Raw genomic sequence first — 123149 nt, forward strand, 5'->3', positions numbered from 1 at the left:
AAAATACAGAGGACTCCTTTGGGACCAATATAGGATGTCACTGAAAAGGAGTTGGTCGCAGTGTTATTGCTCTTTTTTTCTCAGGTTAGTGTCCCCTGAAGGAATCAAATTGTTGCATTCTGGTGGGTTGTTACATTACTAAAACGCGATACTAACATTCTGTCTATTTTCATTATACTGTATATTGCTTTTTTTGTTTGTTTGCAAAATGAATGTCTTATAATCTTAAACAGAAACACATCCTTAATCGTTAATTTTTTTTCAATACATACCGTCTGAACAGATGCTGTTTTTGTTTTGTATGTCTCCTTAATTAAAACAATCCACAGGACAGTCCTCAAGGATCATACCTAATAATCTTGCAAGCACTCAATTGAAATTAATATTTGATACTCTTTTAAACTGAGACGGGTAAATAAACCAATGACGAACGCTCATTTCGCATTGGCGACTGAAACGGATCTTGCGTGATAATTTGTTACAATTTGCTATCCATTAAAATCGATCGGATAAAAACATGTGATAAACAATACAAATGAGAAGTAGTAATTTTTTCAGAGAATGGAATATTGATTACTTATCGATTAGTATCCATTATTAACATCACTAATAATAATATTAGGTATAATGTAAATGTATGATCCATTTTCTGAAATTGTCTATGTGCCTTTTATCTCATGAATAAAACTGTAAAATGTAGTAACACTGAAAACGCCTACCTTATCGTGACCGTTCTGCTTACTTCTCTTTGGTGATTAATCAACTAATGTAAGGATCTATCTCTTCCCCCAGACCTCAGAAGTTAGGACACACAGGGGGTTTCCACAGGATGCGTGTTGCATGATGTCCGCCTCCTCGATGTGTGTAATCCCCGAGTTTATTTTGCTAGGAATTGTCAGGAGCAATAATTAATAGATCATGATATTGTCATTTTCAAATCTGACTTATTTTGATACCTCCTACCATCACTACCCCCTCCCACAAACAAAGCACAATCCAGCGTAGGCGTGTAATATACAAAGGAATTAGAGTTTTTCTATAACGAATTGATAACTTGAAATGTAACCAAAAACATTCGCGAGCTTCCGTTTCAGGACGAAGACTAAAAACGAACGTAAAAATCGATCAACAAGTAAAGAGACAAAAGGAAACATTATGAGTTTTTACATGACATAGATGGACTAAACATGATGACATGCTGTATTTCATCCTATATTGGTGATCGATGATGAACAATATCTGATCAATAAAGCCTACATATTTGAATCGCATCTCATATCGGAATAAATAAAAAACAAGTAAAACAAATAATCTACATATACACTTTTATTTCTTATAATAAAAAACAAAGCATTATATGAGTACCATCAACAAGTCACAGTTAGCAATAGACGATAATATACAATTATATAATATTATATAATACGTCATTTCCGTTTGTACATCACACTTAATATTTCTTTAATATATTATTATTACGACATTGTGAATTTTAATAAAATATAGCATTTGAAATATGTCCTTTGTTAAATTTGATTTTGTTTATTTCAAATAAGGAGCAGCTTTACCACAAATAGGCCTATGTTACACCCTTTGCTATTTTTATAAACTAGCATACAGAAAAAAAAAAGCAATAACAATTTAAATACCTTATAGTTAGAAAGAATGAACAGCTTTACATCACACTGATTATTATATTGGTCAAATTACTTTTTTTGCCCATTTAAATACGTGTGAACCAAACCTAGATTAATTTATTTACATGTGGTATCCTATTTTAATTAATCTACTGTACTCGTGTGTCTTATAGGTGAACATTTTTGGTCACAAACAGTATCTATCCGATGTTTTACTACTTTTACGTCTACTATGACGTCGATGTAGAAACTGTATTTGTAGTATTCTTAATAATTTCGTTTACGGTTTTCTATCCAAAAGAAGAATAAGATATTTGGAAATGTTCTTTTTTTCAAACCAATAATTAGTAAGCTAACCTTGACAGTTTCGCTGTCCTGTTCGGACAGCTTCTTCAGAATTTCTGAAGAAGCTGTCCGAACAGGACAGCGAAACTGTCAAGTATTACTGCAAACCAGATGAACATTTTCAATCAGATTATAAGATTAACTAAAGAAGAATTAACATATTATTAATAATGATATGTTTAAAATATGAATATAAAAAAAATATACATGTAACCATAGATACATTCATGATGTAACCAAACATATATATATATATATCTGCTGCTGTAAATGAGTTAATGAGTAAATAAAACTGGTGGGGTTAGTGTTTATTTTACGTATGTGATTGTTGTATGCATAACAAGTTTCTGATAAATTACACGATTCAGATTTGACTTCAAATCCTTTGATAAAAAAAAGGCTGTAATTATAAATTGAGGCCTATTGATATAATTAAGATATTTATTTATAAAAAGTGTTTGAATATGTTGTTTTCAGATGTATTTTTGATGTAGAATTGAAAACTTTGAGATGTATAAGGTAAAATGATTGACTGTAGTGTAAGTTCTGTGTTTTTACTGTCTGCCTGAAATGTATTTTGCTAACCTTTGACATACTGACCTTACCTTTGACATCAGTTGTCGGGCAAATTTAAACGGCATGTTAACAATGAGTGTGGAATATATCTTCTAATGTCGTTTATTGATTATGTGTATTCAGACATCATTTTAAAAGAATTAGTGAGGAGAAAGAATGTTTACAGCAGACATACCAACTAAGTAAGTTATGTGTGTTTATTTCGTTCTTATTAAATACATAGAATTCCAATCATGGACTTTTTAGGCCCTACATATAAGTTTCCCTTGCACTTTATTAGCCGATTCGAGGCATCACTGTTGCGCGTACTTAGCTGTGTGTGTGTCTTCATACAGCAGTGCTTATACCATTATGAATATGGCCTAGCTGTTGTTTTGATTATTTTTCATCTCCCATGGAGGAAATATATAAATATAAAGACTTTGTGAGTGTGGTATGTTCTTAACAATTATAGAAATGAATTTTGCGGGCTCTTGCTCAAAACCGTATTTTGCCATCATTTTGTATCTGAAGATTTTAATATTGGAAAGTGTTGACCTATATTTATAAAAATAATAGATTGTACAATTAATCTTTGATTTTAAAATGCCTATAAGTATCTTATGGGCCATATGCAATTTACCTATCAAATCTCCAGTGTCTAATGTATCACTACGCTTACTGCTTTTACCATTATTACCAGGCTCTCTAAAACTTACTGCAATAATAATAATAATAATGTAATTTATAGTTAAGAAAAAGTCAGATAAATAATTCTTTATTATTATTCGTATTGAATTTCACAATAAATCCATTATAAGAGGTTTTATGAAATCGAGATGACACTCAAATTCATAACGCAATAAAAGCAAAATAATTGCGTTTTATTTACAAATTGTAAATTTAATTTCATGTTTTATAAAAGAATGTTCTTAATTAGGCAACATTCTAGTTCAAGTTTATGAATTGAGTGCAGGACCTACATCAGACCTACATTAAAGATTTACTGTCCCCTGAAAAATAACTTTCACATTTTTTTTTAATATGCCATTTTATTAATGTCACCTAATAGTTATCCATTTTGACAAAAAATTGGATCTTAAAACTATTTATTTACCTGAAAAACTGTAATTTTAAGCAAAAAGTGGTCAAATTGGCTGCCAACCAATGGTTTTTTGGTTGAATTTAACCATTTATTATGTTATTTTATAATAAGTGAAAACATTATTTTTTGGGGGTTTATTTTTATACGAAAGTGATTAACTTTATTAAAACTACAACATAACCTATTCAATGTCTTATTTAATTAATCTTCATTTTTCATGTTTCTGGGGGACAATACATCTTTAATAATCTAAATATACAACTTCTTAGCGGTCTTTTGAACATAAAGTGATTTTTATTTTCGTTCCTCTACAACCATAATAACATAAACATAAAAATAATTGCATATTGTAGTTTATGTGTTGTTTGGTGTAATTTCAAACGTTGTTGATGATGACTATTTTTGTAAGAGAAATTTAATTAAACCAGTTATATAACTGTAGCGCTATTAGTAATAGTGATATTTGTTTTACACTAATAATGGAACAGCAACGATTTATGTTCTATTATGGTCATTGTGAAATTAGCTTTTGGAATTAACCATTCCTTCAAACCATTCACACAGAAAGACAAATTGTGTTTCATAATAAAAAGTTGAAAGTCAAACTGAAAAAAAGACAGTTTCCAATCAATATATTACATTACAGCTTTTATATAATAGTAATACTAAAATACATCAGTATAAGCATATGTCGTTAATACAGAAAATGATGATAACCAATTCTAGAATGACGGATAGCATTGAGCCCGTAACGATTACAATTTTTAGATGGTTCATCATTAGTTGAGAAACGAATATAGCCTATAATGACATTGTGCAAATCCAGTTTGGATTAATAATCTCATATTTAGGCCTAATGTATAGATATTAATTCCGTAAAAAATTACGTAATATCTCACCGAATCTTCTGAAATTACGTATAATATCTCACGGAAGATAACAATTCAATATTGTCCATATTATTGTGACCATAACATTTATGGTAATACCAAGACATTTTAGTTGAAGACATAATTAAAATTATCGTAATATATATATACCACGGTCATAAAACAAATTCGGTGATATACTGAAAATATATTAAATAATTTGAAACGATAGGATGAGGAAATCTGTGAGAGTGAGAAAAAGCCCCAACTGAGATTCGAACCCGGAACCTTCTGCTTGATTTGCAGATGTCCTAAACATAGTCATAGACCACTAGGGCTTTCATTGTTCAAATCCGATTGGATAGCGACTCTGTGGTACAGTGGAACAGCACTAGTCCCTCAATTGTATTGTACGCACGCGCACCAGAGATCAAATTGATACGGCCTCATTTTATAGTAGGCCTATACATATAATATACACAATATATTAGTACAATACTTTTATACTTTTTACATTGAGCAGCTTGATTTGCTCAACATCAAACAAAAACCTTATTAATAAATGTTGTATTTGTTTATTTTTTACATTTTTACAAATCTATAAAAACCTGAAGGTGTATTTCAGATTTAAATTGTAAATATTTTACATTTATATTTCGTCTTTGGGCACTTTGGTATACGGGCTACCTGTACACGTTGTTGACGTCATCATCGTCATAGGTGCTAGACGATAGTTGTTCCTGGGTTGGTTTGAATCGTCCAATTCGTCTCGATTAGCGTGTCTATTCCTTGAGCGTGGACATGTTACAGAATGATATTTCTTACGGATATAACTCCCTGCCACTGAGAAATCCTCCTGCTCATTGGACAAGCATGGCCTAGCATGCTGGTAACTCTTGCGGAAATTATCACTCAGAAAACCATACAAGATTGGGTTGGCGCAGCTGTTGATGTAACTGATGACCGTAGTGCCATCCATCAGCATTCTAAAGAGTTTCTGCGTTGATTGCGTTGCTGTGATCGATTCAAAATCAAAGACAATAAATGAACGAACAATGTAAAATGGTGACCAACACAAAAAGAAAACAACTACTATTATCATAACCATGTTTGTTACTTTCCTGTTCTTCTTGCTTTTTCCCGTACGAGCAGTAACTTGTCTCAACCGCAGCAGCAGAAGAAAGTAGCTCATCATGGTGATCGCTAGAGGAATAAATAACCCCAATATTACTGTATAAATGTACATAGCTTTAGTCCATATTTCTTTATCGCCATAACGACTAAACTCAAAATAACAGTATCCATCGTCATGTTTTATCTGCACCAACAGTGGCATTGCTATAACAATTGATAAAATCCAAATCCCGAGGCAAACACCGACAACAATAGGAAATCTTCGATATTTTCCGGCTTGAGCCGGATGACAGACAGCAAAATACCGATCGACGCTCATCGCAGTTAGAGTGTACACACTAGTAAATTGATTTAGGGCGTCGATTGAATAAGTTAAAAAGCATGCAACCATGCCAAATAGCCAGTTATCTTTCAATATTGAGATTGCAAAAATTGGCAAACTCATAAGAAAAATTTCGTCTGTAATAGCAAGATTTAAAATATAGCAGTTTGTAACAGTCTGCATCCGGGCAAAACGTAGAATGACGTAAATTACGAGTCCATTTCCGATTACACCAACAATGAAAATAAGTATGTACACTGAGAACAAAAAATATGTCCATTTTTCAAAAGATCCAGTGTCCATCGTGTAGTTGCTGCTGATATTATCGAAAACCGACTCCATTTTGAATTGGCGGCGTACAAAGACGATGTGAACGAGCTTATCACAGTTGAGTTTATTGTTTACCAACAGACAGCATTTTCATTACAGGTTGAATCACTCTTTTCTTAACAATATGTTTATCATCAAATCTATAATGAAAAAAAAAAAAGTAGATATTTTAGAAGGTGGGGTCGAGATTGAGAGTGTTTATTAAATCATATACAGTGCATGTTTTATGCAGTAGAAACAATAATCAGGGTAATGCTGATTGATTATGTAAATTATTCATGAAGATGATAGTTATAGTTTATACTGATTATTAATGTTTATTAATAAATAATTATGAATATGTATTTTCTTTTCTATTGTTATATATTTTGCTTTAATTTTGTATTACGGCCTCACAGAAGAACGTTTCTGGTGACCAGGTTTTCTATTACAAAAATAAAGATATTATTATTATTACTATTACTACAGTAATAATACGAAACACCATAGTAAGGCGCTTCATTAAATAGCACATTAAGCATATATTACTTTTTCATTAATTTAGATTTCATTGTTCCTTCTTCTGCATTGCATTTCATTATTTTGAAAAGCACATTACGCGGTAAAACGACAAAGAAAGAAATTGATTGACTCTAAGAATTAATTATTTTGTTTAATGATTTCAACGAACAGAGCGGCTACATTTTATAGAAAACTGTTTTGATCACAAATTATATTTTTCTCTTTATAAGCTAGTGAATAGATAATATAATAATATAATAATAATAATACCAGATTTATATAGCGCCCTTTTCATGAGTAATCATGCTCAAAGGCGCTTTACAAGCATTATTACCCCAGTATTTTTTGGGATCAAACACGTATGGAAACATACTCCCATAATGCAGCCGGTAACCAGCGCAGTTGTGTCTAGATCTAACTGGGTACCCATTTATACACCTGGGTGGAGAGAGGCAACGTAAGTAAAGTATCTTGCCTACGGATACAAGCAATGCGGCGAGAGTTGGATTCGAACCTAGGTCTGACGATCGGTAGTCCAACGTCCAACACACTGCACCACACGCCGGCAGAAAAATGTCTTTAAGCACTGTCTATCTCCTCGCAATTATAAGCGGCTATTTTGCATTGTATTGTTTTTCCCAACGTGTTAAATCAGAAACCACGATACAGCCCACCAGAAGAACGTGTTTGTCACTGAGAGGGCTGCCCTGTTTGATCTTTTATCAAAACAATATTATTAATCGCATACAATCCATGAAATGTAAAACAAAAAACAATTTAATAACCTATTGTATTAATACATTGTATATTCAGTTTTTACATTTTTAAAGGTCGTAAATTTGTTCTACTGATTTAAAAGTCTAAAATGAATAATAAACAAAATAACAAACAATTAGGGATTGACCTTCGTTCCCACATAAAATGTTAACGAAATCTAAGCATAATCTGTGGGTTTTTGGCAAACACGTCCGTATTACTGTTCGGCGTACAAAATGTATGCAATCGGGCGCCACAGTCCTTGTATAGCTTGGTTCCCCACTTTTGATTGGTTCCGGCAGTTGAGACGCAACTGAAGGACGTAACGCAACGTACGTGAGTTGACCATTTACAAGCGATGGCTTATTCGAACTGTCGCTTGTCATTGGTGAACACGCTTACGTTGCGTTTACGTCCTGGCGTTGCATCCAAGTGAGAACCAAGCTTAAGACGCAACACGACACAAGGACGTAATCGCAACGTACGTGAGTTGACCAATTACAAGCGATGGCTTATTCGAACTGTCGCTTGTCATTGGTCAACAGGCTTGCGTTCCGTTTACTTCCTGGCGTTGCATCCAAGTGAGAACCAAGATTAAGACGCCACACAAAGACGTAATCGCAACGCAAGTGAGTTGACAATCAACCGTTCTGATAATCCATTGCTTGAAGCTTAAAGCGTGGTTCCCACTAGCGACGCAACGTAATGCAATCTACGCAACGTAATCAAATCTAAGAATTGTGTTTGCCTCCGCCTGCGTGAAATCAAACCTGCGATGTTTGCAGTACTATTGCGTCGTTGGTTCCCACTTGTGATTACGCAATACAGCACGTTTGCGTCAATACGTAGCTGAGTTGCGTTCTAGTGGGAACCACGATTTAAGGGTATGAATTGAACATAATAGCCGTTACAGGGAGATCACGCTCATCAACAACTAGTCTTTTTTAAAAAACGAATCATGACAATAAGTTATCGTAGTATGCCTTGTGACCAGCAAATTAACACTAAATAATTGAATTATTGGAACTCGGGTCTCTTTCGTAATCTATTGTAAAACTGACTGTTATACTAATATTATTATTAAGAAGGCGACCCAAGTCTTATAAACAAACTTTCGACTCTCCGTAAGAAGAAGTATGAGAAAGCATGAAGCAGGCTGTACGTATATTAGGGGTACGGTACAGGTAGGCCTAATTTATTATAGGTGTACGGTACTAAATACTCCTCCCCATATAAAAAAATCACCAAATAAAATGTTCTAAATATAAACACACAGCAACTGCACTATTTTACTTACGACCAACTCGAGAGTCAACAGGCTAACAAGAATGTCCAATACTGTTATTGTATTGTAAGAATTGCGAATAAATACTCTCAATTAATGTACAATATATTAAAAAGTTGGGTGGACAAAAGAAACACATCTATTAGCAGTACCACACTCATTCGTTCTCTCGCTGATCAAACGTCCAATTAGATGAGATTCACAATACAGTATTGTCTGATTGTGATAAAGCACGCATTACGCGCTCTCCAGCCGTTACAACAAAACTGAGAATCCCACTCACACGTGATTATCAATATACACTTATCGATGAATTACATTAATTAAACAATAGCCTTATAGCTGTCACTGAACGTGTATTGTAAAAATGGTAAATATCACTGTAACAAATAATTTGGGACCTCAATGAAAGTCTGGTTTGAGGCGAGCTTCTGGTATCCGAGTGTCTATTGATAGAGTGGACTGTATTCGAATTGTTTTTTTTTTGTCCATGTGTTTTAAGTATTTTCTTCTTGTAATACCCACTAATGGTATTTTTCTTGATTTATTTCGTTGTTGTTATTTTTCTATGCACTATTATTAGAAATAAATGTTAATGAATTAAATGCTTTTTTACATCGTTTAACGTAAAATAATTATCATCAGAAGAAGTATAATATAATAACAGAGAGATACGTTCTGAACGCACAGAGTTGTTTTATTTGCTGTGGCATTAACAGCATAGGGTAGGTTACTGCATGCAATAACAACAACAGTGAAATACTTAGAAGAACCATCATATAAATCATTGAAAGTATCAACAGTATTATTATATTGGTAGATAGAAAAACAAGATATGAATTATCAAAACAATGCAACAATGGCATCAGCAGCTGATTGTTGTAAACGAAATGAAATGAGTTTTTCTGCTGAATAACGAGATAGTTATTAACACAATGTATCTGATTTGAAAGCGTAACATGTGAAAATTTATAGTTAATTACACGATCATCTTTGCAACAGGTAGTAATTAATTCTCGAGGTCATTTCGAGGTCATCGTTAATTTTGTTGAACTAGTAATCAGGTAAAGAAAGGAGAAAAATGGAAAGCTCAATCCAACAAGAGTTGTAATTATCATCATTGATCCAAAAAAATAAACTCTAGTGCCTCGCATGTGACACGCATAGCATATAATATTAGTGAAGTATTTAGCAAATTAGAATATTCAGCATTTGAAAAATACACGATTATCCAAGTTATGCTAAATGACTGATGCACATATTTATTTAAAATATGTCTTATTTGGTAAGTTAATTTTTTTTTTTACATTACAAAAAAAACCCTGGAATATAATTAATAACATTCTCCGTAAACACCACAAAGACGCTACCTAGTTATTTTACAGATAATGGTACAAAAATTACTGACCCATCTCAAATTGCCAATAAATTCAATCGCTATTTTACTGATATTGGACCTAAACTTTCTTCTAAAATTTCGGCTACTCATGACAACTTTACTGATTATCTAAGGAATCCCACTCAAAATTCAATTTTCTTCCAACCTAAATCTGGTAAAGAGATTCTTGAAATAATTTCTAATCTGAAAAACAGTAAAAGTGTCGGCCTTGATGATATTGAACCCACGATTATTAAAGAAATTGGACCTTTTATTACCAGACCCCTTACCCACATCTTTAATCTATCACTAACTAATGGTGTATTTCCATCATCCTTAAAAATCGCCAAAGTAATTCCAATTCATAAAAAAAATTATTCACATTCCTTTGAAAACTACCGTCCAATCTCAATTTTTCCTTGCTTTTCTAAAATACTCGAACGCCTTATACAATAGACTTTACAACTTTCTTTCTTCACATAAATCTTGTCATGATAACCAATATGGCTTCAGAAAAAAACATTCTACCGATCTTGCAGTCTTTTTGACATTCAAAGTAAAATCTCTAACGCCTTATCTAAAAACCACCATACTATTGGCTTATTTTTGGACTTGTCTAAAGCATTTGACACTATTAACCACACAATTCTTTTAACTAAACTAAGTCACTATGGTGTCCGCGGAACTCCTCTATTTCTACTTTCTAACTATCTTCAAAACAGACAACAAATCACCTCTTTCAGCTCCTACTCCTCAGTTTTTCCCATAACCTGCGGTGTGCCCCAAAAATCAATTCTTGGTCCTCTACTTTTTCTCATCTATGTCAACGACATCATCAACGCTTCCAACTCTTTTGAATACGTCCTGTTTGTCGACGACACGAACATGTTTTCCTCCCACCCTGACTACAACACCTTAACCAGAATTTTTAATAAGGAAATAAAACATATATCTCACTGGTTTAGACTTATAGACTCTCACTAAATATAAACAAAACTGAATATATACACTTTTCTCCAAATAGAACACAATGACAATCAAAACAAAATCCATATAGAAAACACTCCTATCAAAAGGGTTACTTATTCTCAGTTCCTTGGTGTAACTATAGATGATAACTTAAACTGGAAAACCCATATAATAAATATAACTAATACAATTTAAAAAAACATCGGTGTCTTAAAAAAACTTAAATATATTCTACCCTCTAATATCCTCTTTTCTTTATATAACACATTAATTTTACCTCATCTATCCTATTGTAACATTGCTTGGGGAATTACAGATACTACAAATAAAACTCTCTGTCCATGGACTTCCACACATATTTCTAAATTAGACAAACTCTTTAAACTCCAAAAACGGGCTATTCGCTTTTTTACCAATTCTCACTATATAGCCCACACAAAGTCCATTTTCTTTAAACTTAATACCCTAAACATCTTCGGAATTCTATCAGATACCGTAACCATGGTCCTCTAGTATGGAATAATTTAAGTCAATCCTTACTAAATACTAATAACTTAAATATATTCAAATTCCTTTTATCACAATACAGATCGCATTAATAAAACTTTTTCATTAAACTTATTTTTTCTAACCTCCTGCAAGTATATATGATAGTACATATGCTATACCCTTTACGTTTGTCCTCTTGTTGTGTTTGTGTTGTCCTGTAGCGTAATTGTGTATTAGAAATATATATATATATATATATTATATTATTTCTACTACTTTAATTAATTTTTAATTATTGTTTATTGTATTTGATACAATTATTAGTGTATTTTGTACTGGTGAAACCAGGCTTAAAGCTCTATATTGAGCTTATTTGGTCTTTTCCAGGCTTTGCATTTTTTTCATTTAATACCTTGAATTATTCTGTAAAAATATTAAGTTTGATGCATTGTGAAATAAAAACGAACGAACGAACGAACGAATTGGTGACCCGTTCCCAGTACCTCGTTACAATGTGTATTTTGTACGTATACTGTAGTGTCTTGTAACGAGACGCCAGGTCCATATTGTAAAATGATATAGATACTCCTCGTAATGTTTTTTTCAATTCAATATTATTTATAATTCTCATCAGGGGTATATTACTGATACTTTATTAAATTAGTTTCACCGCTTTGGCATTAAGCATTTTTTATTTCTCGAGAGGCATTGGATTAAGCTTGTTTTTTAAAATATAACATAGACAATTGACCTCACAAGGTAGGTCAGTTTCTATTACATTAAGCCTATACAAACTTATCAGCAGTCACTATGGTATTAAAGCTCGGTTCCCATCTAAAGCGTGGCTGCAAAAATCGCAGGTTTGATTTCACGCAGACGAGGGCAAACACAATTATTGAAAGGGCATTTTCTTACGTTGCGTAGGTTGCGTTACGTTGCGTCGCTAGTAAGAACCAAGCTTAACGCGTGGTTCCCACTAGCGACGCAACACAAGGACGTAACGCAACGCAACTGAATTGACCAATCACTAACTGTCTATAACTTCGCTTGTCATTGGTTAAAACGCTTGCGTTGCGTTTACGTTCTAGTGGGAACCAAGCTTTAGACATAACGCAACGTACGTGCATTGACAATCACAGGCTACAGTTGTAATGACCCATTGCGTCGTGAGTGATCTTCCTAGTTGGAAGCAAACATTGTATTCCACGCAGGGACGTAAACGCAACGCAGTAATTTATCACAAGCTACAGTTCCGCTCGTGGTTGGTCAATTATTACTTGTGTTGCGCGTACATTCTTGAGTTGCTTGGTAACCAAACAGTGTATAATATTGAGATATTATTATATAAACGCATGTATTTACGTCTTAGTAGCATTCACGATGAATAAGTATGATTATCATCTTCCATGGCACCCTAATGCAGCATTAACATTCACTCATCAATCAATGCATGGATATACTAGTGCGTTGAACTTTAGTTATTGTATGTATTCCCCTGTTCCAGTCAGTATGTTTTTTATATTTTGTGATGCATGAAATTTGATTTTATTCAAATACATACGCAACGTCAGGAATTGAGGAAAATGGTAGTAGGCCTAAACACAAACACAAAGCGACAAATTACTGTAGGCCCTTGTGATGAGTGTTTGATAAAAACTCTTTCACGTGGTAACATTTAAATATATTGCATAATGTATATACTATAATATAGTCTAAACATTATATATATTATATGCTTAGGGTATGTAGGCAGGTCAGTTCACCTGTGGAGTGAATTATTATTATTCGGGATACACAGTACGAAGGACCCAGGTAACATGAAAGTTTATAATGTGTGTCGTCCACCTAATAGGCCGGATCGCAGGTCATTTCCCAACATTTCTATTCACCTTTTCATACCCGGTAAAAATAGCAATGTCTAACGCACATCTTTCTTGTATATGTCTTGGTAGATACATTGAGAAATCACACATGTACATGCATGCAGTTGTTCCGATATCAGTTGTTACAATCTTTAGGAAACTCTATAGAGTATTAGGAACGAACCGCCATGTTTCCAGTGAATGTTTTTCAATTTAAATTCAAATGTAATTTATTAGTGAAATGTTCATACCATGAATAAACATTTGAATTGTTATGGCGAGACAAATTGATTAGTTTATGCTTGAAATGATTTCAAATGAAGTTTCATTAACTTTTTGCTTCGTGTTTAGAATAATGAACAAGTAGAATTAGTTTTCAATATTACACAATCAGAATATGTTAGTTCGGAATTAAATTAAGTTAAAGCTTGGTTCCCACTAGAACGCAACGCGAGACGTAAGTGCAACGTACATAACGCATTGGTTCTAACTAAAACGCAAGCAATCGAGTTGACCAATCACAAGCGACAGTTTGGATAATCAATCGCTTGTGTGATTGGTTAAATTGAATACGTTGCGTTACGTCCTAGTGGAAACCAAGCTTAATTTTTGTAAAGTAGGCGTTGTGAGTACGTCCGTATTGTGTTGCATCCTAGTAGGAACCAAGTTTAATAATTTGTTTGAAGAAACTGTCTCTGTGAATTCATTATTTTTTATTTTCAAAATCTAAGTCGTACAGTATATAACACTCAAACGCAACATAACGACGTATTAGTCTTGCGAAGGTGCGGTCACTTCCTAATGCTTGGTTCCCACTAGTGACGCAACATAACGCATTGCGTTGCGTCCTAGTGGGAAGCATGCTTTAGGACAATTTATACAGACAACGGTAACGGTAAACGGAAAACAAAAATAGATTCTATATGTTTTCCAATAAAGCACTAAATGATGTAAAAGCACTAAATGATGTACTTACACTAATTATTATGTTATAGAAACACAGGTGAGATTATACATGCAATTAATCATGATTGACCTAAAATATCTACATTACGTAACATTTACGTTTTAAAAAGTGAAAAACTCCAAAAAAACACCAACATATTATTCGAACTATATTATCATTATGCTTCATATCTTTTGAATTGAAAGTTGGTCAAGAACGAACACAAAGACAGATTGTTAACTACACTAGGCCTAAATGTATAATTTTATAGTAGAGCATGGAGTAATTACTTAAGGGAGGAAGGTTGTAGTCAGGAGACAAGAAACTGCAGATGTTGTTTATTGTCTCTAGACATAATACCGTAAAAGAATCGGGTACTTAAGTAAGTGTTATAAATTTACTGTGTTATTGTCTTCTATTAAGTTTCCCATGGCTTGAGTATAGGCATGAACGGATCGTAATATTTATTAGTTATTGCCGCAAAACTATGACGATTGTCTTAGCCGTTTTCTTACGCCAGCACTGATATTTCAAAGTGTTCCCGACACGTACAGTAAGCTTTTAGTCATTCCCATAATTTTCAATTTATATTATAAATAGAACACGTATAACGAGAGATATAAATACACCTCTGTCAGAATGCCTCCGAGAACTACGTATTTAATAACAATCAAACGTTTAGTTCTCCCGGGCGATAGGCTTAGAAAACTGATTTGATTAAAACATACCTCCCTGCGACACTTTACAATACACGTGATGCATACAATATAAAATTCCGGTAATACATTTTGGGTTATATTTAGGCACTTTAAAAAACAAGGCCATACATGGCTGCAGTCGCGTGCTCAAGTTAGTGTTTACCAACCAACCAACTGACCGACCAACCGACCAACCAACCAACCGACCGACATAGTGGGCTGTGAGCTGTAGACAAAATTGCCTTTAGTACCATAGGCTAATATGTATAAAACTCGATCGTATATATTTTCGAACAATACATCACTTTGTTGCAAAAACATTGGCCTATACTCCTCTTTCAATTGGCACATTAAAACAAATCCAATTCAATGTTCAGCGCACTTTAATATCCTCTGTCTAGGTTTACAGCAGACAAGACAGTGCATGATATCTTTAAAAATTAACAGATTATCTTTCGAACAAAGACTTAATTATGATATTATCGTGATTTAAACAGGCTGATGTAGCTGTCATTAGTCTATCAATTAAGGTAATGACGTGTTAGCTTAACAAACTGTTTTGGATGAATTATTGGATAAATGCAAATTATCTGTTCGCACGTTCGCATTGTTTTTATTATATAACGAATCCTAATTGGCTATTTATTTCGGTAAAAGATATTTTTGGATGCTATTCTTGGAAAACGTACGTACCTCAGGTTGTTGTTTATTTGTGATCAAACTTTAGTTTATTTTGTATAATAACAGCATGTCTAATTAGGCTTGTAAGTGGTATTTAGGTTTGTAAGTGGGATTAAACTGTTTATTTTTTTACCCTACTAAAGAGTGGTTACCACACTAGGACGCAATGGACGAAGCGTACGAAATAAAAAAAAAAGAAGCGCAATATTGAAGTCATTTGACACGTGGTTGGTTCATCCAAACTATCGCTTAATGTGATTGGCCAACTCACTTTTGCGTTGCGCCTACGTCGTTACGTTGCATCATGTTGGTTGATGGTGGGAACCATCCTTTATAGCACTCATAGAATTGAAGTATGGCGATCCTTGTTATGATGGGATGATGTATTATAGACGGATGTGGTGAGTATAATTCCAGTATACATCATTTATTGATTGATTGATTTATTAATGATATAAGCCAGCACACATCACAGATTTTATCACTGATCATACGACTATATGCAATTATATCCTTAAACTTAAAAATGAAGATTTAGTTTAATATTATTTATCGATGGATCAATCGGGATCTTTCAATACTGTATGTTATAATCGTAAAGTCATCCATTTTATTTCATTAATTGCGTTTGTTAAACGACATTACTTCCATAGAATTAACTTTGTAGACTGGCAACATTACATGTATTCAGTCTTTTCAGATTGTAGATTAATTCTTAGTTTTCCATAAATCAGCGCCTTGAATTGTTAAAACGGTAATTTGAGTAGATAAATAATAATGTACAGGTATTGATATATTTGATTGGTAATTGATTGATTTTTTGATTAACTTTCAAAATTATTTTGTTTCACTTTATATTATACTTCCAAACGTTCATTCCATTTCCTAACTCTTTCTTCATTATAACTCGCATATCAATCATGTTATTCATTCAAACATATTGCACGCAGCTAGTTTTACAAAACCGTAAACATTTATATAATAATAGATCCTACGTGTTATGATATTTGCTCTCGTATATCCGGCACTAAAATTCAAAAACAACATTTAAGTAAATATTCGATTAGGCCCACAAAAGCCAATTTGAATTGTCGGCTTAAATTTGTTCGGTCTAGTCTGCTTGACAACTGATTATTTGTATGGGTTCTGCTATTATAATAATACTATGTGTAGTTATTAGGAAATCATGGAAATATAAATTTGCATTGGCAGTTAAGTAGTGACGTCACCGTTAACCCTGGAGTTACCCTTTAAGTTCAAACATCATCACATTTATACAGCTATTAGTTTTGCTACACTCTTGTTTATTGAATTTCGTTGTATTATGCTATCTATTTTATCTACCACTGATGATGAGGCATAAGCCTATTAATTCATTTCACAATATTCCAATGTTTGTTTACCGTGTTCCTTACGTTTATTTTATACCATCGCGCCATAAACACACGAATGATTTGTTAAGGTAGATTTGCAAATAACATATTATCTGAGGACAATTTATAGGTCCGTATCGGACACTAAAAAAGTTTTATTTACACATTAATTAATCAGCAAAGGGCATGCGTACCAATATTCTAAACTCATTCTGAACTGGGATCGTACGCTATGCTGAGTAGAGATCAGCATACCAGAAAAGCAGCTGATAAAACCGTTTAAGCCAAACCTGGGGCAATATTGAAGACCAATTCATATGAAGTTTATATTAATTACGAGTTAAACCGACTTTTGCATTTTAATTCAGCACGTTATTTTGTAAACGTATATTTACTTTGGGTATTATGTTTGTTTTTGTCAGTGTGTCAGGGCTAGACTATGGCACGCGCGTTGAACAAAATGCAACCGGTGGCAAATTGCCTTCCGATAATTATCATTATTGGCCTAATTGCGGTATTCTTAACCTATATCTCTGTACTTTTTACCGAAAGTATTCTCTAAGTAAATAAGGACATGGATTATACGACGGTATAAGGTTGGAACTATATACAGACAACTATTAACCAATCAGTGAACATTAAACTACTGATAAGTAGGCCTACGCGCTAGACGATGCAATGACGTAACTATACGCATGCACTACGAATCATTCGGCAATTCACTGTACTTTTGGACTGGTCGATTTCGTCCTCGTCTTACACACTCTCCATGACTAATAAGAGTAGGCCTACCAATCGGGAATTAAAATATCCGAGATTAAACAGGTCGTGGCATACATTCACTCCATTCCCTGCGCATGCGTAGTATCAACATTATCCGTTGATAACTAATTAGACATAGTATAGCTGTATACTTTATGGCTAATAAATATAGGCCTTTTAGTGAACATGAAATATAATTCTTTCTCAACGTAATAAAAATGTGTTTTTAACGAGTTAACTTCATCGACCCGATTACACAGAATGATATGTACAAATATATCAATTTAGTTTTAATGGTGTTACATTAAGCCTATTTTCAGTGATGTAAGAAGAAATTGTAATTTTAAAACAAGAATTTAAAAAATATAAATAATTTGACACGCTGTGTTGATATTAGATGACTTCAAGAGTTTAGTTTGATTTGAATTATTAATTTAAATGATACAGTAGTATGGTGCTGCATCAGCCCATGGGACCTGCAGTATCATGCCAAGAGAAAATAAACATGGTCAAGTATTGTGTTTGCTGAACAGGCCTATTATCAATATAGCACATCACCTATTAACTAATCCTCTAAATGATCTCTCACTATAATTATACAGTATCCCATATGGGATGAAGATTGCTGTGAGAAGACTTGATACTGCAAAATGTTCTTTATTGTCGCAGACATGATACTGCTAGTCATGCATCAGGACGGTAGCATCTTTCCAAGCATTGAATTAATATATGCAATTATCGACGTGTTTGAAATCATGTTTTAATGTTTCGGTGGCACTGATATTTATTTTATAAACATTTCTTCAAGGCGTCGTGTATTTAATTGCGTAATAAATGTATTATTACAATGCATACGGCTAGAGATTAATTAAAAACGCGTTGTCAACACTTCCATGAAACAACTGAAATATAAATTAAATTGAGTATATAGGCTACAGTAGGCCTACATTGGAGAACTGCCTTTCTACACACTTTTAATTCGCTACTTGCGTTGATTGAAATAAGTTATCTTTGTTTAATATGAGCTCACTGGTTTCAATTTAAAACAAAGTTAAAGTCTGAGTTCACTGTGCCAATGCGTCACCCTGACCATAAACGCGTCAAGATAAAACAATCAATGTGTACGATTTATTGTGGCACGAAGAATTGAAACGAGTTGTGCTTGATTTATTTACAACCCAAGTTATACAAGAAGGTTTAATTTATAAACTTAGGCTTCCAAATTGTTGAAAGTATAACATCCACATATTGCATGCAGTCAAAAATAATTAATTGGTATACTATGAATGTGTTGCGACTTATGGCACCGGGTATGGCACAACTAACCCGAACGAGGAGGTAGGATTGACTATTTCTGAAGAAATAAACAATGATGATTACAGTGCTGCGAACAGGGTGAGAGTTCCAGAAAGACGAAATAACGTTATAATATACATGTCTAAGTTTTGTCCTAAAAACGTGCTGTCGATCTGAGCCCGTATTGGCAATCAACGAGTCGCCAGCTAGCTCTAAACGCTGATGTACTTTTATTTGACTCATTTCCCACATGACCCGATATAGGAACAAAAAATAATGTTGATACTTTATGCGTTCCGATTATTAGTAAATATCAGATTCATTGCGCGCAATCTATTATTAATTGAAATCATGTGGTAAAAAGATTATTCTTGTCTGATCATGAAAGTATCTAATTATAGGGCCTATACCTCCATGGTCTGATAGCGTCAGCACTCAATCACAGTTAGTATGATTTTTATTTTGTCTTCTTTGAATTTCTAAAGAAATTGTATTAGAATATAAACAATTAAGATTGTAAATCTTTTCGTCTCCTCGCGTAAAACAATATACCAAATAAGAAAACAGATCCATTTATGCTTTCTGCGTATAATTTATGAGCGCCAAAAAAATAGCATGATTTTGGATTGAATGTAGATATAAACACGTAATTCGTTACTATGTTTAATGATAAGTTTGCTATCTATCTCTAAGGCAAAGGACTCAATTAGTATTATGACAGAAAAGGTTACACAGCCGAGTAACTCGTATAAAAAGGATTAACATTTCAGGTCTACAGCATATCGGCTATACTCTTGCCACCCCACCCACTTCCCCACTTCACAATGTATATACCTAAGAATCGAATATACAAGGACAGGAAGAAGCAAGTAATTATCGATAGTTTCCACTATGTTTACATTTTTTTGATTGGATAAATCATTTTTTGTGGGAGTTCACCAGTATGGTCATCAGGCTAGGCCTACTATGTTACTTTTACTACCGTAACTAAATACTGAAAAAAGTCTGCTTGTTATAGTAGAAATTGGGCAAAAAATGTATCTCATGCCCATGATATTTAAGATAATTCATATTTGGTTGTCGTGATTTCTGTACACGTGTTTAATTTATGTGAGTTTTACCAAATATTATATCTGAAATTCATAAATTCATGTAGCTGAGCCTAAAATTCTAGAATCTTATGAATTAGCGCAAGGAAGTCATCTGTTACTGACGTTTAATTGTTTTTCTTTTCTTTTTTATGTTTCTTTGTATTGATTTTCACATGTGAAGTGAAATAAAAGGAAATGTCAAGGATTTTGTTATTGCGCTATATATCGACTTTGGAAAATCCTAAACAAAATATTCTCACTCTATCAAACATTAATTCGCAATGCAATTAAAATTGAAACTGATATAAATTGTGTAAATACATAACATTAATGGTCATTTGTTTGTACCGGAGTGAACTTGATTACACTTAATATTGATTACAGTTAAAGCTGCACAGGTGGCCTAAATAAGAAGCTTGCGATTACCGATAAGCGTCATTTATTGTGCGCATGCGCGGAAAAACTCCACACGACACAATTGTGGCTGATTCTAAGTTCTGACAGCGATAAGTGACAAAATAATTGCGTAGGTTGTCGTAAATCGGAAGTTTAAGTTTGTCATCTCTCGGCAGAATCTGTAATACGAGTGTAAAGGATCATTTAAATTTATCGCGCGAGGTTCAAAAGTCTGTTATTACACGCGGTTTGCATGATTGGTAACAATGCTTAAGATGCGCAGCGTCCACTCGCTCCACCCGAGAGTCGTGCGTTATGCGCATAAACAAATAATGTGTATGTGTTAACGTATTGTCTAGGGTAATAATTATATAAAGCTTAACTCACGTGAAACGACCGTCTATGACATTATTTGTAATTAATACATCAAATAAAATAGGCGCCGTCAAAATGACTAGATTATTTCGATGTTTGATGGGAGATTAGGTTGTTCTTGTATTCTTAATGCAGGTAAACCAATCACCTAGCAGTTAAGAACACAATTAGTTCGTCATTACGGTACTACGTCGGATAGGCTTCCAATGTACATATCTAAATCACGAAAGTGTTATTACCACAAATGCGAGCGCCCATGCAATCATAATAATAGCTCGGTTCTCTTTACAAAATTGTTTTTGCGTTATTAATAGTAGCAAAGTCGGTATAGGTACGTGTATATCATAATCTCCATCCATTTTTTTATTAATAAGTTACTGAGGATCGACGATAAGTGTAAATCCATTGTATGTATAATTATTCTTCAATGACAAACCTTTTTACATGGGTTGTTACTCTCAAGGTTGTGACTTATTTTTGAAGATACTAAATTAACCTTGGCCTTTGTATAGTTCTTCTTTATTACTTTAAAGGGTATAGCTCCAGGTTACAATTTCTTTTTAAACCCGGAGCTAACCTTTAAAGCATGAATGAGTTTTTTTTTTACTTAAAGGGGAACTCAATGTTAACATTTCTTTATTAAGCCCAGTGCTACTGTACTCTTTAAAGCATGAATGAGTTTTTTACTTAAGGGGAACTCAATGTTTAACATTTCTTTTATTGACCCCGGAGTTACTCTTTATGTATTTACTTTAAATGGTAACTCCCGGTTTACAATTTATTTTGTTCACTATAAAATATAGCCTAAACCTTTGCAACAACATTTATAAAATAAGTGGATCAATGTTTATAACAAACATAGCAACTTTAAACTCGAACTTACCCTTTCAAACACGAAGTTTTACATTTTTTTTTACTTAAAGGAGATCTCCGTGTTTAAAATTTTCTTTTTAACAATAAAATATATATATATATGTATTGTCCCTTGAAACACAAAAAATGAAAAAAAAATATTCAAAATTTAAATTGGCCATATCAAAGTAATAATAAAGTTATTCACTTTAAGTCGAAAATTCGAGCCAAAAACAACAGTTTACGTAATTAACAGGTAAATTAATTAGATTACATTTCGTCTGAGAAATCGTCGCAAGCGAAAGTAAACAAAGATTTCAAACCACGAGTATGCATTATGCATGATGCTAATTAGGATTGTTTACAACTCATCACGGTTGAGAAGGTGTTTTCACACAGATCGCGAGGAAGTTTTATGATTATGCATACAGAGTAGCCCAACAAGCGCATTGCATTATGGGATATGTTTTGATTGAAAACTTTGACTGGAAGTCAAAGTTATTTTTTGAACAAAAAAACATCTGTATTTCGGTTAAATTATTTTTTTTTTGAATAATTTTTGGTGAAAGTTAATAACTATTATGATATTTCAAAATGACTGATTTCGAAATAAAAAAAAAATTTTTTTGGAATTAGTCAAAGGGACAATACATCTTTAACAATTTAAAGAATATTGATAATATGAGCGGAGTCAATGTTGTTGTAAAGGTTTATTTTTTATGATAAACATCACCTACTTTGAACCCGGAGCTACTATTTAAAACATGAGTTATTACAACCCACTGTATATAAGCTGTCATTGTAATCCTGGTGCATTGATAGATTTTAAATTCATATCAGTGTATGTTGTATCACCCAAATCATTAACCCAAAATACCGACAAAGAAATTACTATTTGAAATGATTGAAACAAATCTACTCCTACTAACCTTAATATTATTGGATATAAAGAGATTCCGAATAACTACGGTATAATCTCTCAGATTTCAATTAAAACTATATAACGTTAAGTACTGATTTTCGAATGGATTACATGTCCTGAAACTGGTTGTTTACTGAAATTGGATATTCGGTTCATTTACCTGCTGTTCTCTCTCTATATTTTCTGATTTACCTAATGAGGCCTGGATGATTAGTTAATCGCGTTTAACGTTTCGAAGAAAATAATCTAAATTGATCCAAAACTTGTGGTATAAAAAATAATTATTTATAAATGACAAAGGTAACTGTGTCGTACATTATTACTCAAAATTATCGTTAGAAATCGAATAACAATTGAAACAAATGTTACTAGACCATTATTCTCTATATTTAGAAAAAATATATGTTAAATGCCATTAGTCCATTCTGTAACGTCTGTTTTGTTTATGTTAGTCCGTTTTCTAAATTAAGCGTAAATTCTTCGAACATTTTGAATTTTATTACATTAACGTTAGAATCATTTATAACTATTTTTTATTGCGAATTTAATTTCTCGCATTAATTTAACCCATTACGAAAGCTTTTAGTAAAAGCAATCATATTTTCTAATAATGGTCATGTTAAATTTTGTTCATTTTTACTACTTATAATATATTTTTTTTTATTACATTCTTTTTTAGGAGAATAACACAAAATTCAGTATTTGAAAACAAAGATGATGTAATAAGAGGCCTACATGCATTAAAGCTCACATTTCTACTACATTTTTAAAAATACAACTGGAATTACTTCAGAATGGACTCAATTTATTGCAGTAATGTTAATATGTTGTACTAATTATTATTATAAGTTTGATTTTTTACTTTAAAAAAAACCATGTTTCATATGATTTCAACAAGAAAACAAAGAATTACAAAGTACACACAGAACAAAAACAAAATACAAGGATTGTCAAAAGCGAACGTAATCACAGTAGGAAGATTTTCCTTCTGTAGCAATTCTGAATAAAATTGAAAATAAAAATTGATATAATGATTTACAAAAACAAAATTGTAATCAAACTTAATTGATAAATTAAAAATTAATAAACGGGGAGAGAATAGGAGAATTTAGGTATGGACTAAACACAGAACAGATATACTGTCAAAATATTTGAATAATTTTCCTAGGTATAGGCCTGCAATCAAGACATATCCATGTTGAATGACAACAGATGGGTAATCTGGAATAATTATGTGTACGTGTGTGGGTTGTCCCACAATACGATATTGATATCCAAATAGAAAAGTTAATTAAATATAACACATAATACAATAACGTTAATATGGAAGTCAGCCAATCGATAAATAATTACGAGAAACCTACCTCAGTCAAATGATCTTTGATGAGGTTGTTTTGGTCAGGTGTTTTTATAGACTCTTAATTACAATTCGGAATACACCTCCTTTTTCTATTTTGTAGGCTTCGTTGAATCTAGAACAAACAGACGAGTGTTGTTATTACTAAAAGTCCACCGAATTATTATTATTATTATCGCACATTTCAAATAAATTAGTTCAGTGAACGGTAGTCAATCAGTTTGTCAATGTTTGGTTGCAAGGTGTAAGTATTACAGGTCATCTTTGGTATTAGTCAGACTTTTTGCTAAAAAAAAGTGTCGCGTTAAAGTCAATTAAACAGGTTTATCGATTTTATCGTGAATTAGGAATTGCCACCAATCTCAGTTTGACATTTATCAGGTAACAAATAAGATGTATCGATAGTAAAGCAGTTGTTAAAGGTATGAATTAGTCAACTACTTTCTTCAATTAGTCTAAGTGATAGAAATGAAGAACAAAGCTAGTTTGGACTGGAAATTAGTAAGATACATGTCGGACAGTAGGATAGGTCATTTTGGTCAATTCCTGTTTGTTAATCAAGACAGTTTGTGAAATATAATATATATCTCAGTGGCAAGTCAGTTCGTCACAGCGGGCAAAAGATATTTCTTATAGCAAGCACTCAATATAGACTCCAGGGTTGAAGTCATTCAGTTTCCAGTTTGTCGGTTAGTCCATCAGTTAAGAAGCTTTAATGCAAATCGTTAACGTGATTTAATGTTTTTGCTATTAAAGTGACTAATAAGCTAATGTGATTATACTGCTTTTCTATTTACGGCGTCAAGCACGCTGTTAATAACTCCTTACATGTAAGACTATAATAGCATTAGAAAAGTGTCTCTCTAATCATCTTCCGTTATTAAACGAATTTGTGTGTTATTAGCTATCAATCCTGATGTACATAGATAGGTTTTATTTTATTGTACATCATTTCTTGTATCATATAATGTTCTTTTGACAATTATGGAGAAATGCAAACAAGGCTACTGAGCAACGATTACAAAAAGAAAATGCCTAGGCCAGTAATTAATTCAGGGTTCTTTGAAAAATCTACTGTATATTGAAACGTGATGATAGTCTCCAACGGTGTATTCTTGAGCTAAAACATGTAATCGTTATAAAAGAACCATGCACAGTCATCCATAAAAGATCAATGTTATATATGCAGAGTTGTAGATTGAATTTGCACGGATATATATGAACGTTTAATTAAGTGGTGGACATCATGTTGACGTGCCAGTGAAGAACCTTATAATCTAGTGTGAGTGGTGCTATATTCCACTGTGCCGGTAGACGTCATACGTTCACTCGACGTGCTCAGTCAGCGAACGGCAAAGGAAACTCATCCCCATGACAATTAGAGCCTGTGAATCCTCTTACCAAGTAGCAAATAAAGATAAGATATAACATTTAAATAAATATATCAGAAAATATCCACACAAGAAATATAAAAAAACCATTTATAAAAATACAAAAACAAGCAGAAAAGTAAAATAACTTTTTCTGTTCTCTTATTTCATATCGCTTACGCCCTCTATAGTTGAATGCAAAAGAACACTTTGAACGAAACAACCACGACGCATAACAATGTTTGTAGCCTACGATGTATCAATTTTAACACCTACACAATTGTGTTGGTACACCACTGCCACAGCTAAACTTGTACTTGTGGGAGAAAACATCTATATATTCTTATATTTTACTGCACAAAATGTTTACAATCCATACACAACTCGGCAATTTTGTGACGTCATCGCTTTTCACCATTTTCCTTTATTACACGATAAATGTTTATTCCGAATATCAGACAAGTGGATCAAACGAGAATCAAAATTGATTTGCGCGCGCACATCAAATTGCGTGTCTACTTGATGTTAATGTACTATGATATAAAAACATTTGTATGTCAGAAATTGAGATTAATAACGTCGAGTAAAAAAAAGTACTTTGTGTTCGCTTAATTGTAGGCCTACACCACGCAGAGTAGGCTATGTGTTTATCATTAGGTGTACCAATCTCTCTCAAGGTCTGCTCCGATGCATCTAAGAAATGTGACAGTCAAGAACGAATACATTATTCGTCCGTAACGTGTTCGTTCACAAATATTAATCTATAATCAACTCCCACTTGGCATTCTCCATTTTCAATCTTTTCAGCAATTCAAATCAGTTTTTAAAACACCTGTTTCCATAGTCTCATTGCCTCTTATAATAGCGCTGTCAGGCAGCAGTGAAGGGGAATTTATAAAAACAAACATATCGTTAGGATATAAAATAATTTCAAAACGGATAAGTGTGAGTATGAGCGGTGGCTGGATTTCAGGGGTGTAGTGTCGATGAAAAATCAGGTGTGACGTATTTTATTTATTTTATATGAAATAGACAAAGAAAAAGAATTATGTGGTGAGACAAAGACAAAAAAAGTTATTGAAGAAACAGTCGAAAATTCTAGATCTCTGATCGTTCCACATTCCCTAAAAATCCAGGAGCATCCTTTGTTATTGATTGTACGCATGCGCATATTACTCGCATCGTTAATAGGTCAGAACTATGTATAAAATAGGTATATTTCATGCAGGTGTGGGTAATGGACGCGTTCACGTTATCTATCAGAACCAGACGAACCCGCATTCTCATGTTGAATTTGTTTTATTATTAGTACCATGCAAATAGCATTCTATTGACAATTAATTGACATTTGAAATTTTCACTTAAGAAAACATTCCAGAGTTCATTTCTAGAAACTCTCCTCTTCTCATTATGTTTCCATTTCAAACTCGAATGTGAAAATTGATTACAAATGTCTTTCTACAACGAAGGTCATTCAATTTGCCAAACGTGTGTATCATATTTTGTGTGCGATTCGAGTGTGCGACCGTTTTAAAGGCATACAGTACGTGAACTGGATTGGTCAGATGTTTGTCCTAATGTGACGTAATTGTACTTAATAAATCATTCTCAGACTCGAAACACACATGAACTACAGATCTAGTCTGGCTTTATTACCTTAGGCCATCGAGCTTGTGCCAGTGGCTAGGGGTTAGATTCGAGCCCAAGGAAGCAGTGGCTACTGCACACACAGGATGTTTAACTACTACCCGATGTCAGATCTTTGCGTAAAAACGTAATTGTACTCAAGTTGTTAGTGATAAATAATTATTATGTATGCAAATAGAGCCCTATCCAACAAAATCTTCCCACGTGTATTTCTACAGTATTAGGTGGCCCCACGTTCGTTTCTGGGGAATCCAAAAGGAGAGGTTATTGTATACGAAATGCAGTATAAAATTCATCTAGAACATGATACGAGTGATACCATAGATTAAAGGTTTTTTCTAAAGCGTGGTTCCCACTAGAACGTAACGCAAGGACGTAAACGCAACGCAAGCGTTTTAACCAATGACAAGCGAAGTTATAGACAGTTAGCAATCAAAAGCGAATAAGCCATCGCTTGTGATTGGTCAACTTGCGTTGCGTTACGTCCTTGCGTTGCGTCGCTAGTGGGAACCACGCTTTATGTACCGTAATCTAAAACAACATGAATAAAATAATACGCGTGATATCATCCGACCTATGACCCGAGTCTTGGATCTGGACACAGACGAAGCAGAATTCATCTAAGCTCATCACCATCAGTCACTATTATATATGTGTCATCTGATTTTAAATTTTGTCTGACTCAAAATAAAATCACTTTCAGTTTTAAGTATAATATAATTCCTTAATTTAAAATAAAATGTTTTCTGAAGATTTATAAATAAGGCCGTTTATGCCGATACGTAATGTAATAGTGATAACTCCCGCGGGAATGTCAAATATCTTAATGTTATAGTTATATATCCCATGGTTATACCGCCACAATTACCACAACAATGGTTATAAAATGTATGATTTATCCTTTCAATGAATTTCCACAAAGGAGCAAAATTATCATTTTCTGTTTTCTAAAACCATAATGTCATTTTAACATTATAGGCCTGGTGTAGCATATGTTTAATAACATTATAAACTTTGTCCAAAGAAGAATTGCTCGGTAATATTCGTTCGATTAGGGCCTGTGACAAACCAGGGATTCACTCTTCCCTGATAAAACTTTATCTACTGAAAATTATATCATACAGTAAATGAAAAATAGAGGAGGAAACTGATAAAGTTAAACTGTATTATTGTGATTTTTTTTGTTGAAGTTTATTTAATCCGTTTATCAATCAGTATAATAGAGAAAATATTCCCGATCGCTTCCGGAACGCGATATTTCTTTTCGATAAGTTGGGACCCCTCATGAAACGTTACAAAATAAACATGAATATTCATTATTCATAATCATAAGGTGAGACGTACGGTACTGTAAGAATTGAGTTAACTACACTTTACTTTGCAAACGCTTTCCGTCGAGCCGTCTATGTAGGCGAATGGAATAATGGACTTTGCATGTCGATGTATGAGGTTTGAATCCCATGAGCAATTTGTTTTTATTTCATGGGGAGAGAGAGAAATTATTTAAAGTGTTTAGTTACCCCTGGGAAGTATAGTTCGGCTATATTTCACGTAAGGAGTCCACAACCACAAATAAATGATTCATTTATTCACTTGATCAAAATAAATTTTAAAACAATAACAAGAATAATATAACAAGAAATAGATTACCTGCAATTAAACTGCAGGAAATTGGAGTTAATGGTATTAAACATTAAAGCAGATAGACATGAGATAAAAATGTTAAAACATATATCATAAACAAAAATGTAGTTTTGTCAACACATTATTTAGAACGGGTGGTTTATGACGTAAGGTTAAAAAAAAAACATATCAACATTTTAGCGCTCGTAGAAAATCCGTCAAAAATTGTAATACTATGAAGGGGAATTACTGACGAAATGATCTGCTGTTTTTATCAATGACTACTGTAGATCTCAAAAGAGATAGAAATAAAGCAAACAGCTAAATCTAAACGGCAAATGAAAACAGCCAGAAATAAATTGCAGAGCTTTCGTGTATACCTTTTCCTTTCAGCGCAATTGTAATATCATTGCTAGAACGGGAACGTTATAAAGGAAGAGTCATGTTAACACAAAGGTAAAGGTAAAGGTGCGCATCCCTTTTCACGTCCAGTGTTTTGGCGCATCGGCTTGCAAAACTACCGTACCCACTGATAACCCTACCACTAGTATGTATCTTTTTTTTAAGTGCAACAAAAATACTTACTATGTCTCTTTCGTTAGTGTTGTTGTTACAACTGCAAACGTGTAAAGTGCACAACACAATTGCGTACAAGGAACTTACTTATCAACAACCACTAACAGACAGACAATTCCGTGTACGGTTTATTGTCATGCATTATGTACAATAACAGTTTTCTCTTGTAGAAAATGAGAATAATAAATAAATAATACCCGATGACTTGTTAATTATTTCAGTATACAATACACAACGGTATTGACTAAATTTTCCGTCATGGTTGAATAAGACACTAAACACTCGCATATAATTTTTACGTTATGGAACTGCAACGTGTTTTTACCATTTTAGGGCAATAGACCTATTATAGTTAATATATCGAATATTTGGAAGCGGAAGCTATCACAATGTAATATTAAATAACGGTATTATGTATAGGTTACCTTATACATACATCGAATAAACCATGCGCATCCACCACGCGTCGAGTAAGCGCCATGTACGTGTACGTCGCGTCCGTATAATGAGTTGATTTTGAAGCTGCTGTCGTTTTTTGTTCACACCACATGTTCCAATTTCCCAGCAATGCTTTAGCAATTTCAGTTTGTGTTGTCATAAATTGTCTTCTTTTATAACATACTTTTATTATTTTTAGAGATATTAGGTTGCACACTAGTTTTGCCTAGAGAATAACATTATATCATAGCAGAAATACAATACATAATCTGTTTACCTGCCTACTCGCAAAACATTATGAAAATATTGGGCCACGTTCATAATTGATATATTGGCACTGAGACGAGTAATTCATGTACAGTAATTGTATAATAAACTTTACCACATCGTAAGTTTTGGAAGTTAACGAAAAAGTTCTTCTATAGAAATCACAAATATGTATTTTAAAAACGGATCGAAGCGCGCGCAGCTCGAACAAATTGCCACACAAGCACCAACAGCATTCTATAACTAAAGTCAATTTGATGAAATGCGAACTTTACCAACATTTTGGTGTAGTTTTATCGACAAATTGAATACTGATACTCTATAACTACTTTGTTCGTTGCGACTGTTGTTTACTTTAAGTTAAGTTTAAATTATCAGACAATTGTCTGAACTTGTGATTGGTCAAATTAACTGACTTTCAGGGCGCTGATGCTTGGTTCCCATTCCATAGAAAAGACGAAGTACAACGTAATGATTGGTTCTCACAAGGACGTAACGCAAAGACATAAGTGCAACGTAAGTGATTTGACCAATCACAAGCAAGGATTATTCGAACAAACGCTTATTGGTCCATTCGATTGCGTTACGTCCTTGTGTTGAATCCCTAGTGGGAACCAAGCCTTAGTTATTTACCTGGGTATGTTGATTCCTACCCAGCAAATTTGCCATAACTATGCCCATGAGACCAACTTACTTGAGTAAGTAAATAAGTGCGCATGTACGTGTGAACAGATTGTATATTTAGGGCGTTATAACGCCGTATTTAACGCCCTAATACGGCGTTATAACGCCCTAATTATAAAATAATTTTTTTCTTTGGCGGAAATCAGCCACCGTAGTATAACGCTAAATTGAAAACCACCGTAAATTGTGGCACTTTTGCGAACATGATTTTATGTCTCGCTTACCTGGGTGTACTATGAACTGTCTTTGTAGAATCATTAGCGATAAGTCAAGGCACCGAAAGCCTTGTCCATTAGGCCTAGATGTGTAAAATTTTTTAAAATATTGATGTATCGACAATACATTGTGATACGAGTTAATGCATTTACTGTTAATTACACTCGTGTGTAACTCGTAGCGTGTCAGTGACATTTACAAGTATAGTTCTAAATTGTCGGTGACAAAGATACACATAGTTGATAATAATATGGCTTAACAATCAAAAGAGCCTTACATTTTGTCCGTTATTGTTTGTCATTTTTATTCAATTTTCACACAGATACTAACAAAGTGCAAGGCAATTTCATTTTTAATGGATTCAAGTAAATTGTGTGGCTGTTTTGGTAAAGCCCGCCCTCTCAACCCGCTTATGAGACCCGTTTAAAAAAAATTGACTTCTGTTTTCGCACTGTACATTTTTATTATTTCACAGTATTATACTATAATATCTCTATGATTAGTTGAAGCGTATCGAGATATTGGTCAAAAGTTTATTAAATGTTCGTTTTGAATTAAGTTGTTATAATTATAAAGAGATAATGCAATGTTGTAAAAAGACTGTCAAGTACGGCGTGTCCTGGTTTAAAATAAATTGAAAAAAATTCACTAACTGATTAATCCAAACAAATAGGCCTACATTGTTATCTAAACGGAATGTTCGTATCTCCATAAATGAAGTATCTCCAAAGTGGTATAAGTTGCGTTTCGCTGCGTATTTTAACGGGTTTTTCATTATTAAAGATTTTAATTGTTATATTTCCATGTTTGTGAATACATTGACAAAATAATATAACAATTTTTTCAATTTTTATTTAAATAGAAATAAGAGAATCAAAGCAACAGCACTGCCAAAAAAGTGGTAAAGTTGAAAGCTTACCAACCGTTGACTGGTTGCTACGGACAACCCTGAAATAGCCTTGTAAACAATTAAGTTTGTGATAGTTGTTTTTATTTTTTTCGTTTAATATGAGATCATGATTATAATTTTAGCCCGAAGCTTCGATATTATTACCTAGATGTTCAAAAATACCTCATTATACTTATTTAGCAAGTTAATTAAGAAAGTGTATTGTTATAAACCGTCCATTTATTTTAGAGCACAAAACAGTATACACAAATAGTACATAAAATGAGACTTTACTAAAGATACAACGAATAACTGTTCGTTAATTATTAGTTATTAAAATAACAAAGGTAGTCTACTTACTAGAGCATTTCAAGCTATAGAAGGTTGTCAAAGAGCATGTTATGACATACCCTTCAAGTCTTCGGTAAGCAATTTTTGTTTTGTATTTTTTATAGCAATTCGTCACTGTATTTAAGAGTCGAATGAAGAAACATTGGTCATTGGTATGGACGCCTCCTCAGGTAGGCCCATTTTGTTTTTATTTGAAAAGTACAGAGGCCTTCTTAGGTAGGCTCAGTCATGTTTTGTTTGAAAAGTACGGAGACCTCCTTCGGTAGGCCTTATCATTTTTGTTTGATTCATTTGAACCGTCCGATACCCGACTTCTTTTAATATCAAATGTATTCTTCTGATATGTGTTTGGGTTAATACAGTACTACATTGACCTGCATAAGCTATTTACAGTATGTTATACCGTATTTAACTTTTACAATTGCAAAGGGTTTTTATTTAAAGTAATCATTATTTGATTAAAAACTCATTATATAACATAATTAGTTACCGTATTTAAATCGAATAGGCCTACCTTCGTATTAGGTTACAGTCAATAATTTACCATAATTCATACACACATCCAATATAATACATTTTTAATGAAATGTCACTGCGCGTGCAATAATATTTGATCAAGTTATTTGATATGTGTATTGAGATTGCGTTCGTTGTCTTTTTCTTTTCAGTATAACGTAAACGTATAACCATAGAGATAATAAATATAAAAATACTATAGTATGAGATCTCTTCTAACAAGCACGTCATTCACTTTTTCGAAGCGTCGTAAAGGTTCTGTCTACGGCTACGATGAAACTGACAATTTTCCGACTGTTTTGTTTGATTGCTTTCTTCATGTTCATGTTTGTTGGATACGTAAGCGTAATCAAATTAACGTCAGTGGGATTGCTTGTTCAATATCATATTGAGGTATGGCACACACAGTAATATTTTATTTTGTTAAAACATATCTCCCCTTATTAAGGGTGTCCCCTGAATAGGTGGTGTACCAAAGTAGAGGTTATCCTGTATGAATAATAAAGCATTAACTTACCGTTTTTAGTTGAAAACCTGCTGATGATGCTGGTAATTCATTGCTTAAAAACGTTGAAATGGAATTTAATTTAGCTTCTCCATTTTACGATCAAACGTTGATATCTGTTAAAAATATTAAATTCAAAATAAAGATACCTTTATATCGTGTTAAGGAGACCTTATAGTACCAACAATTTCATTTGCTATTTGGTTGTGTGTGACTGTAGGCCAACATTACACGGCTGCATAGCGTCTATATTTACAGTGATCAACAACAAATGTATGTAGCAGCGTAGTAACTAAACCATTGGCATGCATGAGCTGAATTATTTACTTTGAAAATTATTTGTTTTTAAAGGAATTCGTGAGGGCGGGAAAACCTCTCTTCATTCAAGTTCAGCCAAAATGCAAACCTGTAAAGAAGATCGTGTATATGAAAACACATCAAACGGGAAGTACAACTTTAGCAGCCATTTTGGACAGATTCGCTTACAACAACCAACTAACACTACCGATTTACCAAGGTGTCACTGACCATGTTCCCTTTCGTAGGAGCATGGTGGCAAATCAAGGAAAATTAGATATGTTGACGTCTCACACTTTGTATAATAAAGCTGAAATGGACATTGCATTCCCTGGTGCAGTATATATAACTATTGCAAGGGAGCCAAGCTCTCATTTTGAATCTGTGTTCACATATTTTGGCCTGGCGAAGAGGATTTACGAGCCAGACCCTAAGATGGCTATTGACGATTTCTTGCATGAGCCTAGTAGGTATCTCACTTACAGTCGATCGCCATTTAATCGGGTTTGGAACGGACAGATGCAGGAGTTTGGTTTGAAGAAACACGAATTTAATGATAATAAACGTGTTCAGCAGAAGATTAAAGAACTCGATTTAGAATTCGATTTAGTTTTGATTACAGAATATTTTGATGAGTCAATGATTTTGTTGAAGGATTTTCTCTGCTGGAACTTTGAGGATGTTGTATACATGTCAATGAATGTTAGAAGTGAAAGATCGATCTTATCAAAAGATTCAAAAAGGAAAATTCGATCTTTAAGCAAAGCCGATGTTGCATTTTATAATCATTTTAATAAAACCTTTTGGGATAAAATTCACAAAAAAGGAAAGAAATTTCAGAAAGATTTGTCTGAATTCAAGCGAATTAAGAAAGAATATCTTGCCTTGTGTCTTACTAATGAAACAACAATAAAACTGCATAGAATTAATGTATCTACAAATATGAACAAACTGCAAGCAGGGCTGTCTGCTGATGAAGCTCAAGAAACCTGCGGAAGTTTAAAAAAGAATCACCTAGAATGGTCAGCGATTATCAATGATAGAATGCTGAAGAATGGCTTGGTTAGCTATGAGACTTTTAAACAAATTAAAGAAAACAGCAAGAAATCCAAAACTGCGAAACAATCGGCACATAACCCTGTAGTTAGAAGGCTAGCTATACCTAAATTAACAGATTGAGAAATCATACACTTGCACAACATGGTGTTGTAACACTCCGTATAATAAACAATTTTTTAAACAAGCCACTAAAACCCACATAAAAAAATAAAATGTATTATGACAATTGTTATCACTATTAACGATTCACCTGTATTATATAAGTATTATGTTAGTAAAATGTTAATACATCAACTAATTTGGCATGTAAAACGACCTGCGCCAACATATTTTGACTTTATAGAAAAATAATATTGATATTATTGAGAAACGGAGAGAATATTTATTCTATTTTGAGAACAAAAGAGGGGCGTGTTTCGTCCTCCTTTACCGTGCCACGCATCCTCTCTGTTCAATACGTTTACAAGTTGAGAACAACATTTTTCGTTTTCATAAAAACAATCTATCTTAAGACGAAATTCTTCTTTAACGAGTAAGTTTTTTTTGTGAGGTAACTCAGTTACAAATACAAATATTATACTTGACTATACTGTGGTAAAGTATAACAATCAACACTGCATACATCCTGCTTGAAATGTTTGTGTTGTATTAATATACACGTTGATGTAAATAAACTATTTTTTAAACTGGTACGGGTAGGCCTACATATGTAATTCATTGGAATTTGTCTAATATCATTTGTTGTAACATTAGTAACTCCCATGATATTTTAATTTGATGTTTGTTGAACAAACCGCATGCAGTATAGTAGGCCTATTTATAGTCCATGAAATATTAATACATACATTTCGATTTGATATAATTGAATAATTGGTTTATGAAATTGTATCTTTCGGTGTTAAGATTTGTTTAAAGAGGTCACTGTGATGGAGATAGATAGATCTGCATTATCAAACGGAACACTCACTGTGGTAGATGTAAACAAAAATTTATCGGCTTCGTGTTAAAATTAAATTTGACTGGAACTTCAGGTGTCCAGTTCAGCCCCAAATACTGACAGAGTAGGAGACGACATTATATATTAAAAGGGTATTTGTTAGTATACTATTCAAGCAAACGAGAAATGTTTGTTTGGCGCCAGGAGCGTCAAACGATCGATAATATAGAAGGATGAGAACGAAATAGAGGGGAAATAGATCAGCTGCCTTGGTGAGGATAGAAAGGTGCAACGACGTACTTAACTACATTTACGGCACATTCTGACAATTCAAGCTTCGTATTTAGAAACGCCCAACGCCATTATTAGTGTATGTAATATACACTATAGGTAAGCAAAGCTTATCTAGGTAGGCCTACTCCTGTAGGCCTTACACAGGCATACAATTCCCCATTTGTGCGACCCTGGAGCTATTTTTTTTCTGCATCGTATACGAAACTGCCTGCAAAGTTTGAAGGTAGTGTAAAATGAGGTACGTATTGGACATGGGCAAAGCAAATTAATTTTACTAATCACAAGCGATATTTCAGTCAGTTGTGTCAACGTGATTGTTACGTTGCACATGACTGTACATCCTCACACGAGTCGCATTGCCTAGGCGACGGTCAGCTCATAAAAGGAGAAACACACGGTAAAAACTACGGAAACACAAAAGCACAATGTTAACGACTGTAGCTTTTACAACACAGCTTGATGTTCGATGATAAAACTATTTAGGAATAATTGAACTGTATTTGATTGTCCATATTCTATTTGTCCTTGATGGATCATGATGTAGGTCAAAGATTATTGAGTAATAATCAAGATACAATCATAAATGGAAACATTTTATTATACGTCTTAGAACTGGTTTTATAGAAATAAAGAAAAGATAACTGTGACGTAAGCAATGACTTATAAAGCAATTTCACAATGTAATATGATAATATTATGCAATATGATAATATTATGCAATATAATAGGCCATATATTCGTTGCCATGGGTACATAATAACACCTCTGTATCTCATTGCGTATTTGTATAGTTTAATTGAATGATAACACTTGAGGAAATTCAGTCACTAACTATTTAAGATAAAATAGTTGCACGTCTGAGAAAAAAACATTTCTTATTAAACTGAAGTTGAAATTTCCTCATACTTCAAAATTAGGTAAAATATAATAAATTTAAATAACGCCTACGTTTATTCTGTATATTAATAAATATCGTTTGTCAGCTTTCCACCTAACGGGCATGTAACAAGCACGAAAGTAAAACAATATCTACACATTTTAAAAATAAAATTTAAAACACAATACTTAATCTAGTATGAAGAAGTGAGGCCACAAAAGGTAATTAGAATTGAACGAAAAGTTGATTGATTCAACTCTTTTAGTATTCGAGTGAAAATGTCACTTTTTGACTCTAAAATAACGAGTTTTCACTCTTGTGTGTGATTAAAACTGTGTGCAATAATCGCTTGCATAGATAGTATGGTAATGAGTGAAAATCGTATAGTGGCTTTCACTCTCTTCAGAATCCTTAAGCACACCCCTCACAAGACTGACCATCCACTCTAATGCATGTTCACTCTACATTAACAAAGCATTGTTTTACCGCTATGCCTTATATGCAGTAATTAATCTTTCATGTACGAGTCAGAATAAAAGTGAATTATATCGTATAGAACGCAGGTAACTGAATAATTATGCGCAAATTTATGATGCCCCATGGTGAATTTGCATTCAATTTCTCCGTGAATTAACTGATAATTTACAGTGTATTAAATTATAATCTAAAGCGCTCCCTTAGTAACACAGTGTGCAACATTAATATGCACGATTCGAAAAACACATGACAGAATTCTAGTATTAGTTTGTGTTTGTATGCATTGGATTTCGGCTCTTCTTTTAAATATTTTTAGGCCCTATATTTACTTATTTATTTTTTATAAATGTTAACTCAACAAGAATGCAGTTTGTTTTCGTTAAAGCTTCTTGGTTCCCACTAAGAACTAACACAAGAACGTATAAGGTCAGCGCACGTTGTGGTAAAATTACCTACGTTGCGGTTACGTCTCTAAAGCTTTATCTACACTTTCAAACTTTATGTGTCAAAAAAATGTGATGTGCCCATATATGGACATGATGATGTCATATCACTACCATATTTAAGCATAGCACTACCATATATGGGCACATCAAACTTTTTTGACACATAAAGTTTGATAGTGTAGACAAGGCTTTAAGTTCTGTCTGCACTATCAAACTTTATGTGAGAAAAAAAATGTGATGTGCCCATTTATGGACATGATGACATCATATCACTCCATAGTTGTGCACATTACACTTGTTTTTTCAAACTATTTTGATAGTCTAGACAGAGCTTTTGTGAAACCCAAGCTTTATGTGTATGAAGATACATTGGTTAGCATGATTTTCGGCGATCAAAGAGGTACCAACTTGACGACGTTCGCGCGCGTGCATAATTACCAATATTATCCCTGGAATGATCAATAGCATCGTTGCATGTTTTTTTAGGATAATAGTGGTCAATCCGCGCCGTACGGCTGTATTCAGAGCTGCTGCTGTACTTTTCAACAAGTTATCATTCATTTTAATCGTGTGTGTATTTTGTAGTATCAGAAAATTTAAATTTGTTATAGGCATACATGGAAAACGGTAGCCTACAGCAAGTTGAGTGTAAATTGTAAGCAGTAATCCGCATGCGTACGTGTAGAGTGAAAAAGAACCACGATTCGTTTAACTTTTAAGAAGTATAGAGTAGGAGGCCTACAATTTAAAAGTACAAATTCCAATTTGAAATAAAAGTCGAGATACACATACCACTTTATAATTATTGTTTCTGTATTTTTGCCTATATTTTTTTTGGGTCTATTTCCAAATGTTAGGCTGATTGAAAATTATTAAAACATTCCTAATCTTATTTATAAAATGATGTATCCGACCTACTGTACTTACATTTGTTGTTCGAACGCCGTCCTTTTCAACACACTTGCACTCTAGTATATCCGTGATGAGACGACGTATGATAGAAATTAATGATTATCCAATACATGGAAGAATGCTCTTTTGTATACGCTAAATAAGTACCAACAACAGCAGTCTCTTCTCACTAATTGCCGTCGCCGTCGTATACCAGACCAATTGCTATAGATGCTCAGATTCTCGGCACATTTGCTTATAATGTTTGCAGACTACTGGCCGCGCATCAACGTTATCCAATCAAATCGCTTTATGAACATAAACTTGTGTTACAGTGTATGGAATATTCTATTTCTCGGCTGAGTTTTTACGTTAAGCATTCGAAGATATTTATGTTAGAAATAGAAGTGCGTTGTTGCTGTTCATGTCATTCGATAATATATCTATTATTACATTATATGGGTTTATAACAGCTAGTTCACACGCAAAAAATCGTACAAAGCCAGCCTTTCTCCAGCTACGCCATGGTGATGTGAACATTTTTAATCCCACCCCTTATAGAGGTGTGTGGTTAAAGGCGAATTTAAATCTAACAAGGCCATATACATGGCTCAAAATTTGAGTTAGTGTTTACCGACCGACCGACCGGACCAACCGACGGACATAGTGAGCTGTAGGAGTCGCGTTTTTACCACACGACGAAAAACCACGCGAATAAAAAAGGAAGTATAGGCCGCGCCTAAAACTTATTTAAGAAATCCAAAAGAAATCAGTTCGCGCGGTGTTATTAATAACGATTCTTCAGGATGGTCATTATTGCTCTGTTATTTAATTGGATTGAATAATCGTTCATTACCACACGATGTATGTTTGAAAATATAATTGAAGAGAAGAATAAAAATACACGCAAAACAAATTGTAATTTAACTCTACCCTGGTGTGTATGTGTATTATGATATACAATGCTACGGGCCAAACAGACGATAGGCCTAATTATATAATTATAAAAAAAACTTTATAATATTTTGAGGGCGCACGATAAGTTTAGATAAAATTGGAATAACATACATATGGAACGCCATAATAGCCATATCATTATTTTCTTTATGAGCCAAACACAGTAGTATTTTGTCATACTTTGCGTTCCATAATTAAATCGAAGGGAGGAAATCATAACACGGAGTTTCTGCTGTGTGAAAATTGTTGGGCTTCGGCCTAGCCTAGTCTAGAATTTAGTTTAGTTTGCCAACTTACCAGAGACGAACCACTTGAATTATTTATTTTGATGTAAATAACTCAATTATGAGTGCGATTGACTTGAAAGACCAAGGCAACAGATTTTATAGCGCCAGGAAATACGATGAAGCAATATCATGCTACTCGAAGGCCATCGTGAGTCACTCGCTCCCCACAAATACTCGTTCTTGGCCTAACAGTGCTGTAGGGATGACAGGGCCTAGGCCTACTGTAGCTAGCCTAGACTTAGTTTAGCTTTTAACGTTTTTTAGCCTTACGGTCTGTCACTTATAAGGTGCTACTGCACTTTCGTGCTTAAAAATATTAAAAAATATTCACCCGCTACGTAGGCTAGTACAGTGGTGATGGTGAGTGACTGTGTTTGTGAAGTCTTTTTTTATTAGGCCTACCATATAAATTAAATAAAAATTTTATGATGGACAGTTTTAGGTGCGAAAGTGCTGTAGCGCCTTTCATTCGACAAGCCTGCTGTCTTCTCGCAAAAGTAAAAAGAATATAAATAGCATGTGAATATATAAACAAATTGGAATAAAAAGATTCTTAGTTTTGGTTATTTCTTCATTGCATCGTGTGGAATATTTTACAAAAATTCTACATCAAAAGTCGAGTTAACAATTAATGCAAAATGCGCCCCTGCACTGTATTCAATAATGTGCATGTTATTACAATAGAATTCCAATTCAATAGTTCCTGGGTATACTATGTGCTATGGGGGGGGGGGGGGGCTACGGGGGCTCTATCTCCCTTGTCGGGGAGCCTAGCTCCCCCCGTCGGGGAACACGGGTACTTTTTGTCGGGGAATATAATATACAGTAAAAAACGTTCGCGTTCACTTCATATAGCTTCAGCGAAGACCAAAATGTGTACTGTAGTTATTTTCCAGGCGAAGTTTACTGACGGTTACGTCGTGTACTGCGTCGACGTACGCTACACTACAGCAAAAACGAATTATGTTAATTGTTCGTATGTTCACCAATTTTTTTAATTTACAAGTAACATTCTGTACCGTGGGGCACCTAAAATAAATTTTTCATCCATTACTAAACAAAAAAACATGCCATTTTCGCTTAGCCAACATCTTATTATAGCTAAGTTATTACATTTTCAATGTCCTGTATGTCATGAATTTCTCACCACTCGGAAGTCCAGATGGTACGCATGCATACACTTGGGAGGAATAAACTTATTTCCCTGACTGAAAAAGTTCTACGCTTGCGTTTTTTAAGCCTCTATGCCTGATGTTTCCGAAGTATAAAATGCAATTTTTTTGAAGACCTGCAGCTCTAGTTTTAAACAGTTTCTTAGCTCAGCCCCAACAATAAAGCTGGTCATATTTCGAAGTACAAGAAGTGCATTTTCCGGGACCTAACATCTCTATTTTTCAAACATTTCTTAGCTCAGTCACAACCTTGATAGGGACTTATATATTTTATTTCATGTTTTGAAGTATAATAAGTCCAATTTCCGGGACCTCCAACTCTATTTTTCTAAATTTTCTTTGAACTTTCAGGCCTCGAATTTGGGGATTTTAGGGGCAAGGCCATTTGGCCTCCGGTTTTCATTGATTTTAGAGGCACCAAGGCCAAATGGGAGGGCACCAAGGCCATTTGTTTTAAATCGAAGGGGCACCAAGGCCAAAATTAAAAAATATTGTAATAAATAGGCCAAAATTAAAAAATAGCTTGTTTCCGGTTGAAAAAAAAAAAATTCTACCTGCAAAATGTTTCTCCCTATTCATCAGATTGCGTAGTAGTAGGACTGTCTACAATACATCTTTTTGTATTTCATATAAATATTACGTGTATTTACGATCCATATAAATAATAAATAGGTACGATGTTCAGCGTTTATAGTTTACCGTCCTGTGTTGAATGTTTCGTTTAGTTTCAAATAATGCGATAAAAAGGCACGTGAAGCCAACCAAGAAACCCCAGAACAGGTATAAAGACCCTTACAACAGCAAGCTACTCAGCCTTACTTTGCTAGCAGCCGACGGAGAAAACATGATACAAAAACAATTTGTTTGTAGGCCTTACCTACAACTATTCATACACAGAGTGTTAACCACGGTAAAAATCAAGCCAATGACATTATGTAGTAGAATATAAATTATAGTTATTTTCCGAGTTTCGATTTCTGAAGCTTTTTTGTTAGGGGATAATCCATATTTTTAAGAATTCAAAACACGGACGGACACCGACCCCTTTCTCTCTCTCTGTTTAGCCTTCTACACATGTATTGTGGACTATACCATTTCCTTGAGTTCGGTAAAAACGCGTTTGGTAATTTAGTGTACGACGTTGTTAAACAAGATTTTTCGATGATCTGTCTGCTGGATTATTGAGATGGGTGCGATAAAATATAAATATGATAATACTTCCAACGATCTTCGGGTTGAGGTGCAGGTTTAACTTTGGTGCTAAAAGTAAACACCCCTAATTTTACACGTATAATGGACTACACCATGCAGGAAAGCACATGGTATTTTCTTATCAGAGGGTGCGTGTACGTCAAAAGGAATTGTTTTTCCAACGATCCCATCCTTCGCGTGACGTGTACGTACGTACTTAATTACACAGACATCGTGTGTGAAATTTCTTATCAGAGAGGGTGCGTGTGCGTCAAATAGAATTGTTTTCCCAATGAATTGAATTGCGTGTGTTCGACCGGATCGGCGGCGGGAGGATAGGCTAGGCTAGCTAGGAGTGCGTGTAATCGAATGTGGCTAGCTCGATTATTGAGGTGGGGTGGTGCAACTTTAATACTTTCAGTAACCTCCGATCGAGGAACGTTTTTAGCTTGATTATTAAAAGTGTACACCCCTGTATTTTAATGTACTATCTATACCATGATTTTCCACGCACGGCGGCCGGGATGATATTGTTTTGGTTACACAATGTTCGATGTTTTGTTTCCTGTTTGTGTATTAATAAATGCGTTTAGGGAAATCCCCTTGCAACGAAGACAGGCGATAGTTTTGCGTCTCGTCCGAGTCGTGTAAAAAAATCTTCTTGACATTATTTTCTATCTAATTCAGTGGTTTTTATTGTGGTAAAACTCGGGAAGGGCACTCACGGCCAACGCAAAAAAAAGGGCAGGCCAGTAGTGGCCGTGGGTGCTATTCATTTTCGAGGGCATTGAGGCCAACTGGGAGGGCACCGACGGCACTGGCCGCGGTGGCCGCGGTAAAATTCGAGGCCTGAACTTTTATTTTTTAAATTGAAAAATATGGATTGAAACAGTCATCGCGCATTGTTTTTTTGCACGCAGTATTTTATTTATGCATTATAAAAAATGAAAAAAATGGCTACCCCAGGGCTCGAAATTTACTTTTTTTTCGACTAGCAAACTTTGCTAGTTGTAAAAAAATTAACAAGCAAAATCAGCAGCATAACTAGCAATCACAATTTTTTTTTTTTTCGTGCAAACAAATTTGCCTAGCGGAAAATCAGATTAATTGCCTACCTTCTTTCCCCCTAAAAAATAAAAAAATTAACGTCTTCAAGTTCTTTGTGTGTCATATCCTATGAAAAAAAACTACAGTATTTACAATACAAACGAATGCATTTAACCATACTATTGATAATGATTTCATTAAATAGGTCGTTGTTTACTTCATTGATAGTGATATTAATTAACAAATTGAAAACTATAAGCTAGTGTTGTGGTATTAGTTAATTACACTTATATAAGTTTGAACTTATATAATCTGTTTTCAAAATGTTAAGTAGTACTAGTCGTACTGTAGGTTTTTTTTTTATAGTAGTTGGTCTACCGTCAATGTAATTTACCTCCGCCAAGGAGGTATATGTAATCCGTAACGTGTGTTTGTTACTTGGCCAAATTGAAAATTGGCCAAGTATGTTGATTGGGTGGGTTTGTGTGTTTGTTTATTTTTCATCACTCTAGCGCTCACAATTTTGATTCAAATGACTCCTAATTACTACCATACATGTCTCCTGATGCAAGGACGACACTGCCTAATTTTGGTTAAAATCCGGACCACAATCCCAATTCTCGACCACTTTTTAGAATTATGTTCAGACCTCCTAGTGTTAAAAGATAGGACAGAATTTTCAAAAGCCGGTGAGCAGCTGAGTCTTAAAGTAACAAGTAAACTAAAACTGCATTTTCTCGAGAACTACTTGTCCAAAAAACTTCATTTTTGTACAAGAGGCATGAGTTATAATTTGTGATTTGTAACTTTAAAACTTAATTAGATTTAATAAACAGATTTTTTGATGCGAATAGTTTAAAAAACCTATTTCTTTTCAAATTCACCCGTGTGTTTTTTCACGTTGCTGTTGTATTGTTTTTCGACTGAAGCTATTGTTAGTTGAAAGGCTGGTTACATAACCTTTGTTCACCAAACTCGTATCCACGATTGTAGTGAAATTAGGCTAAATCACACAGCATTAAGACACACACTTTTGGTGAAAATCGGGTCACGGTCAGGAGGCCAATTTTGATTTGGCCAAGTATCGCGCTAGCGCGAGGGCTAGTTTGTTTGTTAGCAGGATTACTCAATAATAGTAATAAGATCTTTACCAAAATGAATATACAGATAGATATGTGGTCAAGGACCATTCCATTAAATTTAGGGTTTATTTGGGACCATCGTCCCAATTCTGGACCACTTTTTTAGTACAGTATACTTTTCAGACCTGCTAGTGTTAAAAGATAGGACAGAATTTTTCAAAAGCCGGCGAGCAGTCTTAAAGTAACAAGTAAACTGAAATTGCATTTTCTCGAGAACTACTTGTCCAAAAAACTTCATTTTTCAAGAGGCAAGAGTTATAATTTGTAATTTTAAAACATATTTTGATTTAATGTGCACCTTTTTTGATGCGAGTAGTTTAAAAAACCTATTTCTTTTCAAATTCACTCGTTTGATTTTTGCGTTGCTGTTCTATTGTTAGTCAACTGAAGCTATTGTTAATTGAAAGGCTTGTTACATAACCATTACACCAAACTCGCATACACATGCTTGTAGTGAAATTAGCCTAAATCACAAACAGCATTAAGACACACACAAATATATATTTTTTTTTTTTACCGGAGAAATCTTATGTAGAACAATTTTACAGTAGGCTGAGGTATGCACTCTCGGAGTGGCTTTCTGGTTTACTATTTAATTTGTCGTAATAATTTTGCTTTTACATTGTTTATTTATATTGTAATAGTGAACCACTTAGGGTATGTTCAGACTCACAGAATTAGGTTTGTTAACGCAAGGCGTACAATAATCCATGGTGTCACGTCAAGGTGTTCAGACACAACATTTAACATTACAATGCTTTGCGTTTATAAAACATTGGGTCTAAGCAGGTAGAACTAACTGTATGCATACATTTATGACAAACGCATTACAGTTTACATTGTAAAGTAGTGTTTTGTTATTTTTATTTATTTAATGTTACCTTCAAAATATACTGATTTGTTTTACTACTTGCAGCATTGCATTCTACTTCAAAATAATTTAAAACATAATTATTACAAGGACAATTATCTCCCTAACGCTAATCTGCGGCCTAGTTCAGACACAAAAATATGTACGCCACTTACATAACGCCAGTCTGAACATACAGTAACCCTTAGTAAATATTACTGATTTGGCACAGAAAGGCTATAGGCACAGTCAACTTTGCATGTATTAAATTGTTTTCTGTCGGCAAGGTTGGCCGTGCCAATCACTGAATCATCAATTATTATATAATCTATTTTTAATCTTTTCTTTGTATCTTTTTCAGATTAAAAATCAATCTTTCCCAGCATTATTTACAAATCGTGCACTATGTTATGTCAAGTTAAAAAAATGGACGGATGCAGCGAAGGACTGTCGACAGGCCATAGAGATGGACCAAACACTGGTCAAAGGTCACTTCTTTCTTGGACAAGCCTTGCTTGAGAAGGGTATGCACGATGAAGCTATAACAAGTCTTAAAAAAGGTGAGTTCAAATGCTGCTATACAAATTACTTTATATTTGAACTATTTTTACGTCTCATCGAGTGTTTAAAGTTACAGGGGCGCTGCAAACCATAGCGATAAAATCGGCGAAGGTTTAGGGCTCTCCTCAACCACAGCTCTGGTGGTACTTTAGAACAAGAACTTAAAACTGGCTTGTGTGCAATTCAAAGAATTAGTGCATCTTTCAGAATACCTTTGCACTGCATTTAATAATAATGTTTGTATTTACAATAGAATTCCATTAGTACTTCCTGGTTATACTACGTGCCTCACTTTATTTATACCCAGGCTTTGGCAGACTACAGTAGCTCAGGCCTCAAACAGTAGCCTGGTACAAGTCTCTTTGAACAAGAACTTAAAACTGGAAATTCAGTATACATCTGGCTTGTGTGCACTTTAAAGAATCGAAAAATTTGGGTTAGTGTACCGGTCCATCTCGGCCCCTGTTATTCATGGTACACAGGTGCTGCACTGCACCTGCCGTGGGTCTGTAGAGGGCTTAATCCACAATGTAATATAAAAACCTAATGTGTGCCTGGCACTGCATTCAGTGCGGTACTGTATGTCGCTCACAGTTCACGTACAGTAGAACTATTTTGGAAATTAATTGGAATTAGCGCAAACATTCTGAAAACATTTTTCAATGCAGCTCATTGAATCTCAATAACCCCTTTTGCAGACCACGCCTAGAATGAATAGCAAAGTACATAGTATAGTACCACCATGGTAGAATAGAAGATTAAGATGATATCAGTGTGAAACACCAATCATTTAAAAAACGTTTTAGTTCATCAAGACAAATGAATTAAAATTAAACTCTCTTTATCTATATATTTGCTATTTGTACGGTAAAATGCTAGATGTACAGTATTTAAAATGTTACGTGAATGTTGGGTAGCAAACAAATTTGATTCCTCTTCCTCGTAAATACAACTTCAAAAGGAATCGAGCGATCTTCTAAACATGAGAAGAAATCTTTTAAATCATGAACTCAGTCGATGAACCCTATTAACAATTGCTCAAACTAGCCACGGGGGATGTATTAAACTATTCAGTACAACTACAAAACACTAAAAGAAATTTTTTGCTTTATCATTTGAATGTATCTCCTCATCTGGGGACATTTTGAAATCCTTGTTGTGTCCAACCAACGCTTTTATCTGTCTTAACGTTAGATTTAACCGTTGATAACAAATCTATTGATGAAGTCAGTCTCTTTTTTTCTCTCTTTTTATATTGGCAAATTTCATCGGAAAAGCTGTCAGATATTAATAACTTTATTTTTTTTTATCTGCGGAAGTGTTGTTAAGCTGTTGTTAATTTTACATTCAAAAGGTACTTTTTATACAGGGTACAGTGCATGTCTTGTTTCATTTAGAAGGAATATTTACTACTGTACATTAAAATAGTACTTTAACTAATATTTTATAAAATGTACACAGTTAGAATCATACTTGTCTACAACAATTTAATAACTGAGCATTTATGGCGAATGTTGTACCCGATAAATGATGGGTATGGAAAGCTCAAGGTGAAAAAAATGTTATTCAACTCTTACCTCAATCTGCATTAAACTTCATTGATGTTTTTATGAATGTGAAACAAAACGATTTTCTCAACTTTATTTTGAAATGCATTCCCATACTTAAAGATTTATTTCATGACCTTACCATGCAATAACATAAATGATGATATACAGTAATATGTACTGTGTAATTAGACTCGGCATTAGGCATCATGTGGGTCTACCAGTAGGAGTTTGGCTTATTATCTTAAACTAGATGGTACGCTCGCTTCGCTCGCGTACCATCTAGGTCGTGCCCACAGATGGTTCTCGAATACATACTAATTTCAGCGTTTAAAAAACTGGCGACTTCAAATGCACATGCAGGACAATAATACATGTTGTTTACAGGAACGAATAAATAGACACAGTGATTTATGTACTCAACTAAAATTAGCACCCCGGGAATTACTTCCGAAAACGAAACTTGTCACAAAATAAGAAACAAACTGAATTTGTGTTTTGTATGTAACATTTGGGTTGAGGGATGGGGAAGAGGATGGATGCAAAGACGAACAATTTTTAAATATATTCTTTATCGATTTAGTAACGAAATATGAATTGTTTTCATGTTTTACAAATAATATACCAGTAAACACAGTAAAACATTGCGATTTAATACTTTGTTGAAACTGTCACCGTCATAGTCGATTGAAATAGTACAGTACATGTAACGATACATCACTAATACGACGTTTATATTTTTTTGAAGTTACATGATTACAAACGTTCAGAAGGAACTGTCAGTAATATATTAAACACCTCTATTCGGGGCAAATCGTAAATTCGCTTTAATCGTCAATAAATAATTATCTAACTCAACTTAATTAGTAGGCCTAATGGTTAATTGTTTCATAGAGCCAATTATGCTACCCACTACCCAACTTGTATTGAAAAGTTGTTCTGCGTTTAGGGCATGTACTGATCATTCGTACTGTAGGCCTGCCCTCTACTGGCTTTACGCTACTCATGCCAGTGAGGGGAGGGTGGTGGTGTTGGTGGTGGTTTAGCTGCAATAATAAATTTGATTGTACATAATAGACGGCGACTGGAAAGGCTAGCTCATTATGCGTTAAAAAAAAGATTCCACAGATTGGAAAAAAGTGTATCGAATTTCTGTTATGGCTGTACAGTACTTGTCTTTACGACGCCTGAGGGAATAGACACTTGTGGAATAGAGATTGGAATGTTCCATTTATCGCAGATCAAAACATTTGTATAAACGTATATTAAATCTATAAAAATAGTATTTTTTAAAGAAAATCGGCCTGTCTTCAACATTATGATGCTGTACTCGAGCTGTTCAACCGGTTTTCAGCTATTAAAAACAATTATTGTAGGAGGAGATAGGAAAATGCGAAGCATCCTCGCATTATTGTCTGCGGGTATTTTTCAAGTTGGACATCCATTAGACAGTGTATACCACGACCACGAAACACCCCTATTTGGGGCAAATCGTTGAACCTAAATTCGTTTTAATTGTCAATAACTAATTATCTAACTCAATTTAATTAGTAAACATGGTTACATCAAATGGTTAAAATCAGTACCGAAAGTACGAACCAACTTTATATACCATCGAGTAAAAATTCTAGAAATAAACTGCGATTTACCGAATTTTGCCCTTACGTAAATTTATATATAGATTGCAATCCATAGATATTTTGAGTACATGCAGACTTCACCACAAAACTTAAATTAGCAATACTGTAGAACTCTTATAGAGGGACCCAACAAAGTGTCCCTTTAATAGACATGTCCACTGAATAAAGGTGAATTGTATATTGCCTCTTGCTCGTTTCACAGTTAATGGTCTGCCATTGCCAATGGCTTCTTTATCGTAATTACAATGGAATGTGTTCTTGACGTCATTTGGAGAAGGTACCTATACAGTCGGTGTGTTTCCCCACCCCCCCCCCAAAAAAAAAAAACCACAATAAAACAGGGTTTTATACTATTTTCAAATGGAATTCAAAACTTGCGTGCTGTCATTACAACTGATTGAAACAGTCACACTACTTCACTTACACGAACAATAAAATTCAAGTAGCCATTTAATTAGAATAGAACCATATTATTTCACAATAAGGTTTGGACCAGCCGCCGCCTTTTATGAACTGTACAATATTTAAGCAATCATCGCAAAACATCTGTGCAAATTTCATGTGTGGCTCGTCGTCTTTTTAATTAATTTATTAGATTAAATTTGTTTATTAAATTACCAAAATTGAATATATAGTGTGCAAAAAGTAAATTTTAAAAGTGTTTCTAATAGGAAGTGCGCGCAGTCCTGATTATTTCAAAACAGAAACACCAGAGATCCTGTTGCAAAGAATGTGATGCTCAGAAAAGATACAAAATACTGTACCTTGACATGTCCTACAATATGTGCTTTATATTATGATTGTATTAACAACTTTAAGTTTATTACCAAACTGAATATTTTTAGTAATCATACATTTGATTATTTGAAAATGTAATAGAGGGAAATTAAACCGAATCGGTTGGTTTGAACTTCTCACAGTAACTTATTGCAATGAAGGAATGAACACATTAAACCATCCAAAACCTTGGAGTTACGGTAATATAATCATAGACGTATTCAGTGGCTGGAATATTGTTGTTAATAGGGGGATTGAACTGTAGATAGAAATTAGGGTCCACATCCTGTCACATAATCAGCAGGAATATGTACAATAATTAATATCTTGGGATACAGTACCTCATAATATTGTGAGACTTTAAAGCATTCAAGTGTATATACAGTAAATTATTAAAAACCAAGTGAAAAACTAACCATTATAAACAAAACCAAGTTATGCAGATCACCCTTGTTGCTAACCATTTGACATTTCTGTCTATCCAAACATGAACTACTGTACAGTACCGTAGTACACTGTAAACAACCAACTTTGATTTGGTAAGATTGTTTAGGTACCAATATTATTCTATTGCAGTAGTGCAGGCTACATATTTTTACTACTGTATAATAATAGTGGATGACTTTAGTTAGTTTTAATGCATCAAGATTGAGGCAGTCACTGTAATTAACTGTAGGTATGTCATAAACAGAAACCAAAAACTACCCCTATTGGATATTGGTTTTGTCACAAACCACGCCCTCTATGACAGTATCATAGTATATTTTTCAATGATTTTATCTAGCACCCTAACCCTAAAGCCAAAAGTGAAAAATTGCGGATTACTCATTCTTCTGTTTCTTTAGTTTACAGAAGAAGCAATTAATTCAATTAAAGTCAACAAAATCTTTCCCTTTTATTGATTATTAAAATCGATGTTCTTAGAAAGATATTTTTTAGTTTACTTAAAAAGCAGACAGACAAATTGTAAGAGCCAAGGTCATTATAAAATATCTCAAAATCTGTCTAGTTTTGTAAACAGAAAACTTTAATTTAATTAATTTAAACTTTCTAGATTATCTTAATAGAAAATAAATAAACTTTATTAATGACTAACTTACAAGTATTTGATTGAATTGACTGCCGTCAGAAAGCCTGTAAAAACAAGTACATTAATATTACCATGATCAAGTCCTGCAAAAGAACTACAGTAGAGAAAGTAACAGAATACAAGGGATACCTTCACTACATGACCCGTCTTTACTATGAGTGTCATGGGTAGGCCTTAATTATACAGGATATAATCACAGTGTGTAACGAAACATACAGTACAGTATTGCCTATAGAACATTAACATTCAGAATTTAATAAATAATTCAATTAATTAATATAGGCTATTAAAAATAATTCAAGTTTATGATTGTCCAGAGTTTCTCGCTACCATAATAATTATTGTTTTTTCTTAACTCCTAAAATTGTACATTTGGTATCAAACAGTAAAACAGAAAGTGAATATTATTTTACGATAGACGATAAAGCTTTTCTGAACTAACTTACAAAAAGTACCATTTTTTTATTTCCGTACCATATACAGTACTTTGCTACAGACAATCATAATTGTAAATATAATTTTCAGAATTGAACATTTCCATGGAAAATTATACAAAAACAATAATATAAAGAGCTCTCTCACCAAATAGCATTTTGTCAAACACTATTTTTTGGCCGGATATATATACCTCAAGCGAAAAGTTGTTGGTTTTTATATTCCCGACATGATAGTCCGATGTAAATTGACCAGTAATGCTGCTACTGCTGCTGTAGCATTTTGTATGCCTGTGACTGAACAACAATTACAATTAGTAGGAAAATTTGTACTCCGGGAGAATTTTAACTATTAAAAATGTTACCTGACCATGCCAAGACTTGATCCCAATACCTTCAGCTTGAATGATATACAGCACCCAGGATGCAACGTCATAGCAATTTTGATCATAACATTCACTGATATGAAATTTAACCTTGAGCAATAAGAGAAATGTTTTATTGTATGAAATTTTGCAAGTATTTTCATGCAATAAATTTATGACTTTTAGAGAGTTATAAAGTATGTCTAAATCCAAACTTAATTGAGACATTCTCCAAGAGATTGCCAGTGAATTATCTCATAACCATTTTGTTATCATGATTTTATCCACAGTTGATTGAAATTGAAGACTGTTCAAAAGTTCATGATTCTTTTTATTTACTTATTTTATATCCAATATAAAGCGAAAAGGCTATTTCAGATTTATTTTGCATCCATTAAAATATAAAGGTCGCAGTGAGTGGCAGAGTGGTTACAGTAGATATGGTCACTGTAAAACAGCCATAATAGCATCACATGTTCAAAGCCCTTCTCCATCATGCAGTAGTTCTGGTTGTAGACAACAAGTCTTTTCGGTTTAAGCTCTTAAAATTAGAGGGCCGTTGTACACTGGTTCGTTTGCACTTTGAAGAACCTAGTGCATTTTTGGAAAGAGTAGGGTTTAGCCTGGCCAGTGGAGTAAGGTTTAGCACCTCCACACTGGGTAGTTGCATTGGGCTGCTCATACTCTGGGCCCTTGAGCTCGTGGGCCCCTATGTTTAGCCAGCGAGTGCTCAAGTCATAGTCGTTACGCCACTGAGCCTGTCATTTTCAACCTTTGTAGTTTATCACTATGTTGGGTTATCATTCCTTTTGTTTTCTATTATTTAATCTACCTTTACCAGTTGAAAAACTTTGGTACAGAACCTTTAAGGGTAGACTTGCATAGCCAGGGAAGAGTGAAATTATCTTCCCTGTCCCGGTAAAACATGTCCTAATGGGACAAAAAAGAATTAGCTAAATATACATACAAAATTACTAAAGAACCAAAGAAAAAGTAAGGACAAATAGAATGTTATTTCATATTGCATCCATTGCAACAATTAATGCATGGTTTACTATAATTAATTAATCAGTCATTTATTTTACATGTATCGACGGAAATTAATGCAAATTTATGCATATTAAAATGCAGATGTACAATTAATTCTAATTTGGTAAAGTCGCTATATGGTATCTAAGAATTAACGCTAATTAAATTAAACTATTTAACTTTATCAAAATGTATGTATTTTTCCCTAAATGAATTACAGTAAAAGATAAATTGATTGAATTTGAGTTAAATGAACTTTCAAAGAGTTATATCTAATAAGCTTCTTCGAATTGTTATTAGTAAGACTGTACTCTTAGTGGCATGTTTGGAATATAGAGTGACTATTCTATTATCCAATCAGATGACATGTGTCTAAGTGTGAACCTGCTTTAATGCTATTAAAGCTTGGTTCACACTGGGATACAACAACATGGGGGAACAACATAAGTGATGTGATTACGTCATTGCATTGCGTGTGAACCAAGCTTTGTTGCATATCATTTACAGTATTTGATTATCAACTTCATATTGCAAAGTATTGAATTTTATCATAATTTAATTGCTACATGTTATACTACTATACCTAAAGTTGATTGAATATTTTGGATTTTTTTGGTTTTCTGTACTTTACTTGCAACAAAGCATTAAATAATCAGTTCAAAGTTACTTAGTAAACAACACAAATGAATTACATTATCATTTTTTTAATATATTTAAATTGGAAATTCATTTTTCTTTTTTATTTGAAACTCAGTGTTTATGGTAAAGTTGTATTGTATTCATATCCAATGAGTGGTTAATATCAATTTCATGCAATGTTATACTTTATTTTTTTGACAAACCTGTGTCAATGAATTACAGATTGATTTTGCTTATTACCATTTTAGATACCTTTCTTTCATTGCTGGAATCTTTTGTTAATATTTTTGGACAAATTGATCTGGAAGTACTCACTCTAAGGTCAATTTGTGTTGTTATTTTGATATCATTTAGATGACAAATCATAATTTAATTCTTTTAATTTATAAACAAACAATTGTGAAAGAGCATTGCAACAACATATTTAAATTTGGGGGGAAATCAAGCCAGAATATGTGAATACTGTATGACATACTGAAAAGGTTGAAATCCAATTTTACAATTTAGATATTCAACTTATTGGCTCCCATTATTGGGGGTCACCCTTCATTCTGTGGGGTATCATAGGGCGCATATATAACATGTCACTATTACACGTATTCAACACGCCTACCAAAAGTGTGTTAAGTGTGTTAATTAACATTGAAGAGATTCCGTGTTGAATTTTAACACGCCTTTAATTTTTAGGAATAAATATGTTATTTTGTATGAAAAGATCACCAAAAACCTCTTCCTGTTTTGTTTTGTGTGCTCTTATAACTTACAATTACATAGTTTATTTTATAAAGTTTTTATCCATAGGTTCAAAAGGTCATGAGGAGGAAGGGCCAGCTTTTAAGTTTCCTTATGTCAATTCATACAGTACTATAATTATTATTTTTATGATATCGGTTTTCAAGTTAAAGATGACTTTATGTATTCCAAAGATATTCAAATGGATTTGATAATGTGAATTGTAATCAATTTACGGAAGAAGTTCACAGTAATTAAGGTCATTGACGATAATAAATGATAATGATGATTTATCGCGAAGGATACTTGTGAGCGATCATTGTCAGTCCATTCGCAAGCCATTGAAACTGGGCACAAGTTTGATCGTTAAATCGAAAATTGAGTTACGAATTATACAGATGATCATTTTCAATCTGAAATGGATGAGTTTAGTGTAATATCTTATTTTAGATTTATATTTATGTTTGCTAATGACAGTTCATGACCACTGGAAATTAGACCTTTTCAACCGTGAATTTCCACGCTTATCCGGCTCAAAACATCGTTTCTTTCCTGGTGGTCAATTTATTGTTATTTAAACATAATCAGTATTGGTTCTTAGCAATATTGCTGGTAAAAATAAGGAACCACATATCAAAAAAAATATTCTACTGCAGTTACTACTCTACATTGTTTTGTTTACCGTTAAATCTCTTTATGCAATTAAGTAGCAAGCATTTAGCTTGCTCAGTGGTGTAACTGTAACGCAGGAGAACACAGCCTCTGGTTTAGCCTTCCTAAAGGGGCCCTCCAACGCTGGGTAGTTTGATTGGGGCTGTAGGCCCTAGTTTCACACTCCTACTTTATTAGGGGTCCCCCAAAGCTGGGTAGTTGCATTGGGGCTGCAGGCCCTAGTTTAGCACTTCCTATTTAAGGGACCCTCCAATGCTGGGTAGTTGTATTGGGGCTGTAGGCCCTAGTTTCGCACTCCTACTGTATTTAAGGGTCCCCCCAAAGCTGGGTAGTTGCATTGGGGCTGCAGCCCTAGTTTAGCATTCTTATTAGGGCCCCTCCAAAGCTGTGATTCAGACCCTGATTTTACTGTGAGCAAATGATAACCAATTAATAATTATGTGAATTAATACCCCAATTTTTTTGTGAGCATTAATTTCAAATGTCCAACTCAACAAAAATGTAAATAGTACCTCTATATGAATATTTATTTATTTAATTTATTCGGTATATTAAAAATACAGCCAACTACAAAACGATAGTCAAGGACTGAAAAGAATTGCAATACAATATATTAAAAATTAGTTGAAATTGCTATAAAAATAGAAACATCCTATTAAAATTAAATATCGTACCATGAATTAAGAAAACCTACATGAATAAAATACCTCAAAACATTCACTTATTATGACATCACAAGTGACAAGCTCCCCAATATTATAAAGTACAAAAACAATGTACTTATTACTAGTATTACTAATAGTATATTAAAAACACTCAATACAGTATACATTGTTTATTATACTGTAGGCAGAACAAGGCATAAAATAAATTATATAAGGTACGTGTCGTTATATAATTTAGGACTTATGGAAAAAAGAATATGATAGTTGATACTGTAAGTAAACAGATTTGAATTGATAAATAATCAGACTAATAACGTGTAGAGATCGTGTATTAAAAAACTAATATATTTCTGGAGATAATGAAGGAGAAATACATTTCAGATTGAATAAAAATTGTAATTAATATTCATCTGTTTTGATAAATAACCTTCGGGGTTTTCATTAACGCCATTAAGCGTTAATTCCATTTTGCTAATCACCGACATCTTGAAAATGAATTCATCAGTACAGTCATTAATTAAACATGGCTTAAGCTTTGACCATAATAATCTTTAAATCAAATTTATAGATTTGAGTGCTTTAGTCCGATTCCTTGAGGTATTGTCATAAAACAGCGTTATGTAAGCTAGTAAGTTTAAAGTTGTAATCAAAATAACTTTATTGAAAATGGAAAACTTAATGTTTACTATAGTGTTTAAAAAAAATCAGTTTTAGTATACAAAACTATTTACAAAAAAAAACAGCCAACAATTAAAAGTACAGGTTATCATATTTTTTTTTAATAAGTCCTAAATTATATAAGACACTTTATATAAAAGTTGAAAGGTGTTTAAAAATTAAAGTTGCAATTAAATAAACTTAATTGATAAAATGAGAAAAATTAAGTTATTGGCTTAATAATAATTTCATTTCATTTCACATTTATTCAATTAATGAAAACTTAAACAATGTAAACAATATAAACAAATAAAGATTTCATTAATTAGGATCAGACAAGGCCTGTCTCCGAAAGACCCAACAAAACATATAACAAAATAAAATTGATACAAATTAGGTAAAAGTGGCATAATAATACATTTTATAAATGATAATTTTCCAAATAATTGAACTTAATTCGATATCTTAATATTTTTGCATTTTCAAAATTGTTTAGATTCTCTTTTAAGTTATTCCATAATTTAGGTCCATGAACTGTAATAAAGATATGATTTGTACATGGAAGTGTTGCGAGTCTTTCGCATTGTTAAATAAAAATAGATTGGAGGTAAAAAAAAAATGCTTATCAGATATAAAAATTGTTAATTGTATCTGTTTTATTTAAATTACAGTCCCTTGCTACAGTTATTACATAAACAATAATTGTCTTTAAACTGTGCCACACAGTAATTGTAATAAAAAAAAAAGTTTTTAGGTTTATTAGACACATCCTGATAGTGATTCATTTACAGTAGTAAATAAAAAAAAAGAAGAAAATTACTAATTTGCAAGCAGTTTCGCTGCAAGAACTAGTTATGAAATCGGTACAGGTTCAGAGCTCTTTCTACACTATCAAACTAGTTTGACAAAAAAAGTGATGTGCCCAAATATGTTAGTGAAATGCCCAAATATGGTAGTGAAATGACATCATCATGGTCATATATGGGCACAAGTTTGATAATGATAATGTAGATTTTAGTTATGGTGGTAGAAACACAGTGTTATCAGGAGTTTAAAGTTGTCCTATGCTGGAGAACGGAGCAGTGTAAATGGTTCCTCAGCTTCTTCATGCTTTGATTATCTTTAGGATTCAATGGATAATTTTTGTGTGTAATGTATTTAGAAACATTGCAAAAAGGCATTATATAATAAGACTACCATTATATAATAAGACTACCATTATTATTATGTGCAAAAGAATGTACGTCTTTCGAAGGAGTAAGTGGGCTTATTCACCTTTTTCTCTGTCGAAAGATCACCAGCGACTGCTCAACACAAATTTACCTCGAGTTGAAAGTTATGCGTCATCTACAATAGGCACATTATGGAGTTTTCAAATTGCAGTGGCCCAAGACCTTGCATTGATGTGTTGCCAGTCATCATCTGGATCTCAAAAGCTGCCTATCCCACTTGTGTCAAGGCGCACATGACCAGCAAGTAAAATAAAATCTAAAGTGTTGATTAAATAAAGATTAGGATAAAAAGTAATTTTAATTTAGCAGACACTTACAGTACTGGAGGTTTTGAACAATGTTGATTTTGTTTCATAGCTGCTGTTGTCGTCAATTAGTCTTGGCTTTGGCCAAAATATGAACTATACATAGCATTACATAACTGCAAGAAAAATGTGCTTGACATGATTGGAAATACAGTCTTGTTTTGATTGGATCACGCCAAGTTCCACATACAGTAGAAGAGTCAAGCTGTACTACTTTTGTATTGTGGTTTACAAACAAGACTATCTGTTTAAATAATTTCATCTGCCTTCAAAGTTAATTGTGTGTACCAAAAAATTAAATTAAATGTAATCAGATTGAAATGTCACAGTACATATATTTTATTTTTTGATTTACACACATTAAACTTTCCTTGCCTATCATCTATCATCTAGGTTTATTTTAAAAAACTGTTTTACTATAATTACTGCAGTAATTATATAATTTGAATGATTGTCTTTGTCAAGGTTTCTGTTTTCCAATCAGATTTTTTTATAATTACTGTAGAATCTCTCAGACGAAGACTGTGTGTTTCTTAAGTAAATATGATAGTGTTCTAATTAATGCCGCATCAAATTAATAAGAATAATACTGTAAGTATCTCTCACTCAGTATTTTATTAAAAATATTGAAAATTTACAATTCCAAGCTTACAGTAATTGCATTCACTCAACAATTTTTTTACAACTTTACATTTGGTTTGTGACCTTCACAATTGTATGATGACGTCAACTATATGTTGCAAATTGCATACTTGAAACAGGTTTTCTATAAGTTACTGTCATAACATATTCTATATTTATAAAAATTGTCTTTCCTAATATTGAAAATCTTGTACAAAAACAACTTTCTGTTCTTTCAACATCTTTTTTTCTTTTGGATAATTTAGTGTTCATTGTGTGAACTTTATAACATTTACAGCTTTTTAAATGGGATTTTCAGAAATACTGATAATGGTATATTTCTCTCACCATATCAGATACTTTCTGTAAACATTCAAAAGAGTGAGCTGATTAGGAAAAAAACTCAAAGCTAAAAAAAAACATCCCCAGATATCAACTTTTGCTTTAGTTGATTTTTTTATCTGATTTGTAAATACTTGCAACATTGTAGTTTTTTTTATGATATTTTATTTACCATGGTATGCTCAGAGCAATCTTAAGTTTGTATACTTTATGACTTTTTTTTTGTTGACATTTTGTGGAATATATTTTGATACAATCCAATCCACAATCGTGGAGATATATTTAACTAAATATATTTTGAATTGAAATGTAGTTATCTTTACTAAAGTAATTTCACCTTTGTGAAACTCAGATTAATATTAATAAAGCAAGGCTATACGTAAACCATTGTGCTTTTATGATCTAAAGTGTACAGTATACAGTCACTGCTGTTAGTAGATGCATTATGACACTCACAATGCATGTGTGTATTAATTGATGCTATTATCTTTATTTATCTTAAACTACCTTTATGAAGGCTGCTCCTTCAGTTCTGTTCTCCACTTTTTTGTAATATCATAAATTTCAATCGTGGTAAACAATGGCCTTTAAAGTCGGTCTCCTACATCATAAAAGTGTTTTCACTTTAAAATACATATTTTAATACCTTTTGCAACAGTAGTACTACTACTAGTACTAACCAATCAGTATTGAATCCTATTATTAAAACCATAAGAAAATTCAATAAGAGTAATGTCAAAATGTTTACTGTTTACTTTAGTAGATACACTTTTTCACTGCAATAACTTATGAATTTAGTCATTGCAATAAACATTATTTAAACCAAATAAGTGAATAAACAGCTTAACAAATGTAGTTACTGCAGTAACTACAATAGAATAATTCTAACATGGTCCTTAATCTAAAATAAAATATAATAAATAATATAAATAAATACCAAAACAATGCATTCAAAGAGCAAAGGAAAATAAACAAATGGAAAACACAGACAGACATGAAAACTACTGTTAATAAAACATGCTTATATTTATTGTGTTTGTTAATTTTATAACGTAGAAGCCATGCAGAACCATCTACAGTAGATTAGTAAATAATATTATTAAAATACATGGTATTATTTGTTGAAAAGCATTTTACCCCAAAACAAAAATGAATTTCTTTGGTTTCTATTAATAGATTACTAATTCTATTTAATCAAACTATCAGATTGTTTTATTGTCCGTATGTTTATTTATTTAATAGTGGAAATCTATTTTTAGATGTTTTAATGATAACAATCCATACATGTAGCTTTAAGAATTACAGGAGTTTCTGCTATTGACTTTTAATTAGTCAAATAAATATAGATTTTGTTATATTAAAAACATGTTTGTGTTTAGAGTTCGAACTTACTTTCTCTATTCATATTTATGCTTGTTGGTAATTAGAGATTTCATGCTTTTTATGTTAATTGTTATTTAAAAAATTTTGATTTGTGTGAACTCCCTTTCTTAGATTTATTAGTTAATCTTGTTTGAATTCATGCTATTATGAGAGCACATTTGGATCTTACATTGATTTCTCAAAAATATACAATATATTTTTACTTGTGCACGTTTCAAAGTATGTTAAGTGTTGTAACTGTTGCAGTAAAATTATAATTTTTAACATGGAGTTTCACATTATCTATATAAAAAAGCTAAATTTGTCATAGATGATGGAATTAATTCTTCGGTCTAATTTTCACAAATTCTTGATTTCAGAATGCAATTTTTAAATAATGTACTGTATTTTGGAACCTTTCTTAAGATAATGTTTATATCAAGAACAGTTTTGGAAAATTAAATAGCATAGTACTGCCAAACATGGACAAATGAACCAAATGCATCAGTCTGACAAACGTTCCATGTCTCGCACGTGGTGATCAAAGATTGTGTTTGTTTGATTGGCACTTGTGCTAATATTTTGTCCATGCTCCAAATCATTTATTGCATTATATTTTTCAGCTAATGACTTAGCTAAAGAACAAAAACTTAACTATGGTGACGACATCACAAGTGCTTTAAGAATGGCCAAAAAGAAACGTTGGAATGTCTTAGAAGAAAAGAGGATACAACAAGAAATAGAACTACAAAGCTACCTCAATGAATTAATGTTAGAAGATAGAGAAAGGTTTGTGTAAAGAAAATTACTGTACATAAATTCACTTTCCATTCAATGTTATACTTAGTGAATTGGAATTGATAATTCTGTGTCATTATGTAGAAAATTAAAGTCTAATTTCGCTTTTAATGAACATGTTCCTTAGTATTAAACCATGATGTCAGAACATTTCATTCTACACTTCTCCTAAATTCAGTGTCAGATAGATATATTTTCCCCTTGAAAATAATAATCAAAAGCAGTTGATGTAGTTGAATAGGCAATTTCACATAGGCCGTAATTTATTCAGTTTGATCAAAAATTTGATCAAAGAAAAAAATTGTTTTCCTGATGAAACCATTAAATTTAATGACAAACAAAAAATAATTAACCAAAAGCCTGGTCCTCATTGAATGGAAGTTAATGGGTTTTTGGTTAAATTGAATTGAATCATTATTCAAAGTTTGATTTTATTAATCTTTATTTTTCATGTAAAAGAGCATCTTATAGTTTATAAAGTATATTGAGTATTTATGTATTTTGAAGACAAAAATAATGTTTGTTTTTTTTCTTAATGTATGCTATACTCTAGCTAATAATTACCAATTTTTTCAATTAATGATTATTCAAATAATAATGATTAATATCTTTAATCAAGAAAATATTAATAAAATATTGTGAAGAAGCCAATCAAGACTAATGATGTGTACTGTACAGTATAATTTGTATTTATTACTTAATTGAAACAAATTGAACTTTATTATTCTGATATGATAATTTTTGTTAGTGATTTATTAAAATAATAATTTAAATTTACTGTCTTTTCTTGATAAAGTTTACATAATTTACAGATTGTCTAGTACTGTATAATAACCATGAAAATAGTGCGGCTATTGAAAAGTTGTTTGTTTTTTGTTTCTTTTTGTTTTTTCTTATGAATAGGAAGTTTCTTTAAGTTATGAATTATATTATAAATTCAATTTCTTTAGCCAAGTTGTTTTCTTTTTGATAAATGGTATCAGAACCATCAGATATCCACTGTATACAATTTTTGATTTCCATACAGTAATTATCTGATAATGTTTTATTATGTCTGAAAAAATCTCACTTTGAAGTTAGAAAGGTTGGCGAGGTATGATTTCATAGTATCGTGATGATACTATAGAGGTTGCTGTAACATTTTGATTACAATTCCAAAGGTTTGAGTTACTCAAAAGTTCTTGTCATTTTTATTTTAAGAAAAATCAGAAAGCTTGAAGAAAATGGGAAAATAGAATTACTAGACAAAGAGAGAGATAAGCTTCAGCAGACCCATGTAGGTATAACTTGGTGCACACAATGCAATTATGAAACAGCTCAGATAAGAAAACCATTATTCTTGATATTTCTATAATTTAAGGCCTACTATTTTAACAATGATAGGAGAGCTAACTGAGTATAATAATCATGGCAAACATTTTCTACTGCAGTTACTGCAAATAACATAATTTTAGTGTGGGGTTTATTTTGTTGTTATTTTAAGTTTGATTCATTGCAATAAACAGTGTGTATGAGCCCCAATATAAGCCTGCTATTAATAATTGCATTAAACAGGTTAAGGAGTAAACAAAATATAGTTACTGCAGTAACTGCAGTACGTATTGCAGTACATAATATTTGTCATGGCCCCATATTCTATTTTAAAACAGAAAAAGGGTTTTTTTTCCGATTAATGCAACCTTTTATTTAGATACAATAAACATGTACCAAAATGCAAATTTCATTTACTGTAGAATGGCATATGTTTGTTATTAATCAAAATAAAAATGTAGCTTATTAAATACTTCTTTAGTTCAAACATTTTGGTGTATAAAAATATTCTCTTAATTTAGACTATCATCCTTAATTTTACTTTTAATGTATAAAAATGTGAAAATAGCTATAAACATATTAAAATGTAGTTGTAAGTATTCCATGTAAAGCACTATCTTTTATTTAGTAATTGTTTTTAGTGAATCTTCAAATACGATTAAGTATCTTTCTTGACTAGATCAGACAGATATTCTTAAATCAGATAACAGGTAAATGTCATTTTAATCATCTTCAATTTGTTGGGATTCTTGACCTTTTTTCCTGACAAAGTTGAATAGGTTTCAATATGTTGGTTAGCTTTAAAAACAACACTAATTGTGGATATACAGTACAATTAAAATTAGAAAATTCTTAAAAAAATTTTCATCTGGTTTCAAATGGATATTTAAAAAATAAATGTTATTTGCGTGACCCGTCAACGTCATTTACGTGACTAAGGCTACTGAAAGTAGCTGAAACGTAGCAAGATGACTTGTCAACTGGTTAACCATAAAGTTAACATTTATTTTTTAAATAAAATTAGCAAGTTTCTTTTTATGGTAAATTGAAATGAGAATTGTATGTACATATTGTGTTGTAACACACAATCTCTAAAATTATTTATTCAACTTTTTTTGTATGGGTATCTAACAGTGCCTTTGGAAAAAAAAGACATTTTGAAATTTTTTTAATTTAACTAATAGGCTACCAGATTCCTGGTACATATCTATAATTTGGACAGTATCAGCCAAAATTCTGTGGTACAGTGTACCATAGGCCAGGTAACACATGTGATAGATATGTGACACTGCTTTACAAAATTTGCCTTATGGTACTACTGTAGACATATAATAATTATGGAGATCAATCAGTACAAATAATCGGGTGATTGCACTCCATAGCAACACTATACAACTTTCAATGAACAAGTAATTCTTGATTCTTAATGAATGTGATCTGATTCGAATAAATGCAATTAGAATAATACTTTCCAAATATGAAATAAAATATTAAGCAATATTATTATTTTGAAATTATTCTTTTAGAACAAAATATGTAGGTTATATTATTCTCTAATGTGTGTTTTATATTTACCTCCTAATGGATAAATAATCAAGTACATACTCCGATAGTTTTTGAAAAAATGTTTTTAATGACTTTACTGTAGTCAGAATATATAAAGATAATTTCTAATAATAGTGATATATTTATTTTACCATATTCGTACGAATAAATGAAGCATAAACCATACCTTCATGCATTAACTTGACATTTTACGTTACAAAAGTCTGGAGTCGTCTTAAGTGACATACATTTCTTAAAATTGAGATTTTCACAATCATGAAAAAATCATCATGAGAGAATCAAGTGTTTTTGCCTTTACCATGCAGAACAAAAATTATATGTTAATAACACTTTTGAACTACAGTACAGTACTAACATAATTGTAATAACTGAACACATATTTCTAAATAATTTTTTTTTTCCATTTTAGGACAAACATGTTACAGATCTGAACTCATTATTTGCAGAAGTGGATTCAAGAAGAATGGTATGAAAAAAATCATTTTCTACATATGTTTTGCTTTGGAGACACCATGAATGTCTATTTACTGTAGATAAACAATGTCGCCATATATTTATATCAATAGCAGCTTCCTCTATTCTTAGTGTCTCCTTTGAGGCAGTCAAGCATATTATTAGGCTCGATCTTCTTGGTTGCTTCCTACTGTCCAAATGGTTAAGAGTTTAAAACAAAAGCTACGTTGACCATAGTCATGTGACTGACTCCCTTCGCGTTTCTGCTGATACTGCTATATACATTTCTCTTTGGGTCACCATGAAAAACAGGTACAGTAATTGAATGCCTCATGAACTAATAGAGGTTTATTTGTAAAAATAAGTGTTAACTAGAATTAAATATAGAATATTATTTTCGTTGCACAACTCGTTCTTCTCAAACAGCTGGTTCTAATTATTTATATTCTTCCCCTATCATGCATTCCATTAAGCAGTTATTGTGAAAATATATATTATAATCCAGGTTATTCCTTTTAAGTATATAAAATTCCTAATCTGTTCATCATTATACCTCCATGATTATATTAAGGTTTCTTTGAGTGAAAACCGACTTTTTGGTTGTTTATTGATGTAATCGCAGGTGTGAAAATGCTTCAGTCAGAAAGAAAGTCCTTTTCAATGTTTATGTGTAAAATATAAAACTTCTATTCATGGGAAACTTCTATTCATGGGAAACTCTTATTCATGGGAAACTGCAATTCATGGAAAACTGCAATTCATGGGATACTCATATTCATGGGAAACTTCAATTCATGGGAAACTCCTAATCATGGCAAACTCCTATTCATGGGAACTCCTGTTCATGGGAAACTCCTATTAATTGGAAACTCCTATTCATGGGATACTCCTATTCATGGGAAACTCCAATTCATGGGATACTCATATTCATGGGAAACTCCTATTCATGGGAAACTCCAATTAATGGGAAACTCCAATTCATGGGCTACTCCTATTCATGGAAATCTCCAATTCATGGGATACTCATATTCATGGGAAACTCCAATTAATGGGAAACTCCAATTAATGGGAAACTCCAATTCATGGGATACTCATATTCATGGGAAACTCATATTCATGGGAAACTCCTATTCAGGGGAAACACCTATTCAGGTGATACTCCTATTCATGGGAAACTCCTATTCATGGGAAACTCCTATTTATGGGAAACTCATATTCATGGGATATACCTATTCATGGGAAACTCATATTCATGGGATACTCATATTCATGGGAAACTCATATTCATGGGAAACTCATATTCATGGGATACTCATATTCATGGGAAACTCATATTCACGGGATACTCATATTCATGGGAAACTCATATTCATGGGAAACTCATATTCATGGGAAACTCATATTCATAGGAAACTCATATTCATGGGAAACTCATATTCATGGGAAACTCATATTCATGGGAAACTCAATTCATGGGAAACTCATATTCAGGGGAAACTCATATTCAGGGGAAACTGATATTCATGGGAAACTGATATTCATGAGAAACTCATATTCATGAGAAACTCATATTCATGAGAAACTCATATTCATGGGATACTCATATTCATGGGAAACTTTTATTCATGGGAAACTCATATTCATGAGAAACTCATATTCATGGGATACTCATATTCAAGGGATACTCATATTCATGGGAAACTCATATTCATGGGAAACTTATATTCATGTAAAACTTATATTCATGTAAAACTCATATTCAAGGGACTCATATTCATCGGCCAAAACACTACAAACAAACAAGAAGAATATTTTGTTGAGCATCAGAAATGTCTCTTTAGTAGGGGCTCATACAGTACTGTACTGGTACGAAGATTAATAATATAGTTATTCATTAATAATCAATTTATTCCAAAAAGAATTTTTAATTAATTCAAGGTCAATTAATAATAAATTTATATTAGCTATAATAATTAATTGGAAATTCTTTATACGACAACATGGGGGCTGAATTTAATCATAGTCATGAAAAAAAAATGTTTACAACAAGTACATTAATAAGAATTTGTATTCAGTACAGTAAATGTAAAGGCCTCTCTGTCTTCCTTTTTATGGCTCAGTACTCTCTTTTTTTTTCAACTCCTTCACTTCACATCAACATTTATTTCTTCCAAAATAAATTAAATAAAATTTAACATAATATTGTGTCAATTTTCAAATTCTAGGTTAGATTAAAACATGCAATTTCAAACACATTATTGGATAAACCACAATAGCAACCTTAAAATTGTTTCTCCATCTTGTAATTTTATTTCAAAAAGGTATCTGGATAAAAGTATACTCCTGAGGTAGCTTTAAATCCTAATAAAGTCTCCCAATATCTGTTTGTTTACTCAATTATAAGACTTCAGTATTTTCTTTTCATAACAATCTAATCTATTCAGCATATGGTTTCAATTGATTAAAAAATATATTAAATTTACATACACAAAAGCTGTTCGTAAAATATTCATACCCAAAAAAAAAAGTTTCCTTTAATTAATTATAGTTATAAAAATTAGTTTTTCACTTTGTGCACATAATTACATTCTTTAGTATACGGTACTTTATTGTATTACATACAAAGAAATTGTGAATGGTAATGATCATATCTTATCTAAACAACAATAGAAATTACTATGTACATCCATGTAAGCAAGATGATTTTAAATTATTCCCTGTATTTATGTACAGTATGTGTGTATGCTAGTAGCAAAATAATATTTCATTCCATGCAAAATATGTAGTATAAAAAAAAAAAGAATTGACAATAAACGTGGATGTAAAAATAAGACACAATGAGAAACAATTTTATTAAATATTTTATCTTTCCAACATTGTAAAATATTTATATATTAAGCTTTTTTTTCTTTTCAGAAACGTGATGTTCCAGATTATCTGTGTGGTAAAATAAGTTTTGAATTGATGAGAGAACCAGTTATAACGAGAAGTGGTATCACGTATGATAGAAAAGATATTGAAGAACATCTTCAGGTACAGTACATTTTAAAAGTATAATTAATATAATATCCTGGATTTATATAGCGCCTAATTTTTTTAAACCTCTAAGCGCTGAACATTATTACCCCCGTAATTTGTTTACAAACACGTATGGAAACATACTCCCATAATGTAGCTAGTAATCAGCGCAAGGTTGTGTCTTGATCTAACTGGGTTTCCATTTATACACCTGCTTGGAGAAAAGGAAACGTAAGTAAAGTATCTTGCCTAAGAATACCGACAATGCGGCGAGAGTTAGATTCGAACCTTGATCTCGCAATCAGTAGTCAAACGTCCAACACATTGCGCCACATGCCCTCATACCCTGATTGGAATATATTATGACTGCAATTATAAAATTTATTATTATTAAGCTGTTATGCTCCCTACCAAAAACAGAGCACATAACAATACTTTCAAATAGTTTAAAACTACTGGATAAAAAGAAAAGTCTTGTTTAAATAGAGGTGGCAAATTCGTTCCTTTCAAACAGGAAGCACGTTCCAGATGCGTGGAAAATGAGATCTTTCCTGTTAGATCGTTAAATTTATCTCTAGTATCTTCATCATCATAAACAATTGTTTATCTGCCATCTAAAACAATCAAACAATGTCATCCTGGAAATTATGAGGATTAATTGCGTGTAATTGTAAACAGCTAGTAATCATTTGATGTGTATACAACGAAAACAATAATATTCTTTGTGAAACTAAAACAAACAGAGCATATTCACAGAAAGTAATTTGAATATTAAATAATATGATTAAAAGATATTGTGTTGATTTAATTCACGTTATTATTGAACTATTGATAATAATATTTGAAATTTTATCCTTAAAGAATCAATATATATTTAGAAAAGTATTAATGATTAGTACGAAATGTATCTTGAAATTTATTGGAGGATTGGGTGTCTAGAAACGGTACAAACAGACGTTTAATGTTTCCATGCATAAATATCCGTTATATTAAAGATATTAAAACTTTACATAATGAATGTTGATAACGTATTTCAATCAAATGTGGCGACAAGTCAAACATTGATGTTGTAATAGATCTGTTTCTTTCTGGTAATAATATCCTGGTTTTACAAAGCACTTAATGTTGTGAAACGTCTATTAAAGTATTAAGCAATGAAAAAGAATAGATAAGCCCAAAACATACAGTAGTATAGCCAGGGTTCAGTCTAAATGTAAGCATGGTTAGAACCAATCAGGTCTTGGCACCTCCTAGGCGCCTCCTACCCTAGTTAAAAAAAAAACTTGTTATGCATGGTACAGTATATTTTCCGGGCTTGATTGTAACTTATAATTTAGTTATTGTTTTCTGTTTTAATATGTAGAGAGTTGGACCTTTTGATCCAATTACCAGAGAAACATTAACCCAAGATATGTTAGTACCAAACCTGGCTATTAAAGAAGTTATTGATGGATTTGTTGCAAACAACCAATGGGTGGAAGAATATTAAAGTGAGAGACGCACAGGTCACAGGTCACAAAGGTTAAACAGATTATCAAACAGGTTATCCTTCAGTTGTAGTCCAAACAGTATCTTATCAACGATGATTGATTTTAAAATAAATTTAAGACAACCCATCCCCCTCCCCCAACCTGAGTACAAAGCCTGTTTAAAAAGTCTTGCATGTGGTTTCATTCAAACACATTCCTATCTTTCCATGTTGTACTTGGCTAAAACTTTTTTTCTTTAATCATGTAATCTTGCAAGAATTATTGAAACACCATGAAATCAACAAAACTTTTCGAAAATACCAAAGCAGAGTTGTGTGCAGTGATGCATATCTTTTTTAAGTCCGAACAATACTAGCTCGGCTATCGTGTGATACGCGAGAGCCAAGAGATTTGTAATTCCGTTCCATATTTTTCACAAGGTTTAATTTCATTAATATTATAATTAATATTATAATATGGTACTGTAAAGTTATGTTTATGTGTGCTTATGTTTACACATTCACAAACATTGTGAATATTTTGAAACTTAGAAATTGTTTCATGAACAGTTTTAAGACCATGTTTAGAATTCCATAAATATGAGCTATGTGCAGAATTATGAACATTTTAGGAGACAGGAAGTGAGGTGTGTCCATTCTTTATGACTACATTGTGGTTGGTAATAGTGCAGTATCTTCCTTGATATAGTGTTCAAAAACAAATAAACAGTAACCACAAATATTCTTAAACATTATAATTAATACCATATTCATATATTTAAAATATTGATATGAATAACTTTATTGTATTCACTAAATTCTAATTTAAGAACATACTTCCTTGACAAAGGGTCAAATGAAAGACCCCCTATTATCTTCTTCCACGGTCATAATGAATCATGTTTCCGGCCATTTTGACTTTAATGCATACAAGCTGCATCTGTTGATACTAGTGTATGTTTAAATGTTCAAAATACTGGGAAAGAGAAATATGTAAATATATGGTTTAAAAAACTAATAATTTATATTTTATTGATACTTAATTTTTTTTATTTAAAAAAATTTTACACCAGGGTAAAGTGCAAAGCCATAATGAAGACTCTGTCCTGCAGATACATGTATAAATGATTTATTCATAATTAGTGTTCAATTTTGAGGTGCATAACCAGTGACTGCCAACAGAAAATTCAATCATTATTTTAATAAGGTGTAGAGACCATGCAAAAATTCTACTGCAGTTACTGCAGTAACGCTTACGCTTGTATTCGCTTACGCTTGTATACGCTTACGCTTGTATACGCTTACGCTTGTATACAATCATATAGAAAACTTTTTTCTGTGTAATGGTACTCTACACATGGTGACTTCCTTATAAACTTTAGGATCGAAACAAACTTAAACCATACACTATTGCAGTAAAAATTGAGTTACTGCAGTAACTGAAGTAGAATGATGTTTGCATAGTCCGTACACTGTATAACATCCTTGAGTTGTTTTTCCCGTCCTATTAGAAAGTAAAAAACATATGATTCGAGGTATACATACGGTGGATAATAATTTAACCACACTAAAACTAGAAGATCCACTCAATAATTTCAGAGAAAATGTTAAAACAAGTGTAACATTAAATAAAGACACGTTTTGTTATATCTCATCATTTTTAAGACTATAATGAGCCTGAGTCATCTTCATTCCGATATACAGCATTTACAACGATTATTACAAAGCGTGAAAATATTTTAATTTACCACACTGTACGAAATATATTACATACTTGGAAGCTCTGTCTACACTATCAAACTAGTTAGACAAAAAAAAAGAACTGATGTGCCCAAATATGGTAGTGATATACCCAAATATGATAGTGATATAACATCATCATGTCCATGGGCACATCATATTTTGTGAGTCTAATAGTGTATAGACAGAGCTTTAGCAAAAAGTAATGCATGTTTTTGTATTTTTGATGATAATATTCATTCTCAAATTGAAATTCGGATTAGGTCCAGCTTGGTTCCCACTAGAACGTAACGCAAGGACGTAAACGCAACGCAAGCGTTTTAACCAATGACAAGCGAAGTTATAGACAGTTAGCAATCACAAGCGAATAAGCCATCGATTGTGATTGGTCAATTCACTTGCGTTGCGTTACGTCCTTGCGTTGCGTCGCTAGTGGAAACCACCTCTACGGACCCATGGCAGCCTATCATGAACGATAGATTGCCGAACGATGTACTGGGTTCTTTAAAGAGTACACGAGATATATATACCAGATATGAGCACTGAACCTCCAGTTTTTCCACCAGAACTAATGGTGGTCCAGTGTATCTTTAGTTTTAAAAACGTCTGTAGTCCACCAAGATATTTTGAATAATTTAAGATAAATTATAAAGAAAAGTTTACTACTAAATAAAGAAAATATTGACGACGTTTCGACCTATTTTGTGTGCGGTTTATTCCATAATATTATAGACTATAAAAAACGTGGTCCTAAGGGAGTTTAGTATATGCTGAGAAAATGTTATATATACTAAACATTATTTATGTTTATTAGATGTTTGGCAAACTAGTGAAATGATCTTTAAATGGACACGTTCCGTAACTAAACTTCACATGAATAAACTACAAGCTATGAGAAAAAATTTACAAGAAAATTGGTTTAATGCGTCGTTTTAGGTCTACTGTGGTGTTCTATTTTCTTTGTATTGCTCAATAAAACATACCGTGACAAAGAAAGTACAGTAGCTAAAAATAAGAACGTTGGGCTTAAAAGATTAGAAAAGTAATTAAGTTGAATTTGAAAAAAAAAACACAGAAAGCTATAAAATCATGACAATTTGCATTTGATTTGAAGTACCATAATATTTTTTGTTAAATTTACTGATTAGTTCTGCCAGATGGCGCCCTATATACTAATATTTTAAAAACAATCAAATCCGATGTGGCTAACTAAGAATAAAGTTGGTAACAATATGTCGTTAGTACTGAGTAAATTATTTACGATTTCAGGTAGAAATTAGCGTTTTAGTAATGGAGAATGCACTTTGTATTTCAATTCGGTCGAATTACACATTGCCGTGTGTTGAACGTACTTAAATGTTCCATAATTTTCCATTATTCCGTCTGATTGTAAATTACGTCACCATCGCGTAACATTTTCTCCGATTGTGATATCGTGAACTATACCCTATATTGTAATCGAATTAAATCCAAGTCGGTCCTAAATCGTCTCGGACTTTGGTGACTGAGGCGGTTTAGGGCAAACTTGATCGGCTACCTTGTAATATGTAGAGTGAACACTACCCTTTTAGTCAAATTAATCACTTTGGGCAGCTGATTATTATCTTCCTCGAACAACACGAATCACGTTATCTAATTTTAACAAGGATCTACACATTTGGGCTACCAAACATGGCGCAATGTGCGGTATTCTGTAACTAGTCTAGATGGCAATTAATTATAGAATGAGCCCTGATAACGACTGAATCTTTATTTTACACTATATTCTACTATTCTACTATAAAGCGCAGTCAAAATGTGTGCCCAAAAGCTTTCAAACGGAGCGATTGATTGAAATTGAATTTAACATATCCCTACCGTATCGTTTGTAAGCCAGGCTAAATTTAAGGGCAATTATGATAAATGCCCAACATCTAGTTTTACGAATTTGGAATCTGATCAAGTACTAAATGAACCTACATAAAAAATAAAAATAAATATTCTTTCTCGATGTTTTTTTATTTTGCGGGCGATTGCAATTTAACGCCACTGATGGACTAGACGAGTAAACGACTCCCACGTTGAATGTAAACTGTAACGCTTTAATTCAGGCTATTACAGCGTTCACGTTTCTATTTCAACGCAACATTTTATAGCTCTATGGTACAGTTTACCGAGAGTTATGTATCTGAATACGGTAGAAAAATTAATTAGCAAAAGGAATAATGTGACGTCTGTAGCTTAACAAGAAGTGCGAATTTTACGGGGATTCATAAATAAATAGAATTCACTCGAATCGAAGAGAGTCAGATTATATATATTTATTTCCATACTTTTTCACGATGCGGCAAAATGCGTAACCAATCGTTTAGTTTAGGAATTTCCGATGTGTACGAATAGATTCACTTTAAAGATTAGCCTATTCTCTGTAGGCCTAACTGTATCTCCAGCCAGTATCATAGCAAAGTACCATGATACAGTATCACATGTGTTTCACAATATCGCCAAGTACCATAGACCATAACCTAACCCTTAACCTAACATTACATGATGCAGGCACATCATGTGATACACTTGAGATGCTGTATTACGGACATTTCCTGGAGACTGGGCACATAATGTTATAAGTGAAGATACAGCACTGCTATTCGGATGTAAAATCAAGATGATGTGCTGTATTAACGCGAGGTTGTATTTGCCCCAGTTTCACTTGTTCGTAATCGTTTTTACGGTTTTACATCATCTCTAGAAAGAAAACATGGTCATTTGTCTAAAATTTAAAAGCAAAAACTGTAGACAAAGTGACACTTTAATTGCAATATTGAAACTGATTGGCAGAGCATTACCTTTATAGATACCATTTGTATTTTTTGATAGACATTTAGACAGATGCAGACAATTGTTATTACGCCACAGTTTTTTAAGTATCTGGCCGGCCTTCATCATTAAACCATTGAATTTTACGATATTGTTATAAATACTTTTGGCTAAACTCATAATCTACATTCTCGCTTAACATAGGGAGAGGTAGTTTGGATCTACGTAGGCCTATCTTACGTTTGTAACGGTACCATGTTACATAGAACCCTATTAAATGGACACCTTCGGAAACAAATTAAGTGTAGCCGTAGTCGAGGTGTCCCAAATGAGATCTACTGTACTTCGAAATTGACAAATACATGCACTCCAAGAACTTACCAAAACACTTTGCAAATAGGGAGGGCATTAGAGGGCGTGCTATTTAATATTTCGACCCATATTGAAGATATAAATAACTCGAGCTTTTAGTAATCTTTTGTGACGTTACTATATACAGTATATCGATTTTCCTGTTGTCGTTTTTGAAAGGACGATTGTATCAAGTAAAAAGTAATTTTTAAAAATGCATATGATGCCTGCTAGTCTACTGTCTGAACTAATACAGTGCTTACAATATCGATTTTGTTCTCTCTCCAGTGAACTCTATCATTCCGTCTTAAGTTTGTAAGTTCAACTTAAAAAATAAAGAAATGTTATACGTTGATGAAATGACTGATTGATTAATTTTTTCGTTACTATAGACTATATTCTTTAATCTTATTTCTTGTGGATAGTTTAAAAACCGTCTGTTAATGTCACTAAAAAAACCCAGTAATGAATGATGTGCCGAAAATGTCTCAAAATGTGTATGAGTTGTCGCTGTACAAAACAATGTTCATTAGAAGTGTACATTGCTGTCTCGTTGTTGTTGTAATAAGAGAGAGTTGAGAGAGAACCGTGGACCGTCAACCTTTACTTTTGTTGTGGTGATTACTAATGTAATCATCTTCGATACGTGCTTGGAATAATATTCCATGGAATAGTTCGAGTTGAAGGGAAAGCAATGTATCCTTTTATTAACATTTGGGTTAAACAACCCAGAGGGTTTATTATTATGCCCACATTCTAAAAGCTATAGTTTTAAGAAGTACCTGTAAACCTGACAATCAAACGTGTTCAGAAAGATATTTAATGCGTTACTATTCAATATTCATACTCTGTTGTTCACTAGTAATGACATTTAATAGAGTATTCGTTAGGGAGTAAAGAACATTTTACAGTAGAATTATATGAATATTTAATATAGATTATCGCTCGATATAAGATAAGTTTTTGTACGCGTTTAAATTTACTTTATTTTATTCTCTTAAAAAGAGATCAAAACAATTGAAATACATATTATAATTAGTATCATGATATTAATATTTTTGTAGTTGCAAATTAACGACGCGTCTGTGTATACTTCCATGTCCCTTCTTTTGTGATGAAGTCCCTGATAAACTTTCTAACGAAGGTTTTTTTTCCATCCCAAACTTGTCGAAGCTCAGCGACGCCAAATTAGATATTTTCACCGTTTTGGCGTCGATTTGTATCTGTAGGCCTATTTGTATGCTTAGTTTCCAGTCGGCATTTCAATCTCTGTCTGTAAAAACTAGAAATCAAACGTATGAAACGTTATGTGTGCCAAAATATGTTTTTACCCGAATCACCGTCTATAACCTAACAGTTCCTATGGAGAAAACAGGCAAAACTCAATACTTGTTCAAAGTGCATTGAAAACTATGCAGAAACTTATTTCTCCTAGTGGTTTGTGTTTAGTAGTGTAAAAGTGCAAACGCACACGTAAATAACTTGTTTAAAAACATGTTAAATTCTCCCTCATCTTGAAGTTCACAATAAATTGTCCTAAAATAAATGATACATTTCGCTGAAAATGTATCATAAAGCTAAACAGTGCTTTGTTGGATCTTTTTAACATGTTATTGTTAGATGTCATTAATGTAATTTCAATTAAAAAAGATTTTAATACGAATTAAGTCCCAAACGACCTGTCGAAATATTGTCACCATAAAGAGCACAAAATTCAAATATAATTTATGACACGCTCCTCACAGGATAAACTGCACTTTGTACCGTATACAGTGTATTGGATAATGTCGAGTCTGATAAAGCCGATTTTAGGCTTAGTATACGTACAATATTTGTTTTATTACATACTAATTACTATAGACAATATACATCTTAATTTTATTCCGTTTATTGTTTTATTTCGAAGTTATATTCACATAAAACATCGACGGTCCAAATTTATAATATAATCCACGCAACCACATCGATGTATCGTGACGTCACAAAACTAGAGGGTTAACTCGCTTCGCTCGCATACATTCTAGAAAGTAAACGCATAACGATGACAAAACGTTGACCTCTATTTTACAAAAATACTGAACTTTTTTTATTTGACCCCCCTGATTTGGGTTTTATTTTCCCTTATTGGAATAGAAATTCATTTTAAAATGTAATTACAGATTTGTATATTAATGCACAAACGTTTGATTCCCAGGTTTTTAAACACACCGTTCAGAATTACGAAAGTTCTGTATTCGGCCATAGAGATATTATAGTACTATAATATCTCTGTGATTCGGCTAAACCCTCTTAAATCCTTGTATTATTCAATAGCCCGTATGTGATGTCTCCTGCTTACGTCATAACACGGATTTCCTACGATATCGTTTTGATCGATATGTTAAACCATGTAGATCTTACTTGATTTGGAAATAAGTAAATCCGTCGCCAAACTATCATGTCCTTGCGAGCACATGCGGCGCGAGTATGCTCGAGGGCTACAGTATATATAATATAATATTCCTAATCCAAAATATGTCCTAATTTTTTAAATAAAAATAGGCCTAAAATGCATCGGCTGAATTATGAATGTATTTCACACTAAAAAGGCAAATCATAATTCCGGTTGTACTGTATTATATTGCATAGCCAATGATTTATTCCCCAGGAGTACTGGAGGAGCTGCATATGTGTTTTAATAATTCATTATTCTTGTAAACAAAATAATATTGTATAATTTTGTCGTTTTCCCACGAGAAAATTGTGGAAAGTTGTTGTAATTATTTTCAGACCTCCTGATTGATTTACGCTGTTTTGAAGGCGAAGGATTAACTTGTCGAAAACAAAACGATTACGCATGATGTGAAGTTTTAAAAGTTTGCACTTCGTTGACAGAACCATCAACACATTTAAAACAGTTTAACTTGTAACTGTTGTCAACATTGTATATGGTACCGGGTTTAAAATTATTTTGTATTCACAACAACACTCCTTTCGCATTGCGCACCAAACCTGCAAACACTGCAATACGTCGGTGGTTGTGCTGGCGACCATGCAGTGTGTGTGTAAACTTTGGATCGAGTTCGAGTTTTGGGCGATAAAAGTGGTATGCGTACTCAGTGATACGATATTCATTTATGATGATCACATACATTACATAATCGTTGGTTTCCGGTGCCAAAACCGTGTGGTTAACATATTGCAGGCCTACAGTTAATGCAATTACAGAAACTTATATATATATATGTACAAATATGTAAACTTAATTATCTTTTAGAGGAACGTATATTTCGACAAGACATTTCTGGAAGAGAACAGTCGTGTAAAAATCCCATTCGAAATGATCATTAAAAACGTATTTGTTAGTATCATAAAATATTATAGTTGCTGATGGCAGACACGTTAGTGTAACCTGTTTATTGTCACTAGATATGATACCGTACGATTATCGTAATATAAACTTGTATAATGATTGACAGATTTATTACTTTCAAAAGTCATTATTACTATTGATTAAAAATTGTAGAAATTAATCAGATTGGTTTAAGGGCGGGATGGTTAAAGACACCGTTTAAGCATTCAAGCCTAAAGCGGAATAAAGTCGTTTATGTTTGAAGGCGTTTAATTTATCGCCATATTGAACGGACGTGGTTTTCTACTGAACACTTACAGTAATTCTTTCAAAACGGACATTCTCAAAGAAAATCATTCATAATTGCGTATGTTAAGATACGCCAAACGTAACGAAGCTAATTTATAGATTTTAAGACGAACATCATAACAGGGAGTCTCAATCACAAAGTTATGACACTATAAGCAGGAGAAATACATTTCTCATGCTTATAATTGAGACTCCCTGTTATGATATGATCGTCTTAAAATCTAGTAAATAGCTTCGTTACGTTTTGAGAAATACTCATTTCGTTTTCTGTATAATTTTGTTATTTTTTTCATCAATAATAATGCGTTATTACTGAAGTGTTATTTCTATAACTATAAATGCGACTGTTTGAACTTGATTGACCATATGACCATAAACCACTCTGTGATTCACAAACTTACCGATTATGAGTTTCATAGTTTGACCTCGTGTTTTATGAACGCTTTTAGTTGGCGTAATTACAGTACCAAGTGCTATCAATTAATAAACCAACAGTTTAAAGGCACCACAACAGCCGCGGATAGAGAAACGGTCGTGTAAATTATCAGTTAGATCAACTCTTCGTTTGGGAAACAACAACACGAAATGAAAAAAAAAGCTTAAGCCTAAAGGTTTTACAGCAGTAACTGATGTTCCAGAGTCGTACGACGAGTCGTCGCGTCGGGATAAAATTAAACATGTTTGAAGTTCTCGCGACGACAAACTACGCCCGACGCTATCTCTTTCGACTCGTCTCGTCGTGCTGCAACTCAGATATCACCGTCGATCCAAGGCACTTGGCCTTTATTAGAACAATAGTTGTCCAATATTTGGTTGAACAATATTATTACAATGCCCGCCTTTCACCCATCTTAAGCTTTTTTTAATTTTTTTTTTAATTTGACAATTACGACGACGCGATGATCATAATTAATATATCTTGCTTGCTGTACATACGTCATTGCGTCGCGCCCTTCTAGTGGGAACCAAACGTTATCTTTGTAATTGTAATGTTCTAAGAGAGAGGGTATCCTCCGCATGACTGCCCCTGAGTGTCACTTATTAGCCAATTCTCAACATACGTCAGTGTTGGAACTCTCCCTTTCATTTCGGAGTAGGTCTATGGTCTAAAACAATACTAACAGGTGTTTCCACATAGTACGTGTTTTCTAATGCATTGCATGCAATCTACATCATGTATTAGTTGCTATCGTCGATTATAACCCATATTAAGAGGACACCTTTGTGACCCAACAAACTGTCCCCTGAATATATCACTGCTAAAACATTATATTATGTAGTATTTTCCACGTCCGTCTCATAAAGTGTACCCCTTTAATGGGTTTTCCTAAATGAGGCGTGTCATCCCCAACGAATTTTCAAATGTATAAGTCTACCCCTCTTGATCGTCCAAACTGAACGATACGCCTAGTTTAGTTAGTCGGGTTGTTTGAAACAATCGTAACGTTTCTGCGACACATGTATAACATCTTTGATACTCTGTTTTGTTATATTAATATATAATAGAATTTGTTTTAAATAAATATACCAGTGAGACGTTGTCGCCTCTTTGCATCTGTCAGCATCATTATCTGCCGAAAGTAGTCCGAGACGTTCATGTTTTATTCATAGTGAGGAAGATGTGTTATAATTAAATTAATCAGTATAGGTAAACAAGTAGGTAATATAATACTGTTTTTCTTACATAGTCTTATTTACATAAACGATCCAGACAGATTATTTCAGTTTGTTAGTTACCATATTGTTTTTCCTATTATGGTAGTCATCTTCAAAAAAAAAAATGAAACAATAAAATAATGATTAATGGCATTAAATGATAACATGATAATGAAAAACTAAATTTGCTTTATTCTTAGAGGGCATGCGTTTGAAATCATGTTTCAAATCATAGAGTGGCCCCTAAAGTTAAGACTGTTATGCGAATCATTTTATTCATGCGAATCGAAAGCGCTGCGTATTCTGTGACGTAGAAAATTGCGCAACCAATCCGGATTTAGGAATGTTCGATTCACGGAAGAATGTATTCGCCTCTGACTAAAAAAATGGCCGCCTCACGTGACGGGAGTACAAAACTATGTTCTACACATACCACTTTAGTCTACGTTTACAACCCATCGCGGAAAAAAACCGTTTATATAAAAAAAAATGAATTATAATATTATTGAGAAAGGCAACCGACGTATGCCCTGAGGTAGGATATATTGAAAATTGGACATTGATGAATGAGAGACGGTCCGACGCATTTGAACACGATCTGCATTTTCCCTAAGACTGTTTTCTGCCAACTTATATCACTGAATAATGTTTTCTTACTTTTAAAACCAATAACCGAATAAAGAATTTCATCTACGCATTTTTTTTTATCTCTCCAAATCTTACAATTTTGTGATTTAGAATGATATGCGCTTAGTCGAGGTACCGGACTACGTCCAATCTTTGCCAGTTGCATGATAGAGGGAGGTATACATGATTTTAATTCCTGACTTCATACTATTTAATAAAGGCTCTTTATTAATAGTATGAAGTCAGGAATTGAATTCATCAAACTCGAGTCTTATACGTTTAAGATTAAATTGTGTTTATTTTAACATGTATAGTTTGACGATCATTCAAATGCAAAGCGATTATAACTACGAATTACTTCTACTCGTCGTTAGAGTGTTATAATAACAACTTAATCTTTATATTAATAATATCACTTATATTCAAGGTCCTTAGTATTAACACAAGACTGGAATTTAAGGTGACATAACCGTTCACTGAAATGCTGAACAAACGGTTATTTTATGTAGACCGTACTTAGCAACCCCGTAGACAGGATTTAAGTTTTACAGGGGATACTTTTTTTTCACAGGCAAGCAATTGTCTCCAATGATTTGGCCAAATTTGAGCTAGCCCCAAAGCCGTCCAATACAGCAATTCGGTTATTGTCTGTAGTTTGGAGGGTTGGTTCTCCAGAAAAAAGCTGCAACAACATGTTGGGAGCAGTCTCATCATACGTGTTGTCCAACGACCGGAGTAACTGTGAAGCGCTTTAAGGCTTTGAACATGCGCTTATGTAAGAACGGTGATTATTAGGGCATATACTAATAACTATTTAGCCATTTTAAATAATAGTCTGGGTTCCAGACGGTGTTTTGACTTAATATTAGTAAAAAGAAAATATAAAAAATAAAAGACAATGAATACAGACTTGGGGCAAGTAATTATTCAATTGGTTTGTACTGACGTGACCTGATTATCTTTGATTTAAAAGAACGTGCATCCATCCTCAAATGGTGCTAATTGACTTGTTGATGACTACACTTTGAGACCTGTTAAATTCAGTTTAATTACATCGTAACACAGGAGTAATTGATTGCTCTAACGCAATTTAAGTATCAATATTGTATAACATCATTAAAGCTGTTGATAAATTGTTTATACTGAGTTATACAATTTAGAATTATCGCCTTGTCGTCAAATGTTTTTTTTTCGTTCTATTTTTAAATCTCAATACATAAATAATGATTTATGTGTTATGATACATTCTAATAAAATATCTTACTATTTAGCATAACTAAAGTTAGGCCTAAAATGTAGGCCTATACATACAATAGATTTTATGTATAATTGCTTTTTTGTTTGCGAGGATGGATTCATTTCCTCGATATAAACTGTCCTAACATTTCTTATTTATCATGGCTTTGTTGTAAGGAAAGTTCTCCACTGCGATTGATGTGGAGCTTTGATTTTGAAGAAAATAAACATTTTAATATAGGCCTAGTAGCCTACTAAGTAGTTTTGGATTAAAATTGGGTGGTGGTAGATAGTAGAGGAAGGGAACTTTTAGAAACGATGGGGGCGCTCTTTGTGAAGAAAATAAATTAGAGCGAGGAGCAGGAGCTGAGAGGAGGAGGCCATGCAATTCAATTAACAACACAAAAAAACAGGTGTCGTGTGTTTTTTTCGTTGATGAACAAATGTGTAGGCCTAATTTCCCCATCATAAATATAAAATCATGTCCGAAAGCACAAATGCCGAGAAGCGTTATTTTGCTCTGTACACGTATCATACAAATAGGTACAATTACGTTTCGTTTTAATGTTATAAAATGTATTATTGTATGAATATAGACTTAGAGGCCTAGCTAGGCCAGAGGGGGCCTAGCTAGGTAGGCTAGATAGCTAGGCTATAGGCCTAGAGAGTATAGGCTAGGTAGGTACAGCCCCCTGCATGACTGACCCTGTCTGCGGACCTAGCCTAGACATGGGGAGGCTGATATAGGCTATCCGATCTTCCAGGCCTAGTAGTAGTTAGGGATAGGCTTCATCATCATCATCATCATCAATAATATTCGCCCGGCGGCAGTAGGATCCAGCCAGTATAGGAGTTTATTTTTGAAATAAAAAAAAATGTTAATATACTGACTGATACAGTAGGCCTATGATGATATGGTTTATTCTGAAACTCAAAGACATTATTGTCGTATCCTATTCACAATTGATATGGTCAACCGGGGGTGTCCAATGCATTGAAACAAATTTGACTGTACGCCTTTTGAACTAGGCACACCGTGTCAATAAACGCTATGTTAAGATGCAATCATGTTGATGGAAAATAATAATGATTGACCCATGCCATGGAGGTATAAAATTAGATTTTTAGAAAATTAGATACCTCCATGATTTTTATTTTTTTATTTAATCGGTATAAAAAGACTCAAAATACAACTCATAGTTGAAATGAAGAGCTTACATATGAAAATGATAATTCACATAAACAAAGTTAAACGAAGAAAAAACACATTAAAGCCTATGAAACAGTAATAATTACTGTATAATTCGTTAAACTTAAAATTACTATAAAAAATGCACAAATTCTTAAATATTTACAATTTTAAAAAAAAGAGACTAATATTAATAATCACATTATTTTTATACACCAATAAAATATATGTAAAATTCATTAAACTAAAAGTACAATAAAAATTGCACAAAATTCAAATTCAAAGGATGATATTAATAATTACAAATTCTTATATATTTACAAATTTAAAAAATTGAATCTTATAAATCACATTTTTATAGGCCCATAAATAGTTACAAAAAAAAATTTGACCTATGCCATGCCTATATAGACTATATTATAGCACTATTTTTATAGCACCTAGACTATATATTTATTTTGAATAGGTCCACGGGAAATGACACTTCTTCAATCACTGATGAACATGACAATGGGGTGTCTGAATTTTTACAAAGAGAAGCCATGTTTAACAGCGATTTCAGGTATTACATGCTTTATTCAAATTTATTCAGTATTCTAACATATTCAGTATAAATAAAATAACATAACATACTTACTGTTGAAACTATTTTGTTACAGTCTGTCTGTTATAACTACAAACCTAGAAGCAGAACAAGAGACAATGTTGAGAGGATTTATTGCAACAAGATTGTCCAAGGGAACAGTGTTTAGTGGAATTGGAGACGTGACAGATTTTCATCTAGAGTAAGAAACAACATTTGAATTTTCTAGAGAATGATCAACTGTCTATAAACCTTGATCCGCATTTTTTATAATGTTTTATTTCCTGGTGTGAACCAGTGTTAAAGCACTTTGAGCTTATTTGATCTCTTTGGACAAAATGGAAAAACTATTTTTACTGTGTTATGTTTGTCATACTTACGAAAATTGCTTTGTGCGAATAACAGGAACTTGATTGATTTGACATGGAACCTATGTAAATTATGCTTTTTGTATTAGATGTTGCCCAGTTCTGTAAAATTGATTTCAATTTTTTTTCAATATGACTTTACCGCCAAAAACGGTTGAAATCTGAATGTCTGTGATAGCAGGATCCAAGGTCGTCACCTGGTCCTTGTCATCGCAAAATCAAAATTTCCTTTTCATTTTGAATAAAAACTGATTACTTACATCAGTAACATTTTATAAATAACACCCTTTGTTGACATAAATTTATTATGATAATTGGTTATCCGCACTTGGCGGTTAACCTCTTGTTATTGTCAGGATCTTTTTTTTTTTTTTTTTTTTTTTTTTTCTATGTTATTCTTCTTTCTTTCCCAAAATTTTGTGTCACGTGTATCTCAAATTCTGATCAACATTACATCGTATAACTTTGTCAGAAGATTTACCTCTATGTGTAGAAGTGCAGGACAGCTCGTTTTTTTACTTTAGAGTCGCGCAGCGTAAGCTACGCGCGATTTTATGAATTTCGCGTATTTAACATAGACTAAAAAGCAAAAGTCATTTTGTAATGACACTTGGTGAACATTTAAGTCATATCAAGGGCAAACTTTCTATGGATTAAAAATGGCATGTTTGACATAAAGTTACGCGCGCACGCGCGTTTAAAATTTCAAGTTGCGAAAAATTCATTTCTAATCAACTTTCTACGCGTTTCAGGTCATTTTGAGCATTTCAAAAATTCCCACGCGTGCGCATATTTTTTACGCCCGCGTGCGCACGTAGCGCAAAAACATCTTTTTTTTGCTTGATTTTTGTTTTTTCAGCCTTTTCTAGTACATTTACCAATTTTCAATCAATTTCGACTTAAAATCACGTCATACGAGCACGTAGAATTGAACCAATTTGCGCGCGTTTTTGATGAAAAAGTTAAAAAATTTGTGAAAATTATGCCTTTTTTAAAAAAGTCATAGATTCTAAACTCCGAGGTGAAAATATTTAAAATTTCAGATTCTGGAAGTAGATGAGTTGTTTTTCTCGAATCATGCATTGATATGGCTAACCAGACATTGTGACGTCATCGTATGGCCACCCGAATATAAAATATAGGATTTTTTTCTCTTTCGTCATAGCTCGTCAATTTAATAGAGCGCATCTCTACTTATCCTTATTCCATTTCACTCAATTTTTTTATATTGTCTAGATCAATCAATTACCTTTCGCATGATCCACCATTTTAAAAATTGTGATGACGTCATCATGTTCAAATGCGTCAATAACTTTGGTCACTTATTTTCACCTATTCTGCACTGTATGTAGTACGTATACAGTATATAGTGTTATACCGTATATACTTAGACGCGACGCAACATAGAGAGCGCACTAACATTTTTCAATGCCATAATCGTTTTATTTTTTTGCGCGCACTATTCTAACGTATGACGTGCACGTGGCTTTTGCACTGCGGATAACCTAACTCGTCCGTAGTGACGAGTTCAAATCTAGTACTTGTTTGTTGCTGTAGTATAATTTATCTAATCAAATCCCATGTCTATGTCTCTTCTTTATAGTGAAGAGAAACTTCAATGTTATTATTATCATCTAAGAGAATTAAATGATGAACATGTAGCAGACAGTGAGTCATCTATGTACCCATCTGAAGAGTATGTCGTCTGTTTCCTAGCAACAGCTGAAGATAGTTTGGATTTATATCCTTTATAGAACATAATATGAAAGCTATGCACACACTGAGATTGGATTTTGTTTCAGTGGCCGGATACAAATTTGTGAAATGGGTGTAGTGTTTAAGAATAGAACCGTTGATACTAAACTGAGGACCATATGTAAAACACGTACTATATGTATACCTGATATGTTTTTATCCTGTATAAATATGTTTTAAATAAATAAATTTCATACTCTTTACCAAAGCCAAATTGTACAATTGACCATTTTTTTAAGTTGTTATCCAAGAAACTTGTTCCACCAACAGGGATGAGAGGAGAGCCTTAAATCTTTTTTTACTATAGATTACAGTCAGTGCCCCTGCTTTAACCGCTTGGCCACTTAATTCACTGAACACCATGAAAATAGAAGTTGTTTATTCAACTAACCTGACTTACTACCTTAACAAATTTGTTCACGTTTCGTGTAGATTTGGATTCCTATAGTGAAGAACTTCTACCAATGTTAGATAGTGAGGTAAATATTGACAGTAGTATGCAATACAATCTTCTGGTTGTGCTCGCTTCTCTATGACGCCCTCTTTTAAAATACACTTTGTTTGAAAATAAAAGTCTATTTTACATCACAGATTTTTTAAAGAGCCATAATAATTCATACCACAGTAAATATAAATATATGATATAAACATTTTATTTCCATTGGTTAGGCGTGACTTTACAAGTTGTTAATATCTGTATGTATTTTTACTTGTAGATGAAAGCGGTTGACAAGGTACAAATTTACATGTCTAAATGGTATGAACAAGCAGTGCAATATATAACCAGGTCTATCAAGAAACTAAGCAGTCAACTCTCAATACTGTTACATGAGGTGTGTTAAAATAAAAAGGGTTTATTTCAATTAATTCCTTAAGTACAATCAAATTCAATACAAGTACAATACAAGTTCATTTAAGTACAATACAAGTCCATTTCAGTTAATAAAATTATATAAGTACAATACAAGTCCATATAAGTACAATACAAGTCCATATAAGTACAATACAAGTCCATATAAGTACAATACAAGTCCATATAAGTACAATACAAGTCCATATAAGTACAATACAAGTCCATACAAGTACTACAAGTCCATATAAGTACAATACAAGCCCATATAAGTACAATACAAGTCCATATAAGTACAATACAAGTACTACAAGTCCATATAAGTACAATACAAGTCCATATAAGTACAATACAAGTCCATATAAGTAGGCCAACAATACAAGTTCATAGAAGTACAATAAAAGTTCATTTAAGTACAATACAAGTCCATATAAGTACAATACAAGCCCATATACTGTAAGTACAATACAAGTCCATATAAGTACAATACAAGTCCATATAAGTACAATACAAGTTCATATAAGTACAATACAAGTCCATGTAAGTACAATACAAGTCCATATAAGTACAATACAAGTCCATATAAGTACAATACAAGTCCATATAAGTACAATACAAGTCCATACAAGTACAATAAAAGTCCATATAAGTACAATACAAGTTCTTAACGGATGGCTTTGTACCAAAAGATTGGAAACTCGCGAATGTCACTCCTATTTTTAAGTCAGGTAATCGTAACGATGTTAATAATTATCGACCCATATCGCTATGTTCTATTATAGGTAAGGTTTTTGAACGTATTATAGCAGATAACATTCTTTTTCATCTTCAATTTTTTGGATTTATAAGTCCCACGCAACACGGGTTTTATCCAGGTAGATCGTGTATTACACAGGCCTCAGCGTTATATCATGATTGGTCACAAGCAATGGATGTTAGACAACCTCCTGTAATTGATGCAATATTCCTTGATTGGGAGAAGGCCTTTGACCGTGTTCCCCATGATTTAGTAATCAAGAAACTGCACAACATGGGAGTATGTGGATCTCTCCTAAAGTGTCTTCACTCCTTTCTCAGTGACAGATTCCAACGTGTTGTTCTTAATAAGGAGCATTCTGATTGGGATAGAGTGGGCTCGGGTGTTCCTCAGGGATCAGTGTTAGGCCCGCTTCTATTTAATCTCTTTGTTTATGACCTACCTCTAAATACCTCTTCTGTTATGAAGCAGTATGCAGATGATACAGTAATTTATAAACCTGTATTCAGTCGTCATGATGCACTTACCTTACAATAGGATCTTTGTAAAATTTCCAAATGGTGTGAGGATAATAAAATGAAATTAAATGCAAAGAAGTGTAAAGTTATGCACATAACTAGGAAACGTAATTATATCCCTCATTTTATTTATACAATCGAATCCAATCCCCTTGAAGCTGTTAATTCACATAAATATCTTGGTATTAACTTCTCACGTGATTTAACATGGTCTGCTCACGTTAATGATGTATTGATGAAATCTATGAGAATGCTTGGGTTTATCAAACGGTTTGTAGGTTTCAATGACACCGAAATTTTACTACGACTTTTTAATGCACTATGTCGACCTGTTATTGAATATGGTGCTCCTGTGTGGGATCCACATCAAAAACAACATAATATAGCTATTAACAAGTCATTAAGACGGGTTACTAAATTGTGTGTCGAAGGCGATTTCACTGACAGGCTTAAGATACTAAATTTACCAGATATGGTTCAAAGAATGAAATTTCATAGTATAATTTTTGTAGTTAAGTGTTTGCATAATTTAATTGATTTTGATATATTTGAATACCTTACAATTAATTCTCGGTATCTAGAGTCGCTCACCTTTAAACACATGTATGCTAGAACTAATGCATTTAAATACTCCCTGTTTGTTAATTTCCCTCGAATATGGGAATGTATCCCGCATGAAGTTCGTAACAAAGTCCTGTTTAACTTTGGGGGGTTTAGAAGGGATTTGAAAAAATTGTATTACTGATATCGAATTCATCTAGACTATCACTGTGTTTTTATGTCTATTGCGTTTTTCGTACTATTAGTTGGGAAAGCCACTCGACAGTGCAGTTCTTTTGAACTGATCCACTTTTGGTTACCCGCAGGTGCTGATAGTACTTTTGTTCTGTTTTGTTGAATGATGCCGTACCTTGTTTATGATTTTTGTATGTTACCTGGAAATTGAATAAAATAAAATAAAATAAAACATATAAGTACTACAAGTCCATACAAGTACAATACAAGTCCATACAAGTACAATACAAGTCCATACAAGTACAATACAAGTCCATATAAGTACAATACAAGTCCATATAAGTACAATACAAGTCCATATAAGTAGGCCAACAATACAAGTTCATAGAAGTACAATACAAGTTCATAGAAGTACAATACAAGTCCATATAAGTACAATACAAGTCCATATAAGTACAATACAAGTCCATATAAGTACAATACAAGTCCATATAAGTACAATACTACAAGTCCATATAAGTACAATACAAGTCCATTTAAGTACAATACAAGTCCATATAAGTAGGCCAACAATACAAGTTCATAGAAGTACAATACAAGTTCATAGAAGTACAATACAAGTCCATATAAGTACAATACAAGTCCATATAAGTACAATACAAGTCCATATAAGTACAATACAAGTCCATATAAGTACAATACAAGTCCATATACTGTAAGTACAATACAAGTCCAAATAAGTACAATACAAGTCCATATAAGTACAATACAAGTCCATATAAGTACAATACAAGTCCATATAAGTACAATACAAGTCCATATAAGTACAATACAAGTCCATTTAAGTACAATAAAAGTCCATATAAGTACAATACAAGTCCATATAAGTACAATACAAGTTCATAGAAGTACAATACAAGTTCATAGAAGTACAATACAAGTCCATATAAGCACAATACAAGTGTGTCCAACATTTGTACGTCACGTTAATTCATTATGTGTATGCAAGGAAATTTAGATGTGCTTCGACGATAAAATTTGAGTTGATTCTAGATCCGCAATATGCACCTAAAGCTTGATGTGACAAAAAAATGCCCATATATGATGTCATATCACTACCATATTTGTGCATATCACTACCATATTGGGGCACATTACACTTTTTTTTCAAACTAGTTTGATAGTGTAGATAGAGATTAAGTCATATCATGACAGAAATCTCAGCCAGTGCACTTCGGTAATTATATCCATACATATAATATTATTATTTTTTTTTTTCTCTAGACTATTTCAAATTCAAAAGTAGAAATTGAATGTGATGATAAAGTCACCGAGTTAGAAATAAAGAGGTATGTGCATATTATTTACATAAATGTTTGTTGCGTTAGGGACACTTGTATTATATGGTTTTCCCTGTAAATTACTAACGCATATCAATTTTCTTTGCTGTATATAATTACATTATGCAAATATATGCTTTTATTTTATTTGATTACAAACTTGACAAAATATTACCATAATAATTTAATAATGTTTGATTACCATTTAAATTACTAAAATGTAAATGAATGTCTGTCTGTCTGTAAGCAAAATGTTATTTAAAATGTGTTCTTTTTGTAAGATTCACAGCCTAAATTTTTGTTCAATAATTTAATTATATTTTTTTTTTTCAGATTTATGCATTGTTGTAGCCTTTCTGACCTTCTTCTACAAGCTAATGACCGAGGTAGCGGTCATCAGGATTCCTCATCTGAGCCTAGTCTTATTGACTTTGACGAAGCAAGTTCAAAGGTCTTTGACCTCAAAGCAGACAAAGCGGTGAAGATGTACATTAAAGAAGATACCATTACCTTTGACAATTCAGGTATGATTAATAAGAGTGACCGGTCGTGCGGCCCATATCCATAACATCGACAATGGTTTGCAGCACACTAGCTCCATGGTATTGGTAGTGGAACAAGGACTATAAACCATAGGTCCTGCAGTGTACAAACATTGCTCGTGTGCACTTTAAAGAACCTAGTACATCTTTTGAGGCGAGTAGGAGGTTACTCCGGTGTACTAGTTCAGATGAGAGAGCGTCTTAAAGTGACTGCACTGACATTACATGACCCTTAGGGAGAAGCATGTAGTTGAAAAGTGTAATCCGAGTTTACAGCGTCATGAGCAATGAACCATTTCTTGGAATTGGGCGCTACAAGAACTTGCATATTGCTTTTCTGACTGCTTGAAAGCGGATTTGTATGTATAATGCAATAGTCTCCTCAGAGCGTACATACATCTTGCATTTCAAGTCACCAAAAACACTACTTTTTATTTCACAAACATTCTGAAATGTACTTTAGGGTCTGAGAGTAGGGCAAATATCACTTTTCAATAGTGCCCTGACAAAACTATACCAATCACTTATTATTCTTATAACAATTCTGTTCATGAATTATGTTTTAGTTGAAAATGACTTTTGTAAAGAATGGATGAATACACTACTGGATGCATGCAACAGCAACCCAGCCTACAGTCGCCAAGTGATTGAGAGCTATAAACTTAGAGTTATTCAAGATATGAACTTATTAAAACGCCTCGTAAGGCAGGCAGAGTCGGACCATTATGCTCTCTACAGGTAAGGATATGGGTTATTTTGTGTACATTTTTCTTCTGTCATCTCAAAATTGTGTTCATATCTTAATTATTCCATTTGACAAAAATCACATTCAAGGGATATTGGACTTACAGCCTTACTTACGTACTCAAGAACTGAAAAAAGTTTGTTTGATACTTGGAAACAACTAGCAATAGTTACTACCTAAAATTCAAAGCAAGAACCAATAACTTAGATTTAGAAGGCAGAAAGCGATTATGGTCAGATTCCTACCCAGGCCATTGTCTCATTTGTAAAAGTAATTCAATAGAAACAATTGATCATTTCTTGTTTAATTGTGTAAGTTTATCCTCCATAAGGAATACTTGTTTTAATGAATTGAAAAGTGACTTATATACAATTAATGAACATTATTGGGACATTTTTATTAATGGTTCAACAGAATTTAAGCATCACTTATTACTAGACGACATATATAACTTGTACCAAGATAAAACAATTTGCTCCATTTTTGACAATAAAAGTAAATCATTTTTAATTAAAGCTATGTCACATAGGACTGAAATATTGAAAAACATTTCTACCCTTTATTTATGATTTTTTTGTTCTTTTCTCTTCTTTTTTTGCTGTTATTAAGTCAGTAGAATTTGTGCTGCTTGATATTATGAAATTGTGAACCATTATTAACTTTTTGTACCTGTATATCGTGAATAAAAATACTGAAAGATGAGGGCGTATCAATTTGATCTCTTTTGCGCGTGCGTACAACTGAGGACTAGTGCTGTTCCGCCGTACCACGCCAAGAATGTTAAAGAGTCGTTATCCGATCGAGTTCGAACAATACCATGAAAGCCCCAGTGGTCTAATGGTTAGGACATCTGCATATCAAGCAGGCGGTCCGAGTTCGAGTCTCGGTTGGGGCGACTTTTTCTCATTCTCACAGATTTCCTCATCTTTATCGTTTCAAATTAATTAATTAAATTTCAGTTTATCACCGGGCGGTTTAGAATTAATGTTCTTTGCCTCTTGTGTTTATATATATAAAAGTATCTCTTCGGAGATCCCGCCTCGTGAATAAAAATACTGAAAGATGAGGGCATATCAATTTGATCTCTGTTGCGCGTGCGTACAACTGAGGACTAGTGCTGTTCCGCCGTACCACGCCGAGAATGTTAAAGAGTCGTTATCCGATCGAGTTCGAACAATACCATGAAAGCCCCAGTGGTCTAATGGTTAGGACATCTGCATATCAAGCAGGCGGTCCGAGTTCGAGTCTCGGTGGGGGCGAATTTTTCTCATTCTCACAGATTTCCTCATCTTTATCGTTTCAAATTAATTAATTAAATTTCAGTATATCACCGGTCGGTTTAGAATTAATGTTCTTTGCCCCTTGTGTTTATATATATAAAAGTATCTCTTCGGAGATCCCGCCTCGTAAATAAAAATACTGAAAGATGAGGGCGTATCAATTTGATCTCTGTTGCGCGTGCGTACAACTGAGGACTAGTGCTGTTCCGCCGTACCACGCCGAGAATGTTAAAGAGTCGCTATCCAATCGAGTTCGAACAATACCATGAAAGCCCCAGTGGTCTAATGGTTAGAACATCTGCATATCAAGCAGGCGGTCCGAGTTCGAGTCTCGGTTGAGGCGACTTTTTCTCATTCTCACAGATTTCCTCATCTTTATCGTTTCAAATTAATTAATTAAATTTCAGTATATTACCGGGCGGTTTAGAATTAATGTTCTTTGCCTGATTTGTTTATATATATAAATTGATACGCCCTCATCTGTCAGTATTTTTATTTACGAGGCGGGATCTCCGAAGAGATACTTTTATATATATAAACAAATCAGGCAAAGAACATTAATTCTAAACCGCCCGGTAATATACTGAAATTTAATTAATTAATTTGAAACGATATATATATATATATTGTAATAACTGTATGACTTTATTTTGTAAACAGTTTGTATGGGTCGAACCTCTTGTTACGAGAGTGTTCCTCCGTTTTAAAGGAGAGTAACCAATAAATATTATTATTATTATTGCTACATGCTGAGGCTGCTAATTTACCTTACACTCTTATCTACTGTATAACAATTGTTTCCCTAACCCAAACAAATGTCCACCTTTTGAACCAACTTCTTCTATGCCACACATCGTAAGAAAAAATCATTAATTTTCTCTGAACTCAATTTCAAGTCTTTTTCTTGTAGAATATTAGAATTCTGGTCTGAATATTTCTTTGGTTGTTTCTATTGAACATAAATGCAGTACAGTAGTTACATTTTTTATGTCTTACAGTAAGCTCTGTCTACACTATCAAACTATTGTGACAAAAAAAGTGTGATGTGCCCAAATATGGTAGTGATATGACAATACGTACGGGCACATCACATTTTGTTGTCACGTAAAGTTTGATAGTGTAGGCATAGATTTAGTATATACATTTTATCCATGTTTTTATATGACAGTGATCTTATGAATTTTGGCGTACTTGTGGTTCGGATCCCCAAATTGAGCCCATTTTGCTTCCTTTTGTTCTTTTAAGGCATCTGTTCAAACTTACCCTTTCAAGTTGCTGACCTTATACATACTTGTTGTCCCGATCCCCAAATTGAGCCGCTTTTTGCTTCCTTTTGTTCTTATAGGGCATTTATTTTCTTAAAGAAATGTGGAAACTGTGCAGTTCTTTTGAAACACACCAACGTTGACTGCTCTGCAATGTCAGAGGATGCTAATCATGTGCTTAGAATCTTACAAGAGTTTGTGCTACAGGACATACCTGCTTAATGTATCTATTATTAAAACAATTTGTATATTATAAATTATAGTATACAAAAACAACAAAGTATTTATTATGAAATGACTTGAGGAAGAAAGGACAATCAAGTTTTCAACGATAAAAATATATTCCCGTTCGCTGTTATAAAGTAAACTTTTATTGAATTTAGTCAGCTTCTTTCGTCAGTAACAAACGTTAGATGAGAGGCTATTGAAAAATACACCACTGCTCGATTTTGGCCACTGAGATCAGGTTTATTCTTGAACATGTTGTGTCTGCACAAATTTCTATTTTTTTTAAACAAAAAGCTGCCATGTATTCGAAACATAAAAGAAAGATAAAATGTCACATGATACAGAATTAACCAATCAATTGGAAGAAAACACTCAGGTTCTGTTGGTAATATTATACAAGTCAAAGTCAAACTGAAGTTATTCCTTTATACTTACTCAGCTGTACTTAACATTTACTGTAAGAAAATGTTTGTACTTAATTCTTTCTTTTCCCTTGAGTGATTTGATAAAACAAAAACGGAAAAAAATTACTGCTTTTTTGTGTTATTGCCTCAAAAACATTTTATTTGTTTGTAGTCAAATACATCTTTTCTTCTATAATAATGTGGGAGGGTACTGTGCTACGGTATTCGAAATAATACATTCTAAATTTTTGATAGGGTTTTATACCAATTGACAGGACTATATATTATTTTTTATTAATTTTCACATTTCTTCCATCCTTATTGAAGACGGTACAGTAGCCCCATAAACCAGAGCCCCACTGGAACTGAGGTTCTTATTTGTGTGAAGTTTATTCATCAACAATCAGGTTATAGATATAAAATTATTGAAGATTATATGAATATGTGTATTATATATTGACTATTTCAAAGATATAGCTAGGTTTGTATATTATAAAGTAGTCCATTTACCATGGTATCTATAGTGTGTTATTTTAAACTGTTGGTAAACACGACAACAAACAGTAAACAAACAAAGCCTCCTCCAGCACCTCCAACTGCGTAGATCCAAACATTTTGACCCTTAAAGAAAAATGAATTTAACATAAGGACAAGAAGTACTTGAGGCCCACAACATTATCTCAAGCCAGCAAGAATGAATTTTACATAAGTATTTCATGGTTGTGATACTGTCTTAATCATAGAGGTATGCCACTAAATAGTATGCTTTAACCAAATCTGTATTATTACATCATCTACACTAAGTAAATCCAAAAAAAGGAACAACAATTACACACAATTTACCTGTTTGTCAGTGGGCTTGCCAGGCATGTTACCAGAAGCTTTGGGAATAATATACAATCAAAATGTTAGTTGCATTGGATTGAAATTTATTTAATTCAGTTTCAATTTATCTATTAAATACAACCTGTCAGAAATATTAGTAATTGTACTCTTTAAATATTATGCATTTAGACAAACTGATTGAAACACTGTATTTAATTCTAATTCTGAGAAAACAATGTGTAAACATACTGTAGCAAATGGTAGACTTACGAGGTTGTCGATTACAGACGATTGATCCAGTATCAGTGTTAGTGTAACCATTACACTTCAAGCATTCCATCTGACCTTCCTTTGGCTGATAAAAGCCTTTTGGACACAGCTGACAGACTGCTGGCAGGTTATCATTTCCACGATACGACCCAGGAGGACAGTTTACTGCAGGGGAAAAATATTTAAAAATAAAATGTTTTAGAATAGATTCTTGAAAGGATTGTGGTCTGGGTGTTTCGAAAACTAAGACCTAAGATGTCTTAACCAAAAGGTCTTTCAATAGGAACTCCTGATTATTTTATGTTTAGGTTTTAGATTATTGTTTTTTAGAGTCTTTGATTCCTATTGTCATGAGAAATTACTACTGTACTGAGTTTAGTCTAACAAATCTTACAGGGTGCTACATAATTTTGATATTTGTCCGTAAAGATTGTTTATAAAGTGATTGCGTACTTAAAAAGATCCAGACTTACCACAAATATATCCATCAGAGTGCGCATATTGAGTGCTGGGACAGATTGGACCATTCACGTTTGTTTTAAACTCCGTAACTTCAACTATATAACCACGATGTTCAAATTGTTCACCTGGCGTCAATAACGATTGTAGTTCAGTAACTTTGGCAAGAACACGTTCGATTTTGTGTTTAACCTGATATGCCGATTCATTCCGACTTGCTTGTGTCATATCAATTGATGTTGCATTGGTACTTTTTATTTCGAATCTGATCCGAGTAAGAAAGCTTTTTCCGTTTGAATCCAATTCTTGATAATTCAGAGGTTCGAATTCGTTGATATCAATGACATTTGCAATAGCTCCTTCCAATGACATATGTTTTTCCGTTGAATTGAAATCAGCTCGATAAAGATGAATAGTGATAGGACTAGAGAACTCCGGCATTGATATTCCAAGAACGTGAAGTCTAGCAGGATCGGACAACTGTCGTCCATGTTCGTTCCAGGCTCCACAAGTGTACCATCCGTCTTGGTTAAATTCTGGGCTTAATATCTCTATACTCGAGCTATTCTGACCTGGAATTGCTTCCATATCTGATGACGACGAAGCCTGGAAGTACCATTGGTAGTCTGCTAGTGGTTGAGCAAATGCTTGACAAGTTAAGAAAGCGCCTTCGATATTACCATATTCAATAGTTGTGTCTGTCGGATGCTCCGTAATCAATGGTGCAAACTCAACCTTGACGTCACACTGTAGAGATGAAACTGACGTCACTGCATTGCTAGCCTGACAAGCGTAAGTACCAGCAGTAGACGAGTTTACCTGTTCTAGATGTAGCAAGTTTGAATATTTTCCATCCAGTGGTTGACCATTAAACGTCCAACTGAATGTTGGGGAAGGCCTACCAGTAGCTTCACATGTCAAAGTGATATTTCCTCCTTCGATTGTTGTGATATTTGGTTTAGGATGCTGAGAAATAACAGGCACTTCTAAACACACATCGTTGTTGTCTTTGAGAAAGGTAACTTGACTTAAAACAACCACTCCGCCTAACTTGGCCTCATCGATATTTGAAATAGTACTATTCAGAAACGTTGCCACATAACTATCAAGTGCAACAGTATTCTGGTAAGAATGTCGATCCTCTGACAAATGTATCAAAGATATCAATTCAGTTGTTAAGCAATCATAGAACCCTTCACAGTCAGTCAGACCACTAGAGTTACGAGTATACATGTCCATCACAGTTTCCCATTTAGTCATCACATCAACCGCAAGTAATGATTTCGTATTTTCTGCTTTAATTTTTGCAGAATCAATAACCTGTGATAAAGCGCCTTGCTGAACACCAATTAAATATGTTGTATTAGTTTCTTCTAAATCTTCCACAGTTAGGTTAAAATACAGTAATGCTGAGCTATTGTTAATAACATTTGGTGACGTTGATACTGACAGATTGTACATATATTCACTGTGGAACTCTTCTTCTTTGTTTATAGATTGTATTTCAGCAATGTTAGTCATGTCTACGATCTCTAACAGTGTTTCAAATGAATGCTCGATAAATCCAAGAATATCATTGAATTCTTTGCACCTATTTTCGTTCTGAACGACTCGTTGATCACGGAAAAGTTCACTGGTTATATTGAGGTCTAGTGAATTGTTTACCACATTATATTTAACCATTTCAATAGGCGGTTGATGAATGATATTAGTTGTGTCACGATTCTTACGTAGTCCGAGTCTTCGGCTGCCCACTCCTCTTTTCCTTCTAATCGATCTTGTTATATCACCAAACAATTCTTCAGTAATAAAAAGTGCAGCTTTTTCAATTGTATAATCCAGGTTATTGGCATCAATGAATATTTGAACCTGTACAGGAGTCGATGATAGTGACATGTAAAATACTAAGGGTATTACTGAAGTATCTTCTCCAGCTATATCAATATTAAATTTAATTTCCTTTATTTTTAAACTTTTTTTAATTGATCCATCAATTTGGTGTTGTTTTATAACTAGGGCAGCTTGAACATCTGTACGTATTTTGTTCAATGCCCGTTGAGCATTATCAAGATGTTTCTGTAAAGCCAAAACTCTGTTTGATACTTCTTTTTGCTGGTTTAATGCATCGTCGAGTTCGATTAATGCTACATTTAATTCTGCTTCCGCAATTGACGCACGTAAGACAGCCTTGTCAACGTTTTCAATTGGCACTGCGATGTCAGGAGCTATTTTCTTTATTTGATCAAATATTCGATTTCGTTTTTTTCGGCATTCTTCATTTTGTCGTACGCAATTAGCATCAGGAAGTTGTACATTGCATGGAATTGCTTCTGTTTCTATCTTCTCTATTTGACCAATAACCTCGTAATTGACACAGGTACTGCATGACTCAAACGTAACAGTTATAGAAACTGCCTTTTTACAATCTTCACAACATTCGCCCTTTGAAACTGATTCTCTGCTGCTCTTTTCCACAGAAGTTACTAAATCTTTTGCTCCCAGTAGATAGTTACCAGTATAAATGTGGAAAGCGGCAGTGACGATTTTAATTGGATTCAAGCTGAAAGACTTGACTGGTGTTGGGATATAACAAATCCAGCAACAGCTTGTTGTCTCATTAACAACTTTTGATACATCTCTATCACTGCAACATTCGTATGGTACAAATGCATAAACATCTTCTATTTTAGTGACAATTTTACTTCCTGGGAAACATACTCCATTGCATGTATCTACTTTACATACGCTGTTTAATTGTTCTTCTAACTTCTTTGTATCGTCACGTTTGTTTTCAAGCAGTGTGCGTGCTTTTTCAACTTCAAGATTTCCCACCTTCACTTCTTTCTCTGCAGAATCATGTTTATCTTTAGCTTTATCAACAGTGGCGTTCTGTACAGTTTCTTCATTCAAAGCACTTTGTAATTTTGATTTTGCTAATTCGACCTTCTTAGAAGCCTGACTTAGTCTTCGTTCACTATCATCAACTGATTTTTTAGAAAAGGAGATAATCTTTTCCTTGACGATTCGTCCTAGTGTTGATGGACCATCAGCTGAAATTTCACCATTTACAAATAGTATCATCGATTCAAACGAACTCAATCTAGAAGTAGCATTGCCAATCATGTCAAATGAGCCCCAAAGTTTACCAGAAAAAGTAAAACGAGTCTCCATCGCAGTCAGGTACATCACTGTCTCTTGTTCGATTCCAAGGAGTTTTATGTACACTGGTATGTTACCATGCCAATGATCATTGTTGGATTCAAATGTTAAATTCAAATTTGAACCAGCCGGGATACTGATGAATTGATTGATGTTTTCAATATTGGAGTACTCTCCGGTTAAACAGATCGTAGGCGTGGCTTGGTTAATCGATTGAAGCGCTAAGCAATTTGTAATTGAATTCACAATGTCTACTTTTATCGACGGAAAACACATCTGCGACGACAAACATACTTCAGAGGTCAATCGGAAGCCAGATCCCGACATACTTTCATCTGCAAAAACATCCTGAACTTCAAGAAGAATTTTATTGCTGAGATTTTCTAATCTGGAGGTGACATTAAATGCAAACGTTCTCAAATCAGTTAGATTTGGATCAATGATCAGTTCATCATTAACGCTCCAAAGAGTAACTAGAGTCCGTTTACACTGCATACGTAATTCAGCCAGAGAGTTTGCGATCAGTTTCAGATCTTGACGAGTTAATTCTGTGAAATAATTTTGTAGGGTAATGCCCAGAGCAGTGGAAGCAGACTGTAAATTCAAATACAAGGCATCATATCCAATAGTACGAAGGTGTATGGGTAGCCTATTTAATTGAGGTAGTAATACCGTTTGTAGATCACGGATAATCGCAGTAATCGTGTTAAGATCTGATGGAATGTCAAGCTTTGGTGACAAGTCGTAATCCACAAACACCTCTACTACTGATTCGTCGCTTGTTTTAAGCAATCGAAAAAATGGTGTGTTGTCAAAAACTCCAAATGACGTTGATGATTCCATCTTTATGCCTCGTTCAGACGATAGTAATCCATCAACTATAAACAATCAGATAGCAAAGTAGCTTTAAGATGATAATGACGTTGTGAATTGTATTTATGAGTACATAATGGCACATTTAGACCACAAAAGTAGATTGTCGTCAAAAGATTAACAACCTAAGACGGTAAAAGATGTTTAAGAGTATGCCTACTATATATCAGTTAAATGAGAAGTTGTTTCTACAGGAAATTCACAAGAGAAATTGTCAGTATAAAAACTTACCACCCATGCTACAATTTAATATCGGTCTATTCCCCTGATTGGAGATGAAATTCAGTTCTACGTCTTCACCAAACATTTTCCAGTATAGGCTAATTTTGGAGTTTCCAATTTGCTTCAACTCCCAACGTTGTACAAATAGATGGCTAAATAACTGGTAAATGAATACAATATTAATAAGCAAAGTTTTCAAATAAATTAATTTAAAAAACAATATATTAACAATTTCCATTTTTCTTTGGAAATATAGGCCATTTCAAAATGATTTGTTTTTAAATTTAATTTAAATTTACATTTTATTTAGTAATCTAAAATCCATTCCGATTTCATTTGTTGGTAATAATTATACACCACAAGGGAGAGCTAAAAAGATCTATCTAATATTATGTCTAGGCTTGATTAAGTCTTAGAAATGAAACGTCATACGTACATGTGTTACATCCTCGAGAGAAATATGCGCATCTCCACTGCCTTCAACTCTTGCAGGAACATGTTTGTTGATGTAGTACGAGTATTGTAAATTGGCTAATATGCTAATTTTCTCCTTAGCATTTAAATTTAACATCAGGAAATTGACATCAACTTCAAGATCACCATTAAGATTTACATTTCTGATGTAACTTAAAACATTTCTTGATCCTTCTGGAAATACCATCATTACAGTTCTAGATGCCAATTCACAAACACCTACAATAAAGCAGTACTTTCCTTTGAACGGTGGTACAGGTAAAGACACAAGTCTGCCACCAATGATCATGTCTACCTTGGAAAGCAAGAAGACTGAGTAGTGACCGTCCTTGTCAACAGGTGCATATGAACACCATTCTAATGACTTCACCTCACTCCCACGAAGACTCAAAGTTGAAGTAGATGTTTTAGCATTCATTGGATTTATATCAACAGATATAAACGTTATCCAATCTGGAAAAACATGTTCAAGTTCACGTGTGTAATTGCGATACAATGAATTAAACTGAACGAAGTGTTGAACATTATCAAATGGTACATCTTTTTGTAGACATTTGTTATTTGGTGCTACTGTCATCGTCGAACTGCTGGTGATTTCTTGTCCAACAAGACTGAGAGGCAGCTCAAACGTGTCTGTTTTAAGTGAGACAATGCCATTAGTGTCCGCAGCAATGTTGTTCGTCTTCCATTCGTCTGTAGATCTATAATTTAGGCCAGCGCATGTAGACTGATCCGATAGTGCAAAACAACCTGTCGGCAGATTATATCCCAGTGGGAAGCTCTTGTTTACATTGGTCTGCAACACGAAGATGTCCTCGCCGTCTGGTATATGAAATTTAGGCGCTTCTTTTCCTCTCAAGACATATGATATTTTTACAAAACCATGTTTAACTCCACGAACAGAAACTGTCAAAGCATTTAATTTTGAAGTAAATGAGAGTTTCCCTGGGTCAATAATCACGCCGTCGGGATCTGTGCGAATAGTTAAATCGAGGGAATGCTTTGGCTTAGCAATAAACGTCACATTGTAAACACCTCCTACGAAAACGTCCGGCCAATCAGGCGTTGTCACAAGACCTTGAGCACATTGCGCTCCAGTGTAACCAGTTCCAGAGCAGTCACATATGTATCTTATTTCATTTTGTGCTACCCGACAAGCACCGTTTACACAGGGAGATGGTAAGCACACTTGGGTTTCTAAAACATAAATTAAAGAATATGTATTTAGTTTATGTGAATTGTCAAACTGTTCTTTTTACAGTAGTGTGGTTCTAAAGAAACGTTTTCCTAGATGAAAGCAGTGATTACAATTTTATTTACCACCATTCCTTAATATCATTGATTAATACACAAAAACTCTATCAATAACCCAATCTATAAACTATTTTAGTACAGTAAGTGCCTTACCGATACATTTAGGAAAAGTGCTATTCCATTTTCCAGACAATAGACATTGTGCGACAATGTTTTCTTCTAAGAAGTAGCCGACATCACAGCCAAACCGACAGCGACTACCAGCTTGATTTTCACATGGAAACTGAATATATCCATTAGAGGGTGATGATACCTCAGGACATAAAATCTCTGTAAGCATTTATAAATACATTCATATGATATGTTGTACTATGGTACAATTATACATATCACTTCGAACGGTTACTGTATATTTTGAATCTCCACTGATTAATGAAAAACTAATGCTCGTTATGTTTTTACTCAAAACCAACAGGGTGACACTGACGTGTCGCATAATTAAGCCAACGAGTTTGATTACGACAAGAAGATCATTTTCCTCACAGAAGGCCTACAGTGATTTTATTAATTAATAATTAAAATACAAACCTTTACATTGAGTTACTTGACCAGACCACATACCATCCGATAAGCATTCTCTACTGGCAGAACCCAATAAGATATGACCTCTTTCACACTCAAAGGCACACGTTTCATCAGTTGTAAATCCACTGCATGTGCGTTTTCCACCAAACGGTTCACCGATTTCAACACAAGGATTTGCTGTTTTGACAAATTAAAAATAATGTTAACATAGTTTACCATCAATCGTTAAATTTTAAAGGGTCATTCCAACGATTCATTCTCATAGCACTGTCAAAAAGAAAAATAAGAAGACGGTGAGTTTTTAGAAGCGACTTAAAACTGTCCAAAGATGTAGATTTTCTAATATGTAAAGGCAGATTGTTACAGAGCCTAGGCCCAACAGTACTGAATGTCCGATCTCCCCAGTTATGTTTTCTACTTGGAATGTGCAACAGTGTGTATTTGCTCGATCTCAGTTCTCATCACTTCAAAGGATAATAATACTGACATTCTGGTGAGGTGATGGCAGACCTTCCTGTGGATAAGTATAGTAACATTTGATTTTCCGTACCTGTGCATCCCTTTTTGTCAGGATCAAGTGTCCATCCATTTTTACAATCACAGCTGAAGCTACCGATTGAGTTGGAACAATTTTGGCCACATCCGGCGGTACCAGTAGCACATTCATCGATATCTGATAGAAGATAATATAACTTAAATTAGTAATTTCCACCTTAAGTACCGGATTTTTTCCAAACGAAAATTCTTCTTTATCGGTTCGTTTTGGGTGCATTCCGTGTCATTTGTAGTCTGTAAAATAATTTCGCATGTGATTCTAGAAATACTTGTACGGAACAAGATCGTATACTTGTGGTAGTAAGAGTTTTAGTTTTAGTATTCCCTACCTTTACAGTTGTATAAATCATGAGCTTCATATCCCGTTTTGCATCGACACTCAAAACTACCAGCAGAGTTTGTACAGTTGTGACAGTTAGCAAAAGAACACTCATCAATATCTAAAATAACAATACATGATAAGGAATGACACTCAATGGTGGACTGTATGTATACAACGCACCACGTTATTACTTTCACTTCTTTTTTTCAAACTAGTTTGACGAAAAAACTGTCATTTGCCTAAATATGGAATTGATATGCCCATATATGGGCACGTCACATTTGTTCACATAAGTTTGATAGTGTAGACAGAACTTAAGGGTACTGTTTTGATGAAATTCTAGCCACAGGAGTCAAAAGAAACTAATGTGTAGAACGTTGTATTATTACCTGTGCATATATTCGTTCCAATGAACCCATCCCGACAAGAGCATCTAAAAGTTCCAGGCTGGTTTTCACAAGAATGATCACAACCGCCGTTGTTTACTAAACATTCATCGACATCTGTTGATAATACGTTATAACAATGGAATCGGTTAGCGGAATGCACTGACACCTGGGGTAGGGACTTTGACAAAGTTAGTAGTATAAAATATGTTGATCCATTTGAACACAACTATACTTTAGGAAAAACGAGTCCTTTTTAGGTTTTCATTCTATTAATTCATAATTATTGCTTTTTTTTACAACAAATTGTAAACTTGTAATAAACCTGTTTACCTGTTTCACATCTATCGCCTTTATAGGTATCGGGACAATCGCAGACGTTCGACCCCGAGCAAAGGCCGTTGTTCTGGCATTCAGGCTCACAAATGGCTATAAAAAAGGGAAATTGTGAAAACCATCAAGAAAATTAAAAATATACTTGTTGTACATTAATGGTATCAGGGCCAGTCGTCAGATCACTACAAGTATTACGGTTTGATTGATTGATTGATTGAATTTATTTGGTTCATACATAAATACATTATAAAAAAGACGATAAACAGTACATCAAATTCAAGACAACACCAGAAAAGTACAACAAAACAGAAGGTGTCAAACAATGGAAACAGAACAAAATGAACCAAGGATAATTAGATAAAGTTTCACATTTTCAGTGTAACTTATTTCCATCTAAGTCCTTATGTACATTTAACTGAGACAAATTGACATCTTAATAAAAAGTTATTTAAACGAAATTTCATAAGAGAGAAACAAAAAGAAACATTAAGTAACATTCGTTACGTTTATGTGCTAGAAGACCGTATGTTGTCAATAATTACCGTCTGATCACGTATCAACACCACCTTGTATACTATATAACTGTATCCACAATCTCAGATTAAAGTAATATATTTTTTGAATAATAAATACAAAGTACATACAAAATGATTTGAAGTTGTAAATGTGGTTAAGCTGTAGGCCTAAGCAAAAGGTTTAGACCCAAAACCCCTATAAATGAATAAATTTGAAATAAATAAATTTGAAATAAATAAATAATATAAATAAATAAACCTAAACGAGTTTACGCTAAACCCTTCGTATTGGAGTGTCTAGATCTTAGAGTAAACAAAAGTTGAACTTACGTAGACATTCGGTAAGTTGGGAAAGTTGATATCCAGAAAAGCATTCACATTCAAATCCGCCATGAAAGTTGTTACACATGTGTGCACATCCGCCATTGTTGGTCCAACATTCATTTACTAATAAAAGATCAATTTAATATAAAAGTTTGGTTCCAACCTGGACGCAACGCAAGGGCGCAACTTGTGATGTATGTATGGATCGCCCGAACTGTCGCGATTGTGATTGGTCAACTCACTTGCGCTGCGTCCAAGTGTTAATTAACCAAGCTTAAATGAATTTAAGCTTGGTTAAGATGATCTTGCTAGTTATTTATATATGCTGTCATTTTCTTTCTCCGCAAACCTTTGATCCGAGTTTATAATTCAAGAAAGAAAATGGCGAATAATGCGGAGCTACCCACTACCACTAAAGCTTGGTTCCCACTTCCTTGCATGCAACTTAATAGGCGCAACGCAAGTGAGTTGACCAATCACAAGCGACAGTGTAAATGACCCATTGCGTCGTGTGATTGGTCAGCGCACTTGGTCTACGTCGTTGCGTTGCGTACTAGTGTGAACCGAGCTTAAGAAATGATGTTGCTTCGCATTATGTTTTGCCGCATAAATATGGAGAAGTAGCCTACTTACGATCGTCACACGACTCTCCGACGTAGTCTCCATCACATATGCAGTGGTCAGGAGATGTACACGTTCCGTGAATACATGGTGGGCTACAGCTAGCTGTAACGAGATGTAATTAATGTTATAATACTGTATAATAAATGTTTGCTCAAACCAGGTGACGTGATAATGATAACAATATTAGCTGTTTAATCTATACCTTCACAGTTTCCGTCCGATGTCTCTACGTATCCTGTAAAACATTGACAATAGTAACTTCCTCTAGTGTCCACACACTTATCGGAACAACCACCATTGTTGACTAAACATTCGTTTATGTCTGAAAAAGTATGGTTGTTTTAATCGTTAATGAGGAGTGCGTGATATAAACAAATTTAGGCCTACATTCAACGTAAAACTAACGATATTGTTCATTTCTCGGCGCCACGATAAAGTAGTAAAGCTACCGACTTCGTGTTGTAATCAAGTGATATATTTTACGTAAAAACTTACTGTCACACTTTCGTCCTTGAAAACCAGCGGAGCAAGAACATTTGTTTGGAGAAACGCATCTTCCGCCAGCGCCGCAACTCGGTGAACATGTTGCTAAAAAGAATAACAGTTGACCATTGTAAATATTATGTATAATTGATTTTATCAGTAGTAAGATTAAGAACAAAAAGCAGTCGCATCTATCGGGTCGGGGTGCATTGCGGCCGGGCCGGGTGCATTGCGGCCGGGCCGGGAATGATACTGATGAGACAACCTAATAATTTTCTTTCAATCCCTTCTCTTGTGAAAAAGCAAGCATGCTACTAACATCATTCTCTCAGATTTCACTTGTACTCGCGAGACAGTCATGGTTTATTTAAAACATTTTTGCTTACACGTCAAATTTGCCTCACCTACCATTACTAATGGGAAGTTAATACGGTGTCGTTATATCAAATTATTTAGAAAAAAACCCTAAACTTACGGATCGTACAACCTCTAGATTGATCCTCAGCCCAACCAGTACAACAGAAGTAATTCGTTGAATATACTGTATACTGCTGTGAACGATATGCTACGCTGTAGCGACGACTTTAAAGACAATAAGATTTGGTAATAATAAACACACGTTTATAAAATTGAAGGGACTCTAAAGACAACTACCATCCGGACAACTATAAGGAGTGGTTGTCCAGGAGTGGGGTACGGGAATAAGATCATTGAGGGAATTTGATCTGCGATGATCACCAGCGAACTATGAATAATTATATCATGTATTCATTGTGCATTTCCACACTAGAGTCTTCGCCTCAGTTTTGGTATTCTGTTCCAGGCGCGTTGACCAATGACGTTGAAAATGGGATTACTCCCAGTAACTTTAAATTTTAATGTTATAAGTGTGCTACAAAAATGCCTACGTCATTATCATGATGCATGGTTGCACCACTCGATGGCTTTGGCTAAAAAGAATACACAATTGATGTTCTGGATGTATGGACAACAGGCTAGTAATCGGGGAGGTCACCAACACAGGGAAAAAAATAATGCGAATATTGTAGCATAAATTGCATTTGTGAAATAAATATTTGTCAAGGAAGGATACCCTGCACGAAAAACCATTTACTAAACTTTATATGGTTTAACCAGGGAGTTGTAACAACTGGTCTAAGCTTGTTTTAGTCTTTCCTATATTATTTTTACATTAGTAATGCGTTATGTTACCTGTATGTTCTACAGCGATCCCAACCAAAAGCTCCACACTTCGTGCTGCTCTGAGTTTGATAAGAGACGGAATAGGAAACTCGGCGTGTATGCAGAACGGACACTTTTTTACTACAGACATTGTCACTAAAAGACAGTTGTTTTACGCTGATTATTAAGACTGTATTTTATTTGTTTCTTAATTAATTATAAATACAACCCAATAGGATAATTGGAATATTAGTTTAGAAACAAAACACAAATTAAATATTTACAAAATACTGAATGAAGTTAAATTGTATACAAGGTTCTGTTCTTATAATTATAATATAAACTAAATAAGTAAGTAATTGCCTCAACAAAGAAAATAACTTACCGCCCTGCTGTGGGTGCGGACAAAACAAAACAAGGAAGACACGAAACAATTACCAATGCTAATAACATGATTAGGCCTGAAGAGAGACTGGCTTAAGTGTACCCAAGATAAAATTAAATACACTACTAAGCTTGCTTTTCATTGGTCATGGACTTGTACACGTTTCCAAAAAAGGACATGTTGACAAAGACATGATGGTAGTTTTACGCGCCTGCGCTCTAACCAACTAATGGCTATTAATTTTTTAGTGAAATTCAATCCTCCCTATTCTTTTGTACACAAATGTAAATACAGAGTTTTTTTTTTTTAATAATGAAAAATAAACGGTGTAGCGAAAATTTATGTGTGTAGATGACTAAACTAGAAATATAAGTTTAAATACTTTTATTTTCGCGCTATATCAAAAGCATATCCACAAATGTTTAATGTTTTTTCGTCGTGATTCTTAATATATTAAAAACAAATTTACATTAAAAAAAAATCAAATATTATGTATCGAAATGTTATGGGTGTACCTGAGCTTTAATGGACGCGTAGATGGCAATATTAATGTAATGTAGACCAAACATAAATTATGTCTCTCTAAATTGAACCGCGGTAGTTAACGATGGTTTCTATCAAACTTAAGCAACAAAATTATGCCCTGAAACTGTTAGCAGTTATAGTAAATCGTTTATAATAACATTATCTGATTGAGATCGTTATTTATGAATCCTTGAAAGATAGCCCGACACCATGACCTAGATTGTGGGGAATGTATAGTGTTGACAAAAATATAATTCGGGGGAAAATAGGGATTTTATTGTTTGGTGCCTAAACGTTGAATTGAGCTTATTTAAAACCACTTCAATGAATGTATTACTTCCACAGTTGGAAAATGAACTTTCGAACGAGGAAATAATTGCAATGTTATTATGTCATGATATTGAGTCCATGATTACACCTATACAAACCCTGCTGAGAAACGGGCATTGCTGTTTCAGATGTTTTTTTTTTATCTTTTGTGGTTATAACCACCATCTTTATTCATCATTCAATCTTTCATAAATGTATTACAATTGTTGTATATACTCTCACTTCATATAATATATATTACATTTCCGTTTTCTCAGTAGTTTTACATTTTTTTTTCTGTTAATACATTTTATTTTCAATAAATCCATCCAACTGTTTTAGATATAGATTCAATTAAGTCTTACAATATTAAAACGTTGGCTTGAAACTTTCCACTAACGTTAGATATAATACAATTTGTAGCATCCAATCCAAGTGGTTGATGTTAGCCTCTCTAATGTTCACGCACCAACAACATAATATCCAATATTTATTATACGGTGAGGTATCCTGACAGGTGCATGGTTGCGATGGATGAGGAGAATAATGTGGTAATAATAATGCCTGGTATCCAATATAAAGGATGTACCGCTAATGAAAACCTTAAAGATGTATTGTCCTCCGAAAAAACAATTCGTAACGAATGTTGTTATATATGCCATTTTAATGTAACATAATAGTTATCCACAAAATTTGATCGGAAAAAAATGTATTTACCCGAAAAAAACTGTCCAAATTATCTGCCAACCAATGGCTTTTTGGTTGAATTTATTTGTCATTTATTTTGTCATTTTATAAGTGAAAACTTAATTTTTTTAATTTTTTTTTTAATGATTAACTTTATTAAAACTACGAAATAACATATTCAAAGTCTGCGGATTTAATTAATTGTTCATGTTTTTGGGGGACATAATAAATATTTAAGCCAGATAAAGGACAGACATCATCTGTAGAAATTTAGTGTGTGGATACAATTCTTGTTATTAATAATGTTGATTAACTTAATTAAGGATAATATTATATACCCGTTGTATGCAATCACGATGTGAAACCCTCGATTGCAATTTTCTCCCGCAGTAAAAGTCCTCTATTTTGTTTTGTTTTTTTAAACATACATTAGATCGTATTCCAGTACAAAACGATTAACCTTACTAACAACATAAACAGTTTAAGTATTACCTATTGATTTTTAGTTCCTGTTTCCTCAACATTCATTCACACGTAGCGGGCACGTAGGCCTATATAAAAAAATGAGGCTGGAGGACGACGATCAATTCTGAAACAATAATGTATTGTTTTCGTAGAAATTAAATTACTGGCCTGGCTTGGGTCTACTGCAGCCTGAGCCATTTTTTTGGGTTATTTAGTAGTCCATATTTCTCAACCTTTAATAAATACATAATTCATTAATTATATGAAATAAGCCACAGCTTAGTAATAGCATGAATTAATCCTAATATAGTCTGGGAACCCAGAATGTTTTGAATACAAAAGGTTTCAGGTGAGGGGTATGTAGATGGTCTATAATGGCAATTCGGGTCCGTTCAATTTTAAGGGACTACCCAATTACCCCTAAAATTGGTTTAATAGCATAGTGAGTACACGGACCGAACCAACTTTAAATAAAGTTCTCTGACCTATCCGAAATCAATATCCATAATTCTTAAGTGACCATTCCTGTGCTAAATTTACTTAAGAACGCCCTTAATTAATGCTAAACAATTAATTAGCATTTTTGTTTTTGTACGATCAACGAAATTAACATCACCTACCTATGAACATACTGATTAAGGAGTTCTCATTCTTAATCTTAATTAATATTTTAACTAGGCCTACATCGACCAAACCAGTTTTAAAATGTTTTCCACCTGGGGGCGTGTTTTATCCAAAGTTGTCATTTCTGGCATTATTATGCTTTTTGGCATTATTTGGAGGCCAACGGCATCTGGCACAATGCCGCGGCATTATTTAGCCGTTTTTAGCATAATCTATCATACATTTTGTGTTTTTTGAACTACCAAAAAATAATATACCATAGAACAAAACTAATATTTTGTTTAATTATGCAATTTCGTACATAGGCCTATCACCACCTTACATAATATCATATCGTATAAAACAGGCTGTCAGGTTTTTTTCAGTACAATAGTTCCTACATTTGTACCCCAATCCTTAAAAGGGCAATTTCCGGTAACTTTTAGCAGCTCTAATTTTTAAAATGTTTTTCCTTGAAATTTCTTTTTCCAAATTTCAAATTAAGTTCCATTTCCGGGCATCGTAGCAGCCCTATTTTCCCAAATGTTCTTACTTTAGCCCCAGAGACCATGGTGGGCCGAGGTGCTAGAGACTCTTGACGGGTTCATACATAATTCTTATATTAGTTTATTTTTCAGACTGAAAAGTGATTCCAACAGGAGGGGAACCAAGATGGCGGCCATAAATGTGTTCAATAACATTATTTAATATAACAAATAATAATCTAATATACATTAAGACCACATCAATTACAACACATATTCTTGTCAAAGCACAGTGAAGTGTTTATAAAATTATTTATATAATTTATTGTTAATCGCAGTAGAATCAATAATTTCTTGGTAATCTAGCATTTTATTTCATATACGTTCGCTGTAAACTGAGATCCCGACGCGCACGCGCACCCTCATATCGGCGCCATCGTTTGGAGACGGCGTGCACCCGAACGATCATGGAACGAAAATCACTTGCAATACAAGAAGATGTGCTGGAGATTTCTGCTGGAAATGTAACATTTGCAGCTACAACTCCACTTGTACAGCATACGGTGGCTAAGCCCACCAAAAAGGCCAGGAAGGCGGGGTCTAGCTGTACTATTACTAGGCCTCCTAAAGCCTGGCGCACACTGGAGCTTTCGGCTGAGCCATCTGGCACGAGTAACAATTGGCTCACTAAAAAATTTGCCGCAAACTATGTTCGCGTTCTATCGGACGCACACTAAACGCCTTCAGTACGCGATTTTCTGATTGGATAATTACTTACTACGCTATACAGCACGCGCTGAAATATCATAATAAATCAGAACATGTCATGCGCAGTGGAATTTTTTAGTGAGCAGGAAGCTCACGTTCGGCGCACACTTGAGGAAAATGGCACGCGTGCCAAAAAATATTAAACACGATAGATATTTTCCTCAGCGGCACGCGTGGCCGATTCCTCACGAAATCCCCGGCGCACACTGTGAGGCAAGTGTTACTCGTGCCAGTTGGCTCAGCCGAAAGCTCCAGTGTGCGCCAGGCTTAAAGAAGGTAATACGCATAGCAACAGCGATGCCGTTGCTATCGCCGGGCCATCATGCACTAACGTACTGCAGCCTAAAGCCCGGCGCACACTAGAGCTTCCGGCTGAGCCAACTGCCACGAGTAACACTTGCCTCACAGTGTGCGCCGGGGATTTCGTGAGGAATCGGCCACGCGTGCCGCTGAGGAAAATATCTATCGTGTTTAATATTTTTTGGCACGCGTGCCATTTTCCTCAAGTGTGCGCCGAACGTGAGCTTCCTGCTCACTAAAAAATTCCACTGCGCATGACATTTTCTGATTTATTATGATATTTCAGCGCGTGCCGTATAGCGTAGTAAGTAATTATCCAATCAGAAAATCGCGTACAGAAAGCGTTTAGTGTGCGTCCGATAGAACGCGATCACAGTTTGCGGCAAATTTTTTAGTGAGCCAAGTGTTACTCGTGCCAGTTGGCTCAGCCGAAAGCTCTAGTGTGCGCCGGGCTTTAAAGCCCTGCGCACACTAGAGCTTCCGGCTGAGCCAACTGCCACGAGTAACACTTGCCTCACAGTGTGCGCCGGAGATTTCGTGAGGAATTGGCCACGCGTGCCGCTGAGGAAAATATCTATCGTGTTTAATATTTTTTGGCACGCGTGCCATTTTCCCCAAGTGTGCGCCGAACGTGAGCTTCCTGCTCACTAAAAAATTCCACTGCGCATGACATTTTCTGATTTATTATGATATTTCAGCGCGTGCCGTATAGCGTAGTAAGTAATTATCCAATCAGAAAATCGCGTACTGGAGGCGTTTAGTGTGCGTCCGATAGAACGCGATCACAGTTTGCGGCAAATTTTTTAGTGAGCCAAGTGTTACTCGTGCCAGTTGGCTCAGCCGAAAGCTCTAGTGTGCGCCGGGCTAACCCGGCGCACACTAGAGCTTTCGGCTGAGCCAACTGGCACGAGTAACACTTGCCTCACAGTGTGCGCCGGGGATTTCGTGAGGAATCGGCCACGCGTGCCGCTGAGGAAAATATCTATCGTGTTTAATATTTTTTGGCACGCGTGCCATTTTCCTCAAGTGTGCGCCGAACGTGAGCTTCCTGCTCACTAAAAAATTCCACTGCGCATGACATTTTCTGATTTATTATGATATTTCAGTGCGTGCCGTATAGCATAGTAAGTAATTATCCAATCAGAAAATCGCGTACTGGAGGCGTTTAGTGTGCGTCCGATAGAACGCGATCACAGTTTGCGGCAAATTTTTTAGTGAGCCAAGTGTTACTCGTGCCAGTTGGCTCAGCCGAAAGCTCTAGTGTGCGCAGGTCGGAGTAGGCCTGAACTATGAGGCTAGGGTTAAAAACCTTGAGCGGTTGGTTGAGCAGCAGGTTAAAGAGACGAAGGCTGCTCAACAAATAAATGAGTCAACGCACGACCTTTTATCTCAGTTGATGACACAAATGTCATCACAATGTCACAACAATCAATGAATATGATGACAGTAGCTCGGTGGTAACCTCACGAGTAATATTTACGATAGGCATCATCAGTACGAACGTGATGTGTCTGACCTGGAGGAGGGGGAAGTAACAGGTACACAACTATCCAAGAAGGATGAAAATCCTGAGGGGCCAGCCACTAATAGTAATAGTAAGGTCAAAGGCCCCCTTCCTCCGGGTTTTGCAGCAAGATTTGCTGTTTCTAACGAATTGGCACCAGCAGTCAGCCAAGAGTTGGCTGACACGCTAACATACTTATTGCACTCGCATTGAGTGAGAGTGTAATGACCGAGCTGATCAAAAGCTATCCTATACCGGAAAATCTAGAGGCCCTAATGGTGCCAAAGGTCAATCCAACTATTTGGGATTCCATTACACCAAGGGCACGGTCTAACGATCTAAAATTTCAAAAGGTACAAAAACCTTTGATAAAGGGAATTACCGCCCTTGCTAAATTAGTTGATGGAAATGAGTCATCGGAGATAGCACAGGACACAATCGGCCTACTTGCCAATGCGAACTTCGAGTTACTTGCACTTCGTAAGGAGATGTTGAAACCGGAAATAAATGCCAAATATACTCATTTATGTAAACCCAGCATTAAGCCTACAGAGTATTTATTTGGTGACCTGAGTACTACAGTTAAGAAACTGGATGAGGAAAGGAAGGCTACGGCAGGCTTATTTAATTTTAAGTCGTACCAACCAAAGACCAGGTCCAACAACTACAGATACCAGCCATACAATAGAAATGGCAAACCTTTTTTAGGTCAAACCCGGCGACACAAATGGTCAACAAACAACTACAACCAGACCAAATTTTATCAGGGGAAAAAGGACCTAAAACAACAACCGAAGAGGTATGAGTCGATTGATAATATAAGTATTTCTCCTAACAATAAGGTTAACAAACATAATAACCTTGACATAGTAGGAGGTCGACTCAGGTCATATATACATAGGTGGAAAAAATATACTTCGGATCCATACATCCTAAATGCGGTTTCAGGATATAAAATAGAGTTTGATAAAGCCATACCCTACCACCTAAAAGGAAAAATACCTCATCCATACAAACTCAGCAACATGGATATGGAGGCTATTGATGATCAAATAGTTAAATTGATATCAAAAGGGGTGGTCAACCCAGCCATGTATGAACATGACCAGTTTGTATCAAATATTTTTACAAGGCCAAAGAAAGATGGAGGGTTCAGAATGATATTAGACCTCTCTAAATTAAATGAATATGTGACATACAAACATTTCAAAATGGAAATGTTTGGAAATGCATTGACACTAATTTCACCAGGTGTATATATGACGTCAGTCGACCTCAAAGATGCATATTTTACTGTACCCATAGCAGAGTCGGACACTAAATATTTAAAATTTGTTTGGAAAGACAACCTGTATAAGTTTGTCGCATTGCCTAATGGGCTTAGCTCTCAGGGCCTAGACTTTTCACGAAATTATTGAAGCCCCCAATTGCGTTTTTGCGCAGCAGAGGGCATATTCTGTTGGTTTACATTGATGACATTTTGTGTATAAACCAGTCGGAAGACTTGGCCGGCGGTACCGCCAGGGAAACTAGTGAACTTCTAGCCTCATTGGGTTTTATCATTAATAGAGAAAAATCAGTAATGAATCCTACGCAGATCATAATCTTCTTGGGATTTGAAATAAATTCTATAAGTATGACGGTTTCCCTTCCATATCACGAGAAGGAGAAAATTAGAGTTCAAAGTAAACACATACTTACATTAAGTCATACTACCATTAGGAAAGTTGGGTGTCACGAAAGCTCAGACCACGAAAGCTCAGACCCCCTAAGACCTAAGATCACGAAAGCTAAGACCCAACACCTAAGATTACAAATACTAAGATATACTACAGATTAAAAACAATACTTGTTTATCCATACATAATTTTAAACACAGTAGGTTTCATTTATTACCATAAATATAATTTAATACTACCGCAAAACATAGATAAACTCACATTATTTTCGCCTGTTGAGTAAATGTATATTTTTTCTTTACAACAAACAAACTTGACGGGTTGTTTGTTGGTATATATTTACTCCATTGTGTTGGTTCAGAGGATATTTTTCTTACGCACCTGCCTTTCTTGTATTTTGACTCCAAATTTGTTGACTAACTTTATCCTGAACACCAAACTTTAAAATTAGGACTTATAAGTACTTTCAGAAGGAGAAACACATAATAACAAATAAATACATCCTTTAAATTGATGATTTTACATATGTGTTTCTTTGTATACTGTAATGTAACTCCTCGAGCTCCCACCATGCTCAATGTTTTTGTTTCCATGGAGCGCCAAAAGAGCAACAATAATAGTACAAGCATAAAAACAGAAAGAAAACGAAACAAAAAAACTTATCATGATTTTTAAATTAAAATTTATTTGCCAGTATTTATTTCTTCGTACTTGCATGATTATACTATTATCATTACAATTTTAATTTTACATTGTTCCATCCACTCCACACTGTAGATGGACTCCACAGAGTTTTCAGCCCTATATATAATTTTTGCTCTTTTGACGTTCCATAGAAACAAAAACATTGAACATGGGGTAGGCCTACTGTAGTACTGTAGGCTAGTCATTTTGTGTGCGAGAAAAACATCTGTAAAATCATCAATTTAAAAATGTATTTGTTACTTTTTATGTGATTCTTTTTCATGAAAGTGCCAATTCTAAGGTGTGGTATTCAGAATAAATGTTGGGAGTTAAAATACAAGGCAGGTGCGAAAGATAAATATTTGTAATCTTAGGTGTTGGGTCTTAGCTTTCGTGATCTTAGGTCTTAGGGGGTCTGAGCTTTCGTGGTCTGAGCTTTCGTGACACCCTAGGAAAGTTGCGCAATTTTTAGGCAAAATTATAGCAACACTACCTGCTGTAGAGTATGGAAAGCTTCATTATAGGGCACTAGAGAAGGAGAAAATACTAGCTCTAAAAATAAATAAAGGCCATTACGATAGGCCTATTAGTATTTCCGTCAATGGACGGGACGATATTCTTTGGTGGCAAAATAATGTCAAAGACGCATATAAATTGATATATCATGGGTACCCCGACCTAACAATTGAGACAGACGCTAGTGGTCTAGGCTGGGGTGCCACTGATGGACATACCCACACTGGGGGAAGGTGGATAAACAAAGACCTAGATATTGCATATGCTACAGGGGCACTAAATATTAATTACTTAGAATTGCTGGCTGCTTTTTTCGGCCTTAAAGCATTGTCCCGTGAGAGAAAAGCTAAGCACATAAGGTTGAAGGTTGATAATACCACGGCAGTAGCTTACTTAAACAACATGGGCGGCGCAAAATCAATTGCGTGCAATAAAATTTCAAAAGCCATCTGGTCTTGGTGCATTGAGAACAATTTTTGGATAAGTGCAGAATACATCCCAGGTAGAGATAATATAATAGCTGATGCAAAGTCTCGTCAGTTTAAAGATGAGACAGAATGGATGCTTAACAAAGAATTGTTTATAAAAATCACTAAAACATTCGGCGAACTGGATATAGACCTATTCGCTTCTAGGCACAATGCACAGCTTCCGAAATATATATCATGGAAACCGGACCCAGATTCAATTGGTATCGATGCATTTCTACAAAATTGGTCCTCTGCCAAGCTCTATGCTTTTCCGCCGTTCTGCCTTATAGGTAGATGTTTGCAAAAAATATTGACAGATAATGCCATAGTTATCATGGTGGTCCCAAACTGGCCAACACAGTATTGGTATCCTAAATTACTATCAATGATGGTTGGGGAACCACTGAGGTTTAAGAATACCAAACATGCCTTAACATTACATGGTTCAGATGATTGTCATCCCCTTTATAACAGACTTAACCTTTTTGTCTGCAGGCTATCAGGGCGGAACTCTACAACAAAGGAATAAGCAATACTGCAGCAGACGTCATTCTGCAATCCTGGAGACGGTCAACGTGGAAGCAATATAACTCACAGCTAACAACATTTATAGACTTTTGTGAAATCAGAGGAATCACATGGCAACAGCTAAACACCGGTCACGTCCTCGATTTCTTGATAAAGCTGAAGGACGAGGGCTTAGGCTATAGTACTATCAGTACGGCGAAAAGCGCAATTGTAAACTTTCTCGAAATCTTAGATATAAACATGAAGGAGTCTATTGAACTGAAACGATTTATGAAAGGGTTATTCAATTTTAACCCACCGACTCCAAAATATGCACAAATTTGGGATGTTCGCTTAGTTACAGACTATCTGAGGCGAACAATTAACGACGATACATTATCGCTTAAAGAATTTACCATAAAAGTAGCATTGTTATTAGCATTATTGTCCTCAAGTAGGCTTCAAACCTTATATAATTTCAAATTTTCAAATATGAATATCGAGAATGAAGCAATCACCTTTTACATTTGTACATTACTAAAAACTAGCAGACCAAACAATACAGGTCAACTGGTGGTTTTCCACAAAAGTGAAGACCCTGCGCGCCCTATGTCCGGTCAGAACAATTCTAAAGTACAGGGAAAAAACTAGTAATTTAAGGGAAAATAAGGACAGATTTTTTATATGTCATAAGAAACCGTATGCCGAGGCATCAAAAGACACAATTGCTCGATGGATAAGGACAGGTTTATCAGAAGCAGGAGTAGATACAACAAAATTTAAAGCCCATTCGGTCCGAGCGGCTGCATCTTCATCAGCAAAATTAAGGAATGTCCCGGTTGACTTAATAATGAAAACAGCTGGGTGGAGAAACGAACATACACTAAACAGATATCTATATATAAATTTACGTAAGGGCAAAATTCGGTAAATCGCGCCTTACTTCTAGAATTTTCACTCGATGGTATGTAAAGTTGGTTCGTACTTTCGGTACTGATTTTAACCGCCTGATGTAACCCTGTTTACTAATTAAATTGAGTTAGATAATTAGTTATTGACGATTAAAACGAATTTAAGTTCAACGATTTGCCCCAAATAGGGGTGTTTTCCGATCGTGGTATACACTGTCTAATGGATGTCCATCTTGAAAAATACCCGCCAAAAAAATGCGAGGAGGCTTCGCATTTTTCTATCTCCTCCTACGATAATTGTTTTTAATAGCTGAAAACCGGTTGAACAGCTAGAGTACACCATCATAATGTTGAAGACAGGCCGATTTTCTTTAAAAAATACTATTTTGATAGATTTAATATACGATTATACAAATGTATTGATTTGCGATGAATGGAACATCCCAATCTCTCAGTCTGCCAGAGTTTGGTTTAACACAAGTACTGTAGGTAAATTTATGAGCCCTTGGTTTAACACATACGGTAGGTAAATATATGGGCCCTTTGAGAATAAACTTGCAATACTTTGACAATACTGTAAATACCTATTAACTATTTTTCATTTGAATCGAACATTTCTTACTGTGAATGTTCGTACTGTTAGATGTAATATAAAAATATATACAAATAAACTTTATTACTGAGACTGTGGATAGGCTCTACTGTTAGATATACAAATAAACTTTATACAGTTCCTTCTCAACGTTTGTATTAATTAATAATTACCAAAAATATAAACGTCGTAGTGGTGTATCGTGACATGTACTTTAATATTTCAATCGATTATGACAGTGACAGTTTTAACAAAGTATTAAATCGCAAATGTTTTAGGCCTACTGTATTTAGAGGTATATTATTTATAGGCCTATAAAACATGAACAAAATATTTCGTTACTCAGTGGATAAAGAATATATTTAAAAATTGTTCCTCTTTGTACCTATCCGCTTTCCCATCCCTCAACCCTAATGTTACATAGCGAGGAGGCTTCGCATTTTCCTATCTCCTCCTACGATAATTGTTTTTAATAGCTGAAAACCGGTTGAACAGCTAGAGTACACCATCATAATGTTGAAGACAGGCCGATTTTCTTTAAAAAATACTATTTTGATAGATTGCTAGAGTACACCATCATAATGTTGAAGACAGGAAAATGTTAAAAACCAATTTCTATTATTTGAATCGGTAAACAGTTTCCATTTATTATACATTGATAATGAAACATGAAATATTCCTATTTGTGTCCCTCGAGGTTCATTACAATTTATATTTAGTAGTCCCACGGACTTCATCTTAGCCACTCCCCCGAGTGCTAAGGCCAAATTTATGATACCCTACTTTCTATGTAAGTTTAGTTACAGTTAGTTCTTGACGATAATACAACGAATTTAGGTTACACCCTTCGGCCGCGAAAACGTTTCTGTACAAATATGATACCGATTGGCTTTATTTCATTCAACAGCGACCATAATCTCGCCAATTACAGGATAGATAAACTATTTTATTATTGATGTGCTTATAAATTAAGACTCATGTAAACAGCTTGATTACATCATTTTACAGACAAACGAAACTTTTTTAAACCTACTGTTTCAATAACTGAGTATAATACTGTATACGTTTTCATAAGTAAGTGCATATACATTTTCGTGTTTTCATTGACGAGATTGTAATAGTAACTTCAGTAACTATTACAGTAATTATTTATTATACGACACTAATGGATGTCAATTTGAAAAATACCCGCACACAATAATACGAGGACACTTCGCATTTTCCTATCTCCTCCTACGATAATTGTTTTTAATAGCTGAAAACCGGTTGACCAGTTCGAGTACAGCATCATGATGTTGAAGACAGGCCGATTTTCTTTAAAAAATGCTATTTTGATACATGTAATATACGTTTTTACAAATGTATTGATTTGTGATGAATGGAACATTCCAAATTATTTGGTTTAACCATAGAGGTATAGATTTAGATTTATGGGCCCCCTTGGAGAATAAACATAAATAGTATTGCAATGCTGTACAATACTGTTAAGGTATTAACCACTTTTGATCGCAATTTGAATCGCAAATTTCTTACTGTGAGTGTTGGTACTGTTAGATATAATATAAACAAATATACAAATAAACTTTATTACTGTGAGTGTGGGTAGGCCCTACTGTTAGATTATAAACATATAATATACAAATAAATAAACGTTATTACTACTGTTGCTTCTCAACGTTTGTATTAATTAATAATTTAAAAATATATAAACGTACGTAGTGGTGTATCGTTACATGTACTTTACTATTTCAATCGACTATGACAGTGAAAGTTTTAACAAAGTATTAAATCGTAAATGTTTTACTGTATTTAGTGGTATATTATTTATAGGCCTATAAAACATTAAAAACAATATTTCGTTACTGAGTGGATAAGAATATATTTTAAAATGTTTCCTCTTTGTACCTATCTTCTTCCCCCATACCTCAACCCTTAATGTTACATACAAAACAATATAAAATATAGGATTTTTGTCTCTTTCGTTATTGCTCATCACATTCAATCTCTCGGAAGTAATTCCCAGGGTGCTAATTTTAGCTGACTACATAAATCATCGTGTATATTTATTCGTTTGTGTAAACGACAATGTAGTCCTGCAGTACGTACATTTGAAATCTCAATTTTTTTCTCGCTGGGAAATACTGTGTATTCGAGAACCATCTGTGGGCACGACCTAGATGGTACGCGAGCGAAGCGAGCGTGCCATCTAGTTATAATAAACCTATAAAATTTGTAGAAAACCCGTCATTTCAACAGGCACTGTTGAGAAAAGTTGATTCATCAACTCTTTAATATTGGTTGTGTTTGTTGTTGGCTACTACAAATAGCCCCTGTTTTCATTTTGAACCAGTTTAATATTGTTGTTTAGTTTTCTAATTGATGTTTTTAGGGTGAGAATCCTAAAACGTTGGACTATTGATTATAAGCAAAATAAATGCTTTATTATTAATACAACACGATAGTTGTCATATTTAAGTTGCCCGTTAGGCAAACATCCTTATGAATGAATGTAGACTTTTGGAAATAAAGTTGTTTTATTGAAACTAACATTTCCGTCAATTATTTGGTTTACAGTTCAAACATGTTTCCAGAGTTGGCTTTAAACATCTCAGTTTACAGCGAACGTATATGAAATAAAATAGGAAGATTAAACGAGACTTACCTGTAAGTTGAAGTTTGATCACTATTTTATGAATATGTGAGTGAGGTGTAAACTGCCCGCCTCAACCCACCCCAAGTAAAACAATTATTATTATAGAACAATGCAGGTTATCATATATATACTTATCGCTGCAAATTATTACTCTGGACATGTTTGATTTAAAGTATGAGGGTGCGCGTGCGCGTTGGGATCTCAGTTTACACCTCACTGCACTCACATATTCATAATTAATAGTGATCAAACTTCAACTTACAGGTAAGTCTCGTTTAATCTTCCTATTTTTTTGTATTCGAGGATGATATAGAATGCGTTCGCGTTTATACGCTTAATGCGCTGCGTTGCGTATCGTTCTCACGCAGATAGGCTCAACACACAGGCATAGCAGTGCGTATGTGCAGGGTAGGGCATATCTGGGGTGGATTGCTATAAAACAGTCTTAACTGATGGTCTTAACTCCCCGATTAAAGCCGGCTTTATCAGATAGACGGGCTTATTAAAGCCACTCCTGATAGGCCATTGCTATAAAACAGTCTTAAATAAGACCACGTAAAGTAACAAATTGAGGGCGTACTTTGCGCGTAGAATACCAAATAAGGTAATGTTCGTCCCGCTTGTTCAATTCACAAATCATAACAGTACGTACATTTATACACGACAAAATCTATTCTAGGCCTAGCCTATATAAGAATAAAATCACCGTTATTATTTGATTTAACACTTAAAACTCGTTCAATTGGTTATCTTTGACGATAAATAATACGTAAAAGCAACAAAAAGAGAGGGTTAAGACTGTTTTAAGACTCCTTCGAGTAGGCTTTAATTTTAAAGACCGTTTACAGGTTAGACCGCGGTATAGCAATGGTCTATAATATAAGACTACTTGCTACGTCACGAATTATAGCCGGCTAAGCGCTAAGACCGGTTATAGACCGCTTATAGCAATCCGCCCCAGATTGGTCGATTGCAGCCGCCATCTTGTTGGTTCCCTCACGTCAAAGATAGTGTGAGTAGGAAGATGTTACACTTCGCTCAAAAATTAGAGAACCACTCGAGATAGGGCGCCTCTCACGACGAGTAGGGATAGACGAATCTGAAACATGAGTTGCGCAATGGCAAAGCCTAACGAAAATGGTGTTTTCGGCAATAAATTGTAAAAATAAGCCACAAAAAACGTCAAACAAACTTCTTTTTTGTTTTTATTATACAAAGTTAAAAATTAATATGATGTTTTCATACTCTAGTAGCTAGATCAACTTTCGTATGCACTTTGAGGTCCAGAGAATTTGACTTCAGAAATTGGTTTAGGGTGGTCAAACAATCATTTTTGGCTTGGTTACACATTTTTTAAATGTGGCGAAAGGTCAAAAGGTCAGGATGAAAGGTCATAAGACCAAACACCAATATGTCCTTAAATCTCAACAACCACTGGCCACAGCGAGGTAATTTACAGTCTCAAATTGATCAGAAGGTATACATTTATATTCAGTCTAATGGAACATTTTAGTCAAAAATGACCGGAAATTTCTGACTTTTGACCCACAACCCAGGGCATGTATGTATCTCCGTTACTACTGGTCGTAGACACTTGAATTTAGTTTTAAATTGTTCGAAATATATATTTTGTTATTTTTTACACATTTTGAAAAATGTTACAAAAAGTCAAAGGGTCAGGTCAAGGGTTATATGAACAAATAAAAAAAGGTACTTGTATCTCGGCAACCACTGGTCGCAGCAAGTCAATTTTAGTCTTAAAATGTTCAAAAGGCATGTATTTATATTCCGTCTAATGGGGCATTTTAGTAAAAAATGATCAGAAATGCCATTTCTGACCTTTGACCCACATACCAGGGCATCTTCATGTCTCTGTAAGTACTGGTCGTAGAAACTTAAATTTGGTATCAAATTGTTAGAAATATACATATTTATATTCATTGTAATAGAAAATGTGGTTAATAGATGAACAGAAATAGTACTACATATTACTAATGTTTCATACAAAAAACATATCTCTACACAACTTATCCTTAGACAGTAATGTTATGCAATAACTGATACTTTAAATTGTTTCAATTTCAAGTACTAGTTATTGCTGTCCCCGAGGACATTTTGATAGAAACGTCAAGCTCAACAGTTCTTTTCAGAATGCTAGTAACATGCCATAAGTATCCGATTAAACGCCCCGGGAATTTATTGTTTAAAAGGGTTTTTAGGGGGAGTGGAAGCATCTTTATTTGGGGTATAATATGGGAATATGTTTAATCAAATAAATACCACCTAGATGTAAAAAAATACGGCACAATTGATATCAAAAAGTGATAAAATTATGTCAAAATGCTTGGTAAATTGTAGATTACGGTAGTTAGTGAAATGTGTTGTGATACAATTATTGTGTAAATGCATGTGGCGGGGCGTTTATTCCGCATGATGTTCTATTGGAGGGAATGGTGGCGTTTATTTGAGGGAGGCTTTTATTCAAAGCGAGTGTTTATTCGAATAAATACTCTAATTTTAATAATTATAATTCGTTTCTCAACTGATAAAAGGTACTTTACATGATTCGTTTTCCTCTTTATGCTTTTTAACGAAACGTTTCTGTATTTTAGAATAAAAGTGACACTGTCATAGAGCTATAATTGTGAATTTAAATCCGTTATATAAAATATTTAACGTATTCGAACGGGAAAAAAATCATTGACAGGCTATTATTTGTAATTTTATCTATATATTATCTTGGTTTTTTTCAAATTGGACATTCTCATTGCATTTGCCCTTTAAATGGATCTTCTCCTCCAGGTGCCAGTATAATGATATAAAATAATGACACATCATTATCCTGACACGATTGCACTCATAATGGATCTTCACTCTATCATCTGTTTGTTTGTGACTACAATTTGACAACACTCTTTTGCATATTCTTAAATGCCAATACATAGTTTCATTGCTATTGTACAATATGTCCAGCTTTCCTGAAAACACCCTTGTGTGTACTGTAGTACAGTGTTGTAGTATGATTTTATCATGATAACTTCTGATGCTTTTATTGTCAATGCATTCAGTACCTTAAA

The 123149-nt window shown here is 33.8% G+C and overlaps 5 protein-coding genes across 7 annotated transcripts; 3 read left to right on the forward strand and 2 right to left on the reverse strand.

The window, feature by feature from the left end:
- Positions 1-2318: 2318 nt before the first annotated feature.
- LOC140063507 (somatostatin receptor type 2-like) lies at positions 2319-47450 on the reverse strand. 3 transcript variants are annotated; one of them, XM_072109855.1, is made up of 4 exons: positions 47431-47450; positions 33381-33484; positions 24294-24401; positions 2319-6437 (listed from the first exon to the last, which is right to left on the reverse strand). In XM_072109855.1, exon 4 carries the CDS (start codon positions 6307-6309, stop codon positions 5161-5163), a length of 1149 nt encoding a protein of 382 aa, XP_071965956.1. In that variant the 5' UTR covers positions 6310-6437; positions 24294-24401; positions 33381-33484; positions 47431-47450; the 3' UTR covers positions 2319-5160. The 3 variants fall into 3 exon arrangements, with proteins under 3 accessions (XP_071965956.1, XP_071965957.1, XP_071965958.1); XM_072109856.1 differs by lacking the exon at positions 47431-47450 and adding an exon at positions 38683-38859; XM_072109857.1 differs by lacking the exons at positions 33381-33484; positions 47431-47450 and adding an exon at positions 29512-29671.
- Positions 32468-35120, forward strand: LOC140063506 (galactosylceramide sulfotransferase-like). Its single transcript, XM_072109854.1, has 3 exons — positions 32468-32517; positions 33109-33256; positions 33720-35120. The coding sequence occupies exons 2-3, from the start codon at positions 33137-33139 to the stop codon at positions 34842-34844; spliced, it is 1245 nt and encodes a 414-aa protein (XP_071965955.1). The 5' UTR covers positions 32468-32517; positions 33109-33136; the 3' UTR covers positions 34845-35120.
- LOC140063508 (E3 ubiquitin-protein ligase CHIP-like) lies at positions 39830-70809 on the forward strand. Its single transcript, XM_072109858.1, has 7 exons — positions 39830-40038; positions 45654-45852; positions 60586-60751; positions 61961-62036; positions 64047-64103; positions 67007-67123; positions 68472-70809. The coding sequence occupies exons 1-7, from the start codon at positions 39949-39951 to the stop codon at positions 68595-68597; spliced, it is 831 nt and encodes a 276-aa protein (XP_071965959.1). The 5' UTR covers positions 39830-39948; the 3' UTR covers positions 68598-70809.
- Positions 70810-81023: 10214 nt separating this feature from the next.
- LOC140063510 (protein Njmu-R1-like) lies at positions 81024-94052 on the forward strand. Its single transcript, XM_072109860.1, has 10 exons — positions 81024-81165; positions 82278-82373; positions 82471-82596; positions 84366-84503; positions 84939-84996; positions 85234-85350; positions 88662-88726; positions 89051-89241; positions 89826-89997; positions 92630-94052. Exons 1-10 carry the CDS (start codon positions 81104-81106, stop codon positions 92769-92771), a joined length of 1167 nt encoding a protein of 388 aa, XP_071965961.1. The 5' UTR covers positions 81024-81103; the 3' UTR covers positions 92772-94052.
- On the reverse strand, positions 93663-104781 carry LOC140063509 (uncharacterized). Its single transcript, XM_072109859.1, has 15 exons — positions 104567-104781; positions 104374-104466; positions 103747-103863; positions 102899-102994; positions 102569-102682; positions 102187-102297; positions 101853-101975; positions 101306-101479; positions 100871-101047; positions 99426-100660; positions 98999-99149; positions 94750-98772; positions 94277-94441; positions 94025-94062; positions 93663-93802 (listed from the first exon to the last, which is right to left on the reverse strand). Exons 3-15 carry the CDS (start codon positions 103823-103825, stop codon positions 93710-93712), a joined length of 6579 nt encoding a protein of 2192 aa, XP_071965960.1. The 5' UTR covers positions 103826-103863; positions 104374-104466; positions 104567-104781; the 3' UTR covers positions 93663-93709.
- Positions 104782-123149: the final 18368 nt, after the last annotated feature.

Source organism: Antedon mediterranea, chromosome 1 (assembly GCF_964355755.1).
Source record: "Antedon mediterranea chromosome 1, ecAntMedi1.1, whole genome shotgun sequence".
In the NCBI taxonomy this organism is placed as follows: domain Eukaryota; kingdom Metazoa; phylum Echinodermata; class Crinoidea; order Comatulida; family Antedonidae; genus Antedon; species Antedon mediterranea.

What these genes read in the sequence shown, in the direction of transcription:
- LOC140063507 (XM_072109855.1), bottom strand. Translation starts at nt 6,309, where the DNA reads ATGGAGTCGGTTTTCGATAATATCAGCAGCAACTACACGATGGACACT.
- LOC140063506 (XM_072109854.1), top strand. Translation starts at nt 33,137, where the DNA reads ATGAAACTGACAATTTTCCGACTGTTTTGTTTGATTGCTTTCTTCATG. An exon ending in TTGTTCAATATCATATTGAG is followed by an intron (nt 33,257 to 33,719) that starts GTATGGCACACA and finishes TTGTTTTTAAAG; the next exon opens with GAATTCGTGAGGGCGGGAAA.
- LOC140063508 (XM_072109858.1), top strand. Translation starts at nt 39,949, where the DNA reads ATGAGTGCGATTGACTTGAAAGACCAAGGCAACAGATTTTATAGCGCC. An exon ending in CATGCTACTCGAAGGCCATC is followed by an intron (nt 40,039 to 45,653) that starts GTGAGTCACTCG and finishes TATCTTTTTCAG; the next exon opens with ATTAAAAATCAATCTTTCCC. An exon ending in ATATTGAAGAACATCTTCAG is followed by an intron (nt 67,124 to 68,471) that starts GTACAGTACATT and finishes TTTAATATGTAG; the next exon opens with AGAGTTGGACCTTTTGATCC.
- LOC140063510 (XM_072109860.1), top strand. Translation starts at nt 81,104, where the DNA reads ATGTCCGAAAGCACAAATGCCGAGAAGCGTTATTTTGCTCTGTACACG. An exon ending in TACACGTATCATACAAATAG is followed by an intron (nt 81,166 to 82,277) that starts GTACAATTACGT and finishes TATTTTGAATAG; the next exon opens with GTCCACGGGAAATGACACTT. An exon ending in CATTACCTTTGACAATTCAG is followed by an intron (nt 89,242 to 89,825) that starts GTATGATTAATA and finishes ATTATGTTTTAG; the next exon opens with TTGAAAATGACTTTTGTAAA.
- LOC140063509 (XM_072109859.1), bottom strand. Translation starts at nt 103,825, where the DNA reads ATGTGTAACAACTTTCATGGCGGATTTGAATGTGAATGCTTTTCTGGA. An exon ending in AGGCGATAGATGTGAAACAG is followed by an intron (nt 102,683 to 102,898) that starts GTAAACAGGTTT and finishes TATTATCAACAG; the next exon opens with ATGTCGATGAATGTTTAGTA. An exon ending in CGTCTGTAATCGACAACCTC is followed by an intron (nt 94,063 to 94,276) that starts GTAAGTCTACCA and finishes TTATTCCCAAAG; the next exon opens with CTTCTGGTAACATGCCTGGC.